This window comes from Miscanthus floridulus, chromosome 16 (genome assembly GCF_019320115.1).
Source record: "Miscanthus floridulus cultivar M001 chromosome 16, ASM1932011v1, whole genome shotgun sequence".
In the NCBI taxonomy this organism is placed as follows: Eukaryota; Viridiplantae; Streptophyta; class Magnoliopsida; order Poales; family Poaceae; genus Miscanthus; species Miscanthus floridulus.
Window position 1 is genome coordinate 99,743,265 of NC_089595.1, and position 144,179 is coordinate 99,887,443.

At 47.8% G+C, this 144,179-nt stretch overlaps 3 protein-coding genes and 2 pseudogenes across 3 annotated transcripts; 2 read left to right on the top strand and 3 right to left on the bottom strand.

The window, feature by feature from the left end:
• The first annotated feature begins 4,901 nt into the window (after positions 1 to 4,901).
• LOC136511679 (probable alpha,alpha-trehalose-phosphate synthase [UDP-forming] 7) lies at positions 4,902 to 8,952 on the top strand. The gene is made up of 3 exons (XM_066505722.1): positions 4,902 to 7,138; positions 7,503 to 7,776; positions 7,957 to 8,952. Exons 1-3 carry the CDS (start codon positions 5,073 to 5,075, stop codon positions 8,335 to 8,337), a joined length of 2,721 nt encoding a protein of 906 aa, XP_066361819.1. The 5' UTR covers positions 4,902 to 5,072; the 3' UTR covers positions 8,338 to 8,952.
• A 1,687-nt stretch (positions 8,953 to 10,639) lies between these two features.
• On the bottom strand, positions 10,640 to 20,545 carry LOC136511113 (gamma-glutamyl hydrolase 1-like; annotated as a pseudogene).
• Positions 20,546 to 21,842: 1,297 nt separating this feature from the next.
• On the bottom strand, positions 21,843 to 100,596 carry LOC136514467 (gamma-glutamyl hydrolase 1-like; annotated as a pseudogene).
• A 9,898-nt stretch (positions 100,597 to 110,494) lies between these two features.
• LOC136511114 (uncharacterized) lies at positions 110,495 to 115,142 on the top strand. Its single transcript, XM_066505314.1, has 8 exons — positions 110,495 to 110,906; positions 111,381 to 111,745; positions 111,837 to 112,004; positions 112,110 to 112,753; positions 113,664 to 113,925; positions 114,070 to 114,307; positions 114,581 to 114,967; positions 115,021 to 115,142. Exons 1-8 carry the CDS (start codon positions 110,495 to 110,497, stop codon positions 115,140 to 115,142), a joined length of 2,598 nt encoding a protein of 865 aa, XP_066361411.1.
• Positions 115,143 to 116,018: 876 nt separating this feature from the next.
• On the bottom strand, positions 116,019 to 120,130 carry LOC136512270 (gamma-glutamyl hydrolase 2-like). Its single transcript, XM_066506241.1, has 10 exons — positions 119,738 to 120,130; positions 118,969 to 119,055; positions 118,706 to 118,795; positions 118,334 to 118,425; positions 117,883 to 117,943; positions 117,675 to 117,764; positions 117,113 to 117,175; positions 116,848 to 116,936; positions 116,386 to 116,478; positions 116,019 to 116,301 (listed from the first exon to the last, which is right to left on the bottom strand). The coding sequence occupies exons 1-10, from the start codon at positions 120,074 to 120,076 to the stop codon at positions 116,268 to 116,270; spliced, it is 1,038 nt and encodes a 345-aa protein (XP_066362338.1). The 5' UTR covers positions 120,077 to 120,130; the 3' UTR covers positions 116,019 to 116,267.
• Positions 120,131 to 144,179: the final 24,049 nt, after the last annotated feature.

The following is a 144,179-nucleotide window of genomic DNA, read 5'->3' on the forward strand; positions in this document are numbered from 1 at the left end:
CAGAACTTGTTGGGATGACTAAGCTGACACGCAGTAGCTCCCCTACCTGGCGCGCCAACTATCGGTGTTTTGGACTGGCGGACCCTCAATCGACTAGTGAAAGTGTACTGCGTGTCCCTAATCCCGGATGGTGATGCAAAGAGGCACAAGGTTTATACTAGTTCAGGCAATAGGTGCCCTACGTCCAGTCTGAGAGAGTAATCTTGTATTCCTTGCATCGAGGTGCTTGTAGTAGGAGCTTACAAGCTGGACGAGAGAGAGCTAGTCCTAGGTCTCTGCGTAGAGTGGCGTGGATTGCTTGAGATGTTGGTCTCTTGCAGTGAGGGAGCGTGTGTGTTACAGAGCATTGTGCGTTGCTTGCACGGGTGTCTCCTCTCCCTAGAAGCGGCCCTGGTTACTCCCTTTTATAGTCGAAGGGAGGCACAGGGGCGGTACATGTATTCGCTACGTGGTGTTCTTCGGTAGGGGCGGCATGTCTGAGCCCTACAGCTTGTCACTATGGTGGCGTGGTCGGTGGAGCTGTCTTGTCCTCCGTGCACTGGAGCGACGTGCCGGTCATGCCTGATCTTGTACGACGTGGGAGCTCCTGTGGTGGCAGGCGCGCCTTCTTCTGGTGGAGGCATGCTGGTCACTGTAGGTTTGACCGGCGCGGAGTGCCGAGGCCGGGTTGATATGATGGCGCGGGTACACTGATTCCGAGGCTACAGGAGCTAGGCCCTGTGCGCGACGTGGGAGCTCCTGCAGTCCGATGCAGGGCATGGCACGTACTGTGGGCGACGTGCCGGTCCCAGTGCGCTGACAACGTAGAGAGTCGAGGCCCAGTGGATGCAGAGGCTAGGCCGTCGTGGGAGGCTCAGCGGGTGCGAGGCCCGAGGCTACAGGAGCCCGGAAGCGGATAGCCGAGGCTCGGAGGGAGCAGTTGGTCTTGTTCGTCGATTCCGAGGCTACAGGAACCTGGACTTGGGTCTCCATGCCGCGCTATCCTTGGAGCAGGGGTTAGGTAGCATAGTGCAGCATGGGTGTCAGCCGTGGGCACAGTGCCGAGCACAGCGGCCGGTAACCCCTGCCCCGTCCTGTCCCGGACTGCATGGCGTTGATGTGACTTCCGTCTCGTCGGCCATTTCGCTGTATCGTGCTGTCGTTAGGCTGACGTCGCGGGAGTGGTTGGATGCGTTGGTTGGATGTGACATCCTGTCAGAGAAATCGGTCAAGGCGGCGATGATGGGGTTGATGCCGAGCCGGCCTCGAGCGAGTCGGCAACTGAGTGCTCGTCTGAGGCCTCGTGGCGCGGGGCCGCGGGCGAATCGGAGAATTGGTACTTCGTCTGAGGCCTTGTGACGCGGGGCCTCGGGCGAGTCGGAGAATCGGAACTTCGTCCGAGGCCTTGCGGTTTGGTTTTGGGCCGAGCCCGCTTCGGGCGAGCCCGGATATTTGTTCGAGGTGGGCCGGGCGGTCCAGCCAGGCCTCGGATGTGGCGGGTTTGCCTGCGGTTGTTTTTTGGTTTCGTTATTTACCAGGTCTAAGCAATTTTTTCGGTTCTTGCTTTAGGGTACCCCTTATTATGGTATCCGATAATATACTTCCTCTGTTCATTATTTTTCGATGAGTTAATCGATTTTCAAGTTTGATCATATATATATACACAAATGTACTAATAATTTTTATGATTCACGATATGAAATATATGTTTATAATAAATCTATTTAGAGATACAAATGTTGAAACTGTTTTCTATAAACTAGTACAAACCTCGGATTATATATATTTTATTTTGGGGGGGGGATTAAGCTAGCAGGTTATTAAAATATCTATACATGTTATTTTAGTGTCTTCAAACTTATTCATAGCCAAAACATCTTATAACCTAGAACGGATGGAGTACTCCTAATATATTTTATGGGCAACCTTCTGCAGTCCATCCGGGAAAAAATGTTATAAAAGTTTGGCTATAATCTTGTATAAATTACAATAACCAGGGAGCAAGAGGAAGCATTTGGTTAGCATGTTCAGAGAGAAAAAAAAAACGCTTTCGAAATCTTTGGGGCTCTAGGGGATTCAGCAGAGCCAAAAAACTATTTCTGATCCTATATAAAGTATCTTTATTATAACCTACTAAAGTTGCACTTGAGTACTAGCAGTTGCTTCTAACAAACACTTTGATATACTAGAAGAACACTTTGAGTAGGAGCTAATCACATGGATAACACAACCGCAGCGCCAATCGGCAGTGGGCCCCACACGGCGACTACTCTACCTTCATTCATGGAATCATGGCACAGCAATGGGGGGATTCCAGCCACCAGAAAAGCTTGACCAGTTGGCCATGGCCATGGCTCGCTCCTATTCGCAGTCAAGTGGCGCTATTGGATAGGGTAGGACACTGATGGTGGAATTATATATTTATATTTATTATACTACATCCGAATAAAATCAGGATATGCCATGCGCCTCTCCATGAGGGTCTGGTTGGGGGCCCGTGCACCTCACTCTTAATTGCCCCCGGTTAACCTCGCTTTGCTTGCTCATCATCTCAGATGACAACCTAGACTAGAGTGGCGGTTGGCTTTCTGCTTTCTGCCGCTGCGGTTGCTGTGCAGCTGCAGGAGTGTTTTTTTGTTGTTTGTTTGGAGGTGTTTTTTTTTTTTTGCTTGTGGTCTTGTGGATAGAAATAGAAATAGAAATGGAAATGGAAATGGAAGGGGATGATGCTGAGTCAGAGCCTGGCCAGCACGAGGCTGACATGGCGTTGGCCGACGCGTCCGTGGAGACAGCCAGGGGGACGGTCCAGGTGGCCACAGCCGTACCGGTCAGTGGCGCGGGGCTCCAAGTCCAACCCCCGATGGCGATTACTCACTGCCAGCTTGCCCTATCTATCACGGTTTAGACGGTCTCCAACGATGAGAGCGCAAACATGAGACCTATTCCGGATTTGAGTCACGTACAGGAAAAAAAGTCACGGACCCAAATCCCTCGTTCTCCAACAACGAACCCAAAACAAGACTCGCCGTTTCCTCCGTCCGTCCGGTGTCGCTTGCTCCTCCGTCTTCGTCTTCCCGCGGCCGGCCACCGAGTTGCGAGCTCCGGCACGAGATCCGGCGAGGCGCGCGGCCCCTTCGCGCGGACGAGCCCCTCCACTGAAGAACAACGATGCTGCAAAGAAATAACAGAAAAGACAACGCACGAACCGAAGACAAAGAACGGCGGACACAAAATCAACCAAAAATCGGTCAAATCACAATGATTCGTTCCCAAACTTTGCACAGGCCATCACAAGGAAGTTGTCGAGCTACTCCTACAAGATCATGGCTCAAACCAACCTCAATCTCTGGAAAAAACAGATCATGGCCAAGAACACGAAAAAGTCCCCAAAAAACGAAATTCAAAATTCAAGCCGGATTTGTGAGGGATTTAGAGGGGGATCATATCAAAGATGCTCCCTAAGGTCCTAGCAACATTTCCCCTCAACCAATTCCATGAGATTCGGGCTCAAACACGAAGAACAAAAAATCCCCTAAAAAAGGCTCCAAAAATAGGAAGAAAAAAACGCACGGGAATCAAAGATTTAGCACGAACCAAAGGCTAGGAAGATCAAAGATTTAGCACGCACGAAGATCAAAGAAAGATTTAGCACGCACGAAGATCAAAGATTTAGCACGCACGGGAATCAAAGATTCGCATGGCAAGCAAAGCACAGCAGCAGCACGCACGGGAATCAAAGATTCGCATGGCAAGCAAAGCACAACAGCAGCTCTCCAGCCTCTCTTGTCCTAACCAAAGGACAGCTCGAGACTGCACTGCACACCGGCAGCAGCAGCGACGCGACGAGCCAAGGTGAGAGCAGACCAGAGCAGAGTGGTCGATTGAGATGAAGAGCCGGAGGCAGAGCAGCGGGGGCAGTTCGGCCGCGTGCGTCGTGGGGGAGACGAACACGCACACGCACAGCAGAGGCGGCGGCGGCGGGGGATGCAAGCTGGAGAGGAAGGACGTGGAGAAGAACCGGAGGCCGCACATGAGGAGCTCCCTCCCCTGCGCGGTCGCGCCGGACTCCCGCTGCCGCCTTGCCTCCTTCACGCCGTCGCGCCGTAGAGATATGGGTCGAGGAGAGAGGAGGACGCTTTTTTGCGTTCGCTTTGCCCCGGTAGCCAAAATGCGTCGCGCGGATGGGTCAGCTGTTGGAGCGGGTATTTGACAGGTAAAAGCACTGTGCGAGACTTATTTTTTTTTTTGTATGAGTACCGCCGTTGGAGTCAGTCTATGGCAGTGGCTGCATTTTCCATCTTTTTTCTTTTTCCAAGTGTACAGGTCCGAATGTACTCGAAAACGATTTCTTGCCAGCAAAACGTAATCAAAATTAATTACGGTTATAATCTTAGTCACGTGTGTCGTTACTCTCACGGCCCCATGGCCCCCACCGCTACGCGACACGTGCTTCACGCCTGCCCGGTGCGCCACCGGCCCCGGGCCTCTCAGTTTGTTGCGGGCTTGCTGCTGTGCCTGTGCTGGTGCAGTGGTGCGTGGTGCCGTGTATCACGGAGAAAGACGACGACCACGGCAGCTCAACCGCCGGTCAAGGAGAACGAGGATTTCTAAAATCCACAAGTCGGCGGGGCCCGCCGGCCGATCGGGGCCGTCCCGACGTCCGTCCCGGTAGGTCCCGCGGCGTCAGGTGGCAGCGCGGCGCCAGCTGGCGCCGGTGGGGGCACGCACTACCTTATCCTCTTTTCCCGATGCGGCACCTCCCCAAACGCGGCCCACTGGACCGGCAGCGTCCGACGGAAGCGTGGGCCCGCGTGTCGGTGACAGGGCGTCCACGACACAGCGCAGTGAGCTGGGTCCGAGCCGCTCGTGGAATATACCGTGGTCGTCTTCCTCGCCGCTCTCCCTTCCCCCCCACCCCAAACTCCACTCCCCCCCCTCTATTCCGGAATCGAAACGCCGAGCCAGATCAGATCAAGGCGCCGCGCACCACGAGCCTAGGGTTTGGTTTGGCTGCTGCTTTAAAAACCCCATTTCGCGGGTCGAGCGGGAGCGTGGTAGGGTTTCCACTCGAGCGCGCTGCGGCTGCTTCAACCATGATGTCAAGGTCGTACACCAACCTCCTCGACCTCGCCGCGGGCAACTTCGCGGCGCTGGGCCCGTCGGGCGGCGGGAGGCGGCGGCTGGCGTCGTTCGGGGCGAAGCGGATGCCCCGGGTCATGACGGTGCCCGGGACGCTGTCCGACCTCGACGACGACGACGACGAGCAGGCGGCCACCAGCAGCGTCGCCTCCGACGTGCCCTCTTCCGCGGTCGGGGAGCGCCTCATCGTCGTGGCGAACCAGCTCCCCGTCGTCGCGCGCCGCCGCTCCGACGGTGGCCGCGGCTGGGCCTTCTCCTGGGACGAGGACTCGCTCCTCCTCCGCCTCCGCGACGGCGTCCCCGACGAGATGGAGGTCTTCTTCGTCGGCTCGCTCGGCGCCGACGTGCCGCCCGGGGAGCAGGACGAGGTCTCGCAGTCGCTCATCGACGGCTTCCGGTGTGCCCCCGTGTTCCTCACGCCCGAACTCAACGACCGGTTCTACCATCACTTCTGCAAGCGCTACCTCTGGCCGCTGTTCCACTACATGCTCCCCTTTGCCTCCCCGCTGCCACCGACGGCGGAGGCGGCCGCATCCGGCGACGGTGGCCGGTTTGACCGCAGCGCCTGGGAGGCCTATGTGCTCGCCAACAAGCACTTCTACGAGAAGGTGGTTGAGGTCATCAACCCAGAGGATGACTACGTCTGGGTCCACGATTACCATCTCATGGCGCTGCCCACCTTCCTCCGGCGACGCTTCAACCGCCTCCGGATCGGCTTCTTCCTCCACAGCCCGTTTCCCTCATCGGAGATCTACCGCACGCTCCCTGTCCGGGAGGAGGTTCTACGGACACTGCTCAATTGCGATCTCATCGGCTTCCACACCTTTGATTATGCCAGGCACTTCCTCTCTTGCTGCAGTAGGATGCTTGGTCTAGAGTACCAGTCAAAGCGCGGATACATTGGATTGGAGTACTTTGGCCGCACTGTTGGGATCAAGATCATGCCCATGGGTATCCATATGGGCCAACTGCAATCGGTGCTGCGATTACCTGAGAAGGAGGACAAGGTTGCTGAGCTCCGGCAGCAATTCCAGGGGAAAGCTGTGTTGCTTGGGGTAGATGATACAGATATCTTTAAAGGGATCAATTTGAAGCTTCTTGCATTTGAGAATATGCTGAGGATGCATCCTAAGTGGCAGGGGAGAGCTGTGTTGGTACAGATAGCCAACCCTCCTCGTGGGAAGGGCAAGGAGCTGGAGGCCATCCAGGCTGAGATCCGAGAGAGCTGTGACAGGATTAATAGGGAGTTCGGCCAGACTGGGTATAGCCCTGTCGTCTTCATTGACCGCAATGTGTCAAGTGCGGAGAGGCTTGCATATTACACAATAGCCGAGTGTGTGGTAGTGACGGCTGTGAGGGATGGAATGAACTTGACGCCTTACGAGTACATTGTCTGCCGGCAGGGGATACCTGGCTCAGAGTCTGCACCAGAGGTGAGTGGACCAAACAAGAGCATGCTTGTTGTGTCGGAGTTCATTGGGTGCTCGCCTTCATTGAGTGGTGCAATTCGTGTTAACCCTTGGAATGTTGAAACAACTGCTGAGGCATTGAATGAGGCCATCTCGATGTCGGAGCAAGAAAAGCAGCTGAGGCACGGAAAACATTACCGCTATGTCAGCACCCATGATGTTGCATATTGGTCAAAGAGCTTTGTCCAGGATCTGGAGAGGGCCTGCAAGGACCACTTTAGGAAGCCATGCTGGGGTATAGGACTAGGGTTTGGATTTAGGGTGGTGGCGCTAGACCCACATTTCACAAAGCTTAATTTGGATACAATCATCATGTCTTACGAGAGAGCAAAGAGTAGGGTCATATTACTTGATTATGATGGTACATTGGTACCACAGACTTCAATCGATAAGAAACCAAGTTCAGAAATATCGAGAATCATCAATACCCTATGTTCGGATAGCAATAACACTGTTTTCATTGTCAGTGGGAGAAGTAGGGATAGCTTGGGATCAATGTTTGCATCATGCCCTAAGCTAGGAATTGCAGCAGAACATGGTTACTTCTTAAGGTACAATTTTCACATGTGCATTGTTCAATCTCTTGTTTGGTGCTAGAATGTACTTGATGCAGTAGTACTAGATTTTAATGTTTGTTCTAACTTGTCTTTGTTAAGCTAATATATTTTTAGTGCGTTAGTGTTTCTCTCAAGAAATGTCAAGCATGATCGTTTTGTGTATTGCTCAGCAGTTAAATAGATTCACTATTTGCTGCCTTCTCACAGCAATAGCAGTGTGTCTAAAGGAGTCAGAACTGAAAATATTATGTTCTTTTATTCATGTTAACCTTGGAATATTAAGATACTGCATTTCTATTAGGTTGTTTTTTAATTGTTTAAAATTAAGTGGATGATGAAATGCTATGTTTCACTGTAGGTGGACGAGAGATGAAGGGTGGCAATCGAGCACCCATACCTCAGACTTTGGATGGATGCAAACGGCGGAGCCAGTGATGAATCTTTATACAGAATCAACTGATGGATCCTATATTGAGACCAAAGAAACTGCTTTGGTATGGCATCATCAGGATGCTGACCCAGGCTTTGGGTATACCCAGGCCAAGGAGATGCTGGATCACCTGGAAAGTGTACTAGCAAATGAACCAGTCGCAGTTAAGAGTGGCCTGTTCATTGTCGAAGTGAAACCTCAGGTTTGATATTTATCGCTTCCAGTCCTTGTTATTTTACTGATGCATTGCCAGATTTTTGCGCCTTCAACAGAAAAACAAACACATGTTTTTTTTATGATACAACCTTCTCCTGATTCTTCATTCTGACTTATGCATTAATGCACAACTATTAGTTTCTTAAATTATCTTCCTTTGCCGCAGGGTGTTAGCAAAGGTCTTGTAGCTGAGAAGATACTTACATTGATGAAGGAGAAAGGGCGACAAGCAGATTTTGTATTATGCATCGGTGATGACAGGTCGGATGAGGACATGTTTGAAAATATCGCTGATGTCATGAAGAGAAACATTGTTGCTCCAAAGACACCGCTATTTGCATGTACAGTGGGGCAGAAACCGAGCAAAGCCAGGTTCTACCTCGATGATACATTTGAAGTAGTCAATATGCTGAGCTTGCTAGCAGATGCTTCGGAACCTGACCCTGTAATAGAGTTGGAGGAGGATGACTTGGCTACATCTGTCTCGGCCATAGATATCAGCGATGAACCACCACAGCTTGGTAATAGAAGGGATGAAGGATCTTAGGCTTGAACTCCCAGAAACTACATGCTATGATGATTGACTTGCAAAGTTTTTCTTGTTGATGGATCTGAAGTTGTGGAATATCGAATGAAAATTGACAGCGGGGCTAAAGATGCTCTGCACAACACATCAGCAAGCTAATTGATTCATTATAGATGATAGTCTGTTTCTCCAGGTGAGCTGGTGACGAAAACCTACAGCAAAAATCCTAATTCTGCAGATATTACACTAGCAGCTTCAATGGCCTCATTCTACACTTGGTTCGGGCATCATGATCAGTTGGTGCCAAGGAAATTCATCTGTCCATAGCTGATTCCTTGCGTTCTTTTGAATTTCGTCGCTCCACTTTTTTCTGCATCAACATCATTGGAATATGAAATGTAATAGACACGTGGTAGGTGAAATGTAAGGGAGCCAGGCTAGTGAAATGCATTGGTTAGAGCCTGCAAAAGGGACACATGTCGCTGCCACATGTGGTTCAGTGTTTGCTGACTTTGTTAACAGCTAGATTGCCTAGTCAGGAAAAACATGTGATTTGTTCGTTTTGAATTGTAATAGTGTGGTAATGTGAAGGATGTTGCTTGATTTCATCATTTGATAACCTAATATATATCTTTATTTACCTGGCTATTTTGTTGTTGTTGTTGTCATCAAACATGATCAGTATGGATCTTATTCCGTGTGTTACGGCTGCGGTCATACAAGAAGGGATCTAGTTCGGAACGATGATATACGTGATAGATTAGAGGTGCACCAATTGAAGAAAAGTTTGTCCAACATCGGTTGAGATGGTTTGGACATGTCTAATGGAGACCTATAGAGGCACCAGTGCGTAGTGGAATTCTAAGTTAGGATAGTAACGTGAAGAGAGGCAGATGAAGACTGAAGTTGACTTGAGTAGAGGCAATAAAATGAGTCTTGAAAGGATGGAATATATCCAAAGACTTAGCCTTAGATAGGAGTGCTTGAAAAACAGATATTCACACGTCTGAACCTTAATGGCTTCTGTTGGGTTTCAACTCTAGCTTATCCTAACTTGTTTGGAATTTAAAGACTTTATTGTTGTTGTTGTTTGTTATAGGAAAGTTTCTGCCAAACAACACTGTTTGGTGCACTGTTTTATCTTGTTTTTGTAAGAATGCTCCAGTGCTCAACTGGCTGTTGTGGTAGGTGGCCCTTTGACAATGGTTCTGTTCGCTTCGCTAAAAAACCATGACTTCTTGTGGTAGGTGGCCCTTTGACAATGGCCCTGTTTGCTTCGCTGAAAAATCATGGCTGAAAGTACTGTTTACTGATTTTTTGTGAGAGAAAAACATTGTTCCTTCGCTGAAACAGTACGGTTCATAAGACAAGCGAACAGGACGATGATCGTTTGACAACATTTTACTTAGTATTTGATGTTTGATGAACCATGTTTGGATCTGCGCGTAATTTTATCGCTCTTTTATTTATATATATATATATATATATATATATATATATATATATATATATATATATATATATATATATATATATATATATATATATATATATATATATATATATATATATATATAGAGGGTGTCCTGTTAAGAATGGTCTTCCTTCTTTATCTAAAGTATCCTTTTGAAGTGTTAAACTGGTAACCAGTCACCTGCTCGAGCGCGGGCAAGTGTAGGAGGGGTTTCTCGGCACTCGCTTTATATGTTTTCTAGTACTGTCTAATGGGATATTTATTCATATTCATATATTATGTGTCAGACGTCTAACATTAGTCTCATTTTTTTCTGAGTATGTTTTGTGTTTCTAGGCTTGTTAATGAATTAAAGGAAAAATACAGGTATGGACTTATTTATGCCTTCTTGACGAGGTGCTTCTGGGTATGAACTCGAGTGAAGTGAAGATTGCGAGAAGACAAGCCCCAACATGGCACACAACCTTGTTCGAACATTACCACAGCAGCACCTCTAAATGCCACCAGCTCACCACAAGGTTTACATGAGAGATTCAGCGAAGCTCTGCACGAAGATCACCGCTAAAAAAAGTTTGCCATTGAAAGTGTGAAATCTTTCAGGTTGTAGTTAAAAATCAAGCAACATGCAGGTACGGTTTTCGTGTTTTTTTTATATAATGCCACATGTTTTCTGAAAAACAAGAAAAATGTTTGAACAATTTATACCAATTATTAGTAACAATTAGGGAGGTCTCTGCGGAGGCAAGTGTACGGATAACAAAAAGGAAAACCTTCACAGTTCAATGTAGGACCAATACACTCACAATACAACAACAATAGCAATGCGATGCTGAGGAATCCGATACCATCTCAAGAGAAGTTATACACCTCGTCAGAAGATTTCCTACAAATAATCCATGCACAAATTTAGCTAATATTTGGAGGATACGAATGGAAGCAGTTGCATTGTACAGAAACATAGATGCTCACGAGGTTCCAAATCTGGAGGTGTAGTTGTCAATTAGGTTGTTCAGCACCTTGTCCGTGGGAGCCCTGTTCAGGGACCTGCGAGCTTGGCTGATTCACGTCAGAGCAAAAGGTGAAAAGTGAGATGAGGTAGCCACAATAGGGTGATTAGCAGAAAAGTGGATGTGTACTTGGCTACTAATTTGTGGTGTGGTTTTCAACAGAGATAAAAATGATCAGCAGATCTACAAATTGCTAGATAAAGCAGTGCCAAGTTGAATGTAGAAATGTAAGGTGAGTGTGGGGGTATGGCCCCCGGTATCCACAAGACAAGACATGAGCCGCACCATCAGAGGTGGCTCGGCCCACAAGATCAAGGCGTGCACAGCGCTGCTCGGCGTGCACCGCAAGACATTGTATAGTACCAAATAGAATACTTACCTTGTAACCCTGCCTCTCCAGACTATATAAGAAGAGACAGAGATTCTCTAGCGGACAAGATCTATCTACTACATCTCAATACAATACACCAAAGACACAGGACGTAGGGTATTACCTCGATCAGACGGCCTGAACCTGTCTAAATCGCTGTCTCTGCGCCTTGTGTCACCATCCGGTTCCTGATTACGCACACCCCCACCGACAAATCTACCATCGCGGGATACCCCTCGGTGGACTGCCGACGATATTCTGTCGACAGTTGGCGCGTCAGGTAGGGGGTGTGCGCTTGATCCATGGCGAGCCAGATGGACCTCAAATCAACAACGTGTTCTCGTCAACAATCTCGTGGAGATCCATATTGGTCGACGATAACAATTCATCGCTGGCTACATCAGCCCCCGCGACACTAGATCCGATCTCGGAACCACCTCCGAGGTCGCCTTCACCACCAACTCACCGCCCGCCAGGTGCTCGCTGTCAACGCCAACCAAATAACGCCATACGTCGCCGACCAGACGTTCTGTCTAAAGCTAAGTCACGCTTTAATATTCTTCTAAATATTCTCCAATCTCCGTATATCGCCATAATGTTTCTCCGAACTGTTTTCTCCATGTTTGCTCTCCAAACGATTTTCCGAACCCCCGAACAGTCCTGTTGATGCTGGGATGCCTCCAGAGACGGCCCTATCTTCGGCTCCTCCCTACACGTGCACGAGCGTCTGCTCTCTGCGTTATGGGTGGTCGGTGCTCCTTAGCGACGCTTTATTCCTCCTACACGTGCACGAGCTCTGCGCTCCGCGTTATGATTAACGGGCTAGCTATGGCTAGAGACTCAGCTACATACTAACTGTTCGGGTGGTTTATATTAAATATAAATTCATTTTCACATCAACTGATCGCCGAACTGCATACGTCGTTTCATCACCATTGCTGATTTTTCTCCATAGTTCATTTATTTTTACATCATGTACTACCCGTTCTACATGTTTGTATTGCAGGATCATCGTCTAGGTGATCGGATCACCTGGTGCTCGGACTTCTCCACCGATCAACTGGTCAGACCGCTTGGTTCATGGACTCCATCGCCGACCAGTTGATCGGACTGTTCGTCGGTCGCTTCTACTCAATGCTCACTTCGCCTTCGACCAATTGACCAGACTGTTCGTCGTTCGTGCTTCATCGCCAGCTACGCCGGTTACTCCTCAGCGCTCGGTTTCTTCATGCTCGAGGAGTAAGTGGGCATACTTCACCGCACGGACGTCGCCAGCTACGCGGGGGACTCCTCGGTGCTCGGACCTCGCCAGCTTCATCGGGAACAACTCGGTGCTCGGACATCGCCAGCTTCGCCGGGGACTCCTCGGTGCTCGGACATCGCCGCCTACGCGGGGGACTCCTCGGTGCTCAGTCATCGCCAGCGACGCCGGGGACTCCTGGCTCCTCGGTGCTCGGTCATCGCCAGCGACACCGGGGATTCCTACCTCTTCGGTGCTCGGACATCGCCAGCGACGCCGGGGACTCCTCGCTCCTCGGTGCTCGATCATCGCCAGCGGCGCCGGGGACTCCTCGCTCCTCGGTGCTCGGTCATCGCCAGCGACGTCGGGGACTCCTCGCTCCTCGGTGCTCAGTCATCGCCAACGGCGCCGGGGACTCCTCGCTCCTCGGTGCTCGGTCATCGCCAGCGACGTCGGGAACTCCTCGCTCCTCGGTGCTCGGTCATCGCCAGCGACGTCGGGGACTCCTCGCTCCTCGGTGCTCCGACATCGCCAGCGACGCCGGGGACTCCTCCCTCCTCGGTGCTCGGGCATCGCCAGCGATGCCGGGGACTCCTCGCTCCTCGGTGCTCGGTCATCGCCAGCGACGCCGGGGACTCCTCGGTCATCGCCAACGGCGTCGGGACTCCTCGCTTCTTGGTGCTCGTTCATCGCCAACAACGCTAGGAACTCCTCGCTCCTCAGTGCTCGGACATCGCCAGCGACACCGAGGACTCCTCGCTCCTCGGTGCTCGGACATCGCCAGCGACGCCGGGGACTCCTCCCTCCTCGGTGCTCGGACATCGCCAGCGACGCCGGGGACTCCTGGCTCCTCGTTGCTCGGTCATCGCCAGCGACGTCGGGAACTCCTCGCTCCTCGGTGCTCGGACATCGCCAGTGACGCCGGGGAACCCTCGCTCCTCGGTGCTCGGACATCGCCAGCGATGCTGGGGACTCCTCGCTCCTCGGTGCTCGGACATCGCCAGCGACGTCGGGGACTCCTCGCTCCTCGGTGCTCGGTCATCGCCAGCGACACCGGGGACTCCTCGCTCTTCGGTGCTTGGATATCGCCAGCGACGCTGGGGACTCCTTGGTACTCCCTTGCTGGTCGGATCTTGCTACGTCTTGTCAGGGTGCTATCAAGCTGCTCCATGCTATTCGGATCAGGGTGCTGATCTTGGGCAGTACGTCTGGGGTCTTGATACGCGTATGTCTAACGATGTCGGCAAGCTTTCAGACTTCTTTTTCTTTGACCCTGCTACAAGATTCATTCTTCATCTTCTAGTAGGCTCGGGGACTAAGTGGGCACACTTCACCTTGCGGTGAATGTGCTTTTTCTCATCTCGTGGCTACGCCCGGGGACTGGCTGCCTGCTCGGCTGGTCTTCTACTTTCTGACCCTGGCACCACGCGACTACGTCACCTACTGTCAGGCTCGAGGACTAGCTGTGGGGGTATGGCCCCCGGTATCCACAAGATAAGACATGTGCCGCACCATCAGAGGTGGCCCGTCCCACAAGATCAAGGCGTGTACGACGCTGCTTGGCGTGCACCGCAAGACATTGTATAGTATCAAATAGGATACTCACCTTGTAACCCTGCCCCTCCAGACTATATAAGGAGAGGCAGTGGTTCTCTAGCGGACAAGATCTATCTACTACATCTCAATACAATACACCATCAGACGGTCCGAACCTGTCTAAATCGCTGTCTCTGCGCCTTGTGTCACCATCCGGTTTCTGATTACGCGCACCCCCACCGACAAATCTACCATCGCAGGATACCCCTCGGTGGACTGCCGACGATATTCTGTCGACAGTGAGAACCACAAACCTGACAAAATAATTGGCAAAATGTTGTCACTTGCACTGCATCTTCACTGTGTGGAGTCATCGGCTCCCCCCACTCAAAAATGGCTTTCTACATTATATATAAGCGAGGGCAAACTTATAAGCTATAAGTCCATCATTTTAAACCATTTTTCTGAGGCAGTCTGATGCATCATCCATACGATTGTGGAACTCCCTATAAAAATTATAAGAGAAATTTGCATACCTCAGGAAGCCACTGCGTGCAGGTGATTGGATAATTCTTTGCTTGTACAGTTGAGACATAGACCTGTCTTGACAAAAAAAATATCAGCTTGTGCAGTGGAAGATTTCATGAGCATTTACCCAGATCGATCACTCAAGGAAGAGTTTTCAAATTCATCAAAACTGTTCTACCTATACCACTGAACGCCTTCTACATGGGTTATATGAAAAATGACATTTAAGACTAAGAGTATAAACATGACATTTTGTACCTTGCCATTTTCATCAGGTGACGTGGTAAGAATCTTGAAGAAACTTGATAATGCAACATTTTCTTGCAATCTCTTTGGTGATATACCATGCTTTGACCAAAAAGAAAAAAAACTATGTTATGGAACTTGTATTTGTAGCAATGATTCATTGTTCTGTGTAAGGATGCTTTTCAGAATTTCTATCCATGTAATAAAACTGGTATTAGTGCATGAAAGTTGGTATGGTGTAGTCGTAGAAAAAAAAAAGGTAAGCAGAACCAAGGTTGCCATACTCCATGATTTTGCATGACAAGGTAGTCGGTGCTCAGTTTCTTGATGAGTTCATGGTTAAACCTGTGAATTTCAATCATCATTCAGTAGTGAGGCTACAAAAAAGAAAAATTAGGAATTCATGAAGAGAACACGTAGAACATTGATAAAGGATCACGGACAGTGAATCTTTGGATATAACAGTGACGGCATTTCATCCTCTCTGGTCTACTCTGTTTGCGTGTGTGTTTGATCGTGTCATCATGTATCCCCTGTTCTGCAGGGATTCATTTCAAGGTATAGGCCCCGTTCGCTGGTCTGAACTTTGGCTGAAACTGGCTGAAAAATACTGTTCCGGCTGAATTGTTGTGAGAGAAAAACACTGTTCCAGCTGAAAAAACAAACCGAATAAGCCAAACTTTAAGACAAGCGAACGGGGCCTATAGTTATGTCGTATTATTCATCTCTGAAATTAACTAAATGCATAATACACACCAGTTGCATATGCTATGCGTTGAGTTTTGCCAACCTGGCAATAAACATACACAGTTATACCAGGAACAAATCATGACATTTTAGTTAAACTGCAGTTTTTCTGTAAAGAAAACAAAAATTACTTGCATCATCTTGTACTATTAGGTTCAACAAAAAATAGCTTCCTAAAAACCGCAGCAATCAGTAGCCAATTCAAAAAAAGAAAAAAAAATGCTTGAGCTTGCAGCAGCTACCTTTGAAACACTGACCCTTCGAGAAAGGAATAATTGGGGAACTGGAGAGTAGATGGCTGATTCAAGGCGTGGAATGACTCCAAAATATTGTTGTCCTAGTGCCATGGTAAAAGAACATTAGTGCTCAGTTTGTCCAAACTGAACAAGAACTTGGCCTCTCCAAGGAATAGAAGACTGCAGCACTTTGCTTTACTGTGACTTAATAACAGAGAGAAGAACAAAAATACTTCCTAATTTCCAATTGAACACTGTTCTCGTTCACTGGTATAAGGCAACCTATTTTGTAAACACAATAACTGACAAGGAATAATAACTATGCCCTTGTTTAGTTCGCGAAAAGTTTTCCCAAAAAGTGCTACAGTACCCGTCACATCGAATCTTGTGGTACGTACATGGAGCATTAAATGTAGACGAAAATAAAAACTAATTACACAGTTTGGTTGGAAATTACGAGACGAACGTTTTGAGCCTAATTAGTCCATGATTGAACACTAATTGCCAAATAAAAACGAAATTGCTACAGTAGCCAAATTTCGCACTTTTCACGAACTAAACGCGCGCTATGATATTTCAGCAATTGGATTAGACTTTGAGAGATTTGTTTTCTGGTTTATAAAAAACTAAAGTAGTAAAATCACCTTGCTGGCAATCATGCTTACGAGCTAAGCCGCTCCAGCGATCATGCAAAGGTCAGTGTCGTGCCGGAGGACCTGCGTTGCCAGCGTTCTGAGTCTCTGAAGGAACAGTGCCTCGGGTCCATCCCCAAGCACGCCCGTCGCTCCGCGTTCCTCCCCAGATCATACGTCCCGCTGTGACAGTGGGCGGAGGAGCAGGCCTCTAGCCAAAACGACCTAGATCTCGTTTGTCATGGTGGTGGAACTGCAGTGACTCAACGCGGCGGCGGGGTTGGCTGTGCACCGGTGCCACAGGACCTCCGTTGCCAGCGCTCCGGCGGCAAGCAGTGGCGCTGCAGCACACCTTCCATGACCGAGAAGACGTCCAGGCTTTCTTTGCTCCTTCGACACTCCTTCATGCAGACACCGCTAGGGAGAAATGAGAATCCGCTGCACAGCTGCCCCGAGGGCGAAGCAAGTCGGGTCCCCTCCAGATTCTTAATTTCATGGTTACCCCTCCCCGTCCACCCTGACGCCCCGACGGACTCCCCGCCCGCCGCGCCGGCGCCCCCCCCCCCCCCCCCCCCCTCCTCCTCCTCCACCACCCCCACCTTCCCCTCCCCCTCCCTTGCACACCACCGAGGGCACCGCAGATGCGGGCGCCGGTCCCGGGCCGCGCGCACCTACGCGGGGCCGAACCCGACCACGCCTGCCGCCGCGGCCCCTGGCCTGTAGCCCGCCGGCGGCAGGAGCCGGATCTGGTGGCTCACCTGCAGCAGGCGCGGGGACGTCGCCTCACGCGGCGTACATCGGCGCTGGGGCGGCCCCGCCCTCGCCCCGCCACCCAGCCCGCTGGCCGCCAGCTCGGCACCGGCTGCCTTCCAAATCCCCCGCCGGGCCTCAGCAAACAAGGGGCCCACGCTCTCACCGGACGCCCCGCCTTTCTACCCCGGCGGAACCCCTGGTCGCTCCAAATCCATGCGTTGGACGGAGCTATCGGACTGCTCCGACTCAGACTGCGAGTCCATCTCCTCTCCGGTGCCGCAGCCATCCTACCTCGACGCCGTCCGCTGGGGCTCCCCGGCTCGGAGGGCCTTCACAGATAGGGCGGGGCCCAGCTCCCACCCTGGCACCTGGGTCGTCGAAGAGCAGCCGGTGGAGGCGGTCTAGATCTCGGTTGTCGCCAGGCCACCGGGCACGAAGCATCGCCGGAGGAGGAGGGTGAACCGCGCTACCGGTGGCGGCCGTGGGGCGAACACTGCACCGCGTGCTAACCAGGAGCGCATCCTTGTGCACTTGAGGTTGGGGAATCGGGTCGACGGTGGCTCTCAGTCCGGCGATGAGCGCGTCCCCACCTACCTCAGGCTTGGCCACCGTGTGCCACCTCGCGGCCGTCGCAGGATCTCAGCACCCGACGCCAACGGATGGCAGGAGGTCCTGTCTCGTAATCCTGTTGGCCAACGGAACACTGCCGCCGCGAGAGCACCTCGGCCACATCGACGTCGCCGCCTCCCAGACGCGCTACGCGACAGGTGCCTCAACTACCTGTCATACACCCATAGGGTTGCCACCTGCCGTCTGCAGCTGAGATGCCTGCACTGCCATGAGTTCCGACACCTGGCCAAGGACTGCAAGCGGCCTCGTTCGCCGGTGAACGACGGCAACAAGTGGCCACAACACGCCGGCTCTGGGAGCTCGAGTGATGTCGGTGTTGTGAGTCGTCGACCGCACCCGGTTCGTGCTCGGCCAGTGGACGGTGGCGGCCAGCGACGGTGGAAGCCTCCTACAGCTACCGGTACGCTGCAGCAGACCGCAGCGAGGCCACCGGCACCGCTGCGGCGCCGAAAACCACTGTCGCAGCCGACTGTGCTACCAGGGAGGGTCACAGTGAGCCCACCAGCAGCTCCGATGCTCGGGCGGCAGACCACGGGGCTTCGCGTGGCGCTTGTGAGACCATGCCGGAGAGCGTCGTTTCTGCCAGCGGCGGCCAGCGACACCAACGATGAAGGCGTCTCGGGAGGTCGGCACGGGCCGCTCCGACAGCGCCGGGCGAAGCCTCTGCCGCCGCTGCTTCCTGCTTTCCTGAGCCGGACCCGCTGGTCTTGGAGCCCTACGCAGGTGCGGGGCCTCCCGCGTGGGTCGACCCGATGCTGGAGGAGCTCACCGCCTCGCTCGTCGCGAGCCGGCCAGCGAGACCAACAACGCCCTGGTGCCCCACTGCTCCGACGGGCGCCTCCCTAAAGACGGATTCGCCCCCGTTGTCGCCTGAGCTGGAGATGCCGCAAGTCACGCCACCACGGGTGGGACAGCAAGGCGTTGCGGATCAGGCAGCCGCTTCTACGCCAACACGGGTTGGCCATCCGGACGTCGACAACGCGGCGCCACCCGTATCGATGGCCGAGCTAGTGCACCAGCCGATGGCCTCTGCGGCGTACGCTGGTGAGATCTCACCATCATCGGTTGACTTGGCCCCGCGTCACTCTGCTCAGGGCAGGAAACGACCGCGGACGCCTCTGTCGGATTCGGAGGTTACAGAGCTTGAGCTGTTGAGGCGCAACCGTGGATCATCGATTGACGATGAAGGCCACGACGCTCAACCTCCATCGGCTGAGGTGTCCCTGTTGGCACAATTAGAGGCGCGACTATGCATCCCGCTCGAGACCCCGTTGCTCAGTAAGCCGAGGCTGAGAAGGTCCAGGACACCTTCAATGATGATGTCGGTGCGTCGGAGTGGGAGGCTGGCTGCTAAGACCAAGGCCTCCAACCCGACTGTCCAAGCACAAAATGTGCTCAAGCAAAAGCTGGGGATCAAAGATATGCCGCAGGGTTCGGACCATGTGGCTTTAGACAGTATCAAGGCATTCTTCGCTGCGTCGTTGTCGCCCTCCAAACAAGAGGCCCTTCAGGCGCTCTTTGCTTCAGACTTCGATCCGATTGCCATGGAGCTGAACCTCACTAGTTTTGAGCACGACGCTCTTTAGCCGCTGAGCTCAGAGCCTGCTGGGTTTTGTCCCTATGATTGATCCTACTTTTGGTCGTTAAGTATTTTCTTTTATAAATCACAACTGTGTGATCTCTGTCAGTGTTTGGCTTGGTAATCACAAATTACCGTCCCAGCTTTAATTTATAAAACTCTCCTTCTGCTTAATGAATAGCGTGCCAATAGCACGTTCGAGAAAAACAATCAGCCTGTTCGGCAGGCCATAAACGATCGTATACGATCGTGGATTATAAGCTAGAACAATATTTTTCTCGCACACCAAATCAGCCAAACCAGCCAGCAGTAATAATCCATGATCTAGCTCAGCCAGCCGAACAGACTAAATCATGCTTACAAGCTCAAAGCCTAGACAGCATGTAAAGGAAACGGATCTCCTGCATCATTCCTGTCCAAAACATAATGAGGAATGGAAATCATGAAGACTCTTATGGAGGCTTATTATTATACAGTAAAATAGTTATTTATCTTATAATCCATATTTTTCAGCTTGTTTTTTTAGTCGAAACATTGTTTTTCTCTTGCAACAAATCAGTCGGAACAATATTTCGGCTTCAGCGAAGCCAACGGGGCCAAAGTCGTGAAACTGAAACGTGGTGCCACGTGCAATCAACTACGGGAGTACAATAGAAATGAAGGGCAATTTCTTACAAATGTAGCAAGCTATTAATATGAATCGATGTTCATGATGTACCTGGAAAACTCTTTTGATAGTCTCAAAATATGAACCATTCTTGTGTGATCCACCAGTAAACAGCACGCCATTCACCAAACCCAGTTTCTGCAGGAAATTAAAAGGGGCAAAGACCAATAAGGAATGAGCAAACAGTGCAGTTGCATATTCAGGCAGGACGAGAGCGAAAGAGAAATGGCACTATGGCAGGCAGCTTCCGAAGCACCCACCTCGAGGAGGCGCTCCTCGGGCTCGTCGTAGAGGAGCGGGACGACGCGGGCGCCGGCGGACTGGACGAACTTGACGTAGGAGGCGGCGATGTAGGAGCCGGGGCCGTGGGTGCGCATCTCGCAAGTGCCATCGCCCGGGTGCGTCACGATGCCAATGACCGGCCGGTCGTACTCGTACACGGCGGGGTCCGCCGGCGCGGCGGCGCAGGCCTGCTGGGCGTGCCCCGCCGTGCTCGGCAGCCGGATGGCCTCCGGCGTCGGCGAAGAGCGCACGGCAGCGGCGCCGAGGAGGGAAGCGAGCAGCTGGGGAGACTCCAACTCCATTGGGACTTGGGAGGCGTTGCCAGCTCGGCTCTTGTCTGGCCTCAGGTTCTTGAGTCTTGACTTCGATCACACACTCCGTCTGTCGTCTCCATCTCATCCGCCGTGCTTTGGCGCATGCTGTAGGGACTTTGGAGTTGTTGGCTCATCACGCCGTATATATATTTATTTATAAAAAAAACATCACTTTCAGATTTAAATTCGCTCCTCTTCAGGTGCCTGATAAAATACTATGTAACCGCTTCCTCTTCTTGAAAAAATACTGTACGTGCGTAGCACGTTCATGGGATTACAGGGGGAATTCCGCTGTCCGTTTTGTTCTTCTTCCGTCACCGCGTGCCGCTGCATGCTACAACGGCGCGCGCGACGGCGGCCATGCTGCTTCGTCGCGCGGGCACACCCGTTGCCTACTTGCCTGTGCGTCAGGGGCCAGAGACGCCCAGACCTCAAGACGGCGTCGTCGAAGCCGCGTTCGCGGTGCGCGCAATCGCGCGACCATTCTTGCAGCCGGCGCAACGTTCGCCGGTTGAGCTCATGTATTGTGACCAGCGTATTGTCCTCAGGACGACCGTTTGCAGTTGCAGACAAGCCCAAGGTGGACGCCGGCGACGGTGCGTCCCACGGTCCCCACCTACGGTCCACGGACGGGCGACAACACTGAACCATCCATGTGAAGGAGGGTTCCATCAAATTCGAAGCGCCGAGCGTCCATTTGGCGAGCGTGGCGGGCGATCGGCATTCGGCAGAGAGCCAGAAGAAGAGGACAGAGAGCGCTATACGACCCGCCGTGTAGGAGGAGGGCTAATCTTATAACAAAGGGGGTAAAGTGTGAAATTGGATCGTACATTCAACTTTCAGTTTCGACTGATTTCATGAATCAGGTCCGGGAGCATTCAACCTTCCCCTGAAATTCAGACTAGTCTCCGTACAAGGTAGTTTCAGTTCTCCTAGTCCTACATACTGCAATACAGGAAGTGCAAGGAATCCGTACACTTTTCGGGTGGAATTTGGAGGAATCTAGATGGTTTTAGATGAATTTGGAGGAATTTGTGGGAGAAAAATACTGTTCCGGATAAAAAAAGAAGTGAATCAAGCCGGGTTTAAGGCCGCCCCGTTCGCGTGCCCTTAAACCCGGCTTGATCCACTTCTTTTTTTATCCGGAACAGTTTTTTTCTCTCATAAATTCCTTCAGATTCATCCAAAACCATATAGATTCCTCTAAATTCCTCCCAACGAACGGGTCAGATCACAATACAATAGCAATACAGTGCTGACACTCAGAAGCGTCCCCACTTCAGCCTCAGGAGAAGACGCAGACCTCCTCAAACGATTTCCTACCAAGAATACATGCATGCATTAGGTAAAGATACAGAGACTCGCAATTTTTTTCCGGTCGGGCTGTAGTTGTAAATCAGGTTATCAAGCACCTTGTCGGCCGGAGGCCTGTTTGGAGACTTGCGTGCTTGGCTGTTTCACGCAGAGAGAAAGGTGAGGTAATAAGCATGCTCACCATTTTTTTTAATCTTTGTTACAGATTTGATTAAGAAAAGGTCCTTTTGTACACATGTTTAACTCAAGACAACAAAGAACTATGACTAGAATATATCCATTCCTTAGAAGGAAGACTACTAAAACTTGGGTTTATTTATATTTAAAAAACTGAAGTTTCAAAGGTAAGAGACCAAGAGTGACAGGCAGCAAAAGGAAAGGCGTGTAGTGTTTAATCAATTTCTGGTACATTTCCACATAAAGATGGTGGGTAGACCCAGAAATAATCCCAAATGAAGTATTCCCTAACTTCAAATGTATAAATAAAAGGTTACAGCCTACAACAACAAACCTGATAAAATGATTGGCAAAATGTTGAGTAACCTGTACTGCACCTTCGCTGTGTGGAATCACTGGGTTCCTCCACTAAAAAATGGCTTTCTGCATTAAGTGAGGGCATTTTTATAGTTATATAAAGTCATTGGTACGGTAGAGGCTAGAACTTTTATCCCTTATCTAAAAAAAAAAGTCATTGGTATTCGGTGAGTGGCCACAATTTGATATGCTATGAATATTAATTCAAGAAAATTAATGCAGTGCTCCGAAAAAAGGCAGATGCAATAAGAACATATAATATGAAAACTCCCAAAACACCTACAAACTAAAATACCTCAGGGTGCCACTGCGTGCAAGTGATTGGGTAGTTGTGGGCTTGTACCGTTGAGACATAGACCTGATTTTATACAAACAAAAGAATGTTAATTTACGCATTGGAAGAATTGATGAGCATTAACCCAGAGAAGCTACATGGGGAACATTAGAAAAAACTCACCAAAGTTGTTCTGCTTAGCCTTATACTAATGACTTAACACCATAGATTAGTATGTAGTAGCACAATTGTTACATACCTTGCCGTTTTCATCAGGTGATGTAGTCAAGATTTTTAAGAAACTTGACAGTGCATCGTTCTCTTGCAATCGCCTTGGTGATATACCATATTTCACCCAATAACAAAGCAGACATGCTAGGGGACTTGAATTTGGAACTAACGGGGTGTTTGGTTCTTTAGTCGCTTCTAAAATTCATGTCACATCAAATATTTAGATACTAATAAGGAGCATTAAATATAGATTAATTACAAAACCAATTACATAGATGGAGGCTAATTTGCGAGACGATTTTTTAAGCCTAATTAATCTGTCATTAGCGCATGTTACTGTAGCGTCACGTTGTCAAATTATGGACTAATTAGGCTTAAAAAATTCGTCTCATAAATTAGTCGTAAGTTGTGCAATTAGTTTTATAATTAGTCTATATTTAATACTGTCCAAACATTCGAGGTGACAAATATTTTAAAAGGAACTGCAGTAAGGCCTAAGTTTGGTTGTTCTGTAATGCTATCAGAACCAGCAGCCATACAAGGATCGGCAAGGATTGAGGCATTGAACCCAGCCCATGAGAAAGTAGGTGCGGTGCTGAAATTAAAAGAAAAAGGTTAGCAGCACCAATGGTGGCACTTACTTTATGCTGTTGCATGACAAGACAGCTGGTGCTGACTTTCTTGATGAGGTCAGGGTCAAACCTGTGAGCAATTGCCGGTCAGGTCTTGTTTAGTTCCACTCTAAAATCCTAAAAAGTGCTACAGTATCTGTCAAATCGAATGTTTACGGCCCGTGCATAGAGCATTAAATATAGACGAAAAAAACTAATTACACAGTTTGGTGGAAAATTACGAGACGAACGTTTTAAGCCTAATTAGTCCATGTTTGAACACTAATTGCCAAATAAAAACGAACGTGCTACCGTAGCCCCCAAATTCCAACTTACTGGAACTAAACAGCCTCTCAGTACTTAGAACAAGTGGAATTCACTATATGTGTACTTCCTCCGTCCCAGAATATCTGTCGTTCTCGTTTCCCGAGAAACAACTTTAACAAAATATATATTAAAAAATATTATTATTTATGGTACATAATTAGTATCATCGGGAAGATCTTTGAATCTAGTTTTTTAATAAATTTATTTGGAGATACAAATGTTGCTAGTATTTTCTACAAATCGAGTCAAACTTGTGGCACGAAAACCGGAAACGACAATTAAATCGGGACAGAGGGAGTACTTGCCACATCTTCTCATAAGCAATTTATTTCCGTTTCATTCTTCAAATTAACCAAGCTCTATTGTACTGCATTTATTCATGTAGTGATCCATTGTAGATAAAAGTAAGTTCTGTATGAGTAATTTATGAAGCTATATGAATACATAAATACATTGGCTTAACCTATTTGCATATTCTACAGTTCAGAGTGTTTAAATCCAGACGCTAAAGTTGAGGGGTGTCATATCGGACGTCACATATAGTGTTCGGACAGTAATAATAAAACAAATTACATAAGTCCTTAGTAATCCACGAGACGAATTTATTAAACCTAATTAATCCATTATTTGCATATGTTTACTGTAGCACCATATTGTCAAATCATGGACTAATTAGGATTAAAAAATTCGTCTCGCAAATTAGTCTCAATCTATATATTTAGTTTTGTAATTAGTCTATATTTAATACTATATGCATATGTTCAAACATCCGATGTGATAAGGGCTAAAGTTTAAGAGGGGAAAATAAACACAGTCTCAGTTTTGTTAACACGGTAATAGAAAGATGCGCGCTGTCCCGTGGGACGAACCATCCTATATAACATTTACTTGCCCCATCTCTCGCACTATAGGATAACTTGTCTAAATTCTAAATGTTCCCATCAAGCAGTATTGCAGTAACAAATACTCCCTCCATCCCAAATTGTAAGTCATTCCAAGAATGTTGGAGAGTCAAAGCATCTCAAGTTTGACTAAGTTTATATAATAAGATAATAACATTTATGATACCAACTAAGTACCAATAAATTCTTTGTTAATTATATTTTTATAGTATATCTATTTGATGTCATAAATCTTTGTAATTTTTTTTATAATTTTGGTCAAACTTGAGAAGTTTTGACTCTCCAAGATTTTTGGAATGACTTACAATTTGGGATGGAGGGAGTAGAAGACTTGGTTAGCATGAAACAGGCACCTTTGAAACACTGAGCCCTCGAAATCCTAGCTGGGAAACTGAAGAGTAGATGTTTGATTCAGGGCGTCAAATTTCTCCAAGATATTATTGTCCTAGCACAACAGCAAAAGAATAATTATTAGGGCCTACTTGTCAAAGCAATCAGGAATCAATCATGGTGCCTTCATGGAATAGAAGGCTGCAGCACTTTGCTCCAGTACCTAACAACAGGCAAGCAAAATATATCCTTACTTCAAACTAACCATTAGTCTTCCATCGTGCGTACAATTTTATCGATTTTACAATGGTTAATAAGTTGATCAATTATCTTTTACTCTCTCTATTTCAAATTGTAAGTTGTTTTAGTTTTGTACTAAGTTGAATTTGTCTAATTTTGACTAAATTTGTAATGCACAAAATATATTTGTAGTGCATCTTCTTTGATGTTGTAGATATTTATGCATCTTTCTATAAACATGATCAAAACTGGAGAAATTTAGCTTAGCTCAAAGCTAAAATAACTTACAATTTAGAACAGAATGAATATATTTTAGTAATGAAGCTTGCAATATAGTAAATTTGTGAAAAAGTTAAGATACCTTACTGACAATCATGCTTACAAGCTCAAAGCTAAGACAATGGGCAAACAAAGAAAATTGTTCACCCGCGTCATTCCTGTCCAAAACATACTATAAAATGAACAAAATAATAAAAGAGGAACAATTAGAGTAAGTGTCGGGAACCAATACTAGAGTACCCGAAGAGGATGAGCTAATAGTCATCAACATTAATTCAACCGAGCAGTTAAGAGCGCGCCTACAGCTCCAACCGACCCCCAGGTGCGTGGGCTCCGCCTCGCCCGACCTCCTGGGGCGGGCTCTGCCTCGCCCGACCCCGAGGCCGCGATCTCCGCCTCGCTCAACCCCGAGGCCGCGATCTCCGCCTCGCTCAACCCCGAGGCCACGATCTCTGCCTCGCCCGACCCCGAGGCCGTGGGCTCCGCCTCGCCCGACCCTTGGGTTTGTGCTCCGCCTCGCCCGACCCCAAGACCGCATGCTCCGCCTCGCTAGACCCCTTGGGTGCGGGCTCCGTCTCGTCCGACGGGGACCCATACCGCCGCCAACCACTCCAGGTCCAAGCGTATAGAGCTGGCTCAAAACTCTGACACCAAGGAAGAGACTGGCACGCCCTGATGTAACCCACGGCTACGACGGGCCATACCTGAGGATTCACATCAAGAACAGCATCGGGCGTACCGGTGCTATTCTGTCTAACCCTTGTATGAACACTGATAGGCGCGTCAGTTCACCACGACGTCCGCCAGGACGAACTGGAGCGCCATGACCAGCGGATGATGCCTGTGCATGGCGCCAGTGATGGACAGGACCGCGACGTGGAGCCATCCCTGTTGATATCTACAGGGTCAGTGGGACCCACATGAAGGAGAAGAAGGACCCGACGATCCTGGAGGCCTTCCTCTCTCTCGTTCTTCTCCTTTTCCTCCGCTATAACCCGCACTTTCCCTTAGCCTATAAAAGGGAAATCAGGGCGCCCCATGAAGGGGATCCCGAACCGATCGACCCATCAAGATCCGATACAGATCCACACAAGAGCACGACACGAACGCACAGCCGAGCAACGATTGAGCTCTTAGCACCCACTCACTCCTTTCACCAGAGACTTAGGATCCTTTCCCTCTCTCGCTCGTTTGTAACCCCTACTACAAACTTTCAGTGCTAGTAACACGAGCAACAATGATGAACTGGACATAGGGACTTTCTGCCCAAACCAGTATAAACCTCGTGTCCTTAAGCACACCATCCGAGCCAGACGCGCAATACTAGAAATTTACTCGTCAGTGGTAACTCAAAACACCGATAGTTGGCACGCTAGATAGGGGTCTTTTTGCGCATCTCGACATCCACATCAGGCCTCGGATGGCTATTCACGACGTCAGCTAGGTCCCGGGCGCGCATGTGCGCTTTGGGAACCTGGACTTCATCGTCACGACTGAGGGAGGGTTGGTGTAGGCTCCTACCACCATCCAACCTCTCCACTTCACCGGCCTCGACACGATCACCGAGGCACTTGAGGAGCTGCAGCTGCACGCACCAGAGGCCCACACCCCTAGAAGTGACCAGCTCCTCGGCTTCGATTACGGGAGACAAGAGCGCCAACTCGGCGCCTTCCTAGGACCTCGACCGTCCTAGGAGGACTTGCGCCACCTCACCTTCTTGTTTGCCAACATCATGACATAGCTTGCTAGAGAAGAGCCGCTCTCCTTGGAATACCTCATCTGGATCGCCCCGATAGCGCTCTCGTCCAGTCTCCGTAACACCGCAGAGACCGTTGGCCACCCTATGGCACAACACATGCCTCCATCCCCCACGGATGATGAGTTCATGGGGATGACTGAATATATCATGGAATCTTTCCATGACCTCCTCGTGGGAGACTTGGGGTCGCTCTCCGACTCTGACTCCAGTAGGGGGAGCCATCACCCTTCTCATGAATGTTTCGTGGCAGGTACCCTTGAGGGACACATCGAAAGCATCCACGAGGGAGAGGCTACCCCCAACGAATGACCTTGACGATGAGGTTGAGAGGGATGCAGGGGCCCCACCTCACCTATGGGTGGAGCAGCTGAAGGCCCAGCACCAAGATCTCAAGGAAGCACGACTCTAGCTCGAGCAGGAACGTGTGGAACTCGAGCAAGAGATCGAGAGCCATGGAAACGGTAGGCTTGCACATGCCATGGCCCGCGACATGAACCGGAGGATCATCAAGGACGATGAAGCCCTCCCACACTTCACCCGGGTGAGCCAAAACATCGCTGCTATGGTGGCCTTGCACCAGGGGCTTCTGAGGCTCGCAATGCCCGAGGATCGTTGGGCCTATCACGAGATTCACACGCTACTCAAGCATGCGGCGACACAATAGGCTGAGAGCTCGCTGTCCCGATGATGTGAGCTCGACACCAGCCAGCGCGCGCCCTCAGAGTGAACCAACATGGACGTATCAGTCCACCAGGCACAACGAGGCAGTAGGCCACGCACCACGGTACCGGTGCATGAGCATCTCGGCTGCAACCGTGATGTGCGCGACACACTCGATGCCCATAGGCATGCCTGCGACATCGTGAGGGAGGGGGCCAGCTGTGGCTATCACCCTCATCGTGGTGGACGCTATGATAGCAGTGAGGACCGAAGCCTGAGCCCTGACTTGTCGGGACCTTAGGCCTTTGGCCAACACATCCTCAATGTCACCTTTCCACCACGATACCGACCATCGACCAACATCTCGAAATACTCTGGGGAAACAAACCCCAGACTATGGCTGAGAATTATCGGCTTGCTTTCCAAGCCGGTGGAGCGGATATTGATGATTTCATTATCCACAACCTTCCATTGTTCCTGGCCGATTCAGCACGAATGTGGTTGGAACACCTTCCGCCCAACAGAATCCAAAGTTGGGCAGACATGAAAGAGATCTTCGTGGAAAACTTCCAGGGCACATATGCGCGTCCTGGGAGCCCATGTGTCGGTGCAGAAAGTGACCAACATATAAATGTTTGTATTTTTGCCGTACGTTGTGATAAGATGTGGCCTAGCACTCAATGACACACGATTTATACTAGTTCAGGCAACATGCCCTACATCTAGTTTGAGTCGGTTAGTGACTTTATTCCTGAGCCCAGGTGCTCTTAGTTTGCTGTGGGGTTACAAACAAGAGGGAGTAAGATGGGAGGGTGCAAGAGCTCCGGTCAGGCTCTGGACCAAAGGGCCAAGAGAGATGGGAGCTCCTACGTGCGCTAAGTATTTGAGCGTGTGCTCTGCTAGAATCCTTGGTCGTTCGAGAGTCGTTGGAGTTCTCTGTGTTTTTTGAGATTTTTTCTCATTGGGAGAGAGCGCATCCCCTTTTATAGATGAAGGGGACGACCTTACAAGCGAGAGAGAGAGTATGTCTACTAAGTCTTGTTGCCCACGCCGTCGAGTATAAGATGATTGTAGGCGCCCACAACACTGTTTATGCCAGACGCATGTGGGAGGTTTTACCGCATTCGCCATGTATGGCAAATGATAGGGCCCACAACACTGTTGATGCCCAAAGGCATATGGGGGGGGGGTTACCGTGTTCACCTGGTATGAGAATTGATGGCGCCCACAATACTGTAGGGCAAACATCGGCGTCCACAACACTGCTTGGATTCTGACATGCCTGGAAGGTGGCAGGGCACCCTTCTGATATGTCCTGTTGGTACTGTCCTGTAGGTGTACAGGGTATGGTTCTTGGTATTGCGGTTGACCTTAGTGCCCTACCTTACTTGCTCTACCCGTTTCCTGGGTCCTCACCGAGCATGCGTCCCCGGTCGATTGGTCCCAGTCGGCTCCGACTGCGCTAGTTAGAGAAGGATGTAAGCAGAGGTTCGGTGCATCCTCGGTCAGAGACGTGGGTCAGAGTTGGAAGCGGCGTTTGGCTAGGCCTTTGAAAGCTCTAGTTTGGTTTTGGTAAATTGATGAAACCCTAAGTGCTAACCTAGTTCATCAAGTGATCATGAGATAGGTAGCACACTTCAAGTAGAGAAGCAAATGAAGATCATAACATGACAATGGTGATAGCATGGAGATGATCAAGGGCTTAAACTTGAAGAGAAGAAAGAGAAAAACAAAAATCTCAAGGCAAAGGTATAACTTGTAGGAGCTATTTTGTTTTGGTGATCAAGACACTTAGAGAGTGTGATCACATTTAGGTTTGATAGCCGTACTATTAAGAGGGGTGAAACTCATATCGGAATGCGGTTATCAAAGTGCCACTAAATGCTCTAACTCATTGCATATGCATTTAGGATCTAGTGGAGTGCTAACACCCTTGATAATATTTGTGTAAATATGCTACCACATGTGCACAAGGTGTTTGTAGGATTCGGCGCTTTCGGGAAAATGAAATGTCTATTTTCTATTGCGCCGGATGCAAAATTCTTGGTGGTTGGCACACTTGAGCAAGGGTGAAGAAGTAAGAGTTGAAATGGAGTTGATCGAAATGATGCTGGCGTCGGTCTACTGACCGGACGCTGGGTCACTCAGCGACCGGACGCTGAAAGGCTGCATCCGGTCGAGCTGTCAGACGGCACAGTGGCTAGGGTTGAGCACCGGACGCTGGCTGCGTCCGGTCAAGGTGGACCGGACGCGTCCGGTCGAAAAAAACATGCCTCGGGGAGCTTACTGGAAACGACCGGACGCTGGGGCTTCAGCGTCCGGTCAGTTTTATCGGAGCATCCGGTCAGCTTTCCAGCCGTTGGAATCTGACGAACAGCATTTGAAGGCAATGACACGTGGCGTCCATCGGGCGACCGGACGCTGAGGGCCAGCGTCCGGTCAGTATGACCGGAGCGTCTGGTCAGAGCGCGTTTTGCCCAGTGAAGGGGTATAACGGCTCTATTTGATTGGGGCTCTATTTATAGCCCCATGGCCGACTCAAGGGATGACTCTTGCACATTTTCATTGACATAGCAACCTTGTGAGCCTAGCCAAAGAACTCCCACTCATCTACATCATTGATTCATCATCATAGTGAGATTGGGAGTGATCCAAGTGCATTGCTTGAGTGATTGCATCTAGAGGCACTCAGTGATCGTGTTTCGCTGCGGATTTCGCTTGTTACTCTTGGTGGTTGCCGCCACCTAGATGGCTTGGAGCAGCAAGGATCGTCGAGCAGAGGTGGTGATTGTCTCCGGCTCCGATCGTGGTGATTGTGAGGGGTTCTTGACCTTTCCCCGGCGGAGCGCCAAAAGGTACTCTAGTGGATTGCTCGTGGCTTGTGTGATCCTCATCTTGTGTTGGTTGTGCGGCACCCTATTGAGGGTTTGGCGTGTGAAGCCAATTAGCGCGTGAACCTCCAAGTGAGTGAATCGCCACAACGAGGACTAGCTTGCCGGCAAGCAAGTGAACCTCGGTAAAAAAATCATTGTGTTCATCATTGATTCCGAGGTGATTGGTCATCATTGTTATTCATCTTCGTGATTGATTAGTTCATTCATCTACACGGCGGTATAACCCTCTTGATCACTCTCTTTACTTTACCGCAAACTAGTTGATAAGCTCTTTAGTGTAGCTAGTTGTGAGAGTTTGCATGCTTGGTTGGTGTGGCTCTTTAGTTAGCCTTTGAGAGCACACTAACATAGGGTAGTGTCATTGCTCTTGTGTGAATTGACACTATCTAAACTAGAATTGTGGTAGGTGGCTTGCATTTTTGAGTAGGCTAGCGCAACACTCGCTTCGCCTCATAATTGTCTAACCATCTGGTTAAGTGTTGTTGTAGAAATTTTTATTAGGCTATTCACCCCCCTCTAGCCTTTAGGACCTTTCAGCCTTCCAATCAGAGAAGCGGGTCAGAGTCAGAAGTGAGCGATCTTCCTCCTTGGCCAGGCCTTTTGGTCAGAGAGGCGGGCCGGAGTTGAAAGTGAGGCCTTCCAGTTTGAGAGGCGGACCAGAGTCAGAAGTGAGCGTCGTTCCTCCTGGCCAGGCCTTTTGGTTGGAGAGGCGGGCCGAGGTCGAAAGCAGGCGCCGTTCCTCCATGGATAGGCCTTCCAGTCAGAGATTGGATTGTCCTTCTAGCCTTTAGTTAGGTATTTGGGCCAGCCCAAGAATTGCATGTCATTCGCAATGTTGTCTGCTGGGCTGAGTTTTTTTACTTGGAAGCAGTTTCATGAGGGACCCTGGGTTTATGAACCCGATAGGAGCCCCCGAGCGATTCAAGTAGAATCGTTTGGGGGATTTTTGTCTTGACAGTGGATGCACGCTAGCGCACCCACGGGTGTAGCCCCTGAGCCCCTAGGCGATTCAAGTAGAATTGTCTAGGGGAATTTTGTCTTGACAGCGGGTGTGAGTGTGTGCACCTTGGTGGGCGTAGCCTCCTCTTTCTAGTTTTTGACCCATCATTTCTAGGAGCGTGGTCCTAGGTTTGTGGTCGTGGCCGAGGGACTAGGCGAGATGGTGTCACAGACCCAGGCATTGGGCGCAGCCAAGGGACAACTGAGGGATTGAGCGAGATAGACTCGTGGACCCAGGCATCGGGCATAGCCAAGGGATCGAGTGAGACAGAGTCATGGACCCAAGCATTGGGTGCAGCCAAGGGACAACCGAGGGATCGAGCGAGATGGACTCACAGACCCAGGCATCAGGCGTAGCCAAGGGATGAAGCGAGTCAGAGTCGCGGATCCAGGGATCGGGTGAGTCAGAGTCACCAATCAAGGCGTCGAGCGTGCCAAGGGATCGGATGAGGTGGACTCACAGATCTAGGTGTCGGACACAGCCGATGGATCAGGTGGATTGGAGTGGTGGATCCAAGCATAGGGCGCGTCGTGGGATTGAGTGAGTCAAAGTCACGGATCCAGGCTTCTGGTGCGCCGAGGGATCAGGTGAATTGGAGTCGCAGATCTAGGCGTCTGGCGTGCCAAGGGATCGGGTGAGCCAAAGTCATGAATCCAGGCGCTAGGCGCATTGAGGGATCGGGCGAGTCGTTGTCATGGATCTAGGTGTAGCCGAGGTCGTGCCAAGGTGTTGGGCATCCCGAGCCCCTGAGCCCCGCTGGGCTCGAAAGGGGTTGGTTGAGTTTCGTGCATTACCCCGTCCGCAGTTTCCACAACCAGAGGGGCTAAGCTAACATTGCTTGCCTCGATGGCTCTAGTGACGAGCACTCGCTAGTGGGCACGTTCAAGTGAAATCCAGGTCCGTCGTTCATGACGGGGTCGGCATAGCCCTCATGTGGCATTCTAGTGCTCCTAAATCCGCATCTCGGTAGATGCCTGGGTCGTTCCGAAGACCGACCCGGGTGGCCTACTGGCCTCCCCTCGATGGAGATTCTGTGGGCATGGCTCAAGGTTAGGATCAAACGAGAAGGTTGAGATGACCTTGTCTACTTTGGAGCAGACTGGGCGAGGGCCACTAGGGCTCATCTACGTTTTCTCCCCTGGCTCTGTTTGATGCGAGGTGGCCTCGAGCCCTTTGTGGGCCGACCTTCGAACCCCGGTCGGTCATTGCTCATGTTGAATGAGGCAACTACCGCTTCGTGATGCAACACAGTTCGTTGTAATGCATTTAACTACATATGTGATGCTTCAGATGTATGGGATGAATGAATGATTTGTATGAATGAATGTGTGAATGCGTGTATGAATGTATGAATGATAGCAGATGAATGAATGGTCATATAAAGAAATAGTGGGGGTTGGTAATGTTACCTTGATGACTCGAGTGACGGGGTTTGAAGGAGCTCCTATCAGATATGTTCGATCGAGATCCATGCTCGTCGTTCGTGACAGAGTTAGCATGTCCCACATGGGGCATCCTTTTGCTTGTTACCTATCTCTCGATGTTCTCCTGAGCCATCCGATCGACTCGAGAAGCCCGTTGGTCTCTCCTAGGCGGAGATCCCATTGTTGGGCCCTTCCAAGTCTTGCCTAGGAAGCCGGAGGGCCACCTGTGTGTAGTTGCACCTTGTTTCTTGCGCTCGGCGTGCGGTAGTGGTGGGCCATACCTAGGCCATGTCCCGTCTGACCTAGCGCTGTCTCGTCGGGCAGGGTGTGTCTCATCGATCAGGGCGCATCCCGTCGGATCCCATCCGTATTGAATGGGGGAAGGGAGAGGGTTTCTCACCCCAATCCTTCGCCTTTCCTCAACTGCTGCGCCTCTCTTTAAATAGGGGAAGGGAGAGGGCTTTTGTCCCATTCCTTCACCTATTCCCCAACTACTGCCTTTCCTCCTTCTTTCTTGGCAAGAGCTTTCGTGTGCAGCGGTTCCTAGGAGAAAAAAGGGGAGAGCGAGGGAGAGGAGAAACTCATAGATCCATTCGCGAATCCGGAGCGCAATGTTGAGCTGTAGGTCATCTATTGTGAGTGAGTCAGTGGAAGCCGCCTATGCCGAGAAGGTGGTGCACTGGATCCTACATGGGCTCCTTAATGAGTGGGGCCTGGAGCTACAGCACCTCAATCCGACTAGGGTGCTGCATGTCGCTGGCTTCATCACCGTCTGTGAGGCCTTCCTCAGGATGGAGCCGCACGTGGATTTTTTTTTGGCGGATCTTCACCCGGCGAGCTTTATCAGAGGGGAAGCCACTCAGGACCGTGCTGGCGGGGGATTTTGCCCATGCAGCTACTCAGGTCGGCCAGTTCATAAAGTTTGATGAGATGTCAGAGACATCCTCCAGCTATGGCGGCCATACTTCGATAGGCAGCGTCCCTGTCTAGGAGCTGCTCCATTTGTATGGGAAAGTCTAGAGCTCCATGTCCTTCTACTGAGCATCTATAGCTTGCTTCTTTGGCATTTGCCTGTGGCATGTGTCGTGGCCTTACTTTTGGTGGATGGTTGGGTTTGAACCCTGGTGGTAGTTATGTCTGGTCGTAGTAAATGCTCTTAGATGATGCCCATGAACTTATGAACTTGTTGCGACACTTGGTACCCGCCTTCGGAAGACACCTAGACCTAGACTTTGGCACCATCTACAGAGGGTACACCGACGACTGGAGCGCGGATGCCATCCATGCACCCAGGGAAAGCTTATTGCCACACGCACAGTTTGGTGGCCAAGCAAGTCTCCGCATAGTGGGTGATGGAGGCTCGCCATGCGAGCGTGGCTGAAGGCGTGCGTCAAGAAGACATCACCCGACCTGTGGATGGAGTGGAGGCTAGGTTGGAAGCTCCATCCGAGCCGAGCGTCGCCCCATCGAATGGCGAGCAGCCTTTATCTTTGCCGGTCGTGTCGTCAACCGATGCCGCCTGGTGGCGACAGTAGAAGTATCCAGCAGATGTAATAGTTTTAGTTCATGTGGGAGCCCCCATGTAAATGTTTTTGTGTATACAATCAGTTTTATTTTTGTGATGGAATCACTTCATTTGGGGAAGCTTGTCACATCCGTTCCTTATTTTTACCCTAGCATAGCTTTTGTCGGGTTCATAAACCCAGCGTCCCTCGGGGACCGGCTTCCGCGCTAAGGCTCGGCCCAAGAGTCTAAATACAACAGGCCAGAAGGATAGCCCAGTCACCGACCTAAAGGTCTGGACCAAAAGGAGCAGCGCTCGCTCATCGACCCCTTGGGCCCACCACTCCGACCGGAGCACTTGCTTCGGCCTCCAGCCGCCTCCGGACGCGCTCTCCGATCGGAAGGCTTGGCCCAAAGCGCTATTTCTGACTCCGACCCTGCGTCCCTCCGACCAGGGCTCATAGGAACCCTGCTCACCGCTCTTCTCCGACCGACACACTCAGAGCCGACTAGAGCTATCCGACCAGGGATGCCCGCTCGGTAGGAACCAGAAGAGATGCGGAGAAAGGCAAGGCAAGGCTCACAAGTCAAAACCACTGTACGAGGGACCATACCCTACATGGAATAGTACTCTGCAGCCACCTGATGCAAACATTATTGTAGGCACCAACATCTCTCTACAGTATTGTAGGGGCCGCTAAAACTCCTATACGGTAAAGCCCTCCACGTGCCTCTGGGCATCAATAGCGGTATAGGCGCCAGGATTTACCATACCTGGTGAACATAGCGAGACTCCTCACATGTCTCTAGGCATCAAACCGTATTTGCAGGTACCGACGTCCACCATTCCTGAAAAAGGCAGCACGACCTCCCGTATGCATCTAACATTCTACAATGACATCAACAGTGTTGTAGGCGCCTACCATTATCTGGTACCCACCGGTGTGGGCAACAAGGCTCGGTAGGCATGGACAACAAGGCTCGGTAGCATACACACTCTTTTCCTCTCACTTGTAAAGCCGTCCCCTTCATCTATAAAAGGGGGTGTGCTTCCTCCAACAAAGGAGACCGATTCTAGTAGGCCAGAGTTCCTTAGATCGATAGCTCACAACCATAGAACCACCAGGTTCAGACCTCAAGCATCTGCTTGAACACTTAGCTCATAGCGAAGTTCCTATCACTCTCGGCCCTTTCGACTAGAGCCGACCAGACCTCTTGTACACCCCATCTTTCTCCCTCTCGTTTGTAACCCCACTGTAGACTTTGAGTACCTGGGCTCTAGAATAAAGTCACCGACCGACCCTGACTGGACATAGGGCACATTGCCTGAACTAGTATAAATCCTATGTCATTGAGTGCTAGGCCACCTCTGATCATAATGTACAGCAAAACTACAAATATTCAGTAGTTGGTCACTTTCAGCACCGACAGTTGGCGCCGTCCGTGGGGAAGACGCTGTACGTTCAACACTTTTTGGTCATTGGATGACCCACTTTTCCGCCACCCTCGCCATGGCGGGCTCGGGCGATACGATTCGCTTCAGCTCATTGGAGTTTCCCGCACTCTCACCCGCTGGGATGCAGGTTCCACCCTTCTTCAAGCCATCCCAAGCCTTCCTCTTCAGAAGCCTAGACTTCGTTGCCGCCCGACTCGGCGTGCTACACCTCCGCGAGGAGGCTCGTGACCCGGCACCTATCGGAGGGACGTCATCCATCGACTCCAGGACGCGCGACTTCGATGACGCGGCATCTGCGCTTCTTTTCAAGCAAACTCTCTGCTCAAACCCCACTGTGAGTAAAATATACGCTGTTATTTACTTACTATTCTCTATCTTCCGCTGATTACCCGGTGGAACCCCATTGTCCCCAATGCAACTGCTGTATGACCAGTTCCCCTGCGGCCTCATGTCTTCCGTGGACGCATACGCCCGGGGGCTCCGAAGGATGCCTACGCCGCCCCTCTTGCATCCGAATTCATGGGAATGGCGAGCTATGCTCCTACCTGTTTCCTCGACCTCATGGATGACGATGGCGAGAGTGATGGCTCCAGCATCGGCGACTTGGCACCTAGCCACCATCCGTCCTGGGAGTGTGCCATGGCCGATCCTCTGGGACACCCACCGGTGGAAGCGAAGTCCTCACAGACTCACACCTCTCCGGACCCTCATGCGGAGACCCCCAAGCTCAGATGTGAGCACGGGGAGGATCTACGATGATAGTGGCCGCATCAGCCACCGACTGCACCAGCGTGCTCGGCGCACCACACTGCACCCCATGCGCATAGACCGGCGAACGGCGCTCGGGGTCACACCCATCAGGTGCAGCGCAACACCCCGGTTAGGGGGACCAATCCCCCACAGTTCGCTTAGGCTAGTCAGAACATTGCCACCATGGTAATGCGCCTACGCGGCTTGTCTGAGCGGAACGACCCTCGCGAATGGGCGATCCATCGGAACCTCCAAGCACTGCTGGAGACCGCTGCCATTCGACAAGCGGAGTGCTCCGTATCACGACGCCGACTCGCGACCTCGCTCCCCGTTCGGGGAACAGGGACGCAGTAGATGGGGCACTACACCCTATCACCGCAACAACCACAGAGTGTGGCATAGGAAGCCACAATGGCACCTCACCTCGACTTGATGACCGCTCCATGCCGACTGCCTATCTACACACGACTTGGGTCAAACCAAGACACGCTCAGCATCGACCGGAGTCCCAGCCCTGATAGCCTGGGACCACAGACCTTTGTCCAACACCTCCAACAAGCGCCATTCCCACCGCGCTTCAATGGAGGCCACGGCAAAGGTAAGGCCAAGCGCCAGGATCAAGACGAGGGCCCCTCCACGCAGAGGGGAAAAAAGAACAGAAAGGATCGCCGCTGACCGGACAACTCTGCGTTGGTCACCGTGGCAGATCACGCGGGCACGTAGCCCCAGCAAGACCCTCCGGGCCATTTCCATGATCTCATGGAGAGCCCATGCACCAACCATGACTACCCCATCAAACACCTCTACAAGGACTGCCAGCTCCTCAAGTGCCTGCTAAGGTAAGCTGGTAGGCCAAAGGAAGAAAAAAGCGAGGAAGCAGCGACCAAAGAAGGGGGCGCAGCGGGCGAGGATCCAGACGACTAAAGGTTGAAGTGATCCGACCGGACGCCTACTGACCGAAGGATGACAATGACGCCCATCTCTCTGAACTACTAGAGCAGCTATGTCATTTTTCCTAAGCTTCAATCTTACCATTGTTTACTTAGTATATGCTCCTACAAAAGCGTCCCGACCCGAACACTTTTTGGCCCAGGGTGCTCGGGGGCTCCACTAGGGTACACTACTATCATTATGCTTAATGACTACCTCCCTGTTTTGTTTACCTATGGTGGAATTCCTTCCTACCCAACCAACGGGATAGTTTGTTCCTTAGTTTTGCTTTATGTAGCTTTGCTTTAAAAACATTCCAACTGATCGCACCCCGCCTTTCCCTACGGTTACGAGGAACCGAGACTCGCAGGCCATGCCCCGGGCTCCCAAGGTCGCGGCCTATGGGACAAACAGGCAGGTACGAGAAAGAAAGAATAAAAAATGAAATTATGCTAAGGGAAAACTAAGGAACGAAAGGGAACAGGCTCCCCTGAACGGAGCAATTCCATCACAGAAAACAAAACCGGCGGCAGTCATTAAACACACAGTAATATTTACACTAGGCTCCCCCACAAACTTAACTTTTACATTTTCTACAACTGCTAATACTACTGCGACCGTAAGGGATCTGCTCCCTCGGCTTCATCAAGTGCAACGGGTAGGAAGCGAAGGGACGCCCCATGTAGGCCATGCCGACTCCATCACGAACGATGAGCGCGGGTCCCGGTCGGACATTTCTGACTGAAGCTCTCCGAACCTCGTCACTTAGGTCATCAAGGTGAGCATGCGTTCATTAATACAAAAACTATTCACACAAGGGCTCACCCATGATTGACGAGCGCAGGTCCCGGTCAGACATTTCCGACTGAAGCTCTCCGAACCCCATCACTTAAGCCATCAAAGTGAGCACTACCAGCGCCCTTTATTTCCTTACAATCATTTCATACATCCATACGCACATTCATTCCATATGCCCATGCCTCCTGGATGATTCAGGCCCTGAACCGCCTGAGGGCTCAGGAACTAAGCATCACACGTGTAGTGAAATGCATCAGAACGCTCTATGTTGCGTCACGAAGCGATGGTTGCCTCATTTGACATGAGCAACCAACAGAGCCAGGGGAGAAAACCGTAGATGAGCACTGTGCGGCCCTTGCCCGGTTCAGCAGACCGGGTCATCTCAACCTTCTCGTTCGATCCTGAACCTCTCGCTAGGCCCACAGAATCTCCATCGAGGGGAGGCCGTTAGGCCACCTGGGTCGGTCTCCGGAATGGTCTAGGCATCTATCGGGTTGTAGGTAAAGGAGTAGTGGAATGTCACAAGAGGGCTATGCTGACCCCATCACGAATGATAGACCGGGATTCCGCTCGATCACACCCGTTAGTGAACTCACCGAGCTGGTCTTCGAGCCTGAGCGATCAGGACAAGCGACGAAACTTAGCCCCTCCAGTTTGTGAGGAACCAGATGGGGTAAAGCACACAACTCACATCAACCCCCATGAAGGCCCAATAGGGCTTAGGGGCTCAAGACAAATGCCAAGGAAGCAACCTCGAACTCGCTAGATCCACGACTACGACTCGCCTGGCCCCACGGTGCGCACCGACGCCAGGATCCGCGAGCACCGCCTCATTTGATCTTTAACTAACTAACTATGCTTCATCTGCACTCCAAAAAATCCAGGGACTGTGACCCCAAACTTGCGTCGGCAGGATCTATGACATCCAGCTACGGCTTGGGACCATGACTCCGAACTCGCATAATGGCTTCACTTCCGACTGCACTCCAAAAAACCATGGGGCCGCGACCCCGAACTCGCGTCGACAGAATCTACGACATCTGGCTACGGATTGGGACCGCGACTCCGAACTCGCGTAACGGCTTCACTTCCGACTGCGCTCCAAAAATCCAGGGACCGTGACTCCAAACTCACATGAAAACTAACTAAACTAACTACCTCAGCCGCCTAGGCTGCTCTGAGGCCAGGATCCACGACTCCGGCCCGCTCGGTCCCACGGCGCACATCGACGCCAGGACCCACGGTCTCAGTCTCGTTCGACCCCTAAACTAACTATTTAGAAACCACGGCATGCACCAATGCTAGGGTTTGTCCAAACTAACTCCCTCGCTCGATCCCACGGCATGCATCGACACTAGGATCAGTGAGCTCTCTCACGAGTCCGACTTGCTCGATCCCACAGCGCGCATCGATGCCAACATCAGCGAGCTCTGGCTCATCCAAAAACACGACTCTGACTCGCTCGATCCCACGGCACGCATCGATGCCAGCATCTGTGAGCTCTGGCTCGTCCAAAACGCGACTCTGACTCGCTCGATCCCACGGCGCGCATCGACGCCAGCATCAGCGAGCTCTGGCTCATCCAAAACGTGACTCTAACTCGCTCGATCCCACAACGCGCATCGACGCCAGCATCAGCGAGCTCTGTCTCATCCAAACATGGACTCCCTCACTCGATCCCATGGCGCGCATCGACGCTAGGATCAGTAAGCTCTGTCTCGTCCAAAACGCGACTCCGACTCGCTCAATCCCACGGCGCGCATCGACGCCAGCATCAGTGAGCTCTGTCTCATCCAAACACGGACTCCCTGACTCGATCCCACGGTGCGCATTGATGCCATGATCAGTGAGCTCTGTCTCGTCCAAAACATGACTCTGACTCACTCGATCCCACGGCGCGCATCGACGCTAGCATCAGTGAGCTCTGTCTTATCCAAGATTGACTCCCTCGCTCGATCCCATGGCGTGCATCGACACTAGGATCAATGAGCTCTCTCACGACCGAACTAACTCCCTCACTCGATCCCACGGCGCGCATCGACGCCAGGATCAGTGAGCTCTGTCTCATCCAAAACTAACTGCCTCACCCGATCTCATGGCGCGCATCGATGCTAGGATCAGTGAGCTCTGTTTCGTCTAAAACTAACTGCCTCACCCGATCCCATGGCGCGCATCGATGCTAGGATTAGTGAGCTCTGTCTCATCCAAAACCCTTGACTGACTCCCTCGCTTGATCCCGCGGCGCGCACCGACGCTGAGATCCACAAGCTCCCTCTCACCCAATCTCTCAAAACAAACTAAAAAACCGCCTCGGCTGCACAACGACGCCTCGGGCGATGAAATTTTGTCTTAGACTAAAAACATGCACACACGCCCACCAGAACAACACCCCCAGACGATTCTGCCCAAACCACCCGGGGGCTCAGGGGCTACACCCGTAGGTGCGGTCGCGCGCACCCGTCGGCAGGACAAAAATCCCCCGAACGATTCGACCCGAATTGCCCGGGGGCTCGGGGGCTTCTGTCGGGTTCATAAACTTGGGGTCCCTCAGGGACCGGCTTCCACGCCAAGGCTCGGCCCAAGAGTCTAAATACAATAGGCTGGAAGGACGGCCCAGTCGCCGACCTAAAGGTCTGGACCGAAAGGAGCAGTGCCCACTCATCGACCCCTTGGGCCACCACTCCAATCGGAGCACTCGCTTCGACCTCCAGCCGCCTCTGGATGCCCTCTCCAATCAGAAGACCTAGCCCAAAGTGCTACTTCTGACTTCGACCCCGTGTCCCTCCGACCGGGGCTCGTAGGAACCCTACTCACCGCTCTTCTCTGACCGGCACACTCAGAGCCGACTGGAGCCATCCGACCAGGGACGCCCGCTCGATAGGAACCAGAAGACGTGCAGAGAAAGTCAAGGCAAGGCTCATAAGTCAAAACCATTGTACTAGGGACCATACCCTGCATGGAATAGTACTCTACAGCCACCTGACGCAAACAATATTGTAGGCACCGACATCTCTCTTTAGTATTGTAGGGGCCGCTAAAACTCCCATACGGTAAAGCCCTCCATGTGCCTCTGGGCATCTATAGCGGTATGGGTGCTAGGATTTACCATACCGAGTGAACATAGTGAGACTCCTCACATGCCTCTAGGCGTCAAACAGTATTTACAGGTACTGACGTCCACTATCCCTGAAAAAGGCAGCACGACCTCCCGTATGCATCTAACATTCTACAGTGACATCAACAGTGTTGTAGGCGCCTACCATTACCTAGTACCCACCGGTGTGGGCAACAAGGCTTGGTAGGCGTGGACAACAAGGCTTAGTAGCATACGCACTCTTTTCCTCTCACTTGTAAAGCCGTCCCCTTCATCTATAAAAGGGGGTGCGCTTCCTCCAAGAAATGAGACCGATTCCAGTAGGCCAGAGTTCCTTAGATCGATAGCTCACAACCACAGAACCACCAGGTTCAAACCTCAAGCATCTGCTTGAACACTTAGCTCATAGCGAAGTTCCTGTCACTCTCGGCCCTTTCGACCGGAGCTGACCGAACCTCTTGTACACCCATCTTTCTCCCTCTCGTTTATAACCCCACTATAGACTTCGAGCACCTGAGCTCAGGAATAAAGTCATCGACTGACCCCGACTGGACGTAGGTTACGTTGCCCGAACCAGTATAAATCCTATGTCATTAAGTGCTAGGCCACCTCCGATCACAACGTACAACAAAACTACAAATATTCACTAGTTGGTCACTTTCTGCACCGATAACTTTGCTTTTTATTCTTTCTTTTTTGCACCTACCCGTTCATCACGTAGGCTGCAACCGTAAGAGCCCAGGCGTGGCCTACGAGGCTCAGCTGCTCGTAACCATAGGTAGTGGTGGGGTGCGATCGGTCAGAATGTTTAAAGCAAAGTCACATAAGGTAATTAAAGGAACAGACTACCCCTTCGTTCGGGTAAAAAAAGTGTTTACCATATGATAGTAAAAAAGAGGTGGTATCGCACCCTCATGGAGCCCTCGAGCGACCCAGGCCAAAAGTGTTCAGGCCAGGGTGCTTTGCAGGAGCAAACGTTAAATGAAAGAAAACGGTAATGACCGAATTTTTAAGGGAAGAAACGACGTAACTGTTCGATGTTCCAAGTGTTGGTGAGAACATCGCCGTTGTCGTCCTTCAGTCGGTAGGTGCCCGGTCGGATCACTTCATTCACCGTATAGGGTCCTTCACATGGTGGAGAGAGTTTGTGCTTCTCCTTGGTTGACTGGGTCCTTTGAAGCACAAGGTCTTCGACCTCGAGGATCCTTCCTCTGATTTTCCTCTCGTGGTACTTGCGGAGAGTCTATTGGTAGCGAGCGAAGCGGATGACGATCATCTCGTGGGCCTCCTCGAGCAGGTCTACTACATCTTCTGAGCCTCCGTGGCTCAGTCGCGGTCAAAGGCCTTCACTCTTGGGGTGCCGTGGTCGATGTTGGAGGGCAGCACTGCTTTAGCTTTGTAGGCCATGAAGAAGGGTGTAAACCCTATGGATCGGTTCAGGGTCATTCTTAGGCTCCAGAGGATCACTGGGACCTTTGCAACCCATCGCCCGATGTACTTGTTGAGTCAGTCAAAGATGCGTGGCTTAAGTCCTTGGAGGACCATGCCATTGGCACGCTCGACCTGACCATTAGTACGTGGATGTCTGACCGAGGCCTAGTCGAACCTAATGCCGTATCCATCACTAAAGTTCAGGAACTTCGTTCTGATGAAGTTAGTTCTGTGGTCTATGATGATATAGTTAGGAACACCGACCCAGTAGATGATGTCGAGGAAGAACTTGACCACCTCTTCTTAGTAGATGTTGGTGATGGGCTTCGCCTCTATCCACTTGGTGAATTTGTCCACTGCTACGAGCAGGTAAGTGAAGCCGTCTGGGCCCTTTTTGAGGGGTTCTACCATGTTGAGGCCCTTGACCACGAACGGCCATGTGACAGGGATGGTTTGAAGCCCTTGTGCTGGCAAATGAGTTTGCCGAGCGTAGAACTAACATCCCTCACACCTATGGATGACCTCCTCTGCATCTCGTAGCGCGGTGGGGCAGTAAAAACCTTGGTGAAAGGCTTTTTCGACCAGCAACCTTGGGGCCATGTGATGTCCACAGATTCTAGCATGGACCTCGAGGAGGTGTTGTTTCCCTTGGTTGGTAGGGATGCACTTCATGAGTACCCCCAATGGACTTCACTTGTAGAGTTCATCATCTATGGCGATGAATGTCTTGGCGCGTCGAGCGATCCATTGTGCTTCAGTCCTTTCTAGTGGGAGAACCTCCTCGAGGAGGTAGGCGAGTAGCCGTGCTCGCCAGTCGGTTTGATCGAGTGCCAACACAGCGATGTCAGTGGGCGACATCATCATGGAGGCACTAGGGTCAGAGCCCCCGAGCATCGGTTTGGCATCGGGGTCAGAGCCCTTGAGCGCTGGGTTGGCATTGGGGTGTGTCTGGATTAGACCTTCTAGGATGCGGGCGGACGGCTTGTGGAGGTCGTTGATGAAGACCCCGCTCAGAGACGGATCCTGCCTGGCAGCCAATTTTGTGAGAAAATCGGTGGCATCGTTGTCCTTTCGAGGGACATGATGTAGCTTGATCCCCAAGAATTTGCCCTCGAGCTTGTGCACCTCTTGGCAGTATGCTGCCATGAGGGGGCTTTTGCAACAGGACTCCTTCATGACTTGGTCGATGACCAGCTCTGAGTCGTCGCGTATGTAGAGTCATGTAGTGCCGAGCTTAATGGCGATGTGTAGTCTGTTGATGAGGGCCTCATATTCTATGGCATTGTTTGAGGCCAAAAAGTGGAGGCGGATGGTGTAGCGGAGCCTACTTTTGTCTAGGGAGATCAGAACCACCCTATCCCCTAAGTCAGGTGCCATTATGGACCCATCAAAGTACATCATCTAGTACTCATGGGTGACATCCGGAGTCGGTAGCTGGACCTTCGCCATTCAGCATCAAAATCCATGAGAGCCTAAGACTTCATAGCAGTACGAGGGATATACCTGATGTCATGGCCCATGAGTTTGAGTGCCCACTTGGAGATCTGTCCCACGGCATCACGATTGCGGACGATGTCTCCGAGCGGGTATGAAGTGATGACCGTGACTTCGTGGTCGATGAAGTAGTGAAGGAGCTTCCGGGTTGCCATCAGCATGGCATATAGGAGCTTTCGCACCTAGGGGTACTAGACCTTAGGGTCGGTGAGTACCTCTCCGATGAAGTATACGGGTCACTGGACCTTAAGGTGATGTCCTGGCTCCTCCCTTTCGACGACCAGGGTGGCACTCACCACGTGGTTTCTTGCCATGACATAGAGGAGGAGGGGTTCTCCCCGTTCAGGAGCGACGAGGATTGGAGCTGATGTTAGTGACTCCTTGAGGCTCTCCAAAGCCTATTGTGCTCCCTCAGTCTAGACAAAGGCATCCATCTTTTTGAGGAGCTTGTAGAGAGGTATCCCCCATTCATCGAGCTGGGAGATGAATTGCTCAGGGTGTCCAAACAGCTGGTGAGCCTTTGTACACCCTTGATGTTGCGTATGGGGCCCATGTTGGAGATGACCATGATTTTTTTGGGGTTGGCCTCTATGCCACGTTTGGACACGATGTATCCAAGTAGCTTCCCCTTTGGAACCCCGAAAACACATTTTTCTGGATTCAATTTGATGTTGAACCTTCAGAGGTTCGTGAATGTCGTAGCCCAGTTTGCGATCAGGTCACAAGCTTGAGCTATTTTGACCACTATGTCATCAACATAGATGGCGATTGTTGGTTTTGGCCGGTCGACTTGATCAGGTTGGTCGAGTGGGTCGATTTGATCGGCGAAGCATTGTTGTATGCACCGTTGATAGGTGGCGCCAGCATTCTTCAGACCGAAGGGCATGGTTACATAACAGTATGAACCATACGGGGTGATGAACGAGGTTGTGAGCTGATCATACTCTTTCATTATGATCTGGTGATAGCCTGAGTAGGCATCCAGAAAGGAGAGGATCTCGTATCCCGAGGTGGAGTCGACTATCTGGTCTATGTGCGGCAAAGGAAAGTGATCCTTTGGACACGCTTTGTTGAGGCCAGTATAATCAACACACATTCTCCATTTCCCGGTCTTCTTTTTTAACAAGAATAGGATTGGCAAGCCAGTCGGAGTGGAATACCTCTCGGGCTTCTTGCCTAGGACAAGGCGTAGTGCATGCTCGATGACCTCCTATAGTATGCCTGGCATGTCAGATGTTTTCCATGCGAAGACATCACAATTAGCACGTAGGAAGTCGACGAGCTCACATTCCTATTTAGCCAGGAGCTAGGTCTCGATTCGCACCATCTTGGTTGGGTTAGTGGGGTCGATCCCCACCACCTTAGTTTTGTCGAGTGGGTGAAAGGCTGTTGAGGAGGTTGGTTTGTTGTAGTCTAGGACTGCTAGGGTCGATGACTCCCCAAGCCACAAGAGCTTGGATGAGTTGATGACGGCAGTGGCGAGCTCGAAATGCTCACGGTTGCACGTGAAGGCGTGCGAGAAGGTGCTACGCACAGTGATGACATCATTCAGTCCTGGCATCTTCAACTTTAGGTAGGTGTAGTTAGGGACCGTCATGAACTTGGCATAGCATGGCCACCCCAAGATGGCGTGGTAAGACCCCAAGAAGTCCACCACCTCGAAGGTAAGCACCTCCGAGTGGAAGTTGGCTTGGTCGCCAAATGTGACGGGCAGGCCAAATGTGATGGGCAGGTCAATCTGCCCGAGTGGGTATGCCTGTGCTCCTGGGATCACGCCATGAAAGGGAGAGCTCACCGGTTGGAGCTCCAATGGGGGGATGCGCATGGCATTGAGGGTGTCGATGTAGAGGATGTTGAGGCTGCTGCCTCCATCCATCAGTACCATGGTGAGGTGCTTCTTGCGAATGATGGGGTCAACAATGAGCTGGTAGCGCCCTGGTCTAGCGATGTGGGACGGATGGTCCCTCTGATCAAAAGTGATCAGAGAATCTGACCAGAGGACGAAGGTGGGGATGGTCGTTTCGGCGATGCATGCCTCTCTATAGCGCACTTTGTGCTAGCGCTTGGAGTAGACGGCTTCGAACCCCTCGAAGATCATGATGCATTCCTCAAGATCAGGAAAGCTATCCCCATCCTTACTCGTCGTGCCCCCTTTCTTGGCTGCTGTCTCCTTGCCCTTTCCTTCTTTCGGCCCGTCGACCTGTCGTAGTTAGTGCTTGAGGAGCTCGCAGTCTTTGTAGAGGTGCTTAATAGGGTAAGCATGGTTGGTGCATGGGCTATCCATGAGCTTGTTGAAGTGGTCAGGTAGGCCCTACTGGGGCTGCTTGCCCGCACGATCAGCTACGGTGACCAATGCGATGTTGGCCGATCGGCACCAATCCTTCTTGTTCTTCTTGCCCCTCTACGTGGAGGGGCCCTCGTCTTGGTCCTCGTGCTTGGCCTTGCCCTTGTCCCGGCCTCCATTGAATACTGCTCCGACCGCCTCCTTGCCGGAGGCGTGGTTCATGGTGACGTCGAGCAGGTTGCGGGTGGTATGGGGCTTCAGGCAGGCAAGCTTGTGGATCAAGGACTCACAGATTGTCCCAGAGAGGAATGCGCTGATGATGTCCATGTCGATGACATCAGGTAGGAAGTTGCACCGCTTTGAGAACCTATGGATGTCATCGCGTAGGGACTCATTGGGCTCCTACTGGCAGCTCTTGAGGTCCCAGGAGTTCCTAGGGCAGACATATGTCCCCTAGAAGTTCCCAATGAAGACCCTCTTGAGGTCTACCCAGTCACAGATGTAGTCGTGCGGGAGGAATTCAAGCCATGCTTGAACATATTCTCACACGCAGATGGGGAGGTACTGAATGATGAAGTGATCATCATCCACTCCCCCTGCTCCATAGGCAAGATGGAAGTCTTTGTGCCATATAACGGGATTCATCTCCTTGGTATATTTAGCGATGTTGGTCGGCGGTCGGAAGCGCCGTGGGAGCAACGCTCTTTGGATGCGTTGGCCAAAGGCCCATGGTCCCAGGCCATCCGGACTAGGACTCTAGTCGTCTAGCCAACGACCATGCCTAGGGTGCATTTCATCGCACCCCTCGATGGTCTGACCAGGGTCCGTGTCGCCTACCCTTACTGTTGCCCGATGGACGTCATCATCATGCTGGACCCGATGCTGGTTGCTGATGACGCTACAAGCGTCTTGGTTCATCTTGAGGCATTCGCGCATAGGTGGCTGGTGTGGAGCGGGCGCCAGGTAAAGCCATGGTGCAGCTGCGGCCTCCTGTTCTACACTTGGTGGCTGCAGCGGCGAGCGGATGGACCAATTTATCTAGTGCGTCCCCACTCCCCTGGTGGCACAATGTGGAGCTCTCCGCCTATTGAACGATGGTGGTTTCCACCAGTTCCCGAAGGTTCTAGTGGATCACCTATTCCTAGGGGTTGTGCGGCTCAGGAAGGCCACGTAGAAGCATCGCCACCACGGTGATATTCTGGCCAGCCCGAGCGAACTATGGGGGATCATTCCCCCCATCGATGATGTTGCACTAAACCTAGCGGGCATGACCCAGGCGCCGCTCGCTAGGTTACACACATGGGGCGCAGCGTGCTGCACCGAGTGCGCCAGCATAGGTGGTGGCTAGTTCCGCCGCCTTTGTCGTAGCTCCTTGCTGTGCACCTGAGCACACACGAGGGCATCCGCGTGAGGGTCCGGAGGGGTGTGGGTCTGAACAGACTCCACTATCATAGGTGGCTATCCTAGGACATCTGCCATAGCACACTCCCAGGATAGAGGGTGCCTAGGTGCCACGATGTCGCCGATGCTAGAGCCATCGCTCTCAACACCATCATCCATGAGGTCGTGAAAAGAGGCAGGAGCGTAGCTCGCCATCCTCATGAATTTAGATGTAATACGGGGGGGTGGGGGGTGGGGCACCAACATCCTTCAAAGCCCCCTAGCACATGCATCCATGGGGGATGTGAGGCCGTAGGGGAACCGGTCGCATGGCGATCGCAGTGGGGACAACGGGGTTCCTCTGGAGAATCAGTGGAAAATAGCAAATAGCGAGTAAATAACAGTATGTACGTTACTCACAGCGGGGTTTGAGCCTAGCGTAGGCTCAGAGTGAAGCACAGGCGCCTTGTCATCGAAGTCGCTGGGAGTCCCAGAGCTGACAGAGGGCGCCCCTCCAACAGGTGCCAGAACAAGTGCCTCCTCGCGGAGGTGTAGTACACCAAGCCGGTCGGTGATGAAGTCTAGGCTTCCAAAAAGGAAGGCCTAGGATGGCTCGAAGATGGGAGGAACCCACATCCTAGCAGGTGGGAGTGTGGGAAACTCTAGCGAGCCGACGCGAGTTGTATCGCTTGAGCCCGCCATGGCGAAAATGGCGGAAAAATGGGCCATCCGATGACCAAAAAGCATGAACATACGATGTCTTCCCCACGGCCGGTGCCAACTGTCGGTGCAGAAAGTGACCAACATGTAAATATTTGTAGTTTTGCCGTACGTTATGATCGGATGTGGCCTAGCACTCAATGACACAGGGTTTATACTCGTTCAGGCAACATGCCCTATGTCCTATTTGATTTGGTTGGTGACTTTATTTCTGAGCCTAGGTGCTCGAAGTTTGCTATGGGGTTACAAATGAGAGGTAGTAAGATGGCGGGTGCAAGAGGTCTGGTCGGGCTTTGGACCAAAGGCCGAGAGAGACGGGAGCTCCTACGCGTGCTAAGTATTTGAGCGTGTGCTCTGTTGGAATCCTTGGTCGTTCGGCTTGTTCGAGAGTCGTTGGAGTTCTCTATGTTTTTTTGAGATTTTTCCTCATTGGGAGAGAGCACATCCCCTTTTATAGATGATGGGGATGACCTTACAAGCAAGAGAGAGAGAGAGAGAGCACGTCTACTAAGTCTTGTTGCCCACACCATCGGGTATAAGAAGATTATAGGCTAACACAACACTATTTATGCCAGACGCATGTGGGTGGTTTTACCGCATTCACCATGTATGGCAAATGACAGCGCCCACAACAATGTTGATGCCCAGAGGCATATGGGGGGTTTTACTGTGTTCACCTGGTATGGGAATTGATGGCGCCCACAGCACTGTAGGGCAAACGTCGGTGCCCACAACACTGCTTGGGTTCTGACATACCTGGAAGGTGGTAGGGCACCCTTCTAACATGTCCTGTTAGTACTATCCTATAGGTGTACAGGGTATGGTCCTTGGTATTGCAGTTGACCTGAGCGCCCTACCTTACTTGCTCTACACGTTTCCTGGGTCCTCACCGAGCGGGCGTCCCTGGTCGGTTGGTCCTAGTCGGCTCCGACTGTGCCAGTTGGAGAAGGATGTAAGCAGAGGTTTGGTGCACCCCTGGTCAAAGACGTGGGTTAGAGTCAGAAGCATCATTTGGCTAGGCCTTCTAGTCAGAGAAATGGGTTAGAGTTGGAAGCGAGCGATGTTCCTCCTTGGCCAGGCCTTTCGGTTGGAGAGGCGGGCTAGAGTCAGAAGTGAGGCCTTCCGGTCAGAGAGGTCGGCCGGAGTCGGAAGCGAGCATCGTTCCTCCTGGCCAGGCCTTCCAATTGGAGAGGTGGGCCGGGGTCAGAAGTGAGCGTCGTTCCTCCTTGGCTAGGCCTTGTGGTCAGAGATTGGATCACCCTTTTGGCCGGTCGTTAGGCATTTGGGCCGGCCTAGGAGTTGCGCGTTATTCGCAATGTCGTCTGCTAGGCTGAGCTTTTGCTGGGAAGCAGGTCCATGAGGGACCCCGATTTTATGAACCCAACACCATGGGATGTCAAAAACTACCGATAGAAGGCGGGGGAACTCTTCGTGGGTATATCTGGTGCCTCTCCCAGTAGTGCAACGAGCTACCTAACATAGCCGATACCGACATCCTAGGAGCCTTCCTGTCTGGGACCACCTACGAGTCCCTAGTTCACAAGCTAGGACTTAAGGGCTCGCGAACCACCAAGGAGCTCCTTGACATCGCCACCAGCCATGCCTCGGGCGAGGAGGTGGTCGGAGCGATCTTCGACCACCTCAAGGGCAAGGCAATGCAGGACGAGGATGCCAGCGAAGGCGCCTCCAACCGTCCCAGCAAGAAGAAGAACAAGCATCGATGCGAGGGCTCGCTCGTGGCCACCGCTGACCACAAGGTGGGTTAGAAGCCCACCGAGGGCACCTTAGACCACTTCAAGAAGCTGCTTGAAGGACCATGTCTGAACCATGCTTTCCCCATCAAGCATCTATACAAGGACTGTGGTCTTATAAAGCGGTTCTTGTCCGAAGGCTCCAATAAGGGGGAGCATAGGAAGGACCCCAAGACGTCCATGGATGACGCTATGGGGAAGGATGGCAGCTTTCTGACATTGGATGGCTACATCATGATCTTTGGAGGGTCGGCAGCCTATGACTCCAAGCGCCGCTAGAAGCTCGCACGCCGTGAGGTCTATACGACCGAGCCGGCCGCACCTACCATCCTCGGATGGTCGGAGTCCGCCATAACCTTGATCAGACTGACCACTCAGAGAGCGTCCCACAACTAGGGAGATATCCACTTGTGGTTGACCCAATCATCGGCACAAAAGTGGCTCACCAAGGTACTAATGGATAGAGGCAGCGGCCTTAACATCATATACGCCAAAATGCTCGACGCCATGGGCATCGACCGATCACGCATCCAACCAACCGGAGCGCCTTTTCATGGCATCATGCCTAGAAAGCAGGCCGTGCCACTTGGGTAGATCGATCTGCCCATCACCTTTGGGGATCCAACCAATTGTAGGATGGAGACCCTTACCTTCAAGGCGGTTAGGTTCCACAAAACCTACCATGCCATCCTATGACGTCCATGCTACGTGAAGTTCATGGTTGTCCCCAACTACACCTATCTAAAGCTAAAAATGCTAGGACCATATGGGGTCATCACCATTGGTACCTCCTTCCAACGCACATACAAGTGTGAGGTCGAGTGCTGCGAACACGCCACGGCAATCATCGCCTCCATGGAGCTTGTGACCATCAAGAAGGAGGTTGCCAAAGAAGCACCCGACCCTAAGCGGTCGGCTGGGTCTTTTGAGCCTATAGAGGGCGCCAAGGAGGTTCTCATAGACCCCAGCGGCTCCAAGGGCAAAGTGGTGCACATTGGCACCATGTTTTCCTCTGAATAGGAAAGCGCGCTCATTGACTTCCTCCACGCCAACAGAGACATCTTTGCGTGGAAACCCTCGAACATGCCAGGCATTCCAAGAGAAGTCACTGAGCATGCCTTGAAGACCAGGACAGGCTCCACGCCAGTGAAGCAGCGCCTACGTCGCTTTGATGAGGAGATTGCGAAGCTTTTGGTGACCGGGTTCATAAAGAAAGTATACCACCCCGAGTGGTTAGCCAATCTTGTTCTGGTACGAAAAAAGAGTGGAAAATGGAGAATGTGTGTCGACTACACGGGTCTCAACAAAGCGTGTCCAAAGGATCCATTTCCTTTGCCACGCATAGACCAAGTAGTTGACTCAATCTCAGGGTGTGAACCCCTTTGCTTCCTTGATGCATACTCTGAGTACCATCAAATCATGATGAAAGAGTCCGACCAGCTTGCGACATCTTTCATCACCCCATTTGGATTGTTCTGCTACGTCACGATGTCATTCGGTCTGAAAAACGTGGGGGCTATGTACTAGCATTGTATGCTCAAATGTTTTGGGGACCTCATCAGGTGAACCGTTGAGGCCTACATGGATGACATCGTGGTCAAGTCCAAACAGACAGACTAGGTCATAGCTGACCTAGAGTAGACCTTCATGAAACTCTGAGCAAACAACATTAAGCTCAACCTCGAGAAGTGCTTTTTTAGGGTCCCAAGGGGTATGCTGCTGGGTTTTATCATCTCCGAGCGTGGCATCGAAGCCAACCCAGAGAAGATCTTGGGCATCACGAGGATGAGCCCGATTTAGAACATAAAGGGGGTACAATGAGTTATAGGGTGTCTCACCATGCTCAACCGCTTTATCTCATGCCTCGGCGAACGAGGTCTCCCCGTCTATCAGCTCCTGAAGAAGGCCGACCATTTCAAATGGATGCCCGAGGCCTAGGAGGCACTTGACACGGTCAAGCAGCTTCTGACAAAGGCCTTGATCCTGGTCCCTCCAACCGACGGAGAACCGCTTCTGCTCTACATTACAGCCACCATGCAAGTGGTCAGTGCCGCCCTGGTGATGGAACGAGAAGAAGAGGGATACTCCCTCAAAGTGCAGCATCTCGTGTACTTCATTAGCGAGGTCTTGTCCAATTCTAAGACTCGCTACCCCAAATAAAAAAAACTCTAGTATGCCATCCTCATCGCCAAGAGGAAGTTACGTCACTACTTCGAGTCGCATCTGGTGACGGTCATAATGTCTTTCCCTCTCGGTGAGGTCACCCAAAACCAGAATGCCACAGGAAGAATCACGAAGTGGGCACTTGAGCTGATGGGTCAAGGCATTTTGTATGCCCCTCGGATGACCATCAAGTCCCAAGTGCTAGTTGATTTTGTTGCAGAGTGGACCGAGGTCCAAATGCCGCCAGCCGTCATCGATCAAGAGTACTGGACAATGTACTTCGATGGATCATGGATGAAGAAAGGCATCGACATGGGGCTGGTGTTCATTTCGCCCCTCGGGGTATGCATGAGGTACATGGTCCGCATCTATTTCCCCTCCTCCAACAATGTGGCCGAGTATGAGGCACTCATCAACGGCCAATGCATCACCGTCAAGTTGGGTATCCGATGGCTCGACGTTCGGGGTGACTCCCAGCTAGTCATCAACCAAGTCATGAAGGAATCAAGCTACCACAACGCCAAGATGGCTGCATATTGCTAGGAGGTCCATGAGCTGGAGGACAAATTCGACTATCTCGAGCTCAATCACATCCTGAGGCGGCTGATGCGCTAGCGAAAACGATGTCCGGCCAAGAGCCGATGCCGACAGGCGTCCTTGCTAGCGATTAGTACAATCCCTCGATCTGCTACAAGGAGCCAGAACAAGCCGGTGATAGGCCACCTGCCCTAGGCTCAGGAGCTAACCAACCATCGGCTCCATCTGACCCCGAAGTCATGGAGCTTGATGAGGATCCAATGATAGAGCTTGACCCTCTAGACGACAGGAGGACGCCTTATCTTAACTACCTCCTCTATGAGGCGCTGCCGACGGACAAAATGGAGGCTCAACGGCTAGCATGTCATATAGATGGCCATCGGGCCGTGCCGGCCTGGCCTGGTGGCCTGGCGTGCCGTGCCGGCACGGCATGGCATCGTGCCTTGATGGGCCGTCGTGCCGGCCGTGCCGTGCCTAGGCCATGCTCGTGCCTGGCCAACGGCCCATGGCATGGCCCGTGGGCTGTTTTGCCATGCCATGCCGCCCGGTGGGCACGACCATTTTCACCGGGCCATGCCGGCCTATGGCCCATGATGCACACTTCACAGATCATAGTTCACATTTCACACTTCACAGTTCACACTTCACAGAATCAAAGTTTCACAGTTCACACAATCACACTTCACAGAATCAAAGTTCACACTTCTTTCACAGTTCACAGTTCACACTTCACAGTTTCACAGAAAAGAGAGAAGATAGACACAACACACAGATGACAGATCTTGGTCCTCGCCATCGCCGAGGGGATGCTGATTCTCCCCCCATGTTGCGAGGCTGGAACCGCCCATGGATGAGCCGAACAGCCATGCCCGACCTCGACCTCCAGCAGCACCAGCACCGCCCCTCAATGGGCGCTTAGGCGGCCTAGCCATGTCTACTCCAGAGGAGGAAGACGCGGTGTCAGGCGCCAACCTGCACGCAAGAAGAAGAAGTTAGAAGAAGAAGTGAAGAACTGAAGAAGAAGTGAGAAGAAGAAGAACAGATGACAGATCTAGGGTTAGGGTTAGGGAAGAAGTCCAACCTGTGTACTCAGACCCTGGTACCAGTGATGAAGAGGCTAGCCAAGCAGCGGATGAGATAGACAGACATGGATTAGAATCGACGGTGAGGTGGTGGAGGAGGAGGGACTGCCATGAACACTCACATGGTTCACCGAGAGGGGAGTGAGTGAGTGAGAGTAGAGGAAAAGGAGGGAGGAGGAGACGACGGGGAAGCAGGGACCAGGGAGGAGCACCGGTACGGTCACTGCTCACCAGTGACGGGGAGGACGGACAAACGTCGGCGTCGACGGCGGTGGATCTCGATCAAGAATGGGAGAGCGGAGCGAGAGCGAGAGACTGAGAGAGCCGTGGCAGGGGAGAGGATTAGGTTAGGGTTTGGGAGGGGGATGCGCCATGGTCGGACAGCTTATATATGACGAGGGGAGAGGGGTGCGTGGGGTGGGCCGGTGGCCTGCCTTCGTGGCTTCGTGGGCTGTTTCTCCGACCGGGCCACCACCGGGCCGCATCATACACCGTGACATGACCGTGCCGCGCCACGGGCTAGGCTGGCAGCCTAGGCACGGCCCAGTGTCTCAAGCCATGCCGGCACGGGCACGGCGGCCACCGGGCCGGGCCAAAACAATGGGCCACGGGCCAGGCCGGTGGGCCGCAGGCCGCATGGCCAAATATAGCATGTCATGCCAAGTCCTTTGTCCTTATTAAGGGCGAGCTCTACAGGCGAAGCCACACTAGGATCCTGCAGTGTTTTATCCCCATCGAACAAGGGAAGTGGTTGCTGAGTGACATCCATGGTGAGGTCTACGGTCACCATGCCATGCCTAGAACCCTGGTCGAAAATATGTTCCGGCAAGGCTTCTACTGGCCGACCGTGGTAGCCGACACTGAACATATCGTGTGCACCTACGAAGGGTGTCAATACTATGCTCGGCAGACCCACCTACCAGCCCAAGCACTCCAAACGATCCCCATCATGTGGCCGTTCGTGGTTTGGGGGCTCGATCTAGTCAGACCTCTCAAGAGGGCATCCAAGGGCTATACGCATTTACTTGTCATCGTAGACAAGTTTACAAAGTGGATAGAGGCTCGACCAATCTCCATGATCAAGTCCGAGCAAGCCGTGATGTTCTTCCTCGACATCATCCATCGCTTTGGGGTCCCAAACTCCATCATCATGGACAATGGCACGTAGTTCACCAGAAAGAAGTTCCTCTGATTCTGTGACGAATATCGCATCCATGTCGATTGGGCCACCGTGGAGCACCCCCGCATGAACGGGCAGGTCGAGCGTGCAAACGGCATGTAACACCCTAGGTGTTAAGCATGCATTTAACCTTTACATTGCATGAGCATAAGCATCCATGAGCATGCATGAGCATGAGCATCTCAATTACTATCCCTTTGTTGGCTTATATTGCATGTATTGTTACTTAATTGCCTTACTTAGGTTAGGGTTTACATGTAACCAATGTATGAAATGTGTGTGGAACCTTGGAAATACCTTAAACATGTTTAGAATAGAATAAGGAACAACTTTGGTATTTATGACTAAGGCTAGTTTGGTCTCTAAGTCCTAGTTATTGTGTAAGTCGTCAATTTAAAGTAGTATGTTTGACCTAGTTTGAACTATGTCATAGAGTCTTTGCATGGCAAAGCACCCTTAAGTAAAGTTGTAGTATTTGAGTAGAGCAACAACATTTATTTTTGGGTCATGTGCTAATTCAGTGCATAGCTTGGTCATTTTGAGCTCACAAAAATCAACATTTCACTGTTTTTCTACACTTAGAAAATTTCTAAGTCTTGGCGCGTTTACAGTTTCGTTGAGCTGAATTTGTGATGATTTTACTTACTAACCATTGAGAATTAGGCCTGGATCCTTTAAGAGAAATTGGAGATGGTATATCAGGCTACAACTTTTGTTAAGGTAGCTTGCGCTAATGTGTCGCGGATTAGGAGATTGATCATCGTCAAAACACACTGTCAGGCCAGATCACGGGCTCTAGTGGCCTGATCAGCTGGCCATCAGTGTCCGACTGGCGCTAGGGCTTGGCCACCGCGTGGAGGCCGCTCGTCATCGATGGCCCGCCTAGTCAGGCCATGTCGGGCCATGACGCGCCTTCACCCCCAGCGCTCACCCATGACTCCATGCGCTCTCATTTCCCTTCCCTGGCCTTCTCCTTTGCTCTCACCTCCACCACAGCAGCTCAGCGCAGCGCCACCGTCGCCTTGCCAGCACCCAGCTCACACCGCGTCGCTCCTTTGCCGTCGGCATTGCTCCATCATACTCCCACCGCCTCACCATACCCGCTTTGCTTGCTAGCCACGCATGGTAAGATCTTCTCGCAGCGTGCGGCCCTCACCGGCGTTTCGCCGCCGTGCCATGTCATCGTGGCCGGAACGCCTCCGACCGTCATTTGCCACGATAGGGTGTGCGCTAGAATCATCATGGTATGTAGAAGCTTGTCGTAACCCTAGATTGCGCCATCTCGGTCACCCTCGGTGGCTCGCCGTCGACCGCATCTGCCGCACCACCATGACCGCCGCCATCGTCTTTAGCCTCGCTAATCCGTCCAACTAGTAGCTCTAGCGTGTGCGCAAAGTCATGGGGATCATCGTGGTGCCAGTGCCGTCGTCGGAGAGCTCGCCGTCGGCTAACTCTGGCCGGTCCACGGCGGTCCCATATTTTCATGTCAGTGACACGTAGGCCCGTTTGACTCAGTGACCCCAGCTGTCAGCGACTCCGATTTAGAAGCTAGTTCATTTATTTCAGATTTGTATGCAAACTTTGAAAAATCACAAGTGGTGTTCTAGAGGTCTAATTCTTGTGAACCAAATTTTGTTGTAATCCTCATGAAGTGTAGTGTTTTATAAAAATATGAAATGAACAGTTCCTGGTATTTTTCATGGTGATTAAATGTATTTACATAAGTGGTTTTGGAATGTTAGTAATCTTGTAAAATAGATATATTGAGCTAAAAAACTCATAAAATTGTGATTCTAATTTTGTTGGTTTTGTGTTGACATGCTATAGCTAGAAAAAATAATAAACTTGATGTAAACTTAATTGAAGTAGGGTCTTTCTATTTATCTATTAATAAATGGTATTTTTTGAGGAAAATTATAGGGATAAAGATATGTAACATATTACTATGGAAATTTTTGTACAGTAGTTTGGCGCTAATGTGAAGCTAGAAAAAATATATAATCTGTTGTTTGACACTTTTCTACTGGGTTTACTATTTTCACTAAAATATACTTTGCTAGCTTGTCATTTTTGTAAAGAATATTATACATGGTCAAATGGCATGAAATTTTTATAGTAGTCTATTGAGAGCACTTGAAAGCCACTGTAATGTTCTGAGAATTTATTATGCACATTTGTTATATGTTATTTTCCCTAATTATCTAGTTAAATTAATAAAGGCAATTAAATAAATAGATTGGGCTTGACCATTATATTTTCTTGAGTGTATTTGATGTTTTTGAATTGTTGGTATACTTAGTGGTGTCAAATTTTGAATGCTTACATGTAGTAAAAATAGTGTTGCTGTATAATTCGATTTAGAAGTGTTTTCGGACAGATTCTGTGGTTTGGTATGTTGCATAGTCAAAATAATGTTCGCTGTGGAAATGGTTAATAACAAAGTTGTAGGGAACTTCTTCATCTATCTTGTGTTAAAACTTTAGGTCAATAGGACAAAGGGTTTAGGAGTTATAGCTGTTTTAAGTTAGTCTCCCAAAATACTTGTTATCTGGAATTTCTGGACAACATTAGATAGATTGCCTGTATTGGTTAGGATAAATTGTGAATTAGTTTTTGGTGATTAAATAAGAGTTGTAGGAAATTTTATGAGCTTTCGATAAAGTCTAAGATCACGGCATTTGGATAAGTAGAACTTCAGTTATGATGTAAACTTTTAACTGCCATGTGTAGCTTAGACATTGCTTTGTGTGAAATTGTAAGTAGATAGAGAGGAGATATGCACCTACTCAGTTAGTATGAAGTTAGCATTTCTATCATGGTGTAAGGTAACATCATTATCGCAGCATGTACCTTTTCATATCACATCATCTATGATCCCTCTTATGCATTCATGAGACTCACTTATGCATATGCATGCAATAGGTGCAACCGAGGAGATCATGTTAGTGGAGCTCAACGTCGATCCACAGGAGGAGAATCAGGAAGTGCATCACTAGGAGGTTCCCGGAGAAGGCGAGCCTGAGGTTGATCATCTCCTAGATGTCCTGATCATCAGCCAGCAACGTTCGTGAAAGGCAAGCCCTGGAGCATTATAAGCCTCCCTACTTTCTTAATGTCACCTAAAGTTATTCGTATTGATGCATTACGTGACAGGAGTTGTTTAGAAACACTTGATGCATATTACCTTTCCTTGACCAAAAATATCTACCATGAATCCTATTTAAGTCCAGGAACGCTTATTATGCTTAGCTGTGCTTAGACCCATAGAAGTCGGGTGATTTCTTGTCACCTGCGAGCTATAGGTGATAACTTGATCACGGTTGGCTATATTGTGCTATCGTGTAACATAACCGGGTATTGTTGAATAAATGGAGATTGGGCGAAGTCTTATGTTGTGGTATCATAGTGATTCCATCTATGTCATTTAAGGACCGGCCGTTGGAGGTTTATCTTATCATGTTGAACGCACGCCTCTCACATAGTTGGCCGGATAAGTCGTTCCGACCGTGAAGCTAAGTAGCTCAACTCAGGTCGGGGACACGAGCAGTTAAAGTGCACACCCTAAAGGTAGTAAGGATGTGCGGAGAGCCAATGGCGTAAGACCAAGGGCGGGTTAGAGTCCCAAACCCCCTTGGTGGATTGGTTGTATCTTTGAGGGTGCGGCGCTGGTCCTACCCGTGATTATACTTGAGTTGTCCCAAAGGTGACCTGATGCGGCCCCGATAGGGGAAGTATGGGTGTGTGTTAGGAATAATTCCCCAGCTTGGTAGGAATTGATTCGAATCACCATCTCTCTTGGATAGTGAGAACTTGATAGGAGTACACTTCATCGTAGTAATTGATGGAAGTGTGGTTATGAGATTATGCAAGAACTCAATTGGATATGGTTATTATTGTGATGACTTAATGGTACCAACATGTTTGGCATAGGTTAGTTGCTAATGTAGTATGAGATAGGATTAATAACTGGTGATTCACAATTAAAGATATGTTGGATAACTTATGCTTTTCTACAAATAATGTCTACCAGCTCTACTTATAAAGCCTTGCATACTCCTTGGTGTCTTAGTATATTAGTTGGATGGGTAAGTCTAGTTGAGTACCTTCTCATACTCAGGATTTTATTCCCATTGTTGCAGATAATGTTATGTATCACGGCTACTACAAGAACCGCTTTGCTCCTACAGTGGATGAGGACTAGGACCATGGGCAATGGTCATTCTGTATATCATCTCACCCTTGGCTTTTGGTTGGAGATGACTATGAAACTGGCGTTGTATTAAACTACGTGTGATGTTGATGTTAAACTACTTTGCTTCCATACTTTCAAACTTGGTTTGTAATAATTATTCGAACTCTGATGTATGAGAAATATTTGTGAACTGTGATGTAACATGTGACTGGTTACGTTGAATCTCTACGATCTTGGTTTGTATGTTGGTTGTTTGAGATCCTTTGAGATTTCATCAGACTACCGGGTTTATATGGGCTCAAGTATGATGGTTTGATCGCTTCGGTGATTGCTATTGTACTTGTGCTCTTATAAATTGGATGGTTCTGTGACACGGCATGGTCTTACAAGGCCTCAAGCCTAGGATCTTCCACTGGTTGAACAAGTTTAGCGGACGATGGGTCGCGGAGCTTCCTGTGGCGCTCTAGAGCCTGAGGATGACCCCGAGTTGGGCCACCAGCTACACACCATTCTTCATGGTCTACGGTTTCAAGGCTATCCTCCCGACCAACCTCAATTATGGAGCACTGAGGGTCAGGGCGTACGATGAACTAGGAGCTAAGGCATCCCTCGAGGATGCCATGGACCAGCTAGATGAAACGCGCGACGTTGCCCTCCTCCGCTCGGCCAAGTACCAGCAAGCGTTACGCTGGTACCACAACCATCAAGTGTGGGGTTGGGCGTTTAACGTCAGGGACCTGGTGCTTCATCTTGTCCAGAGCAACAAGAACCACCACAAGCTCTCTCCACCATGGGAGAGACCGTACATCATCGTGGAGGTGCTCCAACCAGGCACCTACAAGCTCAAGACCATCGACGGCGAAGTCTTCATCAACGCCTAGAACATCAAACAACTATGTCGTTTTTACCCTTAATATACGCACACTTTCTCTTATTAGTTTCGCTACTAACTCCCCAATCTATAGTGACACCCGACCCCTGCAATGATAGGGGGCCGGGCCTCACTTGGGGGCTGATATGAGCATATCTCTCTAGTGGACATTCTCTACGCCCGACCCTTTCTCACGTTAAGACCCAGAAGTAAGGGTTGCAAAAATAGACGCTGAGTAAAACTGGTTGGACTGCAAGAAACCTACGCCCCAGCGGCTACGACATTTTTGCTCACCAGCGTGATCAGAGTTTTTTCCGCACCCGAGCTTTCTAGCCTTAACTACGGAAAGAGTCGGTATGCGTCTAAGAGTATATCCACCCGGTAGACATTCTCTATGCCTGACCTTTCTCACGTTAAGACCTAGAAGCAAGGGTTGTAGAAATAGATGCCGAGTAAAACTGGTTGGACTGCAAGAAACCTACGCCCCAGCGGCTATGACATTTTTGCTCACCAGCGTGATCAGAGTTTTTTCCGCACCCTGAGCTTTCTAGCCTTAACTATGAAAAGAGTCGGTACGCGTATAAGAGTATATCCACCCGGTAGACATTCTCTACGTCCGACCCATTTTCACGTTAAGACCCAGAAGCAAGGGTTGCAAAAACAGACGCTGAGTAAAATTGGTCGGACTACAAGAAACCTATGCCCCAGCGGCTATGGTGTTTTTGCTCACCAGCGTGATCAGAGTTTGTTCACCCGCACCCCGGGCTTTACAAACTTAACGATGGAAAAGGGTCGGAATGCATTAACCTTTTTATACAAAAGGGGAGAAGGGCTAAAAATCTATTTGGCCATAATGAAATTTATGAGCTTGTTCACTTGTTACGAGTTCGCCGCCTAGCTTATCTGCCTAACTAAATTTTTGGGGAGGATGATCTCATCCTCTATCTCTATAGGAAAGTCTTGTGCCAGCGGGTCACCTAGGTCAGTCAGATGGCTCGAGCCACTGTCGAGAGATGGGCAAGGAGCAGTAGGATGCCCCATGCGGGTTATGCCGACCCCATCACAAATGACAGACCTAGATTCCACTTGAACATATCCGAAAAGAGCTCCCCGAACCCGTCACTTGAGCCATCAAGGTAAGTCCTACGCCAGCAGGTCACCCAAGACGATCGGACGGCTTGGGCCCCTGCCGAGAGATGGGTCACCCTTAATTTACGCACATCTTCTCCTATTGGTTTCGCTACCGACTCCATGATCTCTAAGTGATGCCCAACCCCAGCAACAGCCAGGGGTCAGTCCTCACTCGGGGGTTGGTAAGAGTATGTCTATTCGGTAGACATTCTCCGTGCCCGACCCTTTCTTAGTTAAAAACTAGAGACAAGGTTTGTGGAAACAAACGCTGAGTAAAACTAGTTGGACTGGAAGAAACCTATGCCCTAGCGGCTACGGTATTTTTGCTCACCAACGTGATCAGAGTTAGTTGCCCACACTCCGAGCTTTAGCCTCCGCCTTCCCAGAAAGGGTTTGGAGGGGCCCACCTATGGAATCTCCATTAAGGAGAGGCCAGCAGGTCACCCAAGTCGATCGAATGGCCTGGGCCGCTGCCAAGAGATGGGTAAGGAGCAGTGGGAGGCCCCATGCGGGTTATGCCGACTCCGTCACGAATGACGGACCCAGATTCCACTTGGACATATCTGATAAGAGCTCCCCGAACCCATCACTCAAGCCATCAAGGTAACTTTACCAACCCCCATTCTGCTTTTCTAGTGCATGATCATTCATTCATCCATTCCCATGTATGCTTTCATACATTCATTCATACATTCATCCGTACATTCATCCCATACATCCAAGCATCGCATATGAATTGCATCACAATGCTTCACGTCGCGTCACGAAGCGGTAGTCGTCTCATTCGATATGAGCGGCGACCGACCGAGGTTCGAAGGTCGGCCCACGAAGGGCTCTGTGGCAGAACCGCCTAATCTAATGCCTCCCAAGAGTGCTCATCTTCAATTAGACACTAAGCACTCAAGGGAGGACACTAAATTACTCGGTTCCGTTGGGCACACCCCATGGGAGAACCCAAAAATCCATATTTTTGCCATTAGGATCACAAATAAGAGAATAAAGCTTACATCATTCTTAATCATTTCTTACATCACTTTTAATACAACATCAGAGTACAATATTTATTGTTATAACAACAGAATGTAATCATATTATTAGAGTTATGAACATTTTAATTAAACAGCGGAATATAAACATGTGAACAAAGTTACAGCAGAAATAAACAGATATTCATGGCATGATGAAGCATTGGTATATAAGCTATGACAATAGATTATAAAGCTTTCATTTATAAAAACATTTGGTGAGAGTTATAAATAAACACTACGATCGCAGCGTAAAGGAAATCCTCTCTAAGCCCACTAGGAGGAATCCACACACAAGAGTCAGCTCAAGCCTCCACCTCTCACCTGCAACAGGGGGAATAAAACCCTGAGTACTCAATTATACTCAGCAAGACTTACCCGATAGGAGAAAATTGAAGACTCCAAGGATATGCAAGGCTATCTGGCTTGTGGGTTGATTGCATTTGCAGGAAGCATTACTAAGCGTGTGTCCTTATATTTGATTTTTAATAAACTATCGCATTGGTTCATTAACTAACCATTCTATGTAAGCACCTGTGCTACTTTCAAGCAGGTGATAAGCAATCAGAGTTCCTTTTTCCATCTTTCATCTTTAGTTCTTACTACAGTGCTAGGCCGCAGACGAGCCGTACCGGATTTCCCGGTGATTCGGGAATCAATGCCCCCAGCTGGGTACCCCGAAAACACACGTCCCGCTTATACCCAAGGCACAAACAGGACCAACCCATCACCCTCCTATCCCGGGTGTCTAGGTCCCCATCCAAACTGAGACTCCAAGCCCCCGTCCCTGAGTCCTAGACTCAGGGCGGTGGAAAGACCTCCTCCACCAAAAACAAACCCTGACAGTCGGTCTAGAAAGAGCTGGATCCGTGACAAGAGAGCAACAAGTCTTCCAAGCGCCCATACCCAAATATGTGCTCGGGATAATAAGTCTGTGACTTGCCTAGAGCCTTATGCAACGATCGGTCCTTAATCGACACGGACAGGGAAAATACGGTAACCAAGCCATGCCCCGCATCCATGGCGACACAACCTCTTACACCCACCAATACCCTAACCATATCCCTGCCCAGTCACCATTTTTCCTTTCCACCATTTATATTTTCCAAGTGATAATAATACAGTAATATATTTTCTATCTCTCGCGAGTGACAGACAATCACTCGACTTCTACCGGAGTCCTGTAGCATAGCATTCTACACGATCCTGTCATACTAGTAAGACTCATAGGATAAAGATATATATGCAAGTGGGTTTTATTTAACCCCTTAAAACTTAATGCACAAATATAATTTAAACTATAGCAAAATAGGGGTTATGCACTGGGGCTTGCCTTCGGCGGGCACGGTGTCAGCAAAGTCAGTGACGGGCGGCTTCAAAACGTCCTCCTGCACGAGGATCTCCTCCTCGTACTCTTCAATGACTTTGTCGTACTCCTGCTCGCCCGCAGTCATGAACTCTACCCACTCGTTATCTACATGCATGAAATAATGATGCAACGCTTAGTAATAGGGCAACAACAACTCTTAAAATAAGAATACATCTACGAGGCTACTAAGCTAACTCTAATGACTAATACGCAAAGTTACCTATTATTCCCCACTAAACAGGTATGAAATATTTCATGTATTACCTTAGCAACTAAAGGCATCCTTATTGTTAATATCAATTTACTATATATATGATAAAACAAGGTGCACTAGCTACCATATTTATCAACCTATTCTAAGGCCACAAAAATTACAGTGAGCATATAATAATACAATGAACCTACTGTAAAAGAATTTTAGGGCTAGCACTTCTACCAATGCATCATAAAAAATTTCATTCTCTAAATAACCATAATACAAACAAGCAACCCAGAATTAATAAGTAACCCTAAAACATTGCAGAACCATATGAACTAATTACACTAACAGATAGATCATGAATTTAGGAATCTAACAAAATTTATTTCACCATAAATAAATAAATTCAAATGAGCTCTAGAGATGAAGAAAATGATATTATCGGAGGAGGCTAATCATGCTATTAGACTTGTTGACTAGCACGTGACTGTGAGTCTAGAAATAATGAAGAAGGAGAATGAAGGAATCCTTACAGGTTAGCTACCTCGGTCGATTACAGCTCAAAGAGGGAGATCGGCAGAGCGCAGCCTTCCCAAGCAAGAACAGAGGAACTCGATTTAGAGAGTAAGATGGTGAGCGATGGAGTGGGACGGCTCGGCGGGCTTGGAGTGTCCTTTATAGGCAGGAGACGCGGGGCTGGAGGTGGAGCTGGCATTTGGCTAGCTGGTCATGTGAATTGGATTTCATGTGATGGACTTGGAGTGGGTCTTTGGTCATGAGTGAATTAATTCAAATGATGGACTTTGAGTGGTCTTTAGACTTAACGAGCACATCAGGACTGGAGTGTGCTTTGGGCTAAACGTGCTTGGTGGTGGGGTGCTGGTTCATTCATGCAGGTCAAGGAATTAATGGGGGAGGAGACCATGGGTCAAGGAAACATTAGAGAATGAGAAGATCAATTGCAGACTAGCTACCTCAGCTGATTATTGCAGCTCGGGAGAAATCGATAGACGTAGCTTTCACGGGCAAGAACAGAGAAACTTGATTTGAGATAAGCAAGTGAGCAGCGGAACGGAATGGCTCGGCGGCTCGGCGTATCCTTTTAAAGGTAGGAGACACGACGGCGCGATAGCGACGCATCATAAGGTTAGTGGCTAACTAGCTTGCTTAAAGGTAAAAAAAACGCTACATGTGCACGACGCGTTGCTAAAGATGAACAGTGTTTCCATAGTGAATAGTGTTTTCCATGCTAAATAGTATTTCTGTTGTGAACAGTGTTTTCTACGTTGCTACAATGCTGCCGTGTGGAAAATATGGCTGCCCTTCATTTGCAAAGCAACTGAGCAGCGAGCAAATGGAGTGCTCAGCGGGACGAGCTTGTGCGTGAGATTAATGCGTAGCGTGTGCGATGTTGCTACCGGTCGGTCATGTGCTGCCAACTTGACTTGCTTGACACGACAAAGTAAAAGCACTGCATCTCGCCAAAGAATATACTGAAGCGTGCTTCGCGGGCTTGTGAGTGCCGAGTTCGTGCATGGGAAATTAAGGAGGAGAAGAATAATAAGAGCTAGAGTTGCATCAGGATGACAATAGTGAATTGAGCCGTGCTGGAGAGTATTTGGTCAAGGAGTAAATTAGAGCTCAATTTGAGAGTTAGTGCAATAAAATTTAATTTCTCATTTACCACATGCAATAAAACATGATGCTCATGATATGGTTTAGTGTTTTGATTAAGGCGTAACACCGAGGGTGGTACAACGACGCAATAATTTGGGGATCCAAACGGCCAGGACAGCAGCTGTCGCGGTTATGTTACCAATTTATCTAGGGACTAAAACTAGTCTATACGTAAACGTAAACATGTCACTAGGCCAAAGCGTTTCACTGAGCATGCTTATCAAAATAAACACGTGAGTATATATATATTATTTTATTTATTAATGGATTTTATTTTATTTATAAAAGTGTTGACACAAAATGTGACGCACTGTGCCTCACACACAGCAAGCCGAAAAGCGTAGCTTCAATCGGGTTCCCAGGTGCTTTGTTATCCGGAAGCGTGCCAGTCAGTTTGACCTGAAAACTAACAAGGGATAGAACAATTAAATGTCAAATCGGAACATGTCGGGTAATACCAGACAGTTCCTCATATACGGCCCTGAAGCCACTTACAACGACATACAGCTATAAAGAGCTGTCTGCCAACAAGTTTATAAACCATTCGGCTAATCGTAAGATGAATGCACGTAAAGGCCTAATTGCCGAATACATGTACATGAGAAGACATGTTTGAACAAGTGAAACTAATTATGAATTAATGCATAACCAAGCTCAGCAATCCGACCGAGTTGGGATCCATGAAGAAGGAACGTGCAAATAAGCACGATTAAACCAATCTAAAACCTGCATCTGCCGCACGACACCTAGTTCCGTCAAGGCTTAAACGTAATTATCATGCATGAACCCGCAACATGTGACAATCTAGATTAGAATAATTCAGCCATTACGAGTGTATTGTCTATTCGCGAAGGTAATACGAAAATAATGATCATTGAAGCACGAATAAAACCATAAAAGAGGGCCGAACAATATCGATCTAGATTGGGCAGAAGTGTGTTACAAATATATAAAATATTTAAAACATGCAACACTGGATAACTTGATGAATCTATTTAGATTTTGCCATATCTAATAGAGCCGATAACTATCTTGCTTTCACTAAGCCTATCGAGCAAACGCCTGCCGCACGTATCTACTCATAAACGAAGCATAAGCAAAGACTTCTTGATTGTTAAGCAAAGATCCGCCGCACGATCATTGAAAACAGACAAGACTACTTGCATCACATCTAAATCCACCGCATGATACTAAACATGATAACAAGGTTGTCGGAACTTACGGAGGTTGACGGATCGATGACTCCTCTCGAAGAACTCGACAACACGACAAAAGGACTCGAAAGTTGGCACGGGCCGGTTGTATTGATTTGGGTTGTGACGCCTATTACAATGGTCGAGGGTCAATATTTATACCCTAGACAAAACACGAGTCCTAGAGGACTACGATTTACAAAGGAACCTTTAAATAAACTTAGAAACTCACGACTCCTTACCCTAAACTTTTAGAGTCCTTTACTATTACAACTTTCACCTTTTCGATCGGCCTTGCCTGCCATCTTCTGTTATTCCCGAATGGAGTCACCGCCTTCTGGAGTAACCGACCGCAATGTATTAGGCCGACCGGCTTGCTTTGTTTGCCGAATACCTTCTTCCCGCATGTGGGTCCACCTGTCATCTCCCAGAATCGACCAAAATCCAGTGTTAACACATGCCCCCCTCAATTTGGGATAAAAGTTGTTTTATTCTGAAATTGACCACAAGCTCTTTCATCCTCCTAGGTCATCACCGTTCAAACACCGCAAGCCGCTGCCCAAAAATTCAAGCTTTCAGCGCAACCTCGGACCTCCTTCAAATCTTCAATGGCGACCCAGGATGAAATCCCAGAGGTAAACTTTACTTATATTCGGCAAACTTTCATTTTACTCCTCCCGCTCCTCTTTTGATTTACTCCCCTTTGATTTCAATCATCTTCTAAAGGAATACAAGAGCCAGATTTTGATTCCCTATGCTGCCAACCCCGACTCCTATTTCCTCGGCCCAATGGGAAATCCTGACCCTCTGAAATTATTGAGAAGGAAACCCAAAGAATTCCTTTCAAGTCTGGGATTACCTCATCAAACCGATGGCCAAACACGTTCAAGAATTGGCCATTTCCCCCAATCACCGGATGGCGTAACTGGTACAGGAGAATGCTAGAGAAAAGCAGCAGCCACTGGGAAAGTCAGGACATCAGTCATTGTCTGGAATTATCTTTAGCAGAGACACCCAGGAATGATTCCCTTTTGATAGCAGCTTTCTCATTTTTGGTCTGACACTATCAATGCCTTCATCTTTGGTCATGGTATTATGACCATCACTCTAGCCGACGTATTCATGATGACTGGCTTGAATGTGTCATTGCCAGTATACCCTTATAAGTACAAGAGCAAAAGTAATCAAAGAGCCGTCAGCTCTAGATGTGGATGGGTCAAACATATTCAGAACTACATGAATGCATCTGGCACCGTCTCTGACAAAGAGTTGAAAGCCTTCATGAATATGTGGCTATGCAGATTCATCTTCTGTGGAAAATCCAATGAACCAACCCTAAACCATATGGTAATGGCTGAAGACTTAGCTGCAGGCACTCAGATCCCACTAGGCAAATATCTCTTAGGGTCTGTTTATCATATGATGCATCAGATTACTCTTCAGATGCGCCAAGGTGGAGAAATCTCTTGTGTGAATGGTCCCTGGTGGCTAATTCAAATGTGGCTTCAGCTATATATGCATCAGATAACCTCTGTGAGCCTCTTCAATCTAAGTTTTCCTTCAGTTAACTATGCTGAAGGCAACACAGCAAAGGTCAAGGCTTGTCAGACTTATGGGGAAGCAGCATCATCCATAAGCATTGACATAGACATCGGTCATTTCTTCAAGCTATTTTTCAAAGGATTTGGCAATGTGCTCTGGTTTCCTTACAGAGAAAATGAAAATCTGACTTTGCCCTGCAAGTTTAGCTATGAAATTGGTTGTTCAGGCCAAGAATCCACGGAGATTTTCAACTCCTTTATCAAACCTTGCACTCTGCCAGCCGAATTTCATCATGGGAGATTAGTACAATCCACCTATGAATTCTATTATCCAAACATGGTGGCCAGACAATTAGGATGTGGCCAACTGCCTCCAAAATTCCTCTTCTCAACAATCATAAAGTCAAGGGAAGTAATAACAGAGGGAATGGAAGCCAAGAAGGTCTTTGAATTAGGATGGGAATTGCCAATATACGAACCATCTCCATTTGGGCTAATAGATATTGCTCATCCCTTCTTTGTTTCTTGGTGGCAAGAATGGCATGCTCATATCTTCAATATATCAGTCCATTCTTTATGCAAAAAACCTGCAACCCGATTTTGCTTCTGACAGCGAGGTAATTTCATTATGCCCATCATTTCTTGCTCTTGAATCCACTTCTTATTTTAACATCTGGTCATGCACAGGATCTTGAGTTTACTCCTCCAGCCAAAGCAATCCAGTACTATTCGGCTGGTCCCAAGCCTGCTCTGGGGTTTGATGCTCCAAACTTAAAGGAATTCATGAAAACTTCTGCAACTTTGGATTCAGCACCTCTAAAGGCACTCATGAGAACCCCTGCTTCTTCAGCTGCTGCATCTTCGAGAGGAAAAATAAAAGGAAAACACCTGAAAGTTTTCTCTTACCCAAAAAACCAAGGACCAAGAAAACTAGATCATCCCTTAAGGCATGAATCTTTTATTTCCTTATCAGGTCAACAATCTCACTTAGCAGTAAGCCTGACTACCTCTATATTGCAGCCACAAGTCGAAATTCCCACACTGGGCAATACCTCAGCGCCTACAGAACCAACCCCTGAAATTTCTACTGAAGATGAAGAAGTTCATGATAACGAAATTTCAGTGACTCATGAAGCTGAAGGTTCAAAGGCTCATAAACCTGATGAGACTATAGGTAACATTGTTCAAACCAATTCTCTTTTTCTTCTTTTTAATAACATCTATTCTCTTATGCTCATTATCATTTACTTCACTGAAAATAGATGAAATCTTAGATGAACTGGCAAGGGAAACCTCTCCTGATCAAGCTCCAAACCTGTTCCCTCTGAATCTTCAGCCAAGTTCCCTAGCAAGCCAGGGTATAACCCATCCTGATAATCAACCAGCTCAGCAGGTAATCCCTTGTTTTACACTATATTTTAACAAAATTACCCAACCGGCTAACACCTTCTTTCTTCTCTTTTCTTTAGAAGAACATCACTAAACCGACCACCAGTTACTCCTTCTCTATTGAGGATTACATCATTGAGAAAGGTGAAGAGATTACTTCCCATCAAACCTTATCGCTGGAAAATCAGGCCCGGCTAAAAGAGGTGATCATTCTGCTAAACAAGAATACCTTCAGTCTGGTTCAGGATGCAGACCAGATAAAAGACCTCCTTGAACTCATTGATCAAGATATCCCCTCTGCTCTCAAGGCTCCCCTAGAATCTGCAGCCCATCTTGATGACCATTTCGCTATGGTGAGAAGGGCAACCAAGAATATATCTTCGAGGACCGCTCTGCAGAAGGATAGATCTTTGAAAAAGCTGGAGATTAAAGATCTTCACTCTCATATCCAGACTACGAGAAATTCCTTGGCAACTTTGGAGCCTGAACTGAAAGCCATGGAGGATGAAAAAAGCAGACTAGAAGCTCAACTAGCCGAACTGAATGCCAAAATTCAGTCTCACAGGGCCCATATAACTAATTTGCCGAAGATCATAGAAACAGCTTCACTAAAGATAGCTTCGACCATCAAAGAAGATCAGCAGATCAAAACCAAGTTATCCAGCATCCAGAGTTCTGAAGATGAAGATCAAAAAGTGCTAGATAATGTTAGCCAAATCAGGACTGAGGCCATAGAGGCAATCAATCATCTTCTGAACCAGTAGACATTGGATTTGTAATAAACTTAAGTGTGATATCTTCCTTCCCTTGATTAACCAGCTTTATGTTTACTTATTTTTATTCATTCGAAAGCAATCGGCCCCTTTCCCTTAAATTACTCAATTAGAATGTAGCCGATTATCTCCATTCTTCCGATAGCCGAACGAATCCAATCCAAATATTGCGAGGGTATAACCGAACAATGTTGGCCCCAACAAACTAGGGAGATGTTCGAGCGACGTTCGACTTAACCCATGCCTGGCCCAGCCTAGTAACGGCCCAGCCGAAAGGGAAAAAACCTACTCCGCCGTTCGGGATTCTCGCCCCACAACCCCGTGGAATTCGCCACGATCCTTCGCTTTGGCTTATAAATAGACCCTTCCGTTAGCCTTCATTGCTATCTTTGCCTCAGCGTTCTCACATCTGTCTCCTCCACTTCCTTCGTTCGATTCATTCCAAAAGAAAACCCTAACCTCCATCAAAGCAAATGACGAACAGTGGCAACCGTGGCAAGCGTCCTGCCGACGGAGAGGCTGAAGGAAGCAGAGCATCGCGCTGCCGGCGTCGTGGGTATGATTCGGCCTTTTGCCCCCTTTGCAATTTCCTTGTTCATCTCTTAATTTTGATTTTTCCTTCCTCATTCATCAGGATAAGGGTCATCAGCTCCAGCCAATACCATCTCCTCCCTCCGGTGACGACAGCTCAACCGGGAACTCCATCATCTGGCTCCTCTAGGTCTTCCAGCTCTTCAAGCTCTTACCATTCCAACCCTTGGGGTTCGGCAGAACCAGCAGATGCACACCATCCATACTCTCACGAGGAGGCGCTCAAGTTTCGCCAGGAGAGGGACGAAGCCCGGGAGGAGCTAGGCGACGTCTCCAAGAAGTTCGGCATCGATCAAGCCGAATGGGAGGACCAGCGGAAGCAATTCTGCGACGCCATCACCAGTTTGATATCTTCATTTAGTTTTATCATCCTGGCTTCCTTTGCTTGCCGACCCATTTCTTCTTTTCTGCCCAGCTCTTTCCGCGGAGAATGACCGCTTGAAGGCGGCAACGAATAAGATTGCCGACAAGGTGAATGCCCAGGGAGAGACATCCGAAGCACGCCTTGATGCTGTGGACGGCCGCATTGATCAGGCCGTCATCCAAGGTGTGCACCTCGGCGCTTCTCTCGGGCTGGCGGCAATGACCTCCCAAACCAACGAGGACTACTCCTCCCAGCCAGTTGGCTTCGTTGGAGGACGCCCGGACGAGATTGACGACATTGATGAACGTCTGGAGGCCTACGATGATCATGCCGCTGCCCTTGCTGAAATCACAAACCCCCAGTCCGTCCTCAACAAGTTATTTGAGGAGTAGTTTGTATTAGAATGGACTTTTATAAATAATCTCGTCCTTTGGAATAATATTTACTTCTTTGACTCTTTTCGATAAAATTCCACTTGCGACTGTCAGAAAAATGCTGAAAACAACCCAGTTTTGAATAAACATTCTTGTGCTAGAGGCGATGCAAACTGCATCGGCTATTTTGTGCTAAAGGCGATATGAACGATATCGGCTATTCTCAGTCTTGTATTCGATTTTTAGGCCAAAGGCGATCTTCTCTTTGTCGGTTTTTCTGATCTACATTCATGAACCAACCTCAACACTGGGGTAGTATTTCTTAAGAAATCTTCCATTAATAGCTCTGGTAAACTCTTCTCCAAATAAAGTTTTCAATATGTATGCATTACCAGGTACACATTCTACTATTCGGAAAGGACCTTCCCAATTTGGAGACCATTTGCCGAATGCTCTATCCTTTGTTCCAACTGGCAATATAGTTTTCCAAACCAAATCTCCTTCTGCGAATTGCTTTAGCCTAACCCTTTTGTTATAATACTTGGCAATGCGTATTTTATTCTTCTCAATATTTTCCAATGCCTTGAGACGAATCAAATGTAGATCTTCCAATTCATCCATCATTAGATTCTTATAATCCTCTTCCACCAATTCTTTCTGTAACACAATTCGCCTTGATCCTGACCGTAACTCCCATGGTAATATAGCATGATGCCCATAAACCAGTTCATAGGGAGACGTTTGAGTGGACCCATGACAAGCCATTCGGTAAGCCCACAATGCTTCATTAAGAACCAAGTGCCATCTCCTTGGTTTTTCATCAATCTTCTTCTGGATGATTTTAATCATAATCTTATTTGATGCTTCTGCCTGACCATTAGCTTGTGCATAATAAGGAGAAGAATTATACAACTTAATCCCCATATCTTTGGCAAAATCACAGAATTCTGAAGAAGTAAACTGAGTTCCTTGATCAGTTGTTATAGTTTGAGGAATCCTGAACCTGTGAATTATATGTTCCTTAACAAAACTGATCATATTCTCTGATGTTACCTTCTTCAAAGGAATAGCTTCAACCCACTTGGTGAAATAATCCGTGGCCAAGAGTACAAATTTGTGTCCCTTACTAGAAGGAGGATTGACCTGACCAATTAAATCTATACCCCACCCTCTGAATGGCCAAGGCTTTATTATGGGATTCATAGCAGATGCTGGAACTTTTTGAATATTGCCGAATTTTTGACAATTGTGACACCCTTTGTAATATTCAAAACAATCCTCCAACATAGTCGGCCAAAAATAACCAGTTCTCCTAATTATCCACTTCATCCGATAAGCTGACTGGTGTGCACCACACAATCCTTCGTGAACCTCATACATCACTTTCTTGGCCTCTTCTTGACTTAAACATTTTAGCAATACTCCATCGACGGACTTGTAATATAACTGATCATCAAGGAATACAAATTTGAGAGCTTTGTACCTGAGTTTTCGGGAAACCTTTTGAGATGGATCTTTCAGGAAATTGGTAATTTCGCATCTCCAATCACCATCTATTTGATCAGTATTTGAAACATTTTCTTCCATAGCAAAAACTTCCCGACTCTCTCGATATCCAGAAGCAGCTTGAGCTAACTTATTTGCTTCTTCATTGCATTCCCTAGGGATATGATGCAAGGTTACTACTAGGAAATTCTTCAAAAGTTCTCTACACTCCTCATAATATTCTCTTAACACATTGTTCTTGCAATCATACTGACCATTCAGTTGGTTAATCACCAACTCAGAATCCCCAAAGATTTCAACAGCAACAGCCTTTATTTCTATAAGAAGCTGAAGCCCTCTAAGCAATGCTTCATACTCTGCTTGATTATTAGTAACATGAAACTCAATAGGAACTGCATACTCAAAAGCTTTTCCTCGTGGGGAAATCAAAAGAATACCAGCACCACCACCTTTGTTACAAGATGATCCATCGAAGAACAAGGCCCAAGGCACAATGCTTATCACCTCAACAGAGAGATCCCGATGTTGGGTAATAAAATCGGCAATAACTTGACCCTTTACCGCTTTTGCCGATTCATACCTTAAATTAAATTCTGACAATGCTAAAATCCATTTGCCAATTCTTCCATTCAAAATCGGCATTGATAGCATATGTTTGATTACATCAAAACTAGAAACCACCAGGCATTCGGCATTCAACAAATAGTGCCGAAATTTGGTACATGAGTAATACACACACAAGCAAAGCTTTTCTGTAGCCGAATACCTTGTTTCCGGGTCTAGTAGTTTTTGGCTAAGATAAGCTACGACTCTTTCTTTCCCTTCAAATTCTTGCATAAGGGCCGATCCTATCGTTAGGTTATCAGCCGCCACATACAACTTAAAAGGCTTGTCAAGTTGTGGAGGTACCAGCACAGGTGGTGCCTTCATATATTGTTTGATCTCATCAAAAGCCTTTTGTTGTATGTCACCCCATACAAATTTTTGATCCTTCTTGAGCTTTAATAAAGGAGAAAAGGGCAAAATTCTCTCTGATGGATTGGATATGAATCTTCTTACAAAATTGATTTTGCCTAACAATGACTGTAATTCTGTGAGATTGGTTGGCGGCACAATTTTGTCTATTGCTTCCATGCTCTTTTTACCAACTTCAATTCCTCCTTTATGAACTAAAAATCCCAAAAACTCTCCAGCCGAAACTCCAAAGGCACATTTATTTGGATTCATCTTCAAGCCATGCTTTCTTGTGCACTCCAGAGTCTTTCTTAAATCGGCTAAATGTCCTTTATGATTCTTAGACTTGACTACTACATCATCGATGTAGATTTCTACAATCTTGCCGATCAGTTCGTGAAAAATATAATTCATAGCTCTTTGATAAGTTGCACCGGCATTCTTTAACCCAAATGTCATGACTATCCATTCAAACAAACCAATATGACCAGGACATCTGAAAGCTGTTTTAGAAATATCTTCCATTGCCATAAAAATTTGATTATAGCCAGCATTGCCATCCATAAAACTAATGACTTCATAACCTGCTGCTGCATCTACTAGTAAATCAGCAACTGGCATTGGGTAACCATCCATGGGAGTTGCCTTATTAAGATTTCTGAAATCTATACAAACTCTCATTTTTCCATTTTTCTTGTATACCGGTACTATATTTGAAATCCACTCTGCATACTTGCATGGCCGAATAAAGTTTGCTTCTATTAACCTTTCAACCTCCTTCTTTACATCAGCCAATACCTCCTCTTTGTATATCTTCCGTGGAGGTTGTTTGTAAGGACGAAATCTAGGTTTAATGGGTAATCGATGCTCAACAATGGAACGATCCAATCCAGGCATTTCCGTGTAATCCCAAGCAAAACAATCTTTAAACTCTTTCAACAGATCTATCAACTTTGATTTATATTCTAGGTCTAACTTTGCACTAATATGCATCGGCCTTGGCTTAGAACCATCACTAACATTAATTTCTTCCAACTTATCAGCCGACATAAAACCACGTCCCAACTTTCCTTTGTTGCCATCGACGGGATTTCCCATTAAAAATTACTATGAGAGCCGACTGCTTGGATCGGCTGTTGACCCTCGCTGAAGACATTTACAGGACCTTCTTTCCACAGTTTTCCAGAGAAACAATCGACGCCTTCATATTCCCAGTAGGTAGATTCTGTGGCAGCAACACTTACCGAATCGTCAGCATGCACAACTTCAACATCATCTCCAATCCATTGAATGAGAATTTGATGCATGGTCGAAGGAATGCAGCAATTAGCATGGATCCAATCTCTGCCCAAGAGTAAACTATATGCCCCCTTGCCATCAATGACAAAAAAGGTAGTAATTAGAGTTTTAGACCCAATAGTTAGCTCGACATGGATAGCACCTCGGGTATCAGAAGGATTGCCAGCAAAGTCCCTAAGCACCATGTCAGTTTTCAACAATTCTTCACTAGTCATCCCAAGCTTCCTGAAGGTAGTATAAGGCATGATATTGATAGCAGCCCCTCCATCAACAAACATCTTGGTCAAAGGCTTGCCATTGACATATCCTTTTAAATAGAGTGGTCTTAAGTGACGATTCTTGATTGGTTTGTCAAAAACAGCCTGCTGCGTTAATATAAGCTGAGCCATCAAATCCTGACATTCACTTTCATCAAAATCAGAGTACACCTCTTCCTGGACATCGTGGCTTTCGGGAGCTATAAACTCTGATGGGAGGAAGAAAGCCATGCAAGCATCAGCCGAAGGACTACATCCATCAGGCTTCTTTTTAGGACGCCATATTTGCTTTGTTTCGGTAACTTCCTGTTCCAACTCCCTATTCCTCAACCGCTGTACTCTTCTTTTCTGACTTTTCCTCAGGCCTGGAGGACACCACTGTCCTTTTTGCCATACGTATCCATAGGAATCAATTTCTTCATCCTGCACTCTATCATGAACCCAACCTTGACCTGCAAATCTTTTCCTTTGCCGATTCTCAAAATCATCTATTTTTAAGCGCCGATCATCTTCAAGAACCTTCTTTCCAAGTCTTTCGTAGACGGGACGGCGGTTGACTCGAGATTGCCTATACTCGGAGTACTGAGCACTACACTCCGGACAGTTATTTCTTGTAGGCAACCTCAAGCCTTCATTCCAACAATGCCTAAAGAATGAACAACCCCAATGAGACTGCTCCTGTTCTATCATGTATTCTTCTTTCTCCCTTCGGTATATCTCTTCCTCATACCTCCGGCATTCTTCCATAAACCATTGCTTCTTATGGTACTCTTTCTCTTGCTCTCTCTGCCACTTGTTTAGCAAAATACGTGATGTAACTCTGGGTTTAGAAGTTTGACCTTTCTCGGTTCGGCTATTCTGAAACCGAACTCATTGCTGAAGCTCTCTACTGGTGACTTGTCGATCTGGGTCAACAGCACCACTCTCCTTTGCTCTATCAGAAGTCAACACCTTCACCTTGTCTTTACCTTTGAGATCATTGGCAGAGACCGTATTCACAGAGAAAGAAATCATATTTTGTGGAAAAGGCTGATCATCAATTTTCATCTTGCCATCAAACCTCAAATGTCCCTCTTGGATAGCTTTCTGGATTCGTATTCTGAACACTCGGCAATCATTGATAGAGTGAGAATTAGTGTTATGGAAGCCACAATACTTTTTGTCTTTCACTCCTTCAGGACGTAGCATAGGATGTCCTTCTGGCAGCTTGATGCGTCCTTCCTTTATTAACAACGCAAAAAGTCTGTCTGCCTTGGTAACATCAAAATCATAGGTTCCCTTTTGTTGTTTCAACCAACGTTGACTAACTTGAGTGGGTTCCTTTGCCCAATTTAACTCAGCTGCAGCTATCTCATCTTCATCAATATACTCAGTCACCTCATCCAGAAAACCTTGATACACCTCATTAGTGGCATTGTTCTTCTGAAAGCGATTATCTCTCCTGAATCCTTGGGCTTGATTACTCATAGCTGCTAAACGCTGCGCAAGTTGGCCAAGATCATCAAACTCCATGCCGAACAACTTTTCCCTGATATTCGGCAACATTCCCGCTATAGCCATTCCAGGTAGCTGATCATCTGGTAAATTCAGAGAATAACACATATTCTTGGTCTCCCTAAATCTGCGAAGATATTCCAATGGTGTCTCATTTGTTCTCATCCTCAGACTCATGAGATCAACCAACTTTTTCTCATTAGTACCCGTGTAGAAATATGAATGAAACTTCTGCTCTAGCTCTGCCCACGTACCAATGGAATGAGCTGGTAAAGACGTGAACCACGTGAAAGCTGGTCCTGTAAGAGACAAAGGAAAATATCGAATCCTCCAAGCTTCATCTGAAGCAGCTTCTCCAAGCTGCATCAAGTACCGACTGACGTGCTCTATAGTACTAGTATCATCTTGACCAGAAAACTTGGTCAAATCTGTTGGAGGCTTTACCCTTGGAGGTAACGCCACTCTGTTGTACCATTCTGGATAAGGAGACTTGTATGAATAAGATTGATTCTTTGGCTTCAAGCCGAACTAATTTTGCATCATATCAGCCATCCTGTGCATCAGAACATCAATGCCTGGATCCTGATTTCCTTGTACTTGCACTCCAGAAGGCAATCCTGAAACACTTCTATACCCTGGATTTGGTACAGCATTGATAGCACTGTAATCAGTAAATTCTTGATACCCATCTCCATACATATTCTTCTGCAATCTGTTTGATGCTGGAGAAACTCTATAAGCTGAAGGTGGCACTTCTCCTGTGGTACCAAATGTCACCTGGCCATAGGTGGGATGTGATTGCTTTTCAGTGTGAGTCAACCCACCTATATTTGAAGGCGACGCTACTTCTTTTCCAACAGGCTTCTCTTGATGCTTTGGAACATTGAAAAGCGTCGGCCCACTGAGTGGTCCAACATTTTCTTCGAAATATTTATCAACCATTGGACCAAAAGTACTGATCATGATTGCTCGAAAGGTATTCAGAAAAGCTGTGTGATGGTTTGTCATAGTTTCTCCCATAGCTTTATAAACCAGGGCTACCATCTTCTGAGCATCCTCCTCTTCAGTGTAATCAGTTTGATGCGGAAGAAGAACCCTTGGCATTGACTGCTTTTGAAACACTTTATTGCTCTTGTTTTTGGAAAAAGACATCAAGCACTTTCGTTGGTATTGCTCACATGCTTGCAGCACTAAATCCCTGTAATTATCTGGCAATTCTGTCATGCTCACATCCAGAACATGATCATTGTTGATTTCAGACGCCATCTTAAACTAACAGATTTGTCCCACCGGGCGTGCCAAAAAGTGTGTTGACACAAAATGTGACGCACTGTGCCTCACACACAGCAAGCCGAAAAGCGTAGCTTCAATCGGGTTCCCGGGTGCTTTGTTATCCGGAAGCGTGCCAGTCAGTTTGACCTGAAAACTAACAAGGGATAGAACAATTAAATGTCAAACCGGAACATGTCGGGTAATACCAGACAGTTCCTCATATACGGCCCTGAAGCCACTTACAATGACATACAGCTATAAAGAGCTATCTGCCAACAAGTTTATAAACCATTCGGCTAATCGTAAGATGAATGCACGTAAAGGCCTAATTGCCGAATACATGTACATGAGAAGACATGTTTGAACAAGTGAAACTAATTATGAATTAATGCATAACCAAGCTCAGCAATCCGACCGAGTTGGGATCCATGAAGAAGGAACGTGCAAATAAGCACGATTAAACCAATCTAAAACCTGCATCTGCCGCACGACACCTAGTTCCGTCAAGGCTTAAACGTAATTATCATGCATGAACCCGCAACATGTGACAATCTAGATTAGAATAATTCAGCCATTACGAGTGTATTGTCTATTCGCGAAGGTAATACGAAAATAATGATCATTGAAGCACGAATAAAACCATAAAAGAGGGCCGAACAATATCGATCTAGATTGGGCAGAAGTGTGTTACAAATATATAAAATATTTAAAACATGCAACACTGGATAACTTGATGAATCTATTTAGATTTTGCCATATCTAATAGAGCCGATAACTATCTTGCTTTCACTAAGCCTATCGAGCAAACGCCTGCCGCACGGTATCTACTCATAAACGAAGCATAAGCAAAGACTTCTTGATTGTTAAGCAAAGATCCGCCGCACGATCATTGAAAACAGACAAGACTACTTGCATCACGTCTAAATCCACCGCATGATACTAAACATGATAACAAGGTTGTCGGAACTTACGGAGGTCGACGGATCGATGACTCCTCTCGAAGAACTCGACGACACGACAAAAGGACTCGAAAGTTGGCACGGGGCCGGTTGTATTGATTTGGTTGTGAACGCCTATTACAATGGTCGAGGGTCAATATTTATACCCTAGACAAAACACGAGTCCTAGAGGACTACGATTTACAAAGGAACCTTTAAATAAACTTGGAAACTCACGACTCCTTACCCTAAACTTTTAGAGTCCTTTACTATTACAACTTTCACCTTTTCGATCGGCCTTGCCTGCCATCTTCTGTTATTCCCGAATGGAGTCACCGCCTTCTGGAGTAACCGACCGCAATGTATTTAGCCGACCGCTTGCTTTGTTTGCCGAATACCCTTCTTCCCGCATGTGGGTCCACCTGTCATCTCCCAGAATCGACCAAAATCCAGTGTTAACAAAAAGTTACTTTTCATGCTTAATCTAACAGTACAAACCGTTCGCTGACATCATCGTTCGACATTCCTAAATATTTCTACGCACCGAGTAATTTAACTTGGGTGTTTATTTGAGCCCACGAACTAAGCCACACAGGATTCACTTTGCATCAAGTATCTTTTAAATCAGAAATTCCGAAAAACTCATTTCAAAAATTTGTCTTAGGCCTAAATCGCGGTGCTAAAGGAGCTCGTAACACTAGGGGTGTTACAGGCTCGAGGCCGCCTCATGTCAAACAGAGTCAGTGGAGAAAACGCAGATGAGCCCCAGCAGCCTTTGCCCGACCCGTTTAGAAGCGGACAGGGTCATCTTGACCTTCTCATTCGATCCTAACCTCGAGCCATGCCCACATAATCTCCATCGAGGGGAGGCCAATGGGCCACCTGAGTTTGTCTTCGGAATGACTCGGGCATCTACCGAGAGGTGGGTTAAGGAGCAATGGAATGCCACATGAGGGCTATGCCGACCCTATCATAAACAATGGACCTGGATTCCACTCGGACATGCCCGTTAGCGAGCTCACCGAGCGTGACACTCGAGCCATCGAGGCAAGTGTCGTTAGCTCAGCCTCTCCGATTGCGGAAACCGTGGACGGGGTGATGCATAAAACTCAGCCGACCCCTATCGAGCCCAACGGAGCTCGGGGGCTCGAGCTGCCCGACCCTAACTCGGGAATCCACACGACCAAGGTTCGAAGGCCTGCCCATGAAGGGCTCGAGGCCGCCTCGCATCAAACAGAGCCAGTGGAGCAAACACAGATGAGCCCCAGCGGCTTTTGCTTGACCCGCTCAGTAGCGGATAGGGTCATCTTGACCTTCTTATTCGATCCTAACCTCAAGCCATGCCCACAGAGTCTCCATCAAGGGGAGGCCAATGGGCCACCAGAGTAGGTCTTTGGAACGACTCGGGCATCTACCGGGAGGCGGGTTAAGGAGCAGTGGAATGCGACATGAGGGCTATGCTGACCCCATCATGAATGATGGACCAGGATTCCACTCGGACATGCCCATTAGCGAGCTCACTGAGTGCATCACTCGAGCCATTGAGGCAAGTGATGTGAGCTCAACCCCTCTGGTTGTAGAAACCGCGGACGGGGTAACGATCGCAAAGACGAGCCGACCCTTGACAGACCCCCATTATGCACGGGGCTCAAGGAAAGTTAGACTCGCAAGGACACCGAATGCACAGTCGTAGAATGATGGCTTAGATCCTAGGGAGGGGATACGTGTGAAAAACTAAGGATAACATTTCTAAAACAAGAGATGCTTTCTCCTACTAGTTTCGCTATCGTCTCTCTCGATCTTTAGTGAAACCTGACCCCGGCAATGATAAGGGATTGGGCCTCACTCAGGGGCTGATAAGGGTATATATATACCCTTTCTAAAATAGTCATCATGCTTGACCCCTTCCTCACGTTAAAAACCTAGAGGCAAGATTTGCGGAAATGAACGACTGAGTAAGGCTAGTCGGACTGCAAGAAACCTACGCCCTAGCGGCTATGACACTCTTGCTTACCAGCGTAATTAGAGTTTCTCACCCACACCTTGAGCTCTACGGTCTTAATAACAGGAAGGGTCGGAACACATTAACCCCTTTTTACACACAAAAGGAAGAAAGAACAAATTTGTTCAAACGAAATAACAAGTTTGTTTAAACAAAGCACAAGGGTTGGAACTTGTCTGCTTATTACAAGAATGACCGCCCGGCCTATTTAACTAACTAGCCCCTCCGGGGGAGAACTATGCCTTTTATCCTATTCATCTGGTCCTGCGAAAGGGGAGCCACTGCTGTTTCCATCTCCTCTAGCTCGTGGACTTCATAACCAGGTGTGTAGCCATGGCTCATCGCCTCCAGATTGATGCTATCCCCATAATGAGAACGAGCAATCATGAAGGACTAATTGACCATGGCACGAAGGGCATTCCTCTTGAGTTGGCGCACCAGGGCCATGATCTTGATGGCACGAGCCATGAGCGAGCTGGTCCCCTTTGACCGTACCACCTCAAGGTCATCGTAGACTGTAGCACCCGGTTTTAAAGACAAAACCAGATACACACTATATGTGAGCCCAGGAAGTCAAATCTCACATATAGCCACAAATTAGGGCAATATCAAGAGACAATACTTATTACATAACATATTAGTAAAAAGAAAATAACCTTAGAGTAAAGACAACGGAAAGTTGACTCCGATCTTTTGGCGAAGACTTTGAATCCACAGGGACGACTGACTGGTTGACCACAAGCCTAACTCCTCCAAACCAGCAATCTGGTACCCATCCGGGATTTTTATCCAAAGTATAGAAAAATAAAGCAAGCGTAAGTACATATCGTACTTAACAATTACATCATGGGGTTCATGAGGCTCAAAAGGCTGACATTGGTTTACTGCGATTAGCTTTAATAGGTCATCTTTTTAAGCAATTGAGTGGCAAAGAATTTATCATTCCCATAAACACATGATCAGGTAAACATGAATAATGTATAGCATAAATAGTTGATCATTCATACCATTATCCATTAGTGATCATCTCTATTCCATAAGGGTCCAAGGCCGCTCGTGTCCATGAGCACGGCTGTTATAACAGTTTTACACTCTGCAGAGGTTGTACACGTTCACTGTGAGTCGTGATTTACTCTTTCACCCAAGGTGATCAGCCTCTTGACCCACTACCAAGGAAGGTCAGCAGGGTTCACTATGAAGCCTTTCAAAAGATTTGTCTAACAAGTTAGGGCCGCTAGGCGTATGTGACCCATCTCTAGGAGTGGCACGCATGGGCATCGCAGCACGGTACACACTTCCCAGCAGCAAAGGAAACATACCCTATGCCTCAAGGTAACCACTAACAAGCTAGAAAAGATCCTCATACTGAGCTAAAGCCAGAGCCATATGGCCCTCACAGCTGTACTATAAGTCTCGGATGATCGCTTACAGATAAGTCCTTAGGGAGAGGAATCTGAAGCATATAAACACTTCAGCCCCCTGTTTCCATGTTACTAAAAAGTCATGTTTTAATATTTATTGCATATATCATTAGTCAAGTTACAAGAGCATGGTTTTGATTAAGCACTAGCAAAAACTATCCCATGCAATATCCCAAAGGTTTCAAGGTACAAGTTATCAAATATCTAGGATATCCTTAATGGTAACAAGGGAGACACATGCAATATGAATTTAGTGATTAAATGTGAATAGGTAACAATGATGGTCCCATGGTATACTTGCCTTACACACCGATCCTTCGGTAAGCTTTATTCTTCGATGTCTTTCTTCTTCTTCTTGGATCACCACGTGTATCTCACCGACTGGACTTAATCGTAGAACACCACACAACATCCATACACATACATGCATAGCATATAGTTGTATCTATATTAGAACAGTACACCAATCATAGAAAAATAAGTAAAAGAGATTGATATACGATTCTACATATCACTACGAACACACAGTCGCGAGAAGCACGCTAATAGAAGCTACGATGAAAAAGATACATCTACCGAAAGATTTACTTAATACGTGGAAAAGAAAACTATAGGCTTCATTTATGTTAACTATATGAATTCATATACAAAAGATATTTTATAAACAATATGGATTGATTTAAGTCAATTTTAGATTTAAATTATAAAACAAAAGTAAAACAAATTATATTTTATGTATAAAACTCAGTTGCATAATCTTTAATCAAGATATGATTTAAACCATGTTATTTCAGAAATATCAATATAGTAAACACTATTACTAACATGTAAATCTCGTCACTACGAATCTAATGCAACTTGAACGGACTATTTCGGAGTTGAAACGAATAAGTGATGATTTAAACAAGTTTTACTTTAGTTAAATAATAGATTGAATCTACTCATGAATTTCAAGTGTTGAAAACATGTCTAACAGTTGTATAAACACGTATATAACATAAATACGGTCCTAACACAATTTGAACGGATCAAATCGGACTTAAAACGCAAAAGTTACGCATAAAATAAGGTTCAATGGCATTTCTGTAAATATTTGAACTCAAATTTGAGTTAAAACAATTAAAATTCTGAATTTAAATGTATTTTGGACTGGGCATACTATTTCTAGAAAACACAGGGTCTAAAGTGAATAAAAACAGGGCCTAAAAGAAATTATTTTGAACTGATTGGATTGCGGGTTGATTACTGGAAAACGCGGGGGCTAAATTGCAAACCGTGCAAGGCTTGACTGTGGTTTGACTACGCTGCTGACTGGACAGCCACGTGGCGCTGCGTGAGTGGTGCGGTTCACCACATGGCGTGGTGGACGTGGTGACACGGTGCCGTGGACCGAGTCCGTGGGTCTACGGTGGACCGGTTACACACCCTGAACCGGTATGTAATCTTGGCCATTCAAATTAGATCTGACGGCGTGGGATGCATGGGACGATCTCCGCCGGCTGCGCAGTCCCACCGGCGAGCGCTCCATGGCCGGCGGCGAACCGAGCACGGCGGCAGGCGTCGGGGAGGCGATTCCGGCCACGCCCTACCCAACCGAGGACACATGGATGATCTACAGGACCTCGCGATCTCGCTGGAATACCTAACGGGGATAGGGATCTTGTCGGGGCTACAATCCGCGGCGGCGCCATGAACGGTGGCGTCAGGTGCTTGCTGCTACGGCGTCCTAGCGCACGGAACAGCGACTGGGAGGCACAGGAGGTGGAGAAGCTCACCGCGAGGTCGTCCGGAGGGGAGCGCAGCATCCAAGGAGGCTCGAAAGGGGTGGTTGATGACGGCGGTGATCTGGAGAGAGAGGGAGGGCATGGGTGAGGTTGAATCTAATGAAATCGAGACCAAAACCGCAAAGTGGAGGTACCTACGGGCGCGGGGGAGAATGGCAGTGCTCTGGGAGTCTTCGGCAACGAGAATAGCGCTCGGGAGGGGTGGATTGCCGGCGGTGGTGGCAAGCTTCGAGCGCGAATGGAGAGAAGATGGAGGGAGGCACTCGGTTGGGAGCTTTATAGGCCGGGGATGCTGTGGCGTAGAAGGAAAGGGGAGCGGGGTGGATTGGTGGCCTTCCCTGCATGCTTGATGGCGGCGGCGGCTTGCCATCTGTGGCTACGCCATTGACGAGAGCAAGAAAGGAAAGAGCAGCCAGAGAAGAAAGGAAAGGGAGAGGAGGCGCTGACACGTGGGGTCCGCGAGACAGTGAGGGGAAAGGGAATGCGTGCGGGTACGCGCTGATGAGTGGGACCCTCGTCGCAGCGAGAGGAAGGGGAGCAGAGCGTATGCGGGCGCTGAAGAGGAAGCCGAGGCAGGCCAATGCGGGCCGCACTGGTGGGTTGCGGGCGCGCACACGGAGGAGAAAGGGCCGCACTAAAGCAGGCCAGTGCGGGGGGAAAAAGGAGAGAAGGGAGGGGGAGACACGCGGGGCGACGACGCATGGCAGGCCGTGATCAGTGGGCCGGGGCCAGGAAGAGCAAGCCGGGCGCGTGAGGGAGGGAAGAGGGAGTGCGGCTGGGCCGATCAGCAGGGTAGCAAGCCAAGTGGAGGAGGGAAAGGGAGAAAAGGGCCAGGCCGGTTCATGGGTTGGGCTGAAAATGAGAAAAGGAACATTTTCAAATACAAATCCTTTTTCTACTTTGAGTTTCCAATTCCAAGCCAATTTCAAAACGAATTCAAGTATGTTTTCAATATACTTTTCATCTCAAATATAAATGAGAAATTTTGGTAAGTTTCCAAAGAATAAATTTTACAACTTTTGAAATACTTCTATTCTCTAATTTTCTTTTCTTTCTTTTCTTTTATTTCAAAGCCATTTTCAAACTCTTTTCATAAACATTCCAATTTACTTTCGAGTTTTGGATCAACACCATCCATCACAATAAATAAGATGCAACAGCATGTATGCTGACACATGTTACTACCTTATGATGTATTTTAATTTAATGAAAAATTTTATTTCCTATATTTCATGTGCACAAAAATTCCAACTTGAATCATTTTAACTCTATTTAAAAAAGGCAATTTTTAGGGTGTTACAATTCTACCCCCCTTAAGATGAATCTCGTCCTCGAGATTCGGAAGACGTCGACTAAGATATGGGAATACTCCGTCCTTGGATTCTTCTTCACTTTCTCATGCAGTTCCATCGTCTTGATAAAGATCCACTTTACTTTGCATACTTGTTGCCCTTACTCCAAGTAATTTGCCTAACTAATTCCAAAATTTTGACAGGTACCTTGAACAACTATCAGGTAACCCTAATCACTAGGCCATAATTCTCTTTCCTCATATGTTCACCATTCAACAGAGTTTCCTTATGTTTTTGGTCCTAAGGAGAATCTACCACCAATCTTAAAAACATTAATGATCCTAGTTATGTTGTTCAAACTAGGAATACAACTCTTAATCCTTAGTGTCACTCGAACCTTCTTAGCACAATTCTCCATTGCTAAGGGCATCGGCCATGACTTTGCTTCTCGAAGTGATAGCACTTTTCTGAGTCACAATTGATCTTATTCCAATGAGGCTATCACAAGCTCAAGACCAACTTAGTGAAGATGTCCTATATATTCTTGTGATCCTCCTAGATGTCACTTTTACTTTCAAGAAGATGGTACTTCCATGCTCTACAATAGATAGCTCCAGATAATAGGTTAGTTCCACTCACGCATGTAAGGACACATCCCACATCTTCACAGATGCATTATTGTAGATACAAAGCTCTTGTCCTGATCTAACAAAGCTAATACTCAGGTTTTACTTTGACCTCTTGGACTCCTTCAAACACTTGACTGAGGTTTCTTGATCCAAACTAACTTAAAAGCTTCTCCAGTAGCTCTACCAAAATCTTGATGATCTTGGATAAAACTTTCTTGGACTTCTAACCAAGCCTCATTGAAACTCTGAGTTCCTCTTGCATCTTTGGGTACCACCATGCTTCCGCTGCGCAAACTCGAACGTGTGATACTTCATTTTATGAATTCCTCAACTTGGCTACCCCCCTTAAGATAAGGTAAAGTAGGGGACACCAAAGTATAGCTTGCATCGTCTTGTGATTAAAGTCTACTGTTGTCCATAATTTCCTCAGAATTTTTGACCGTCCAAAATTAGAGATATGAACCGATAAAGACAGGCTACCCCGAAGACAGGATAGTAAAAATAGAAGAACGATAACCCAACTATTTATTTCATTAATCCTTATACCTTAAACCTATGAACTAAATGAAATTGCGGGAACACCCAACAAGATCATTGCAATCATTACAAAGATGCAAAACAGGCATAACATAATGACAAATCAATAAAGCACTTAAAGATGCACAACTCAATCATCGAATCAACTTGCGATGCTATCATTTTTATTACATAAGGGGCACAAATTCCTAATTCTTAAAAATGGAATGATTACAGGGACATCTCTCGCATGGGAGTGACACGTCATCCACTACATCAATTTCATCATGGGCTTCCCTTGTATTGTGTGTCACCATCGCTTGCTGGTGGTAGTCCTGTATTGACCTAACTCTGGCTACCTCCATGGCATAATTGTTGATTCTTCTATGGGCAAGATTTAACATAATGTCCTTCCTGCTAGCAATGATAACACTTTCTCTTAGCTGGATCTTTAGTGATGTCATACTCCACAGAATTGTTGCTTAGAGTATTGTTAGCTTGCTGACTCTGTAAGTTCATCTTTGTTTGACTAGACCGCTTTTTTGCTCGCTTGATCTTTTGGGGTTGAAACTCTGTGTAGGTGATTGTCCACCCATCTATGCATACCTCATGTGGAAAGAGTGGAGTAACCTTAGCTTGAGAAACTTCTAATTCTTTAGAGTCTGAGTTTAACTGACTAGGGGTTGGAGTTGGATGTGACGATGTAATAGAACTCAAATGTTGATTGCTTCCTGATTCTGACTCTGGTGAGATCTCCTTTCTCTTCTTATCCACATTGTCCTCAGGTACAGGCTGAATACCTTCATACTCAATTCTTTCTCCTGACGGTGTTGTTAGAAGCACTGAACACTAGGCATACTTGATCACTCCTTTACAAGCAGATAGCCATCCTATTCCAAGAATGACATCAATGTCTACTAACTCTAATACAATGAGGTTTGCTTCAAATTTTACTCCTTTGATGTTAAGACTAACTCTTGGGCATATGCAGTTTGCCTTCATTTCTCCTCTTGGGGACTTAACTATCACTGGTTTCCTCATTGGAAGCATAGCTATCTTATGTTCCTTTACGTATGCACTAGAGATAAATGAATATGAAGCTCTAGGGTCAAACAACACTGTGGCGGAAGCTGAGTTTACTAAAATGAAACCATACACAACCTCCTTAGCTCCATGAGTGGTCATCATACCCACATTATTCAATCTTCCTTGGATGTAATTTCTCTTTGCTTTACTTCCTTGCTCCTGTTTCTTCTGGACCTTCTGTTCTTGCTTCTACTATGGGTGATCTTGGCATTCATGTGCCATTCTTCCAATATTTTCATTGGACTTCATATTCTTCCAAGCTTCTGTTACTTGTCTCTTCACTGGTCCCTTTGGTATGTTGGTTTGACCTTGTGGCAAGCACTGTTGAAAACTCCTAGGTTGAGTCATTCCTTCTAGTGCTTGTTGTTGCACAGCTACAAGCTTCTCCTTGTCAAATGCAGTCAAGGACAACATAGCTTGGTCCTCCTGACCTTTGATACCAGTGGTCTCCACATTATGATCCATCTATATAGACAAAGATAGAGGATTGAGAATAGAGACAAAGTTTTCATAACAGACAGAGGCTAAAGTGAGCATAAATTTTAGCAAATAACAAGGTTGGAGAGAAAACAAGAACTAAGCAAGATAAAAGCATGCTAAAACGTCTAGTTCTAACTAGGCTTGCGTCCTACAGTCAGCATTGCTCTGATACCACTTTGTAGCACCCAGTTTTAAAGACAAAACTAGATACACACTATATATGAGCCCAGGAAGTCAAATCTCACATATAGCCACAAATCAGGGTAATATCAAGAGACAATACTTATTACATAACATATTAGTAAAAAGAAAATAACCTCAGAGTAAAGACAGCGGAAAGTTGACTCTGATCTTCTGGCGAAGACTTCGAATCCACAGGGACGACTGACTGGTTGACCACAAGCCTAACTCCTCCAAACCAGCAATCTGGTACCCATCTGGGATTTTTATCCAAAGTATAGAAAAATAAAGCAAGCGTAAGTACATGTCGTACTTAACAATTATATCACGGGGTTCATGAGGCTCAAAAGGCTGACATTGGTTTACTGCGATTAGCTTTAATAGGTCATCTTTTTAAGCAATTGAGTGGCAAAGAATTTATCATTCCCATAAACACATGATCTGGTAAACATGAATAATGTATAGCATAAATAGTTGATCATTCATACCATTATCCATTAGTGATCATCTCTATTCCATAAGGGTCCAAGGCCGCTCGTGTCCGTGAGCACGGCTGTTATAACAGTTTTACACTCTGCAGAGGTTGTACATGTTCACTATAAGTCGTGATTTACCCTTTCGCCTGAGGTGATCAGCCTCTTGACCCACTACCAAGGAAGGTCGGCAGGGTTCACTATGAAGCCTTTCAAAAGATTCATCTAACAAGTTAGGGCCGCCAGGCGTATGTGGCCCATCTCTAGGAGTGGCACGCGTGGGCATCGCAGCACGGTACACACTTCCCAACAGCAAAGGAAACATACCCTATGGCTCAAAGGTAACCACTAACAAGCTAGAAAAGATCCTCATACTGAGCTAAAGCCAGAGCCATATGGCCCTCACAGCTGTACTATAAGTCCCGGATGATCACTTACAGATAAGTCCTTAGGGAGAGGAATCTGAAGCATATAAACACTTAAGCCCCCTGTTTCCATGTTACTAAAAAGTAATGTTTTAATGTTTATTGCATATATCATTAGTCAAGTTACAAGATCATGGTTTTGATTAAGCACTAGCAAAAACTATCCCATGCAATATCCCAAAGGTTTCAAGGTACAAGTTATCAAATATCTAGGATATCCTTAATGGTAATAAGGGAGACACATGCAATATGAATTTAGTGATTAAATGTGAATAGGTAACAATGATGGTCCCATGCTATACTTGCCTTACACACCGATCCTTCGGTAAGCTTTATTCTTCGATGTCTTTCTTCTTCTTCTTGGATCACCACGTGTATCTCACCGACTGGACTTAATCATAGAACACCACACAACATCCATACACATACATGCATAGCATATAGTTGTATCTATATCAGAACAGTACACCAATCATAGAAAAATAAGTAAAAGAGATTGATATACGATTCTACGTATCACTATGAACACACAGTCGCGAGAAGCACGCTAATAGAAGCTACGATGAAAAAGATACATCTACCGAAAGATTTACTTAATACGTGGAAAAGAAAACTATAGGCTTCATTTATGTTAACTATATGAATTCATATACAAAAGATATTTTATAAACAATATGGATTGATTTAAGTCAATTTTAGATTTAAATTATAAAATAAAAGTAAAACAAATTATATTTTATGTATAAAACTCAGTTGCATAATCTTTAATCAAGATATGATTTAAACCATGTTATTTCAGAAATATCAATATAGTAAACACTATTACTAACATGTAAATCTCGTCACTACGAATCTAATGCAACTTGAACGGACTATTTCGGAGTTGAAACGAATAAGTTATGATTTAAACAAGTTTTACTTTAGTTAAATAATAGATTGAATCTACTCATGAATTTCAAGTGTCGAAAACATGCCTAACAGTTGTATAAACACGTATATAACATAAATACGGTCCTAACGCAATTTGAACGGATCAAATCGGACTTAAAACGCAAAAGTTACGCATAAAATAAGGTTCAATGGCATTTCTGTAAATATTTGAACTCAAATTTGAATTAAAACAATTAAAATTCTGAATTTAAATGTATTTTGGACTGGGCATACTATTTCTGGAAAACATAGGGTCTAAAGTGAATAAAAACAGGGCCTAAAAGAAATTATTTTGAACTGATTGGATTGCGGGTTGATTACTGGAAAACGCGGGGGCTAAATTGCAAACCGTGCAAGGCTTGACTGTGGTTTGACTACGCTGCTGACTGGATAGCCATGTGGCACTGCGTGAGTGGTGTGGTTCACCACATGGCGTGGTGGACGCGGTGACAGGGCGCCGTGGACCGAGTCCGTGGGTCTACGGTGGACCGGTTACATACCCTGAACCGGTATGTAATCTTGGCCGTTCAAATTAGATCTGACGGCGTGGGATGCATGGGACGATCTCCGCCTGCTGCGCAGTCCTGCCGGCAAGCGCTCCATGGTCGGCGACGAACCGAGCACGGCGGCAGGCGTCGGGGAGGCGATTCCGGCCACGCCCTACCCAACCGAGGACACATGGATGATCTACAGGACCTCGCGATCTCGCTGGAATACCTAACGGGGATAGGGATCTCGTCGGGGCTACAATCCGTGGTGGCGCCATGAACGGTGGTGTCAGGTGCTCGCTGCTACGGCGTCCTAGCGCGTGACTAGGAGGCACAGGAAGCGTCGGGAGCTCACCGCGATGCATATGGCGGGGAGCGCAGCGTCCGGGAGGGCTCCGAAGGTGCGGGTCGACGGTGGCGGCGATGTCTAGAGAGAGAGGGAGGATGCGGGTGAGGGTAAATTCGAGCAAAACAAGACCAAAACCGAGAAATGAAGGCACCTACGGCCGTGGGGGACAACGGCGGAGCTCTGGGAGTCTTCGGCAATGAGAATAGCGCTCGGGAGGGGTGGATTGCCGGTGGTGGTGGCAAGCTTTGAGCGCGAATGGAGAGAAGATGGAGGGAGGCGCTCGGTTGGGAGCTTTATAGGCCGAGGATGCTACGGCGTAGAAGGAAAGGGGAGCGGGGCGGATTGGTGGCCTTCCCTGCATGCTTGATGGCGGCGGCGGCTTGCCATCCGTGGCTACGCCATTGACAAGAGCAAGAAAGGAAAGAGCAGCCGGAGAAGAAAGGAAAGGGAGAGGAGGCGCTGACACGTGGGGTCCGTGAGACAGTGAGGGGAAAGGGAATGCGTGCGGGTGCACGCTGACGAGTGGGACCCTCGTCACAGCGAGAGGAAGGGGAGCGGAGCGTATGCGGGCGCTGAAGAGGAAGCCGAGGCAGGCCGATGCGGGCCGCACTGGTGGGCTGCAGGTGTGCACACGGAGGAGAAAGGGCCGCACTGAAGCAGGCCGGTGCGGGGGGAAAAAGGAGAGAAGGGAGGGGGAGACACGCGGGGCGACGACGCATGGCGGGCCGCGATTAGTGGGCCGGGGCCAGGAAGAGCAGGATGGGCGTGTGAGGGAGGGAAGAGGGAGTGCGGCTGGGCCGATCAGCAGGGCAGCAGGCCAAGTGGAGGAGGGAAAGGGAGAAAAGGGCCGGGCCGGTTCCTGGGTTGGGCTGAAAATGAGAAAAGGAACATTTTCAAATACAAATCCTTTTTCTACTTTGAGTTTCCAATTCCAAGCCAATTTCAAAATGAATTCAAGTATGTTTTCAATATACTTTTCATCTCAAATATAAATGAGAAATTTTGGTAAGTTTCCAAAGAATAAATTTTACAACTTTTGAAATACTTCTATTCTCTAATTTTCTTTTCTTTCTTTTCTTTTATTTCAAAGCCATTTTCAAACTCTTTTCATAAACATTCCAATTTACTTTCGAGTTTTGGATCAACACCATCCATCATAATAAATAAGATGCAACAGCATGTATGCTGACACATGTTACTACCTTATGATGTATTTTAATTTAATGAAAAATTTTATTTCCTATATTTCATGTGCACAAAAATTCCAACTTGAATCATTTTAACTCTATTTAAAAAAAGGCAATTTTTAGGGTGTTACATAGACCACTCCAAGGGCAGTGCTTAGGATACCGAACTCGTCACTCTCCGCCTAAAGTTCTCTTTTCCTCGGTAAGATCCACAACCAGCCTAGCAGAAATGCTCTCGGCCTCTAGCTTCTAGGTCGTCTCCCTTTTGAGCTCTGCCTATAGGGATCCAACTTTCTGCTACGCATCATCATGCTCTTGGTAGGCCTAGTCACGCTATCAGAAAGCCTGGTCACCCTCCTGCGAGCCACGCCATGTTCCGAGCGGAGCCTCTCCATGGTTTGGACCAGCTCATCCCGCTCCTTGTCTAGCCAAGCGACCGCTGCGACATCCAGGCTCACCCTTTTCTCTAGGGCCGCGAGCTTCTCCTCAGCCCCCAACCTCAGATTCCTTTCTTTCTCAACCTTGCTCAGAAGGTCAAGGATTCGCTGGCAGGTTTCGGCATCCTTCTGAAGCAACTCATCTCGCTCTGTTCTGACCCTGGCGGCTTCTTCATCATCCTTCCATGACCTTGCCGACAGGGCCTTGAACACCTTCTCGGCCTCATCAGCATCCCAACGGGCCTCATCCACACACGACCGAAGACTGGCCGCCTCCTCGGCAAGGGGAGTAAGCTCGACCACCCTTTGCTGGGCAGCGGCGAGCTACGCTATCACCTCCCCATGTAGCCGTGCCTCCTCGATGAGGCAGTCCTAGGTTTCCTTCTGTTGACGAAGGAGCCTAGATTTCCCCCAGTTGCAAGCTATAAGGGACTGCAGGGAGACGATGGTCAGGATACGAAAAGTATATAGAGGAAGAAAAGGGCAAGAAGTAGGACCAAACCATACTTGGCTGGAGGGAACAACAACATCGCGTAATGCGCCCGTCGTGTGGTCCAGGGCCTCAAGAACGGACATGATCCCCACATCGAGGCTCTCCTGCTCCATGCTCTCTGCAGCGTCATCAAGGGTAAAAAGCATCAAGGCCAGATCCTGCGGATTCGTCCACTAGAGCAGGGGCTCGCCCCGCGTGGGCGCGCTGCTGCCCACCGATGTTAGGGTCAGGGACAACTACCCGCCGGCCCCAAGCGCCGTCGACCCCTCTTGCCGTGACGTTCCCACTAGGACTCCCCCTTCGATGATGGAAGGGACAAGCGGTGTGGGCACAAACCTCTCTCCTAGCACCATGACTCTCGGGGACCCCTCGGCCACGTCCCCCTCCATCCGGCCACGCTAGGCGCCTTCGCTAGGGCCACTGATGGCACGGGTCGCACCAATGTCTTTGGCAACGCTGCGGTCGTGCCCGGCTGTGACCCATCTGTCACGGCCACTGCCACCTCCACCTGTGTCGGTGGGGTCATGACCGGTTGCGTCACACCCGCCACAGTCAGCGCCACAAGCACGGTCGGTAGCCCCGTCCGCCCTACCAACGGTAGCGATATCGCGGCCGTCATCGGCTGCTCCGCAATGTTCAAAGGCAACCATTGAACACCGGCGTCTGCCTGTCCCGCCGAGGGCACAGGCGCCACCACGGGTGGCGCCCGATCGGCCGATGACGTGGTCTCACTGGCGCCGCTCCCACCTGAAATGGGCATGATACTAGTCGACTGCCGCCGCCCCAATTGGAGGATAATGCTCTTCTTCAGCGCCAGCGCCAAGGGATTCTACTGCCTGCCGACGCTGCAAAGGACGGAAAACACAAGTCACGATGAAATCCAACTAAAACAGGAAAAAACAGAGGAATCGATAACTCACCTCGGCATCCTCGGGCGGTAGATACATTTGGGGGATGAACCCCCCTACTCTTGCTTCGCCTCATCGGAATGAGGCCGCTTCGAGGCCACCCCCTACTCCTAGGCAGAGGGGCTCACCCTGGGCAGTTCCTAGGGCACCTTGGCGGAACGCCTTGCTCCCCTTGGTTCTTGGGGTGCGACGGCGGGGCCACCCGCCTCCGCTAGCACCTCGGATGCGACGGTAGAACCACCCGCCTCTGTTGACTCCTAGGGCAGGCCAACGGTACGTCCTGCCTCTGTTGGCTCCCTAGACGTACCCTCCCCTCCATGGGACGGGAAGGGTCTCAACGCCTGCAAGGATGAACCGTCGCCTGTCAGCGCATCCTCGTTCTCTAGGTTGTCCCACTCGATATCGTTGACTACCATTTCTTCTTCCTTCGTCACCTCATCGTCATCACCATCGTCATTGTCATCATCGTTGTCGGTGTCCTCACCTCGTTCCTACGCTCATAGCTTCTGCTGCTTCTTCCTCTTCTTGTCCTCCTTCGCCTTCCTCAGCCGCTCACCCTTGGCATGATTCGCTACCCTCATGGCTGAATCCCTCGGCAGCAGAGCCAGGTGATCTGTGAGGATGAGGTCCCTTAGCTGGTCTTGCCCCTCTCAAAGTTAGTCCCACGAGGTCAGGAAATCAATTGAAGAGAAGGCAGGAGAAAGAAAAACTTATGAAGATGATGTAGCCTAGCTCCGGCCGCATTGGAGGATGCCCTGGCATCAGGTAGACAAAGTCAAGGACGGCACCCGTGTTGTCCCACAAAGGCTCCATCACCTCTTTGATGCATTGCATGATCTCAGAGTTGGGGAGCATTCCCTCGTCGAGCGCCATTCCGTCGAACGGCGCCTTGGGCGCCATCGCGTATAGCAGGAGCGCGCGCGTCATCAATGGCGCCACACTCCTCGCGTGGTAGGCCCTGATGATGCCTAACCCTTTTAGGCCGTTCTCCTTCAGGATGTGGATGGTGGTGATGTGGTCTCAAATCTTCTTCTTGTCCTTCTCCGGCACGCCCCACTTCCTCCACTGCTCTAGGGCCTCTTTGATCAGGCGCCCGGTGAACTCTGGCAGAGGGATGATGATGTCATTCTTGAGGTAGAACCACTGTGAGTGCCACTCCTTGTTGGACGTCAAGAGCCGCATGGACGGGTACTCGCCAACTCGATTGTTCCAAAGTTGGATGCCGGCGCACCCCATCAGCATGTGTAGCTCCTGCCTGCCGCCCTTCTCCCTCTTCCTTTGGAGTCTAACGGCGAAGAAATACCTCCATAAGTCAAAGTGGGGGTTGATCCCTAGGAATCCTTCGCACAGCGTGATGAACACTGCCATGTGCTGGATCCCATTGGGATTGAGATGCTGTAGCTCAATCTTGTAGAAGTGCAGTAGCCCCAGGAAGAATTTGTGGGTGGGGGTCGCAAGCCCATGCTCATGGAAGTGGGCGAATGACACCACATAGCTGTCGAGCGGCGATGGTGAACCCTCATCGTCGGCAGCAACCACTCCTCGATCAAGGTCCATGCTCAGAGAAGACCAGGATGGATGAGGCCCTCCATGCACTGGAAGGTGATGTTGGAATGGCACCACGGATCCATTAGAGGTGGGAGCGGATAGATGCGAGCTCAACGGCGGTGGAAATGCTGAGGCAGGAAACCTAAGCGTTGGCGGTGGTGGCGTGATTGCGGAGGCTAGAATGCAGGCATGCATATGAAACCCGAAGGGCTAACCCTTTGGTTTTATAGGGGCGACTGGTGCGAGGAAACCAACCACCCGCCTAGATCTCTGCGCCTACCATGACCTGTCACCACGTCTCATCGCGGAGTGTGCGCACACAACCTATGGTCATCCCCTCGAAAAACATGCCAGACATTTTGTCTCCCTGAACAGGCCATGACCCATCACAGGTAAGAGGGATACGGAGCTAAAATGCTCCTATGGCCCGTCTAAGCCTAGGAGTTCAAAGGTTGGCCCACCAACGGGTTCGACCATCACTCCAGGCACTTTTAGAGTGAGCGGTGGAAAGGATGGGCCTGCTAGTGCCCAGTACCTAGGCACACAAGCGCCGCGGGCGTCCCGGCCCATGTTTGAGCCTCGGGCGGATTTGATCCATGGTTTTTCCTAGAAGAAAGGCAGAGAGCCCTCTGGACCGATCGAACGGACCTAAGAACTATATGGATTGACCACTGAGAATATGGAGTCGGTCACCAGCTGACCCAAGCCAGACCCCCACGAACGGGATGCTGGGGCCCCACTTGGACTAGCCCATTAACAACTCACCGAGCACCATGGCTCATCCATAGAGGAAAATCATGGCACAGCTCAACCTCTCCATTTTTATCGGAAAAATGTTTGAGGGAAGACAATCACGAAGATGAGCCGACCCTCGATCGGACCCCTGCTACGTGCGGGGGCTCGAGGAAAGTTGGAATCGCAAAGAGACCGAACACACGGTCGTAGAACGACAGACCCCCGTAGGGATCGAAATCAGGAAAGACCTTTTTCGACCCACCAAATCTCACGGCTATACCCCTGAGAGGCCCGATCGTGATGAAAGAGAATCGCCGTCCCCAGGACACGCCATGGGCGATAAGAAAAGGCCAAGGCCCTCGGAGTCCTCCCGTTCAAAAAAGCCTTCGAAGGAGTATTCTACTCCTCCGCAGGCTTGGGGGCTACTATTGGGGCCAATACTAGGGTATCCGGAGAGGAGGAGCTAATGGTCATCAACATTGATTCAACCGAGCAGTCAAGAGCGCGCCTACAACTCCAACTGACCTCTAGGTGTGCGGGCTCTACCTCGCCCGACCTTCGGGGGAGGGCTCAGCCTCACCTGATCCCGAGGCCATGATCTCTGCCTCGCCCGACCCCGAGGCCACGATCTTCGCCTCGCCCGACCCTGAGGATGTGGGCTCCGCCTCGCCTGACCCTTGGGTTTGTGCTCCGCCTCGCCCGACCCCAAGACTATGGGCTCCGCCTCGCCAGACCCCTTGGGTGCGGGCTCCGTCTTGCCCGACGGGGACCCATATCGTCGCCAACCACTCCAGGTCCAAGTGTATGGGGCTGGGTCAAAACTCTGACACCAAGAAAGAGACCGGCATGCCCCGATGTAACCCGCGGTCACGATGGGCCATACCTGAGGATTCACATCAAGAACAGCGTCGGGCGTACCGGTGCTATTCTGTCTAACCCTCGTACGAACACTGACATGCGCGTCAGTTCACCACGACGTCCACCAGGACAGAGTGGAGCATCATGACCGGCGAATGATGCTTGTGCATGGCGCCAATGATGGACAGGACCGCGACGTGGAGCCGTCCATATTGACATCTATAGGATCAGCGAGACCCGCATGAAGGAGAAGAAGGACCCGACGATCCTGGAGGCCTTCCTCTCTCGCGTTCTTCTCTTTTTCCTCCGCTATAACCTGCACTTTCCCTTGGCCTATAAAAGGGAAAGCATGACGCCCCATGAAGGGAATCCTGAACCGATCGACCCATCAAGATCCGATACAGATCTGCACAAGAGCACGACACGAACGCACAGCCGAGCAGCGATTAAGCTCTCAGCACCCACTCACTCCTTTCACCAGAGACTTGGAATCATTTCCCTCTCTCGCTGGTTTGTAACCCCTACTACAAACTTTCAGTGCTAGTAATACGAGCAGCAACGATGAACTGGACATGGGGACTTTCTATCCGAACCAGTATAAACCTCGTGTCCTCTAAGCACATCATCCGAGCCAGACACGCAATACTAAAAATTTACTCGTCGATGGTAACTCGAAACACCGATAGTAAGTCATGATTATTTTGTTCAATATCGTTCAAGCTGGAGCATTCAACATAGATAAATCTGTGGTTGTGATACTGGAGTGAGATGTTCTAATGCTATTCATAACATCATTAGAAGAAAATAATACATAGCACCGAATTGTGACCCACTGTTGCGAATATATCGATTGTATTAATTTCTAACAGTGTTCATAATCACGCATCATACCTGAAAGACTTTTTTTATTGTCTCAAAATATAGGCCTCGCTTCGCTGATCCACCAGTGAACAGCAAGCCATTCACCAAACTCAACTTCTGCAGGGAAGAGTAGACAATAGCTAACACGTGTTAGAAAAAATTAACGTGTGAAAGGGGCAACCACACCAATCGATTAATCCCCTAGTTCTAGAAAAGATGTAATTCTAAATAGATGACGTTCTATGTTAAGTTCGGGATCTAAATGACAATCGTGACAAATACGGGGACTTGAAATGCTATTTTAAGAGTTAGATAATACTCTATAACAAGCTTAGGATCTGAAAATACATTTTGAGAGTCCGACATTTTTGTCACAACTTCAAGGACGGCTCGAGTATTTTATTGATTGGACTAGAAACTAACATAGCTCAAGGCGCAAAACCGCAAAGTGCTATAGTGAGTAGTGAGAATTGACAAGCACTACTGCAGTGGGCCAAGAGCCATATGTTTGGTAGAGCTTCTACCACAGCTTCGCAGAGCTGTTTTCAGCTTCTTCTGCCAAACAGGTCCGGATAAAAACAGTTTCTTCTTAAAAGCTGTTTTTCAGCTCCTCTCATATGCACATATCTCTAGGTGAATATAAAAATACTAGCTTCTCTTAGCTTTCTCTCTGCTACCTATCATGAAAAGCTGATTTACCGATCGTTTATGAAAACAGCTTTAGCTTTACTAGAACTGAAGCTAAAAAAAACTGATTCACAGCTGAGCTGTAGCAAACATGCCCAAAAGCTATACTATCTCGAGCACTCTGCGAGAACACGACCGGTGAAGGGAGTAAAGGTTAGAAACGAGAGGCAATGTGCGAAGCGCGCACCTTGAGCAGGCGCTCCTCGGGCTCATTGCAGATGATCGGGATGACGCGCACACCGTCAGCCTCGACAAACTTGACGTAGGAGGCGGCGATGTAGGGGGTCGCGGTGGTGTTGCTGATCCTGCCGCCGGCGCCGTCCCCCGGGTGCGAGACGATGCCGATGACAGGGCTGTCGTACACGGCGGGGTCTGGCGGTGGCGCGGCGCAGGCTGCAGCCCCCGCTTTCCCTCTCGTCCGCAGCCGGATGACCCCTGGTGCAACTGTTGCCCCCGACAGTGGTGGGGCGAGGACGGCGGCAAGGAAGAGGAGGGGGAGGAGCAGGTGAGTGCAGCGGCGCGAGTCCATTGGCAAGACTTGCCGCCGTGCGTCGCCTGCTTGTGTTGTGGAGAGAGTGTGTGTGACAGGGACATAAGCGAGTTGGCGGGTCGTTAAAAAGGCTACGGGGCTCCCGGTGCAACTGTTGCCCCCGACGACGATGGGGCGAGGAGAGCGGCAAGGAAGAGAAGGGGGAGGAGCAGGTGAGTGCAGCGGTGTGAGTCCATTGGCAAGACTTGGGGCGAGGAGGACGGCAATGAAGAGGAGGGGGAGGAGCAGGTGAGTGCAGCGGCGCGAGTCCATTGGCAAGACTTGCCATCGTGCGTCGCCCACTTGTGTTGTGGAGAGGGTGTGTGTGACGGGGACGGAAGCGAGTTGGCGGGTTGTTAAAAAGGTGACGGGGCTCCCGGTGCAGCTGTTGCCCCCGATGACGGTGGGGCGAGGAGGGCAGCAAGGAAGAGGAGGGGGAGGAGCAGGTGAGTGCAGCGACGCAAGTCCATTGGCAAGACTTGCCACCGTGCGTCGCCCGCTTGTGTTGTGGAGAGAGTGTGTGTGACGGGGACGGAAGCGAGTTGGCGGGTCGTTAAAAAGGCGACGGGGCTCCGGACCATCGGCGAGAAAATCTGTACGTGCTCCCACGTTCCACCACCCTCGGATGATTCCTGCCCCCCCCCCCCCCCCACATAGATTTTTTTTAATTTTAACACTTTTTGAAAACTAATTTTAAATCTAACACTGTCTGTTTTTTTAAACTAACACTTTTGGCCGCGCCTATTGCCAGGGCGCGGTAGTGGGCTGACGTGGTGACGACCGCAATCGTTGACCGGTGACGTGGCAGGGCTTGCCGCGCCACTAATCTTGGCGCGGCAGTGCCGTGCCCTGATCCGTGGCGCGGCAGAGTCGAATAAAACCCCCGCGGCCAGTCCCCCGCTACCCGAGCAGCAAGACCGCCTACCCGCGCCTAGCCGCCACGCCCGCCGACCACCCAGCCCTCCATTGCCACCTCCCTCCCTTCCCTTCCATTCCCCGGCCGCCTCCCTCCCTCCTTGTCCTCATTCAAGGTAATGACACACTTTTTATTTTCGTTTGAATGGTGGATAGGATATTATGAATGGGAGTTAAGGTTAGGAGGAAAATTATGTTTGGGAACTATGGGCTACAGTTTGAAGGAAGATATTAGTTTGATTTTGTCAATGTTAAGGTTAATTATTTAGTTAGAAGTATGTTTACCATGTAGATGGAAGACATGTTTCGGGAGCAGTTGTGGCGAAAACGGGGTCATCCTAGAGAATTGTACCCCGACGAGTCTAGCAAACATGCCCCCGTCCCTCCTGAACTCCCTGTCCCTAACTGTCACTATGGTCGTTCGACCGACGTGTTTCAATCGAGACATCCGGACACAGCGGCTCGTTGCTTCTACACATGCAATCGTTTTAATGTAAGTAATTGTTTCCGTATGTTTTTTTCTTCATTTGTATTACTAGGTTATTAATATTTTGTTGAAATTTTGTTGTGTAGGCCCATGAGAGGTGCCTTTTCTTTCAGTGGATCGATGGTGCAGACAAGTTTGACCCCAGGTACCTCCTTTTCGATGATTGGTGGAGAGGGCGACATCCACGAGAGCACTTTGAGCAGTGGGTTCCACCTCCCCCTAACCCCCTCCAATGACGACTAAGGAGAAGCACTTAGCCATAGTTAGATGACTCAAGGAACCTCCTCTGTGCGATTGCAGAGATCGAGCTGTGATAAACCCTAAGAATGCGTTGGAGTTTGTGTGTCCAAACAAGCATAAAGTAAGTGCAAAGTGTATGTGTTGAAATATTGAGGTATATGTGTTCATGTACTCATATCACATTTTTAGGTGTATTCAATGACAAAGTGTTGTTTCAAGGAGTGGTTGTATGGTCCTAAGAACAAATGGCCCGAAGAACCACCAAAGGCAAAGCAAAAGAAGACAGAAAGGTTAATTTATAAAGCACCTCCAGTAAAGTGTGAATGTGGTGTTAAATCCAACTATGGTCTAGTCCCTTCGGAGCTTGGAATAGGCCATTATTGTGGCCATATGGTTAACTATGATGAGGTTGGTTATTTTTGTGGTAACCATGAAACCGTATTTTGCTTCTTTTGCTAAGACATATATGATATAATTTTTCGTTTGAACAGAGCACTAGAAAATGCAGGTGGAAATGTTATAATGGTAAAGCTAAGTTCTTGGATGAACTAAAGGGGAAGCAAGTAATTGCATGGAAGAGGGGATATCGACCTGACTACATCAACCTTTTCTTTAAACATCACAAAGACAAGATGCGTGAGTTTGCTAGACAACGCGATATTTGTAACCCGATCGACGTTGGGTTTGACAAATGAGGATTGGAGAGATGGATGACGTTAGAGGAGGAGAGGGCAATGAAGGAGGCAAGGGAGGAGACAAGAGTACAGATGCAGGTCTTGAACGAGCATGTTGTTGCATTATGTGCCAGTGAATGTTTGAAAGCCTTTTTTTAGTTGCCTAATTTTAAATGTAATATAATCGCGTTGCTAACTAATTGGATTTTATACATGAAGGGATTGGATGCAGTGAGGAACATGCTATAAAGGTAGCTCGTTCAAGGTACGAGGAAAAGAAGTTAGATGAGCATAGAAAGCGAGCTGGTCGCACCGTTGAATCACCAATTGTGTTGTCTGATGAGGGGGACGAGGATGAGGACGACACTACCTGACTCAGCGAGCTCATCGCTCTAGTAGAGGTGGGCTTGCAGGCAGAGGAAGCTAAAGACGACACTAGTAGACTGAGCGAGCTCATCACTTTAGCAGAAGCGGGCTTGCAGGTAGAGGAGGATGACGACGCGTTCTTCACTCAGGCCATAGAGGCCGCAGATGAAGCGGAGGCCGCTTACTATAGGCGAAAGGCAGATCAGGGCAATGCAGGTGAGCCTAGCCACATCGACAGGGTTGTGGTTGAGGATTGGTACTCGGACGACGAGTTGCTTACTCAGTATGTTTCTGACTGAGGGTTTTTGATTGTGCCATCTATTAGTTCCATGCTTTATTAATGATTAATGTAGCTATGTACTAGAAATTCCATTGTGTTGTCTTATATTCCATTTGAACTACTAATGTATTGTACTCATGTATTATATACTCGGATTGCCCATGTTCGATCTTAAGTGATCATATCTATTTGTATCATGCGTTGAGAATTTCTAAAACGAACAAAATCGACTAAAATTATCTCGAATATAGCGCCATAGCCCACTGGTTCAGCCACGCCATAGCCTAGGTTCTGCCACGCCATAGTCCACGGCACGTTAGTGACGCGCCATAGACCACGTCGCGGCAGTGACGCGGGCAGAAACCGACCAACCTCAATTGAGCTGCTGTCGGTTCGGTAAATACATGTGCTGTCACGACCGTGCGCAAGTTGAAACGAATATGAAGCAATAAATGGACGACAAGTTGCCACATAACATTTTCATTGGTTTATGAGTCTACAAGTTTTTGTCGACAATATTCATTTGACATAAGTTCAACGTAACAAACTAAGTCCTAGGAATGTAAGGATCCCTCAAATGCCTCTTGGAAACCTCGTCGTTCGGTGGAAGAAGTGGGTCGTCGTACTCCACCTCAAGAAGGGGGTACATCTGGTGCGGCATGGGAGGGGCCATCCTGTTACAAATTGATAAACAAAGGGTTAGAGTATTCAAATTAACAATATTTAGATTAACATTATGTAGCATTGCAAAATTTGAACTACTTGTTATGCAATACGAACACAATATGAAAGCACCTGCTGCCCTCGTCTTCTATGCCTGCTAGCCTTGTGACCAGATTGTTTGCAAATAGAGCAAAGATTCCTACCACGGGTCTCGTTGAAGCCTCCCCCACCGTACATGTCTTCGCCATACCCTCTCATAACGTCCATGTCCCCCTTGAGTCGCTTCTTCTTCCTCCTACCCTTCCCTACCTTTATTAGATCCGGATGTGGCACGTAGTCATAACCATTATAAGGTGGCCACTGTGTTGGGTCAAGGTATGGCTCGAAGCTCATCTCCCAAATACTAACGGTGTTCGAACAGAGATACAAGGGTGACATATATGGCAGATCCTCATAGTTGTACCCACGAACCCTGCACGCCATGATCATATGAGAGCAAGGGGCATGCATGATCTGAGGGACGTTGCAACTGCACTCTACCTTTTTAAGATCAACTCGATAGTTTCGTCCACCATAACGTTCACCACACAAGCTTGTGCCACCCTTGCCCCGTACACTAAAGATATGGCGGCGGGGTCCATACGGCTCGGCGGTGTGCCGCTTGGCCAACTCCTCGGCGTCTTTCAAATGTTCAGCTCCGGCCTTTCCAAAATGCCCCTGCTCAGCTATATTCCTCTGCGCAAGTTCCCACCTCTTCATAAAATATTCGTTGCACTTATGAAAGGAGAACTCAACAATTCTAGACATAGGCAACAATCGAACTCCGGTGAATACACGGTTGAAGGACTCCGAGGAGTTAGTGGTCATGATGCCATACCTAAAACCCCCCTCGTCATATGCTAACACCCACTGAGCCTTCTGTTCCATCTGCGCCTCTAACTAGGCCATTCCCGCTTCATTTACCATCTTGTCTAGTTCTCTCTTTGTCTCTTTGAACTGGTGCTCTGTACGTACACAACATAGAGCCTTTACCTTGTCACATACCTCCTGCTTTCGCTGACGCCGCTAGAAAATAGCGGCAAAGTGTCTCATGCACCATCTATGTACTAGAGGCAGGAACCCATCTATATGCTCAGCTGCAGCATTAAGAAGCCCTACGTGACGGTCCGAGATCAAACATATAGTGCGAGATGGGCCAAGCACTTGTACACATAGAAGCCGCATGAACCATGACCACGATTCATTGTCCTCTCCCTCTGCCAAAGCAAAAGTCACGGGTACTATCTGGTCCTCAGGATAAATAGCAGCAGCCATCATCAAGGTGCCCCTATACTTTCCTATCAGGAAAGTACCATCAACAAGTACGACTGGCTGACAAAACTAGACTGCATGTTCCGTTTGCATAAACGACTAGAACACACGATAGAGGACATGCCTCATTGGGTCCCAAAAACACATCCCTCTGGTGTCCACAAACCATTTCAAGCCAGAGTTGTAGTAATGCATTGCACATAAGACGTAGGGCACCCTGTTGTATGCTTTCTCCCAACTATCCCATCGAATCACCAAAGTAATTTGCTTAGCATGCCAAGCCTTTCCGTACGTCACATCATACTTAACGAATCCAGATATGGACTGTTGTAAAGAAGACACAGAAATGTCGTTATTGTCATCAATGAGCCCCAATATACGACGGGCAAGGTAACGTGCAGTGAGCTGCTGATGATTTTCCTTCCCCCTATTGTCTAGGCAAGTGTGGGGTTCAACAACTTTAGTTATCCTCCACTTGCCATCACTTTGTCTCTTCCGTGCATTTAACCTCCACATACAACCGTTTTTGCATATCACGTGGTACCTCAACTCCTGGTCCGAATGAGTGACGGTGTTCGGCTTATGGTGGTACACAGCATAGTCCTGAAGAAAGATTTCATCTCTGACATTGTGTTGAATATCATCCCCTTCCTAAGGGTTTCTTTCTCATAGTCATACAATGATTTTCTACACATCTGGAGACCGGTGTCACAAACTGCCATATCCATCATGCTGACATCCCTATAGTTTAGAACACCCTCGAAAGGTACGTTCTTGGACCTTAGTTGCTCAAGCTTAGTCGTTGTGTAAGGTGGTGGTGGAACATACTGCCGCGCTTCGCTAATTCTAGCCCATGAATCATAGGGGGTATCATCTGTAGCCAAGTCTATGACTAGTCTACCCTGAGCCTAGACACCATGCAAAACCACAGTTGGTACTGGTAATGGCATAGTATGAATCGGTACTGGCATGGCATCAGCCGGTGTTGGCATAGCATCTGTACCCCCTTGGTCATCATCAGAATCGTTTGAATCACTGCTAACTACATCACCGATCATGTCCTCCTCCTCCTGCTCCTTATCTTCCCGTTCGAACTCATTCACATCGAAGTCATTGCTTATACAGTCTACTGTAGTTGAATGAAACTGCTCCTGCGTCAACTGTCCGTCCAAATCCATGTTATCCTGAGTTGCTTCCCCTTCGACCCCTAATTCGTGTCCATTGCCTCCAAAACCATCAATAGACGGGACGTCCTGAACACCCTGCATCCTGTACCCGTTCTCCACCACCACCTCAGCCATGTGCACATTGGAACCTTGGAGAACCCTAGTGTAGCGGGACCAGTGAGCAGGTTCGCGCAAGGGCATGAGGACATAGTGTGCCCTAGTCTTCCCAGTATCAAACCTCTTCTTCGGTGTGAAATCACCGCCAAACTTTGCATTCAAACGGACACAAAGGTCGTTGAAGCTAGGAGGTTCATCAAACCATTCCAATTCTTCTTCCATATCCTCAAACATACCATCTTCTCTCCTAACACTTCCTCCATATAAAACTCTAACACAACAATCCATCTGCAAAAGCATTTCAACAAACTTCATCAAGTCGTCGAATTCGTCGTACGTAATGTCCATAGTAATATTAATACATATTCTAACTATAATTATACTAACTAATCTAATATTAACATCTATACAAGGCTAACTAAAATAACTAATTAGACTAAATCACTCAATAACTTTACTAACTAAACTACCTAACTTTACTATCTATACTAACTTACTATATTACCTATACTAACTAAACTAACTAACTTTATTAACTACACTAACTATACTTTACTAATTTTACTAACTTTATTAACTATACTAACTACATGAGGGGAGTACCTCGCGGTAGCGGCGCTCGTCCTCGCGGCGGTGGTGCGCTAGACCGGCCCGGGAGGCGCTGGTGCAGGCCTCGGCGGGCAGCCGCCGTGCATGGCCGGAGGGGGTGGCGCGCCGGTGTGCGGGCGCGGCGGCCGCACCGGGCGGCCGGCGGCCGTGCCGTGCCAATGTTCGTGGCGCGGCGACCGGCGTGCTCGGCTGCGGGCTGGCGCGGGCGCGGCAGCGAGCAAGGGCGCGGGTCGCGGGAGCTAGCGCGGCGGTGGCGGGCAGGGCCTTGCTGCTCGAGCAGCGGGACTAGCCGCGGGGGTTTTATTCGCCTCTGCCGCGCCACGGATCAGGGCGCGGCACTGCCGCGCCAAGATCGGTGGCGCGGCAAGCCCTGCCACATCACCGGTCAGCGATTGTGGTCGTCGCCACGTCAGCCCGCTACCGCGCCACCATACATGACGCAGCACAGGCATTTGGCCGCGCCATGGCAATAGGCGCGGCCAAAAGTGTTAGTTAAAAAAACAGACAAGGTTAGATTTAAAATTAGTTTTTAAAAATTGTTAAATTTTTTAAAAAAAAACCCACACACACATGTGCCACAGCCATGTGCTCACTTGCTGGATCCGGTGCTGCATGTGCAGGGATTTTTTTTCTTTCAAAGGGGACCGAGAACGTGTGTGAGTAGGAATGTGTGCGTGAGTTACTCGTGTTCTAAAATTTGTTCATTCAATCTCATCCGTATTTTATTTTGAACAAATGGTTAGCTGTCAGTGCTACTGATGGTGTAAACAAACAAACAAAAAAGCCGCACACCTGCCATCTCGATCAGCTGTGCCAACGTGAGCGCGCGCTGCTCGCCTTGGATCGGCTTGTCCTAGCGCTGGCAAACACGCCCGAAGTCACACCTTCGACTCGCGTGTGCGGCGCCACCGCCACGTGAAACGCCGTGCCGTGGATTGCTCGCAGTCGCAGGGAGCAGGATGCTTTATCGTCGCGCGAGAACCGAGAAGGGAAGCAATTGCAATCGGGCATTGCCCTAGCTACACGTGAGGACATGCATGTACCGCACAAAAGAGTAACAAATCTCAGGCTCTCACCTCCTTCAGCCCTGTTCGGGAGGCCGTATCGTATCGTACATTATTTACTGCTGGCTGGTTTGGTGTGAGAAAAAAACACTATTTCTAGCTGAAAATTTACGATCGTTTACGAGGCGAACAGGCTGCTTATCATGAGAGTGCGCAGGTGAGGACAATGCGAAGACCTCAAGTCACATGCACACCCATCATGTATGCACCTGATCTGAATCCATTTAAGGTTGTTCGGATGTAATCGGATTCGCATCAATTCACATGTATTGAGGTGGATTAGAGTAGAAATTGAACTAAGTTTCACCCTAATTTGTCCCAACACATATGAATTAAAATGAATTCAAACAAGGCCTAAGTAATTTCTTTATCTACTCCCCACGTGAGGCTATCAGAGTACGTAGCTTGAAGCTACTCAACCTACCACTGCTATACAAAGCATTTTTAGCTACTATCAAAATTATTGCGAAATATTTTATGTGTGTGAATCATGAACACATGTGCGTACGCGTGGATATGTAGGAAATAAACAACTGAGAAGTCTTTGGACGAGCTGCTCTGCTCACCGGCTGCCTCGGCTGTTGCAGGACATATCGGGCATTGCAAAGAGCAAGTTTGCTGAGCTCGCCGTGGATGGCCGTGACAACCGGAGAAACCACCGGAGTTACGTAACAGTGCTTAACCATAGCAACTCTGAGCATGTCACTGCATAGTTCTAGTGCTCACACCAGAGAAGTCACCGGAGTTTTAGAATAGTGCACATGTCAGTGGTGCCTATCCGAATTGTCCAGTGCACCACCGGAGCTTTGCACCGGAGAGTGAGTCCAGAGATAGTGTTTTTAATTCTTAAGGGCTTGTTCGCTTCTCTTATGAGTCGTATTATTATAGGTTGTACTATTTCAACGAACAAACATAATTTATCTTTTACGTCAAATCAACGAACAGTATAAAAAAAACTATGAGAACCTACCGGATTTCTCCGGTGTTGCATTGGAGAAAGAGCACAGCGCATGAGGTTAAGGGCGAAAGTAGCACAGTGCACCGAAACTCTCATGTTGATAACTCCGGTGCCAAACTCTGTTGCACCGCTAGAGCTCTGCAATACAAAAAGTGCATATGGGGGATATATAAAACGGCTAGTGTAGGTGTTTGGGAGCTATACATATCGGATTGTCCGGCCATGTGAACCTCTATTGGACACTTAGAAAGCCTCATACACATACTAGAGCATACTTTAAGCATTTTTTCCCTTCGATTTTCGTTCTTCACTTTTTCTCCCGAGTCCATCTATCCCTCCACCCCCTCGAGCATGAGAGTTTTGTCTGATTTTACTAAGAATAGGAGTACGTAATGAGTCAAATATAAGTCCTAATTGATTTATTGTCCAGTCCTAATCTGAACTCACGGCCCATATTTTGAGTGAGCACATCCATGTCACAGTCCGGCCCGCTGACAAGTTGCCAAGCTTGAGAAGCCCAAAGCTGAAGAGGGAGAGGAGGCCTAGCACCAGATATGTTGGCCCAGAATGGGTGACCGGCAGGCCCGTTGCATCGGGTGAGCCCGCTGTTCTCACAACAGCTGTAAGCGAGGAGTAGAAAAGGAGAGGGAGAAAAGCTAGTTGGTTTTGTCTTGGTTGGCGTCGGACTTAGGTGGCGAGCTGCGGCTCGAGAAAGCCAGCGACCTCCATTATTGCCGATCTCTGTATCTAGCCACTAAACTGTTGAATCCTAAATAGAACTATCGTAGCTACCTCTGTCGTTACATCTGGTATCGACTCAGTTCGATCCATCTTGTTCCCACCCTAATCCACCCTGTTTCGCGTTTCGATCCGCCGGATTCGAGCTGCTTTGATCGCGACTGTAATCCCTGTCGGCAGAGTTCCACAATCCACCTCGGTGTCGATTGTGTGAATTCATAGGTCCGAGCCGAGGTCTGTCGGGTCAGCAAATCAATTTTGGCAATCGGACACATTGGCTCACGAGCACCGCACCCGCCTGCAAGTGACGATGAAGGTTGAAGATCAGCTCGCGTTGATTCTCACCAAGCTTGATGCGCAATCGAAGGGGATTTCCGAGAACAACCATTGCCTTCACGAGGTTCACGAGTCGGTGGCCAAGCTTACCGCCGCGAAGGCCGAGTTCGAGCGCTGGCGGCCCAAGGTCGATGGCCAGGTTGCGGATCTGCGCGACTGCGTCGACAACCTTCGCCAGCAACTCGACGAGCTCAAGTCTACTTCGACTCCGGCCACTCCTCATCACGCTCACGCTGGATCCGCTTCCCTCAAGGTGCCGGGGTCCGCTCATCTGGTCCCGTCCTCTTCGAAGGTGGCATCTAGGCCACTTGGCCACGGCGATGAAACCCACCACCGGAGCGATGGTTCAGGGGTCATCTACACCCTCGATCCACCTCCGGCCAATGGTACGAAAAATGGATCCCCTCGTCCTCATCCTCACTCTGATTTTAAATTCCATCATCATACTTCGTGCGGCTCGTGTTCTCATATGAGTCCTGCTATGCCTCAGTTAGATTTTCCTAAATTTAACGGTACCAGTCCCAAATTCTGGATTAAGCAATGTGATACCTATTTTGATCTATATGAGGTCCCTCCTGAGAATTGGGTCAAGTTAGCCACCATAAATTTCACTGGTACTGGTGCTTTTTGGATGCAAACCATAGAGCTTAATCTTAAGAAATGCACCTGGGAGCATCTCTGTCAATTGGTAGTGGACCGATTTGACAGGGATTAGTTTAATCATTTTATTTGCCAATTTTTTCATGTCAAGCAAACTGGAACTGTGGTAGAGTATATCACTCTGTTTGATGATCTCATGCACTAGTTGCTTGCCCATGACCCACTAGTTAATCCTGCTATACTCACTGGCAAATTCATAGATGGTCTGAAACCTGAAATTAGAGCAGCTCTTTTATTACACAAACCAAAAGACCTTGATACTGCGAGCTCTCTTGCCATTTTACAGGAAGAAATACTGGCTGGACCTGTCATCCGAGATTTCAAAAAACTGAACAGTTATGTCTCTCCCAAAGCTGCAGTCAGGGCCACAACACCTTCTGGGACAGTTCTAGCTCAGTCCTTGATTGCTAAACCACCAAATTCCGAACCAATTACCAAGCCTGATGACAAACTATCTGCACTGATGACTTACAGGAAAGCTAGAGGACTCTGTTTCAAGTGTGGTGGCAAATGGGGACCACAACACAAGTGTCCAGCTACTGTTCCATTAAACGTCATAGAAGAAGTTTGGCACTTCTTGGGAAACTCTACTGACTGTTCTAATGAATCCAATTCTGATTCAGATCCTAATGAATTGATGGCTCTTTTCTGACCAGGTTGTTAAAGGCACCTGTGCAGCCCACACACTTAAGATTCATGCTTACATTCATCAGAAATCTGCTATTATTCTTGTGGACTCTAGTAGCTCTCACAACTTCATTAGTGAGCACATGGCCGCTGATTTGCATCCCTGGACTCCCTTAAAACACTCTATGTCAGTCAAGGTAGCTGATGGTGCCACCCTTGTCTGCTCCCATGAGGTGGTCAATTGCTCTTGGACAGTCCAAGGAGTCATGTTTACTACAACCTTCAAAATTCTTTCTCTGCAGTGCTATGATGCTATATTAGGCATGGAGTGGCTTGAAACTTTTAGTCCTATGCAAATTCAGTGGAAGGAGAAGTGGCTTAGTTTTAACCACCAAAATTCTACTATTCGGCTACATGAGGTTCAAGATGCTGTGGCTAATATTAATGAGATAACTTTGAATCAGCTCTTAGCAATGGAGAAACAATATTTAGTTTGGGGTATTGTGGAGCTATATTCTGTTGAACAGCCTGCTGAACCAGTTGCACAGGCATTACATCCTGAAATTCAGGAGTTAGTTACTCAGTTTGCTGACTTATTTGATGAGCCTTCTGGTACTCCTCTCAACAGAACTCTCACACATTACATTCCTTTGGTTCCTGGCGTTCAACCCTTCAGGCTTAAGCCATACAGATACACTCTATCTCAGAAGGACGAGATTGAAAAGCAAGTGGCTCATTTGCTGAAATCCAACATGATACAAGAAAGTACCAGTCCATTTGCCTCTCCTGCCCTTTTGGTCAAAAAGAAATCTGGTGAATGGCGACTCTGTGTCGACTATAGAAGGCTCAATGCTTATACAGTCAAAAATAAATTTCCTATGCCCATCGTTGAAGAACTTTTTGAGGAGCTTTATGGAGCTGCATGGTTCACCACATTAGACTTAAGGTTTGGGTTCCACCAAATTTTAGTCACTCCTGAAGATCAGTACAAGACGGCATTTCAAACACATCATGGCCACTATGAATACTTGGTCATGCCATATGGTCTCACAGGTGCACCAGCCACCTTCCAATCTATTATGAATCATGTTTTAGCTCCATTGCTGAGAAAATGTGTCGTGGTGTTCATTGATGACATATTGATTTATAGCAAGACATATACAGAACATGTACAACATGTACAACTAGTTTTCCAGTTGCTCCAGGCCCATCAGTTCAAAGTCAGACTATCTAAGTGCTCATCTGCCTAGCAAAAACTCTCTCATTTGGGTCATGTTCTCAGTCCTAATGGAGTTTCTACTGACCCAGGCAAAATTAGAGAAGTTCAGACTTGGCCTCCACCACAATCTGTCAAAGATGTCAGGAGCTTTCTGGGTTTAGCCGGCTATTATATGCAATTTGTGAAGAACTTCGGTATGATAGCCAGGCCACTTACTGATCTTCTTAAAAAGGGCAAGGTTTGTCTCTGGACTGCTATCTATGAAGAGGCTTTTCAACTGCTAAAGAAGTCTCTGGTGTCTGCTCTAGTTCTTGCACTTCCCAATTTTGCAAAGCCATTTGTCATTGAAACAGACGCATCTGAAACAGGCATAGGGGCAGTTCTGCAACAGGATGGACATCCAATCGCTTACGTCAGCAAAGCTTTGGGGTCCAAGACACAAGTGTTGTCCACCTATGAGAAGGAAAGTTTTGGCAATTTTGCTGGCCATAGATCAATGGAAGGCTTATTTGCAACCTGCAGAGTTTGTCATCAATACCGATCATAAGAGCCTCACCCACCTTTCTGATTAGAGACTCCATACATATTGGCAACAAAAAGTTTTGACAAAGTTGATGAGTTACCAATATATGATCAGTTACAAGAAGGGCACCACCAATTCTGCCGCCGACGCCTTGTCACGAGCTCCACATCCTGCTGCTGATCTCAATGCTATTACTGTAGCTCAACCTCTGTGGATTCAAAACTTACAGCTCAGTTATGACTCAAATGCAGTTGCACAAAAGATGTTAAGCTCACTAGCTTTACAGAACCCCTCGGGCAACTTCAGTCTGCATCAGGGTATCATCAAATACAAAGGGGTTATCTGGTTGGGGCACTCTCCTGAGTTTCAGACTAAGGTTACTGAACAGCTGCATGCCACCCCCATAGGTGGTCATTCTAGGTTCTTGGTCACTTACCATAGAGTGAGCAAACTATTCTACTGGCCACATATGAAGACCACTATCAAAGGCTTTGTATCTGAATGTGTTGTCTGTCAACAGGCAAAAATTGAACGTGTTCCTTATCCAGGGTTGCTTCAACCTTTGCCTGTGCCATCGCAGGCATGGATTGTGGTCACCATGGACTTTATTGAAGGTCTCCCAATTTCATCAGGCTATAATTATATCTTAGTGGTGGTTGACAAGTTCTCGAAGTATTCTCACTTTGTGAAGCTGAAACATCCTTTTTCTGCAATCACTGTGGCTCAACAGTACATGGAACATATTTACAAGCTACATGGTATGCCTACAGCCATAGTCTCAGACAGGGATAAAATTTTCACTAGTCTTTTGTGGAAGGAGTTATTCAAGCTCACTGGTACTCAACTTTGCATGAGTTCAGCTTACCATCCGCAAAGTGATGGACAGACCGAGCGGGTCAATCAGTGTATTGAAACTTATCTCCGATGCTTTATACAAGCATGCCCTCACAAATGGTCACAGTGGTTGCACTTGGCGGAATTCTGGTATAATACCTGCCACCATTCTTCTCTGTAACATTCATCGTTTGAAGTGTTGTATGGTCATCAACCCAACCACTTCGGCATTGACCCGGATCAAGACTGTGTCATTCCTAATCTTGACCAGTGGCTTCAACAGAGGAAATATGTTAACTCCATCCTTCAGCAACAACTGTTGCGTGCCCAGCAACGGATGAAGCACCAAGCTGATAAAAACCGCAGTGAACGTGAGTTTCAGGTGGGTGACCGTGTCTGGCTCAAGCTTCAACCATATGCTCAAGGATCAATTGCCTCTCGGGTTAGCCCCAAACTTTCTTTCAGATACTTCGGGCCATATGAAGTGGAATCTAAAATTGGTGTTGTTGCCTACAAGCTGAAACTCCCTCCAGGCTCTTCAGTGCATAATGTCTTCCATGTTTCACTCCTGAAGCCTGTCAAAGGTACCGGTGATATTTCCTTCTCACCATTACCTGCAGATATCCCTCCTGTGCAGACTCCACATTTGGTCTTGGATCGCCGGGCCATTACAAGAAACAACCGTATCTATTGTTGATCAAGTGGGTGGAGTCACCAGCTGAGATGGCCACCTGGGAAGATGAAGACGATTTGCTCTAGAGGTTCCTCCAGAGGTTCCCGGAGTTCACGGCTTGGGGACAAGCCGTTGCTAATGGAGGGGGTGATGTCACGGTCCGGCCCGCTGACAAGTTGCCAAGCTTGAGAAGCCCAAAGCTGAAGAGGGACAGGAGGCCTAGTACAAGATATGTTGGCCCAGAATGGGTGACCAGTAGGCCCGTTGCATCGGGTGAGCCCGCTGTTCTCACAACAACTGTAAGCGAGGAGTAGAAAAGGAGAGGGAGAAAAGCTAGTTGGTTTTGTCTTGGTTGGCGTCGGACTTAGGCGGTGAGCTGCGGCTCGAGAAAGCCAGCGACCTCCATTACCGCCGATCTCTGTATCTGGCCACTAAACTGTTGAATCCTAAATGGAACTGTCGTTACAATCCAATCATGGTACATAGTCAAATTTTTAAGACGTACGTAGTAAGTTTGAAACATATGGCGCAAGTTGCATATTCCACTGCAATGTAAGGATATATGTCTGCTAGGGGCAATGCTACAGTCTAGTAAAATTATAAACCCTGTGATGCGAGCACTGGATGGTAAAAGATCGTATGAACTCGACAAACCTCTCCGAATTAAGCATTCCTCCGTGCTTCCTATCCTTGCTCTGTTCTTCCCGATCCCTGCTACAATTCTCCAATCCTACTATGCTCCGCTACTGCTGCTAACGGTATGCACAGTGACTCGGCCGGCGGCCGGCCAGGTAACAAGGCGACGTTCTGGGCGCAAGATGCCAAGATGCTTGTGCCAAGTCATAGCGCCAAAGCGGAGACGTCACTCCAAACAAGAGTCTATGGAACACATGCACAACTAGCCCAGTACATTCAACTCAGTTTCGATGGATTTCATGGATCTGATCCAAGAACATTCAACCTTCACCTGATTTGGAGACACTTTTAGATTTAGAAAATCTCTGTACAAGTATTTTCCAGTTCATTACATTATTATTCCTGCTTATATACATATTATAGAGCTACCCGGAAAGGTTACTGCAATACAGGCAGTCCAAGAAGTCTGTACACTTCCAGGTACCATGCGTAATACACAATCACAATACAATGGACCCCCAGACAATAGCAATGCAGTGCTGATTCCTGAAGACACCCAGGCGTCCACTTCAGTCTCAGGCAAAGATGTAGACCTCCTCAAACGATTTCCTACCAAGAATACATGCATTAGTTTAGCTGATGAATGGATTGTACATCGGTTTGGGGGTAAAGAATAAAGATACAGAGACTCACGATTTTTTTCCGCTAAATGTCGGGCTGTAGTTGTAAATTAAGTTATCCAGCACTTTGTCGGCAGGGGGCCTGTTTGGAGACTTGCGTGCTTGGCTGTTTGACGACACATAGAAGGGTGAGGTAAGCATGAACTCCATTTTTCTTTCATCGCTCTTGCAAGTTTCATTAAAACAAGGTCCTTTCTTGCATATGATTAAACCAAGACATCAAAGCACTATGACCAGAATTCCTGAGAAGGAACACTACTAAAACTTGGGTTTATTTATTTAGAAAACGGGAGTTTCAAAGGTAACAGAACAACAGAGTGACTGACAGCCAAATAAAAGACGTGTAGTGTTTGATCAATTTCTGGTACATCTCCACAAAATAATGATAAAGGGGGTGGGTAGACCCTGAAATAACCAGATGAAGTATTTGCCAACTTGAACTGTATGATAGAGGTTACAGCCTACAAAAACGAACCTGATAAAATGATTGGCAAAATGTTGAGTAACCTGTACTGCATCTTCGCTGTGTGGAATCATTGGTTTCCTCCACTCAAAAATGGCTTTCTGCATTAAATGAGGACAGTTGTATAGTTGTATGAAGCCATTGGTATTTGGTGAGTGGCCACAATTTGATATGTTGTGAACATTAATTTTAGAAAAAATGCAGTGCACGAGAAAAAAGGCAGAGCCAATAAGAACATATTAATATGGAACACCCAAAACAACTACAACTAAATTACCTCAGGATGCCATTGCGTGCAAGTGATTGGATAGTTATTGGCTTGTACAGTTGACACATAGACCTGATTTGACAGCAAAGAATGTTAATCTGTGCAGTGGAAGAATTAAAGAGCATTAACCCAAAGAAAAAACTCGGCCGGTGGGGGAAAGACCACCCCACGGTTTTTATACTAAGAAGAAGCTCTCAATACACCAGCTGAGAAAATCCCCGAACCCCGGCCACATCCTAGGAACATAGGGCCAGCGACCACTGCCACAACCACCTGGGTAGGCTGCACCGTTACCTAGGCCGGCGACCACTGCCACAACCCCCTGGTTGGGCTGCACCGTTACCTAGGCCAGCGATCACCGCCACAACCCCTGGTTGGTCCGCACCGTTACCACAGGTTGGGGTGTCCACAGCAGCGAGGCATGGTGAGGGGATTTTTTTTCACAAATTGTGCAGCACCCAGATCACCTACTTTGGAAATATTTGCAAATTTGATCAAAGCTGTTCCATTCATACTGATCACATAACACCTTCCGGATAGATTAGTATGTAGGAGAACAAGTGTGACATACCTTGCCGTTTTCATCAGGCGATGTAGTCAAGATTTTGAAGAAACTTGATAGTGCACCATTCTCTCGATATCGCTTTGGTGATATACCATACTTCAACCAAATAACAAATCAGACTTAATAGGATTGAGCCCAGTGCATTAAAGTAGGTGTGGTGTTTAATTTTTTTTAAAAAAAGGACGAAGAAGTAATCAGAACATGTGGTACTTACTCTATGATTTTGCATGACAAGACAGCTGGTGCTGACTTTCTTGATGAGGCCAGGGTCAAACCTGTGAGCAATTGCCAGTCAGTAGTTACAACAAGTGGAATTCATGAAACCACAAGTAAAACAATAATTTATTTCCAGTCATTCTTTTAAATTAATTGCGCTCTATTGGAGTGCATTTGGTCATGTAGTTCCCTGCCTTTTAGGGACCCATTGTAGATAAAATTATGTTTTAGTAGTCATTTGTGAAGCTATCTGAATGCATAAATACGTCAGCTTAACCCATTTGCATATTCTACAGTTGATGACACAGTAATAAAAAGATGTTATTCCATGGGAACCATTCTATAACATTTACTTGCCTCATATCACACTACAAGATAACTTATCTAAATTCTAAATGTCCCCATCAAGCAGTATCAAAATAAAGACTTGCTTAGCATGAAGCAGACACCTTTGAAACACTGAGCCCTCCAAAGCATAGCTGGGAAACTGAAGAGTGGATGCTTGATTCTGGGCGTCAAATGTCTCCAAGATATTATTGTCCTAGCACAATGGCAAGAAAACAATTAGTGCCCACTTTTGGCAAATCAAACAGGAATGAATCATGGTGCCTTCATGGAATAGAAGGCTGCAGCACTTTGCTCCAGTACCTAACAACAGGCAAGCAAATGATATTCTAACTTCAAACTAAGCATTACTCTTCCATCATGTGTATAGTTTTTGTCAACTTCATAATTGACAATATTTAATAAGCTATCATATTATCTTTTATATTTCAGTAATTAAATTGGCAATATGGTAAATTTCTGAGAAGTTAAATTACCTTGCTGACAATCATGCTTACAAGCTCAAAGCCAAGACATTGGGCAAACAAAGGAAATGGTTCACCTGCGTCATTCTTGTCCAAAACATACTAAAATGAAAAAAAAAGAGGAACTGTTAGAGTAAATCATGACAATTTGGTTCAATATTATTCTGGCTGGAGCATGTAACATAGAAAATCCAAGGTTGTTATACTCGAGTGCTCTCATGCAATCATCAACATCATTATATCAATTTCGAACAATGTTCATAATCACATTGTACCTGAAACACTTTTTTTATTGTTTCAAAATATACACCTTGCTTCGCTGATCCACCAGTGAACAGCACTCCATTCAACAAACTCAGTTTCTGCAGGGAAAGAGTCAATAAGGTAATATGTTAAACGCAGGGCCTCCACAAGCAATTGTTTATAAGCTAGTAGCCAGTGCGGTGAGAAGTCGTGATTGAAAACGAAGGAAGAATCGTCAGTAGCTTGGGGGCCTGGGGACCCCATTCAGATCTATACAAATACTCCTGAATAGGTTGCTTACGCCTGAAACGATTTACTCCAACAACTAACTCGAACTGTGACTGGGCACCCCATTAGCGCGAGTCTCCCGGACATGTCCATCAAGCAATTTTGACACGGGGGAAATTTCCTAAATAATCAGGACTTCAGTAACACCATACGTTCAGGGGCATGAGCTGAGTGAGATTCAGATTATCCCATTTCGAATTTCCCTCCCGAGAATTCTGAACTCTCAAGGACTGCTGTAGCAAAACACTATAGCGAACAGTGAGAATTGAACAGAGCTGTGGTGGACCAAGAGCCATATTGCTCATATCCCAATTCGCGTAATCGCATATGCAAATGGAAGCATGAAACGTGTACGAGCATGTACGTTGTACTTGCGAGCACATCGAAGAAGCTAATTATCCCTCTTGCAAGAGCTCGACGACGCGTTGCCTTACCCAGGACGCGACCGGGGAAGAGACTAGAGAGGAAAAGATAGAAACCGGCGGAGGCGAGCGTGTGAAGCAGGGAATGCACCTCGAGGAGGCGCTCCTCGGGCTCGTTGTAGACGAGCGGGATGACGCGCGCGCCGGCGGCCTCGACGAACTTCACGTAGGAGGCGCCGATGTAGGAGGTCGCGGTGGTGTTGCTGATCCTGCCGCCCGCGCCGTCCCCCGGGTGCGAGACGATGCCGATGACGGGGCGGTCGTACACGGCGGGGTCCGGCGCCGCGCAGGCCACGGCCGCCGCTCTCCCGCCCGTCGGCAGCCGGATGACCCCCGCCGCGGCCGCGGCCGCCGCCCCCGACGACGGCGGGGGAAGGAGCGCGGCCAGGAGGAGGAGGAGCAGGTGGGGGTGGGGGCAGCGCGAGTCCATTGGCAACACTGGCTGCCGTGCGTCGCCCGCCTGTGTCTCTCTGACGGACGCGCGATTATTTTGGAACGTCCATGTCGGTTTCGCTTATAAATCATTTTTTTTATTAATAAATAGTATTTTTCTCTCACAATAAATCAGTTAACAGTACTTTCAGCTATGACTTATCAGCTAAACGAACCGCGTTATTGACGAACAGTATTTAGCTTATCGGCCAGAATTAACCTTACTTTTTAGCTATAGAAATAATGTTTTTCTCTCACAACAAATTAGACATATAAATCAGCCGCAGCAGTAATAAGTCCCGCCGAACCGGGCTCGTGGCGCACTAGAAAAACCCGCGCGGCGCCTTCCACGGAGCAGGCCAGTTGCTCAGTCCATTGGATTTGTACATTATTATATGCAAATGCAGTCGTTGATGAGCTTTTGTTCTAAAATTTGTTAGTCAACTTTAAAGGCACCAATTTGTTGTGTTGGGCACAAATATTGATTTCATTAGTTCAGTGCGCACTGGAAGAGATATGGGATAGAATCATCACAGGATTAACTGTAATAAGAAACCATCAAGAATATAAACCCTTGTAGACAAACCATTTAGTATGTTGCATACACGTCCTGTGATGCACATATATAGCGAGGTGGCTTTGGTTCAAAGCCAGGGATATTCACAGTAGCCTACATTGTTCAGATGCAAATAGAACAGGCTTATGGCTAAATATCCCTCTTTCTTGCCGTCGTCCTTAATTTTGTGTATAAAGCTCTGCATTATAAACCAAAAATAATAAATTGATGTTAATAATGATACACTTGTGACCGTAGCTCAAACAGAGTTATCAAGGACATGATAGTTGGAATTTGGAGTCATCAAATTATATTAGATATGGAGGAAATGAAGCAATGGCATCAAATTAGATTATCTGTGCCTTAACTAATTAATGTATGGATTATCTAAAAAATAGTAGGTGATGGCGAGTACAACACTACAGCTTGAGTTCTTTTTTCTGCAGGCCTACCTAAATCAATGCAAAATTATATGAATGAATTTTGCATAAATAAATAATGTCCTAATCCAGACTTGCATGCCAATGAATCGTATGCATATAATTTGGAGAAAGTAAACTCAACTTTTCTAACTGACAAAACAGAAATGTATCTTTAATCAAGTGATGTTAGCTTGAATATGAAGCCTGCAATGATGAAACTGAAAAGAGTGCAATAAACTTACCTTGCAAATCTAGGAGACTTTTTTTGGCCCTGTACTGGTGTTCGTGGGAGAGAGTGTGGCTTGAGGATGTGGACAGGTAGCAAAGCAGGAAGCTGGTGTAATTGGCGGTCTTGCCTAGCCTTACAAGGAGGAAGTCGTTGTTTGGTGTTTGATCTGCAACCGACAACTCTGAGAGATTAGTGGCGCTTACAATGTCCCTGTCAGATGCACTATTTTGATGCATAAGTTAACTATAAGAGTTATCTCTGACTATCAAAGAAAATTCAATGTTTTACATTTCCACGGTCTACCTTTATTTTTAGTATATCTTTTAAAGGGAAAACAAACAGCTATATGATCATTTGCAATACTAAATGATGGAGTAATATATATGTATAGTCGATCTAATTCTAAATTAAATTAAATGAATAATTTCTTTGTACACAATATTCTTCGTCTCTTTTGCACACGTTCCATCCTCATTCTCTATCAATATTTTGAGTCATTTTCTACTTGTAACTCGTGATACTGCAACATATACTTGCCCATGTGTAAACACTGGTTTCTTAAGATATACTCATACATTTGATAGAGTCTGGCCTTGACTTTTGTTTATAGTCATTGAGTAGCAAACTTTTATTGAAAATTGTCGACGACAGGTCTCGTTCGCGTGTCCTTAAACCCGGCTTGATCCGTTTCTTTTTTCATCCGGAACAGTATTTTCCTCTCACAAATTCCTCCAGATTTCTCCAAGCGAACGGGCCTATGGCCATCGACATCCTCATGTTGTTAGATTTATTCTTGGTATATATGTAGTTTGTCCGATATGTGTGCCTGTTATTATGGTAGCTTCGATGACATTGTCTCCTAAGTTAGTTACTATTAGTCTTCTGCCATTACATAATCCTATAGTCTGGTTGAGATTTCTTAGTAGCATTATTGGAACACCAACTGTTAGCTTTAACTTGTGAGCTGAAAAATTATTAGCCGTTAAAGTATTGAGGTATTCAACAGGATACAATATGTCAACATCATTACATGCATCAGAAACGATCTGCACCGGCTCGAGGAGCTCTCCGACTCCGTTAGTGTTGATGACCCATGAGATGGATCCGACCGTGAAGATCTGGCCGGGCTGCGGAAGGGACGAAGAGCCTGCGGAAAAAGTCATCTTGTTCGACAAGGAAACAGCACGCACAGCCCCTACCTGGCGTGCCAACTGTCGACAGAATATCGTCGGTAGTCCTCCGAGGGGTATCCCACGAAGGTAGATTGATCGGCAGAGGAGCGTGAGATCAAGAACAAGAAGGCAACAGAGACACATGAGTTAGACAGGTTCAGGCCATCAGTATGACGTAATGACCTACTCCTGTGGTCTGTTGGTTTGTATTAGCTATCGTCTGATATTGCGTGTGTTTGGAGGGGGTCCCTGCTCGCCTTATATAGTCCGGGGAGCAGGGTTACAAGTCGGTTAGATCTGAGAGATAACCGGAAAGTAATAACTGATTACAGGAATCTTGGGATCATACATATCCTAACAGATCTCGTAGTATATTTAGGATATCTTCCAGATGTCTTGCTGAAGGCACCGACCAGAGTCGTGCCCCGCAAGGCTTCGTCTTGTAGGCTGGGCCGCCCTTAAGGACGCAGCCCATGTTATCTGCCGTGGGTATTCAGGGTCATACCCCCACAATATTGTATCTGCACTAAAATATTCTCTTTCTATGTTGGGTACTAATTTAAGCATGTGATCATTGATTTCATCAACAATGTCATTAGTTGTGGCTAAAATAGCTCTTTCTTTGAGATACTCCGGCTGTATGTGAATTGTACTAATTCTTCGATTTTATTTCCCGTAGTCTGTATCAGCAGATCTTCTGGTATTTGGACGGTTACTGAATCTGAGTCTATGTCACAATCAATATTGCATTTGTTTCCAATATTTCCATTCCCAATATCTATTTTTTTAATTGCATATTCTCAGTGAGGTATAAGGCTGTGTTTAGTTCCAAAAAAGTTTCCTAAAAAGTGCTGCAGTAACCATCACATCGAATCTTACGATACGTGCATAGAGCATTAAATGTAGACGAAAAAAACTAATTGCGCAGTTTGATTGGAAATCGCGAGACGAACGTTTTGAGCCTAATTAGTCCATGATTGAACACTAATGGCTAAATAAAAACGAAAGTACTGCAATAGCTAAACACGCACTAATCTCGTTGCACTATTCCATAGGTATCACCCAACTATAGATGCACTAGCGGTCTCAGGAACAGCCTAGAAGCTAGTCCACTCGTGCAGATAAATGAACGGCTTGATTTAACGAAGCACGTGACTGAACGGCCGGGATTTTGCTAGCGACGTGGCCCAATGACAGCTCGAGAATCCCAGCCGATTGCGTCGATTGCCGTGTTGCACGGTTGCACCGTGGGTTGCCACTCGTTAACCTTTTTTATTTATTTTTTTTCCATCCAGTCTACTAGTGATGACATGACTGTGATCCCGTGCCATCACTGAAAGTGAAAGGTGCCTGCCTGTCGCGTTTGTAAGGCAGTACTACTTGTAAAAAGTACATTCTCGCTTTGATAAATGAGTTCAAGAAGCTGCATTATTTCGACTATAGATTTTGCCAAGGTGATGAAAAAAAATTCATTTAACTAATTACCTCAGTAAAAAAACAGAGACCTTGAAATTCATGATATGAACATTGAGAATATTGTCCTAATTAGTAAATTGCTGTTCAAAATCCTCATCAGATAGGACTTGATAGCAACTTCTCCGGAATAAATATCTAGGTTCTAAACTTTTAGTGCAGTGGAGTGGAAGAGCGGCAACAACCAATTTTGATCCTGTCTCGTGATTCAAGATACGGATGACAAGTCAGGTTATGGGAGGACAAATGACTAGAAAACACATGTTTGCAAGATTAATATCCATGTCTTTGCAACAGCCAGACATATTTCTCCATCAAATTTCTCTCCGTGCACACATCATACATGTCCTAATTAGTAACATGGAATGAATGGTTACCATGCATTGCTAACATACAATTGTCCCAATAGTTAGATGTATTTTATTAGTATTTGCATTCAAATGGACAACTCTAAGTGAGATCACATTATCAAGCACTTGTACATGTTGACATACCCAATATTAACAAAAGATTATGGAAATCGATGGTCCCTTTGAAAATCAGGATCCTTTTATGGTACTTGCAAGGATAAGTTTGTGTTGGTCAAGGATAGTAGGATTTGTAAGCAATTGTGCTATCTAATAATCATAAGTTTATAAGCATAAACAATATAGTACTCCCCCATTTCAAATGATAACATGTTTTGGCTTTTCTAGACACGTAACTTTTATGATGCACCTAAATATACATTATGTTCAGATACATGACAAGAGCAATATCTCTACTATAATGGACCAATCAAAGTTATACTAGGTCCCCCAGGAAAACGTCCCCTGCTGAGAACCTCTAACCATTGTGCACCTAGAAAAATACACACATGAATTCGTCTCTATTAAAATCGAAGGCTAATAAAACACCTAAACAAGTTCAATGGCCACGATTCGATGTGGGATGGCAGGCTTCTCACCTTGCGCCCTCCATCCCACGCGCTGCGATGGAGTCACGCTCACTCCGCGCGCGATTCCCGCCTTGCAGCCACGGTTCGATTCATGGATCCTCAATCTTTTTTATTTTTCTGTCTTTTCTCGGCTCAAACGACCGCCGACCCTGGATCTGGATCCCACGCGCCGACTCCTCTCCCCACGCCTAGCACCAGGGAGTCGCCGCCGCCGGTGGGAGGGGGCCACGCAGGGACGGCCGAGCACCTACATGCGCAGGGCGACGGGCCGCCCCTGCCACTCCCCCACGCGCCGACTCCTATCCCCCTCTCTCCTCCACGCCCAGCACCAAGAAGCCGCCGGCGCAGGTGGGACGGGCCGCCGCCACCATGGGAGTCTGCCATCGCAGGGCCTCCTGCCGCCGCCACCATGGGAGTTGGCCATCGAGGAGCGGGGAACGAGGTGGGCGTGATGAACCGATGCTCCGTCATCTGCAAGGCCGGGCAAGCTTCGTCGCCCCTACGACGTCAACTTCGACTGTTCTATCCTCGGCATCGTAAGCGGCCTGGAATGCCCACCCTCTCTCGAGTTCCCGTCCGTCTTACGCTGCGAGGACGTGCCTATGACCTGCGTGCTTTTGCAGGGCTAGGTCTACAAGGCCATCATCTTCCTGGAGATCACTGCGTCCAAGTGAGTCTGGGTTTGTTGGTCAACTTTTCAATGAATTACCCATGTAAGGAATCTTCTAGGTCCTGTTGTAACCCGTGTCATTTCGTTTGTTGATTGCTATGGTTCCAGGTGATATTTGACTAGGCGGAGGTTGTGCATATGAGCGGGATGTCTGAGAAGGCGTACATCAGATCATCTAATGGACTCCAAAATAGTCTTGGTGTGAAGTACGCTTATCATCCCTATTTTCTTGATCGATGCGTCAAATTCCTACCCTTGATTACTAAAGTGAATTTTGCTCCTGTAGGAGGACTTTGGATGTGTGTGAATTGGGCATCCAGTTTGGTTGTGTCAGGTTGATACCTTTTGTTCACATGAGATTTTTAATGTACGTCTTCTCTCATGGCAGTCCGATTGCACTTGCATCAATATTTGAGGGCCTATTGATTCTGAATTTTTTCTTGAGACCATGAATTGTAGACAATGTCATTATGAGCTTCATCGAAACTATCCCCAAGTTTGCAAGTTGCAACCTGATGAGCACTTACCTTGGTCGGCCAGTGTTCATCTTTATTATCTTAAAATAGTAAATGTTGTTTACCAACAGCTAGCTGGGGAATTAGGCAACAGGTCAATACAAAAGTCAGTGCCAACTACTTATGACCTCAAGCTCTGAATTACGGATCTTGTCAATAGCTGTATTTGAAACTTTTTATTTTCCCATCAAGATATATATTCAAACTATTTTCATTCGTTCAAAGCTCAGATTTTCTACTTGGCATTCACACCAGATCCGTAATCCAGTTAAATTAATTCATGCCACTTTATGCAGTATATTCAATTGGAGCAAGTACAAAAAACATGACCATAAGCTTAATTAAGAGACTCATAAGGCCTTAAGAAAAAGAATTTAAAGTGCATTTAACTAAGAAAATAAGTCACGAGACCTGCAAACTTACTTGGCAATACTACTTAATTACACAAATGCTTTGACTGAAAGTAAATAATTAGTGTTCCGTTGGAGCCACTAATCATCTTAATATCCTCCAGGGGGTTGATATGCTCTGGCATAATCCAAAGGCAATATTAACAGTAAAATGACCGCTTTGGTTGCGGGATGTTCAAATGCTGGAAACATGTGTCTTAGTCCTATCATCAGGCACTAGCAATTCATATATCTGTTATTTCATATTACTATTTTAACAGATTGATTCTTGATGAAATCAGAGAATGGCAATAGCTTGGCTGTGAGCCACTGCTCTAGGTGACTGTGGCCTTGTGCACCGGCCACTGCCACCCACCAGACCTGCATGCAAGCCATACTGAAGCCAAGAAAGTCAAGCTGACAGTTGAAGCCGACATTGCCGATGAAGGGGACATGGTGGCAGCTGAAGCTGGGGAGGGCACTGGGGGCTGTGCAAGTGTGCATGGAGACAGTCAACGGTGAGGTGCGCGGCGGCCTCCACAGAGGACACATGGAGGAGGAGGTGGCCACACAAGGGACATGCAGGTCAGTAACTCAGTATGATGCGTCTTCGCATGCCAACCGCTCTGTCTGTGACTGTGTCTCTTTGTCAAAGCATATGCACGCAAGGTGTTCGATGGAATTTCCTATTCTTGAATGGAGAGTTCTTGGATGCTTGGTTCAGCCAACATGTTGTTGATTTTTTTAATTGGTGTTGACAATTCGAGCTTAGTATGTTCAAGTCTTAGAACTCTTCTCTGGTTCGAGTATCTCAATTTGATGCCCAAATTTTTGGAATGTTGACAATGCGAGGTAGCTGGTTGTTTTTTGTTTCTTTAGAGATGTTGCTTACTCTAAAAATTCTTGATTATGCTACGAAGTCAATGGTATTCCCATCCATTCAATTATTATGAGAAAAATATTATGTTCAATGTCAAATGATAAAAAATATTTTTGAGGCGGGCATAAGAGTATTTATACACATTTATTTAAGTGGATACATGAAGTATACATGTATGCACTATCAAAAGGAGTATCATCAATTTGAATGGAATTGTGTTTGCTTGAGTCGATATATATATGACAAAAATATTTGGTTATACACCATATATGATGTGAGAATCTATGCAAAATATCTTCCCTAAAAGATATTCGTTGGTTGTTTGATTTGCATTGATAGGTGCTACCATAGCGTTAGCACGGGCAATATCATTCCCGTATGCAACTGGTGGGATATTTTCCTTATCCAAAATAATTGGCGTGTTTTGGTCCATCTTGGAGTGATTAGTACCTGCAACGCTTGAATTTTTTTGAGCCACAGAAATATGTTTTTGATTGAATCTTAACGAAGTAATTTAAATTTGATAGAATTAACTTGGATCTAATATGGCCCGTAGCGTTAGCACGGGCATGAAGTTGAGGTATTCCACTTAATGTATGTTACTTGTGGGTCTATCTGCAGGCTGCACTCATCCATTTTGATGCACAGTTTTATTCACTGATATAGTGAAAATCGGTCATGGCCTCATGGGAACTTCATTGTTGTGTTCAAAGTTCTGAACATGATGGGCTCTTGTATGCAAAATAGGACAGATGAGCAGGCATTTGATTTGTGATGATTAAACTTCTTCCTCAAGCAGTGCTACATCGATCCACAAAGCAGGTATGACAGAGAGAAAATTAGTGGCTCCAAGTCATGATTAATGACTTAGACAGAATGTAACTTAAATGGTTATATAAGAAAAAAACTTTACTATGACTTCTTAGTTTCTCGGATTGTATACATGCTCAAAGATATTGTGTAAAAGTTGAACTATGGAAAAAAAACATTGGTTGTTTTCATGTGCGTCTCCAAAATAAATCCGTTGCGTTAGCATGGGCATTATACTAGTATCTAGAAAAGCCAACTTATAATTTAGAACACAGGAAGCATAAAAGCAAATGAATGGTCAATTTGTGATTCAGGAGACCGTGTCAGTCCAAACCACGCCTTATAAATGGAGTATCTCTCTTTTTGTGGCTGGTTAGGCCGTTAAGAGGATTTAGGTCCTGTTTGGTTGAGCTGTGACTGTGGGAAAAAGCTGCTGTGGGCTGTGAGCTGTGGAAAAGCTGCTGTGGGCTGTGAGCTGTAGAAAAGCTGAAAGCTGTTTGGTTAAACAAGTATAAAATATACCTTTTATCTTTATCTCTCTTTAAACAACTATGGAAGAGCTTTTTATTCCACCAATTTCGAAAAGCAGAAAGCCAAAAGCCAAAAGCAGGGTCAAACCAGCTTTCAAAAATGAACTACGGAAAAGTAGTTGCTTCTGAAAAAGCACCCTCCAAAAGCAGCCCCTTTGGTTGGGCTTTTGGCTTTTGGGGCCAAAAGCCAAAACCAAAAGCCCAACCAAACAGGGCCTTAGTATTGAGTTGAAGCTGTTATACTTTTGTTAGGGGGCAACCACAACTTGCTTGTCACTATGCCTTTGCAAAAATGATATCATTCTAAAAAAAAATATCTTCCTATGTAGGCTATCTACTTATTTATCCAACAGTTATGTACTTGGGATATTCTGTAGAAGTTGGCTTCATAGGACTTGGTTGTGGGGGTCTCGCAGCAATTGGCGCAGATGGGTATTTTTCTCCCAAAGGTATGGGTGGCGATCTAGTTTGGAAACTGATAGTCACTAGAGTATGTTGGTCTCGTATTGTTCTTATGATTGTGTGCTTCTTATTAGGCAGATGTCGAAATTACTTTTTCCAGGTATTGTGTCATCTTGATATATGCTCTTGAGAATTTGAGAAAAGCTTCCTTTATAAAAAAAAACACACAAATTTATACAAAATAAATCTTCTCATTTTCAAACAGTCACAAAATTGTTAGCGTGCCTAGTTAATCCCTTACTACATATGGTTAGGGTGGCAGCTAACCTCCTATGACTTAAAAAAAATAGAGCAACTATTGTATGAAAGGTAGAGCTGATCTTTGTGATCTTGTATTCGAACACGGGATACTAGCCTACAGGGTCACCACAAGTCCATAAATGCACATGAAGCAGGGAAATACAAACCCAATAGTAAGCCAGCTCATGTCCTAGTAAATATAATTCTTTCAGTTTTTAGTGAATATTCTTTCACAAAAAATGATGTGATGTCTCATACACGCTATGACCAAGGGCGTCTAACCAACTGGAGGTTGTGGCCTCGAATCGAATAGCACCAAAATAAAAAGGGGTGGACCTAACTTTACCAACATGACTTCTTAGTTTCCACCTAGACATTTATGTTATCCTTGCTTCACTTAATACTCTTTGGATAATGTTCCTCAACACTTCCATTATCCTTGTTTCGATACATCCTCCTCCTTATTTAGCCTCTTACCACGACGTAGGAAATTCAACACTTGTAGGTTCCATAAGCTTAGAAGCATGTTTCTTAGCAATGTTCACCATATCTAAGGACATTTACACTACACCATCATCAAAGACTTCTTCGGTAACAAATGTTGGACTTTCCTGAAATTGTATCATATTACTAAGTAAGAAGTGTGCATAATTCATCACATCAATAATAGAACCATATCACTTATATAAATGTTAATCCACAACATAATATGAATTTAGTAGGATTTGTAGAAGCCACTAACTACATGATAATGATAAAAAGGAAACAAAAGTTGCATTAACCACACTTTAAGCCTAACTAGAGCCAAATCTTTGGCCAATAGGTCAAATAAATAAAACATTCATTCTATGTCAAATATATAATTGCTAGGCCACATAAATACTTCTTGATAATTGAAAAATAAATAGAAGCACCACTAACTAGGAATAAAAATTACAAAAAACACCTTAAGATTATGGACATGAAGTAATGCTTCCCAAACTAACAACAGTGAAAACCATGATGCGGGCATACAACTATGAATATAAAATATCCTAGGTATGAGGTCACTACAAATTTGCAATGTTTCCTACTGATTTAATTTCAATACAACTAGGAAAACAAATGCTCGACACAAATATAAGGAATAACTAGAAAAAAATTGTCTAGGATATAAGCACAGAACATAAATGTTGTCATAGTCATCGTCAATCCCTTCATTTTATGTGCTTTAAACCTACCATATAACTGGAAATAAAAAATGGAATAAGGCTTTAGTAAAAATCAAAGTAGAAAACCACTAAATAAATAGATCATTATTCCAACCAAATAGTACAATAATTAAACAGTAGTTAATAAGAAGTGACTAGATACTACACTGAGTAGCCATGATTTTAAACATGATTCTACTAATGAATGTCGAAGAAAATAGAATTTCTATGGATCTTGAAATAAAATAATTGTCATTCTAGGTCAAATATCAAAAGAAATAAACTACATGAGTAAAATGCAACGGAGGTCCATTAACTTTCTTTGGGGTGTCATCTAGGTCCATCAACTTTGAAACTGTATTTTTTGGTCCATGGACTTTTAAAATGGTTCACTACAAGTCCGTGCCATTTATTTAACCTTAAATCCAAAGTACATTTGTAGAAAACACTCTACCTTTCTTCATCTTCTGACGCGGTCGCCGTCCGCGCACCTCATCAAGCGGCAGCGCCAGCACGAGGCGCTGCAGCGCCGGTGTGGCCCGGGCACCGAGGCGTATAGGGCCATGGCCGCGCAGCTCAGGTCCTAGCGCCGCAACGGTACTAAGGACGGCGTCTGCAGGTACCTCGTGCACGCCCTTGAGGTCGGCGGCGCCGGCCAGGTGCTCCATCAGGCCAGAGAAGGTCTGCAGGTCCAGGAGCACGCCCCGCGCATCATCTCCTCGAGGAGGTCCATGGCGTCTGGCCCTCTCTAGCGCGCGGTTGTTGGTGGACGCATGGAACACCACCTCCTGCTCCAGCGATGTGCGGCACGCACAGACGAAGCACCTCCATAGCAGTGACCTCAGCGCCTAGAAACTTGTCACGACGGCCGCCCTGGCCGTGTCCCAGGCTGCCAGGGCGGCGTACACAACGTGAGCACGCGAGGGTGACTAGGGACGATACCTGTGCCATCATGCGTAGCTTTGGCCTCGGACAGCAGCTGCCGCGACGAGGCCGTCGAGGTCTGTAGCGAGCTAGACGCTAACGATGACGACAAACGATGAACAAAGCCGACGAATGATGAGGAGCTCCCACGCCACACGCACGCAGATGTAGGGATGCACGGACGTAGACTTGGGGACCTGCATGAACCTCTAGGCAGAGTCTGTGGTGGCTCTGGCCGCCGCATCGTACTCCCCGGCGTCGAGGTCGTGCAGGCGCACCTCCATCTGGAGCCCATGCTTCATGAACAGCGTGAGTGACATCTTCTGCTCCACGCAGTGGCCTGGCGCGATGGCGAGGCGGTGGCGGAGGAGCATGCTCCTAGCAATGTCGTTCATCTATAGGTACGTGAGGTCCTTGCCTAGGCATATCCTTGGGCCGACGTTGAATGCCATGAACCTATACAAGTCGTGAGGCTTGAACCTGGTGCCATCGATGAACAACCACCTCTCCAGGCAGAACTCGAGGCAGTCCTCCCACCACACTGTCTTCATGCGCCCCGCCGAGTAGATGGAGTAGGTCACCGACTAGCCCATGGGAACGAACGTGCCGTCCAGGAGGACGTCATCGGCGACGACGTGCTTGAAGTCCTCAGGCACCGAGGGGTACAGGGCTATAGGTGGAGCATCTCCAAGAGCGCCGCCTTGAGGTAGACGAGGCGATCGAGCTCCTCGAAGTCGAAGGGCGTGGCGAGCCACAATGCTGGGTCCTCGACACCGCAGGACGCGGCTAGGACGGCGCATAGCTAACGCATGATCCTATGCTCCACGATGGGGTATGTCGAGACCAGCTAGAAGAACTAGGAGATCGCCATCGAGGAGGTGTCAGGTGTCGCGGACGGCGAGGATGAAGTTGAGCACCACGTGCTGCAGCGACTCGTCAAAGTAGGTCCCCCTTGCGCATGAAGCGTGAGAGGAGGTCATCATGCGGCATGGCCGACGATGCGTTGTCGCAGTTGTCCTTCTACTTGCCGCCGGCTAGTGGCTCTACAGCGCATGTCCGTAGCCACCGACGCATGCGCACGTGCGTGGGCTAGCAGCCGTGGGTGGCCAGGCCGTGTCCCCTAAGGTGCTGCAGACACCGTCCTTGGTACTGTTGCGGCGCCAGGACCTGAGCCACGTGGCCACGACCCTGTACGCCTTGGTGCCCGGGCCGCACCGGCGCTGCAGCGCCTCGTGCTGGCACAACCGCTTGATGAGGTGCGCGGACTACGACCGTGTCAGAAGATAAAGAAAGGTAATGGGTTTTCTGCAAATATACTTTGGATTTAAGGTTAAATAAATGGCATGGACCTGCAGTGAACCATTTATAAAAGTTCATGACCCAAAAATGTAGTTTCAAAGTTGATAGACCTAGATGACACCCCAAAGAAAGTTAATGGACCTCCGGTACATTTTACTCAAACTACATTTACATGCTTGGTGTGGTAAAAACAACCGTCACTCCATGAAGAAATTGAGAAAAATATATAACTATGGATCCATGTTGTTTCGTTTGCAAACAAAAATAAACTAAGATACAAAACAACTAGAATGGAAATACTACTAGATTTAAAGGTAGACTCACTACCAATTAATTTGTATTGTCTTAAACTGAGCCTCATTATAGCAGTGCATCTTAATGAAGCTACTCTACTTTTTCATCACTTCTTTAGTGTATCGAGCATATAACATCGAAGTTTAGGTTTCCAACAAATATGTTCATTGATGAATTCCTTGGCACAACATATTTTAGCATGTAGTTTGCACTTTTGAACCATTAGTTGCTTGCCATTTCTGCATAGAATTTTCCCATGTCGTAATCCTTGGCCCGCTTTTTTCTCTCATCATATGCGTTGACCAAGAAAATGATGCTCCACCAAATCATAATTCTTAAGAAACTACATCCAAATAGCTTCAAATCCACTAATGGTTAACATTTCCATGGTCACCATGTGGAACTCATCTCACAAGGTCCATCCTACATATAGATTTGTCCAAACTTATCCTTGCATCATAGAACACATGCCATATTTCTATCCCTATGGCTATGCATTGATCTAAAAAGACAAATAATTAGTTTTATACATCCAACAATCAACCATTGAACAAAACTTTTCTATTGATCTAAACTATTGCAAAAGAGCATGGAACTAGTTGTTACTATTGTTTGTGGTTGGAGCACAACCCATTAGTATCAAGAATCCTTTGAACACCAAATCACAATTTTTAACCTTTTCATCATGCATTAACACACTTGCAAAAATCTTAGTCGAAATACTATCATTCCAAATGGCATTTTGTATATGTTCGTGTAACATATAGTGTTAATTGTCATGACATTAGCAAAACAACTACAATTGTGTTTATTCATTTCACTTGCCCAATTCAAGGATTTAATTTTGGTCCTTGCTATATTTCAAGATCAACCTAAACTCAAGTCTTGGGTCTTTAGGTGTCATACTAAAAAAAATTCTTGTGATGTCTTTCTTCTACAATTGTCTATCTTCTCTCATGTTCCATAATGACCTTCTTCCAAAAGGTATGTTGACCATGCTCCAAAATAGACATGCTATTTTATTATGTAATGAATCTTGCTTAATGTGATATTATTTGCATGTATGTACTTGAGAAGTTCTCATGTGCATTGATCTATCTTCATATGAGAGTTATGTGATCTTTTTCAACATTTGTAGCTCTGATAGCTTATGGTTGTGTTCCTTTGACATGTACTAGAATAGACCAACCATCATCATTAGTGTGTTGTAGTTTGATCATTGTCTTGTAGTTAGAACCTTTGTACTTGATTTTGTTTGTCTTTTAAAGCTACATGCCAAAAATACATTTCACAAATTTAGTGATGGTGTAAACTAGTCTATTTAATCCTATGGTTGTATTATTTTGTAGCATTATTAACCAAACATAATTATCAACCTTTACAAACAACATCCATCATAGTTTGATAACCATCATTGTTCTTGTCAATGTTTCCTTTGCCAATACCAAAAACCACCTCTGACAAGTAAAGTTTGTAGAACTATGAATCACTTAAGCCTTTGAATCAAATGTTAAATCAAGTGTGGCTAAAAAGTGACCTACAATTAGACCGTCTGCATTTGAATCATAGTACTTTCTCATTATCCTCTCAACTACACCCATGCTCATTGTTGTCTACATTTTACATGTTGGGCACCGTCTTTGATTCTCCTCCTTGAAGAATAAGGAATTCTATTGTATTTTAGTACACATACAATAATTTATACTATGCATGATGTGAATATGGATACTAAAAGTGTGGACACACATAAAGGTTCGATCAGTTACGTACAGTGCACATGGTTAGTGTAGTAAGATGAATGTTAATGTAAATAGTTACATTCAATTCAAACATTTTCTTCCATCCTTGAGTGCCCGCTGCTGCATCATTTATTGTGCCCATTGTTATCAATAATGTGAATAAGTTGCAAAACTTGGTTTCTGTTTTATGTGTCGTTTGGTTCCCGAATTGATATCATCTCCTACTTTGACAAATTCAGCAGTTAAGTAAAACCTATATATTCCAGTCAATTTGTGCAATTCCTTTTTGATAGTATGCTAATTCTATCAGTTAAGAGCCATATACCTCCTGAAATTACAAAATTCCATCTTCAAACTTGAGTTTGTGACATCTCTTCTTTAGTTTCCTTGTAATCATTATCCCTATTATTATTTTCTTATTGTCGGTGCGAAATGTGGCCGACAAGTAAATATTTGTAGTTTTACCGTGCACTGTGATCGGATGTGGCCTAGCACGCATTGACATAGGATTTATACTGGTTCAGTCAACGTACCCTACATCTAGTTTCAGTTGGTCGGTGACTTTATTCCTGAGCCTAGGTGCTGGAAGTTTGCTGTGGGGTTACAAACAAATAAGGAATGAGAAGGGGGTGTTAGAGGCCCGGTTGGACTCTGAACCGAGTGGAAGAGAGTGACAGATGCTCAAATGTGCATTAAGTATTGGAGCGTATGCTCTGTGTGTCCGAGCTTATCAGCTGTTGAGAACGTGTAGACTATGTAGCTGTCGAGCTCTAGAGCTGTTGAGCTATTGTCCTCATTTTCTTATAGGAGAGAGCACATCCCCTTTTATAGATGAAAGGGGTGGCCTTACAAGTCAAAGATGGAAAGGGAGAGAGTGTGTATGGGTGCTACCTAGTCTTGTTGCTCACACTGTTGGGTATGGCACTCCATCGCCCACCTTACTGTTCATGACCTGCTATATCTGATAGGCAACATAGTGTTCACCCACCTTACTGTTCATGACCTGGTAGGCAACATAGTGTTCGCTAGGGATAGCAAACAACGGTGCCCACAATACTATTTGTGTTCTAACGCGTCTGGCAGGCTATATAGTGTCTGTCTGACATGGCCTAATGGCACTGTCCTATAGGTGTGTAGGGCATGGCAGGGTACGGTCCTCGCTATTATGGTTGACTTGAGCCTCTTACCTTATCTGCTCCACCTGCTCCCCAGACCCACACCGAGCAGGCGTCCTGGTCGGTTGTTCCTAGTTGGCCCCGACCGTGTTGGTCGAGAAAGAGAGGCGAGCAAAGGTCTGGCATATCCTCGGTCCAAGGAACAGGGTCGGAGTCGGACCGTGGTCCCACCGTGGCTAGGCCTTCTGATTGGGGCTTCGACCAGGTCTCCTAGCCGGAGGTGCCGGTCGGGGACCGGATTGTGGTCTCAGCCTATCATTGTGTATCTAGGCCAGCCCAGACGCATGCTGTCATTGCGCTGCCTGCTAGGCCAAGTATTGCAGGGAAGAGGGTCCATTGGGGACCCCAGGTTTATGAACCCGACAGGAGCCCCCAAGCCCCTTTGGGGCTTTTGTGAAGTCATGAAGGGGCTGTTGGGTTGCCACTTTTGAGGGCGCATGGGAGTACGATGCTAGAAGATCTCTCATAAGGAGAGAGCATTGTACATCTCGAATGGGCCCCTATCTCAGATTCTGGATCAGAGGACGGAGAGAGGGAGGAGAGCATTGTAGCGAGAGAACAAGGATCTTGGCTCCCTTGTTCTGCTTCATGCCCCAAGGTGCAGAGCAGTCCTAGGGCTGTTCACACATGCTTTGCGTGTTATTGTAAAAGCCTAGAGCTTGTGTCTTTAGCTTAATAAAAGCTTGTATTTGCTTTGTAATTCCTGTGCCCATTGCGCCGTGGAGGTGGGCTATTTATTGGAACTTCGGCATTTTCCCCCTTGGTTTGTTGTACCGCGTAGGGTAACCAAGTAGGATTTAGGCGCCCCACCTCCATGAGGAGGATTGGCGAAGGCTGTGGAGGTGTGCCAGGGGGATATTGGCACCCAACCCCTAATAAGGGGACCGGCGAAGGCTTTGGAGGCGTGCCGAGTAGACATAGGTGCCTAGCCCCTAAAGAGGGGGACTCATCGGTAGTTCGTCTTCTACCGGGTGCGCGTGAGCACATCCGGTGGGTGTAGCCTCCGAGCCTATAGCCGACTAGTGAGTCGGTCGAAGGCTGAGCACATTAGTACTCTTTCCTAGGGTTGCAGACTCCTATGTTCCTACCGGTCATGGTGTTCGCCTATGTTCGTCCTGCCCATGACCTATGCGGTCGGTTGGATTCCCGAGTCAGGGTCGGGTGGCCCGAGCCCTTGAGCCCCGTTGGACTCAGTAGGGGTTGGTCGAGTTTCATGCATCACATCATCCATGGTTTCTGCAACTGGAGGGGTTGAGCTAATGTCGCTTGCCTCGATGGCTCGAGTGACATGCTTGGTGAGCTCACTAACGGGCATGTCCGAGTGGAATCCGGGTTTGTCGTTCATAATAGGGTCAACATAGCCCTCATGTGGCATTCCACTACTCCTTAACCCGCCTCCCAATAGATGCTCAAGCCATTCTGGAGATCGACTTAGGTGGCCTGTTGGCCTCCCCTCGATGGAGATTCTATGGGCATGGCTCAAGCTCAAGATCAAATGAGAAGGTCGAGATGACCCTGTCCACTTCTGAGTGGATCGAACAAGGGCCACTGGGCCTCATCTGCATTTTCTCCCTTAGCTCTGTTTGATGTGAGGCAGCCTCAAACCCTTTATGGGCTGGCCTTCGAACCCTGGTTGGTCGCCGCTCATACGAATGAGACAACTACCGCTTCGTGACGCGACATGAAGCATTGTGATGTAAGAATTGCATATGTAATGCTTGGATGTATGGGATGAATGTATGGATGAATATATGACTGAATGTATGAATACATGCATGAGAATGGATGAATGAATGCTCATGCACTGGAAAAGTAAAACAGGGGTTGGTAAACTTACCTCGATGGTTGGAGTCACGGGTTTGGGGAGCTCCTATCGGATATGTCCAAGTGGAATCTAGGTCCGTCATTCATGATGGAGTTGGCATAACCTGCATGGGGTATCCCACTACTCCTTACCTGTTTCTTGGTAGCTGCTCAAGCTGTTCGATCGACTTGGGTGACCGGCGGGCTTCTCCTTGATGGAGATTCCATTGGTGGGCCCCTCCAAACCTTTCGTGGAAAGGCGGAGGGTAATTTGTGTCCTATTGCGCCTCGTTTCCTATGCTTGGGTTGCGGTAGTGGTGGGCCTTGCCCAGGCCACATCCCACAAGCCAGGCAATGTTCCGTCGGGCAGGCGTGTCCTGTAAGCCAGGCCATGTCCCGCTGCACGTCCTTTCGCATTTAATTAGGGGGGGAAGAGAGGGGTTTTTGTCTCTCTTTGCCTTTCCTTCACCACCACTGCTTCCTTCGGAGGCGTCGTTGGCTTTGTAGCCCCTGCTCCAAGTGTGGCGGAGCACGTCGGTCGGTCAGGGGGACATGATCGTTCCCCTGCATCTTCAAGGTTGACGCATGTGCATGACCCCCAACAGGGAGATGCCCCACCAGCTGCTCTAGTGGTTTCACCATGAGCTAGCGGTCACGGCCGTTCGCTGGCCGAACGGGGACTGGTCAGGTCGCCCCTACCCTCGGTTGATTCGAGGGGGTGTGGGTCATGACCCTAGAGCGATCCTTGTCCGGTCGGCTCATCGTCAGCCAGTCCGGGCTGCAAGGTTCTACCGCTTTCATCTAGGTATGTATTCATGCTTCCCTTTGTTCTCATAGTTGAGTTTTTGAGTGTGACTAACCTGCACTTGTGCCTCTTTTTTCAACAGTGGCTAGGAGCCGATAGTACTAGGGATCTCCCCACCTCCCATGCGAGAAGAGTGGAGACCTAGCCTACGACAGGTTGTGATGAGCGAAGGTGGAAGCAGGCTAGTGGCAGCGTGACCTTCCTTAATGGGGGTTGCGTCTTCCTGACCGGTCATGAGCACGACAGCGGCCATGATGGTGGCGATCCCCGTGGTGACGGTGAAGGCCGGGTCGAAGGTGACTCTTGCGGTCCCTTCCCTACTAGTCGTGGAGGAGGAGAGGAGGGAAACTAGGCTCCCCATCTCGCTCGACAGAGGGGCGCTCGGTTAGTCCGCCTAGTCGGAGCTGGAGGGGATCAGAGGAGACATGACCAAGGTGGAGGTAGAGTGGCCGCCAGTGAGCCATGGTGTCCTAGTGATGGACATCCCCCTACGATGTGGAAGACACTTGGGTGATTCCGCCAGCCATCCTACCATCCTAGGAGCGGGCGATGATCCCATCATCGGTTGGTGCTGCGATGGCTGGATCTTCCAGTGAGTCGCTCGCGTCCTGCAAGCTGGTGTGGCCTAACCCCGGCGAGCCAAGAAAAGCCTAGTTCGTTCTTCACGATGAGGAGGAGGTGAAGCTTTGGCACCTGCTTGGGGAGAAAGGGCTGTTTTTGGGGTCCGATCTCGCTCTTACTAGGGCGAAGCTCAAGGAGGCCTTGGAGAGGGTTGAGGTTATTCATCAGGCTATGACTATTGACCTACCCCATGTTGTAGAGGTAAGTTTTCTGCGTTCATGGTGTTGTCTTTTGATTTTGTCCATCAGGCCATGACGGTCGTCTCAAAATGCCTGCTTCTTGTCGTGCAGGAATTGGAGATGATGTCGATCCGCTAGTGTCGGTTTCTCCGGGAGGAGCATGGTCGGATGGTGCAAGAAGTGGAGGCCTTATGGTGGGTCGACAAGCTTAGGCGCAAGCTAGAATTCGCCCGCCATGAGTCCCAAGATAGGTCGGCAGAGGCCATGGGAGCTTGAGAAGCAGAGCGGCGCGCGGTCGAGCGAGTGACTACTGCCGAGTAGAAGCTTCACGTAGCACAGGATCACTTGACGGGGACTGAGGCAGTGCTCCAAAATTCCTTGTAGCTCTAGAAGTGGAGTGGAAGGCCTGGTCGGACGTCGAGCAGGAAGTGGTCATGCTCTTGGGGTAGATACTTAGGGCAGAGGAGTCGAACGCTCGACTGCTCGAGAGGGTGACCCAGCAAGAGGAAGGGCTTACCGTTCTCGAAAGCGCCTGCCTTGATACATACCTATCCTACCCTCGGTTGATGTCTTGAATTTTTCTTTTCCTTGCTCCTAAATCTGTCATCCATTTCCAGAACTAGGTGGAAAGGTCAGCTCTCTGGAGCAGGAGCTAGAGGCGGCTAGGGTGATGGTAGGTCAGAGCACGGAGGTGCTGGCCCGGTCCCTAGAGGAGCAAAGCATTCTCAAGGGAAAGCTCGACCAACTCTACAACATCGCATAGGTGGTGGTTGCTGAGGTGTTCGAGTCAGGCCCTAGCACCAGCACACCTACCGTCCTATTGGTGGAGGTCCCAAACGAGGTTCGAGCGCTCATCTCCGATGACATGTTTTACGAGATGTGGGGAGTGCTGACATCGGTGGTGACCCACTACCCTGACTTAGACTTCACGGCCACCTGCAGAGGATATGCCAGCGGGTGGAGTGCAGACGAGATCTAGGCGCTGGGGGAAAACTTGGCACCGCACGCACAGGTGGTCGCCGAGTAGGTCATCACGCGGTGGGTGATGGAGGCTCGTCGCTCGACGGCGGCCGTAGGTGCACACCACAAAGATGTCATCTAGCCTGCCATGGCGAAGGATAGGTCAGAGGCAAGCGTCGTCCCACCCACAACCGAGCTGAACATCGTTCTGACCGTAGCCGAGCCAAGCGCCGTTGTCCCCACCAGAACCGAGTTGCCTTCATCTTCGCCGGCCGCACCATCCACCGATACGACTGGAGGACCACAATAGAATTGTATAAAAGTAGTCAGTTTTTATAAAAAGATAAATTCATGGGGGGCCATGTGAATAGTTTATGTTCTTTTGTGATGAAATCAATCGTGAAGGGAGGCTTGTCCCGCCCGTCCTTGTTTTTATCCTTGCGTAACTTTGCTTTTTGTCCTTTTGCTTTTCACACCTACCCATTGACCGTGGGCTACAACCTTAAGAACCCAGGCGTGGCCCACGAGGCTTAGCTGCTCGTAACCTTTGGTCTTGGCGGGGTCTAATCAGTCAGGAGGCTAAAGCATAAGTTACGTAGGGTAGTCAAAGGAATGAGACGACCTTTTGTTTGGGCAAAAAGTGTTACTAAATGATAGTAAAGAGGGAGTGGTATCACACCCCCGTGGAGCCCCTGAGCGACCTAGGCCAAGAATGCTCGGGCTAGGGTGCTATAGGAGCAAGTTTTAAATAGAAATGAGCAGTAAAGACCGAGCTTAGGCAAAGAAACGACGTAACTGTTCCATGTTCCATGTGTTGGAGAGAACGTTGCCATTGTCGTCCTTCAGCTGGTAGGTGCTCGGTCAGATCACCTCGGCCACCATGTATAGTCCTTCCCATTGTGGAGAGAGCTTGTGCTTAACCTTGGTTGACTGGGTCCTCCAGAGTACGAGATCACCAACCTCAAGGGTCCTCCTCTTGATTGTTCTCTTGTAGTACCTACGGAGAGTTTGCTGGTAACGAGTGGAGCGGATGACAACCGTCTCATGAGTCTCCTCGAGTAGGTCGATTGCATCCTGCTGATCCTTCGTGGCTCAGTCTTGGTCAAAGGCCCTCACTCTTGGGGCGCCATGATCGAGGTCAGATGGCAACACGGCTTCAGCTCCGTACACCAAGAAGAAAGGGTGAACCCCATGGATTAGTTTGGAGTCATTCTTAGTCTCTAGAGGACTGCTGGAACCTCTACAACCCATGGCCCAGCATACTTTTGGAGTTAGTCAAAAATACAGGGCTTGAGTCCTTGGAGGATCATGCCATTGGCTTGTTCGACCTAACCATTAGTACGCGGGTGTCCGACAAAGGCCCAACTGATCCTAATGTTGTATCCATCATAAAAGTCTAGGAACTTCTTATCGATGAAGTTGGTTCTGTGGTCGATGGTGATATAGTTAGGAACACCAAACCGATACATGATGTCAAGGAAGAACTTGACCGCCTCTTTCGAGCGATTGGTGATGGGCTTCGCCTCGATCCACTTGGTGAACTTGTCCACCACCACAAGTAGGTGAGTGAAGCCACCTAGGGCCTTTTTGAGGGGCCCAACCATGTTGAGGCCCTAGACAGTGAATGGCCAGGTGGTGGGGATGGTTTTGCAGCTCCTGTGCTGGCAAGTGAGTTTGCCAAGTGTAGAACTGGCATCCTTCACACCTACAGACAACCTCCTCTACGTCTCGGAGTGCAGTGGCTAGTAGAAACCTTAGCGAAAGGCTTTCCCGACCAGTGACCTCAGGGCCACGTGATGTCTGTAGATTCTAGTGTGGACCTCGAGGAGGAGCTGTTTCCCCTAGTCAGTCGGAATGCACTTCATGAGTACTCCCGACAGACTTCTTTGAGGATGTAGGTGAGCAGCGGTGCTCTCCAGTTGGCCGGGTCGAGCGTCATCACAATGGTGTCACCTATCGATGTTGCGATAGGAATGTTAGGGCCTGAGCCCTGAGCGCCTGGTCGGGGTTAGATCACGTTGGAGCGCTAGAGCCCCCGAGCGCTTGGTCGGGGTTGAGCTACAACGAAGTCAGATCCTCTAGAACACTGGCAGATGGCTCATGGAGATCATTGATGAAGACCCCATCTGAAGATGGAACCCGCCTGGCAGCCAATTTCGTGAGGAAGTCGACAGCATCATTGTCCTTTCGGAGGACATGATGCAGCTTGATCCCTCAGAACTTGCCCTTGAGCTTGCGCACCTCTTGGCAGTACGTCGCCATGAGAGGGCCTTTGAAGGAGGATTCCTTCATGACTTGGTCAATGACTAGCTCTAAGTCATCGTGGACATATAGCCATGTTGCGCCGAGCTCAATGGTGATGCGCAGCCCATTAATGCGGGCCTCGTACTCTACGGCATTGCTCGAGGCTAAAAAATGGAGACGGGTTGCATAGCGGAGCCTGCTCCCATCCGGGGACATCAGAACTAATCTAGCCCCCAAGCCAGGTGCCATGACCAACCCGTCGAAGTACATCGTCTAGTACTCATGGGTGACGTTCAGGGTCGGGTGCTGGACTTCTGTCCATTCGGTGACAAAATCGGCAAGAGCCTGAGACTTAATAGCGGTAAGGGGGACATACCTGATGTCATGGCCCATGAGCTCAAGTGGCCATTTGGAGATTCATCCCGTGGCGTCGTGATTATGGACGATGTCTCCTAGCGGGTATGAAGTGACGATGATGACCTCATGATCGGTGAAGTAGTGCCGGAGCTTCCAGGTTGCCATCAAAATGGCGTATAGAAGCTTCTGGACCTAGGGTAGCGAACCTTGGCATCGGCGAGTACCTCACCGATGAAGTACACTACTTGTTGGACCTTTAAGGGTTGTCCTGGCTCCTCCCTTTCGATGACGAGGGCAGCGCTTACCACGTGATTGATTGCCACGATATAGAGGAGGAGAGGTTCTCCCCGTTTAGGAGCGATGAGGATTGGGGCCGACGTTAGCAATGCTTTGAGGCTTTCCAAAGCCCGCTGTGCCTCCTTTGTCTAGACGAATGCGTCTGTCTTGTTGAGAAGTTTGTAGAGAGTCATCCCTCATTTTCCTAATCAGGAGATGAACCAGCTCAGAGCAGCCAAGCAGCCGATGAGCCTCTACACACCCTTGACATTGTGTATAGGGACCATGTTGGAGATGGTCATGATTTTGTCGGGGTTGGCTGCTATGCCACGCTCAGACACAATGTATCCGAGTAGCTTCCCCTTCGAAACCCCAAAAACACATTTGTCGGGATTCAATTTGACGCTGAACCTTCAGAGGTTCATGAATGTGGTGGCCAAGTTTGCGATCAGGTCGCTAGCTTGAGCCATTTTCACCACTATGTCATCCACATAGACGGCGATTGTCGGTTTTGGTTGGGTAGGTCAATTTGGTCGGCGAAGCATTGCTGCATGCACCATTGGTAGGTGGTGCCCATGTTCTTTAGACCGAAAGGCATGGTTACGTCATAGTATGAACCATACGGGGTGATGAATGAGGTCATGACCTGGTTGGACTCTTTCACCCTGATCTGGTGGTAGCCTGAGTAGGCTTCCAGAAAGGAGAGGATTTTCGCATACTGAGATGGAGTCGACTATCTAATCTATGTGTGGCAAAGGAAAATGGTCCTTTGGGCTCGCCTTGTTGAGGCCAGTATAATCAACACACATTCTTCATTTCCTATTGTCGGTGCAGAAAGTGACCAACACATAAATATTTGTAGTTTTGCCATACGTTGTGATCAGATGTGGCCTAGCACTTAATGACACATGGTTTATACTGGTTCAGGCAACGTGCCCTACGTCCAGTTT

Excerpts from the sequence above, each read along its gene's own strand:
- LOC136511114 (XM_066505314.1), top strand. The coding sequence starts at position 110,495 with ATGAAGGTTGAAGATCAGCTCGCGTTGATTCTCACCAAGCTTGATGCG. Across the intron at positions 112,005-112,109 it reads AACACTCTATGTCAGTCAAG|TGCTATGATGCTATATTAGG; the intron begins GTAGCTGATGGT and ends CTTTCTCTGCAG. Across the intron at positions 113,926-114,069 it reads CTCCTGAGTTTCAGACTAAG|GCAAAAATTGAACGTGTTCC; the intron begins GTTACTGAACAG and ends GTCTGTCAACAG.
- LOC136512270 (XM_066506241.1), bottom strand. The coding sequence starts at position 120,076 with ATGGACTCGCGCTGCCCCCACCCCCACCTGCTCCTCCTCCTCCTGGCC. Across the intron at positions 118,426-118,705 it reads TAAGCATGATTGTCAGCAAG|GACAATAATATCTTGGAGAC; the intron begins GTAATTTAACTT and ends CCATTGTGCTAG. Across the intron at positions 117,765-117,882 it reads TTGTCATGCAAAATCATAGA|TATGGTATATCACCAAAGCG; the intron begins GTAAGTACCACA and ends ATTTGGTTGAAG.
- LOC136511679 (XM_066505722.1), top strand. The coding sequence starts at position 5,073 with ATGATGTCAAGGTCGTACACCAACCTCCTCGACCTCGCCGCGGGCAAC. Across the intron at positions 7,139-7,502 it reads GAACATGGTTACTTCTTAAG|GTGGACGAGAGATGAAGGGT; the intron begins GTACAATTTTCA and ends GTTTCACTGTAG. Across the intron at positions 7,777-7,956 it reads TTGTCGAAGTGAAACCTCAG|GGTGTTAGCAAAGGTCTTGT; the intron begins GTTTGATATTTA and ends CCTTTGCCGCAG.